Below are 119,004 nucleotides of genomic sequence, written 5' to 3' on the forward strand. Positions count from 1 at the left end.
GTGGCAAAACATTAACAAATGCTGAATCTAGACAAAGAGCAAACGGGATTTCTTTGTACTGTTCTGGCAACGCTTTCTCCAAAAAGCTTCAAGGGGTTTCCGAACAAAAAGTTTTATTTTAAATAAAAGAAATATAGGGGCACCTGGGTGGCTCAGTGGGTTAAGGGCCTGTCTTCGGCTCAGGTCATGACCCTGGGGTCCTGGGATCAAGCCAGAGTCAGGCTCTGCTCAGCGGGAAGCCTGCTTCTCCCTCTCCCTCTGCTGCTCCCCCTGCCTGTGATCTCTCGCGCTCTGTCAAATAAATATATAAAATCTTTTTAAAAAATAGTAAATTTCCCGTAGTCCTAGGACCTGGTATTAGGAAAGCTGCTTCCTCCCTTTTCCTGGAGATCCCCGTGTTTTTAAGACGCACAATTTCATGTATTTCACTTATGCTTTAGACTTCTATGTAGGCTTTAGCCACAAGTACGTGCCACCAAAATCCGTTTTAATAACATGGAGAGTGAGAGATCCCCATGTTTTAAAACTCGGCCACGGTGGCAGGCTCTGGGGGAGGTGCAGCTGACTTGGGAAGTACGGAGCGGAATACTCGTTCAATTGTAACGCTCGTTATTTACATTTTAACTTGCTCTATTTCATTCTTTTATTTATTGGCACTCACGCTAGACTCCTGAGGAACCATTTTCCCAAATGAATTTATCAAACGTTATTAACCGAAAAAAAGTTTTAGGATATCCTCACCTCAACAGTTTCTCACAAAATCAAGCCTCAAGTAAAATTACCTTGCTTTACGAAGGCAGAAAGGGACCTCCTTGATGGAAACTTCACCAAGGCCTCTTACCCGCCAAAATCAACGACACTCCCAGTTCACAAAAAAACGGAGGACCCAGAGAAGCGACCAACCGCCATTGATCTCCCAGTCCACGAGACCGAGACCCCGCCCCCACGAGGCCCCGCCCCCACGAGGCCCCGCCCCCATAAGGCCCCGCCCCCTCGCTTTTGTCAAGACCCCCACCCCCCCTTCTCCCAGCTCCCGGCGGGATCTCACACCTGCAGCCACTCTTCTGTGCTGGAAACAAATAACGAGAAAAACCGTGGTACCGTTAGAGGAAAGATGGAGGCCGCTCGGGGGACGCGCACCCCATTCCGGTCTCGGGGCTTGGAAAGCAAAAGGCTCCCGCGGGGCCTAGAAGCGCTGAGGCAGCGGGAGGGGCGGTTGTCGCGTCCTCTGGCCTCCCGGAGAAGTCCTAGTGACCGGCCAAAGGCACTGCAGCTGGGCCCATGCCCCTCCGGCTCCACTCCGGGGACCCTGGGCCAGAGCCAGGAGGGAGGATGGGGCGGTGGGCGGAACTAGAACGGTCCAGAGTCTGTTGGGCGGAGCCTTGCGCCCGCCCCTGACCCGCCTGGCAGCTCCCGCTCAAAAAAATGCTCATCTCTGAGTTCTTGCAGCGGGCTTCAAGGATGTACAAAGCTTGGAGGTGATTCGTTATGCAGCAGTGATAACGGGTACATACCTCCTCACTATTCTTAAAAAAACTTTCTTGCCCTTTCTCAGTTGTTTGGTATTATCTTTGAACTTGTCTTACATTTGTGTATTAATCTTGGGACTGTTGACTTCAATTTTTTAAACCTTTCTGTTTTTATATGACAAATAGTAAAGGATGTGTAGATTCTCCTTAGGTATGAACATGCTTAGATCTTTTTATATTTCGTTTGCTGGTTTTAGTTTTATGTGGTTACCATCATTTCCCTTACTAATGCTTTTCCTTTCATTTATTAACTTGAGTCACCTTCACAGAACTTTTATTTCTACTGGGGAGGAGGACAGTTGTCAATGCCACATTGGAATATTTCTAGTATATTTACAAACCTGTGGAGATTCATTCAATCATTTCTTCTTAAACCATTTCAAAAAAATAAGCACAATAAAGTGTCGACCTTAAAAATAAAAGTTATTTTACCAGCAAAAATAGGTTTATTGAGGAATAGCCAAGAATTACAATCTGGGACAAGCAAACTATGGCAAAACCATTCGCTAGTCCAGCAAAGGAGAGGAATGTTATTCATGGAAAAGAAGGAATAAGTTGGGAGGAGTTGTTTTGAATGAAAGTCAATTGGACAAAATAAGAGTTGAGAGTAATGAGTTTCTCATTGGCTAAGTTGCTTGGGAAGTCAATTTCTTGTAGGAGATGCAATGTACATCTCTTCCTGTTGGGGGACTGTAGTTGACAGTTCTTCCTGTGGTTAACATGAAGTGGCACAGCACGAGACCTATCCCTTCTGGCCTCCCGACTCCATTTTAGTGAGGTTTCCCTTTATTAACTTTCACAACAGGAAGCAAATATATAGTTTAAATTTTATTTTTAAAAATTTTTATTTATTGTTAAAATTTTATTTTTATTTGTGTTTTTAGAGAAGGAGAGACAGAATCTTAAGCAGGCTCCATGCCCAGTATGGAGCCCAACCCAGGCTCGATCTTACAACCCCGAGATCATGATCTGAGCCGAAACCAAGAGTTGAACACTTAACCAACTGAGCCACCCAGGCACCCCTAAAGATTCTGTTTTTAAGTAATCTCTGCACCCAACCTGGAGCTTGAATTTACAACCCCAAGGTCAAGAGTCACACACTCCACTGACTGAGCCAGCCAGGTGCCCCAAGATTTTAAATTCTCTATCCCTCCAAGCTGGGAGCCCAATACAGGGCTTGATCCTAGGACCCTGGAATCATGACCTGAGCCGAAGGCAGACACTTAACCAACTGAGCCATCCAGGAGCCCCATTTTTGTTTTATTTTTTTTGTGTGTTTTTGTTTTGTTTTGTTTTTTAAGTAGGGCTTGGATGCCAACACAGGGCTTGAACTCATGACCCTGAGATCAAGACCTGAGCTGATATCAAGTGTTGGGCGCTTAACTGACTGAGCCACCCAGGGGCCCCCAGTGGGGGCCACTCTTTAGGGGAGCCCTGGGTTAAATCACATAGGAGGTCAGCACACACAGCTAAATATAGCCCTTCCTAATACCCCAAGGTGAAAGCCATTCCAGATTTATCCATAGAGCACCAACTATTGTACCTGGCACCATGCTGAGAACTCCTTTCTTATGCATCAGTAGCTAGAACCAGGCTTCCCTCATTGGCCCCCTTCAGGGTTCAACATGATGCCAGCAAATAGACAAGGGTGACAGCAAAGGAAAGATCAGATGTTGCGTGGGATCCCCGTGAGATCTCTGGATCTGGCAGTGACTGTTGTGTGTGTGGTGTGCTGTGTGTATGATGTGTGTGGGGGGGGGTGGGTGGGCGGTGTATATGTGGTGTGTGTGTCTGGTGTGCAGGGATGATGACATGGTGTGGTGGTATATGTGTGCAAATATGTGTATCTTTGGTGTGTGTGCCAAAGCATGGTGGTATATATGTGTGTGTGTGTGTGTGTTGGTGTGTAGGTAGAGTACAGTGTGTATGTGGTGTGTATGTGTACGGATATGTGTGTGCCGCTGTACATACACACTCATTCTTGGAGCTGCTACCTGCTTACCCCACCTGGACGAGAGTCCTATTTCTTCACTCCATGGCCTGGCTGCCTCCCTGTCCTACCTCTGCCCTGACTCTCTCTTCTCCTCCCCCCCCCATAGTTTAAATTTTAAACAACTTTTAAAATGAAACCACACACACACATACAACCCCTGTACCCTTTCTCAATCACAAACTCCTGGCTCCCCACTTAAAAGGGAGCAATATCCTGGGTTTTATGGTTATCACTTCTTTGCCTTTCCTTATACTTACACCACTTAAGTATTCATTCCTGATTACTACCGTTTAATTTTACATTTTTTTACTTAAATGAAATCATACAGGATTTTAAAAATGTTTTGTGAGATTCGTGCATATTATTGTGTATACTTCTGTTCACTCATGATAATCCGTAGTATTACGTTATTACATTGTATGAATACAGCACAGTCTACTTCCCATTTTAGTGATGATGCACTTTAAATCGTTTCTAGTTTGGGGCTATTTCAAATAATGCTTATCTGAATATTCTTGTACTAGTACATATTTCTTGGTGCCCGTGTGCAAGCATTCCTGATGTATACATTCCAAAGGGCGGAATTACAGGGTCCTTGGGTGTACATATCTTCCACCATAATAGGTCTGTTTTCCAAATGAATTATATCCATGCTGTTTAACAAATTACCATAAACTTTGTGGCTTACAACACACATTATCTGTTTCTATGATTTAGCTGGGTTCTCTGTTTTAGGGTTTCACAAGGCTGAGGTCAGGTTATCCAGGGCTGAGTCTTCATCAGAGACTCAACTGTGGGATAAGGATCTACTTCTAAACTCCATCAGGTTTAGCTACTTAATTGGCAAACTTAATTTCCTTTAGCTGTACTATTTGATGAGAACAAAGGCAAGAGAAATGTAGCTAAAATTAAGTCTCCTTACAACTTGCAGTCCATTGATAAATCCCCAAGATATGTGGAATGTGACATTCCTCGAGGATCTCGTGGCTACTTTACTGTTGATGTTTCATTAAAGACTAAAAGCAACCTTATCTCAATAGCTAGCCCTCCAAAGTCCTGGAGACCTTGCTTTTGACATGCACAAATTCCTTAGAGATTTACATTATCCCTAACCCCCACTAACTAAAAAGTATATAATCAGTTACTCCTCATGATCCCAGTGTGGCTCTTTCTGACCATAGGTCCCCATGCTATAATAAAAGCACCTTTCTGTACCAAAAACATCTCAAGAATTCTTTCTTTTTTAAAATTTTATTTATTTATTTGAGAGAGAGCACAGAGGGAGAGTGAGAGGAAGTAGCAGACTCCCCACTAAGCAGACAGCCCTGTGCGGGCTCAATACCAGGACCCCGAGATCATGAGATGAGCTGAAGGCAGCTGCTTACCTGGGATCGTGGATTCATCAGTGGACTGCAAGTTGTAAGAAGACTTAATTTTAGCTAACTGAATGAGCCACCCAGGCACCCCATGGTGTCTTTTCGATAGAGCTCTTTAGTGTATTCCAATGGTTCTGTCTTTAATGTGGTTACTGTTCTTTCCTTATCTTTAAATTGCCTATTTCCATGCCAATTCTCTATTGAATTGCTTGCCTTTTTGTCATTGATACATAGGAGTAAGTTGTATATCACATATGCCTTCTCCTGCTTTGCTTCCTATCTTTCAATTCTGTATTAAATTTTGATGTAGTCAGATATTTTTTGTATTTACATCTTTTTTTGAGGGAGATGGATAGAGAGAGAGTGCATGCAAGGGAAGGAGGGGTGGAGGGAGAGGGAGAGAGAGAATCTTAAGCAGGCTCCATGCCCAGCGCAGAGCCAACAGTGGGCTCAATCTCACAACCCTGAGATCATGATCTGAGCCAAACCAGGAGTCAACAGCTTAACTGACTGGGCCACCTGGGCACCCCTCCTTTTGTATTTATATCTCTTTGTTTTGTTTTGTTTTTAAGATATTATTTATTTATTTGAGAGTGAGAGAATGTGAAAGAGAGAGTCAGAGAATGGGGAGGGTCAGAGGGAGAAGCAGACTCCCTGCTGAACGGGGAGCCCGATGTGGGACTCAATCCTGGGACTCCAGGATCATGACCTGAACTGAAGGCAGTCGCTTGACCAACAGAGCCACCCAGGTGCCCTACATCTTTATTTTTAAAGATTATTTATTTATTTGACAGAGAGCGAGAGAGCACAAGCAGGGGGAGCAGCAAAGGGAGAGGGAGAAGCAGGCTCCCTGCTGAGCAGGGAGCCCAATGCGGGGCTCAATCCCAGGACCCTGGGATCATGACCAGAGCTGAAGGCAGATGCTTTACTGACTGAGCCACCCAGGCACCCCTGTATTTGCATCTTAAACAAGATTTCCATAAACAGCATATCCTCCAAATGTATGAGATTTCCCCCTAACATTTCAATATCCACATTTTCAAAAATATAGCATATTTGTAAGAATTTTATAGTTACCCTTATAAGCACCATCTAGATTCTACCATTAGCATTTTTCTATATTGCATTATCACATATTTATCTATCCTTCCATCTACCCGTCTTTTTTACATGTTTTTTGAAGTAACTTGTGACATCAGTACACATCTTCCCATATTTTTCTATATATATATATATATATATAATCCACTACAGTTTAATATTTGCATACAATGCTTTCTTTTGAGGAAAAATTTATGCAAGATGAAATTAACTTTAAAGTGTGCATTAGTTGAGTTTTGATAAATGCATCTGTGTAATCCAAATCTCTATCAAGCTATAATTATCCTCACTTGAAGAAGTTCATGTCTCGGGGCACCTGGGTGGCTCAGTCATTAAGCTTCTTCCTTTGGCTCAGGTCAGGATCCCAGGGTCCTGGGATAGAGCCCCACATCCGGCTTTCTGCTCCACGGGAAGCCGGCTTCCCCATTTCCCACTCCCCCTGCTTGTGTTTCCTCTCTCTGCTGTGTCTCTCTCTGTCAAATAAATTTTAAAAAATCTTCAAAAAAAAAAAAAAAAGGAAGTTCATGTCCCTTTCCTAGTCAGTTTCCACCCAAAACTTCTGCACAACCACAGTTCTTAAGTTTTGCTCTACAGATGACTGTTTTTCTCAGAACTCCACCTAAACGGAATCATATAATATGTATACTTTCACCCAGCATGTTTAAGATCATCCGTGCTCATGTCCTTTGAAAAGTTCTTATTTTTTTTTTTAATATTTTATTTATTTATTCGACAGAGATAGAGACAGCCAGCGAGAGAGGGAACACAAGCAGGGGGAGTGGGAGAGGAAGAAGCAGGCTCACAGCGGAGGAGCCTGATGTGGGGTGGATCCTGGAACGCCGGGATCACGCCCTGAGCCGAAGGCAGACGCCCAACTGCTGTGCCACCCAGGCGCCCCTGAAAAGTTCTCATTTAAAACATAAGAGCACGTTCCTGCCCCTCTACACTTTCGGGTTACAACATCAGCCTAGTGCTCGGGAGAAGGGGGCGAAGGAGGAACAGATGAGAACACTGAGGTCCAGAATCATCTGGACACAGTACTCCCAATACAACCGAGCAACGCTCAGCCCCGTAGGTCGGGAAAAGCCGTGGACCCGCAAGGCTCTTGCAAATCGCGCCGCACGGACCAGACCGGACCCGCCCTTTGGCCTGAGATCCTTCCCGCCAGACCTACCCAGGTGACACCACAGCAGGGCGCGCCGGGAAGCGATACAGCCGCCTCCAGGCACCCAGCTGACCGACACTTCCGCCTCCGGTTTTGCGAGCGGGGGAAGGGGCGGGGCTCCAGGGCTCGGGCGGGGTGGAAAGGGAAGAGGGAGGAGCCCGAAGAAGCCCAGGGACGAGTACCAGGGTGAGCGGGCGGAGCTAGAGGCAGGAACAGCCTCTGGAGGCGTGGCCTAGCTGGAGACAATTCCTGGGGGCGTGGCGCGGGGGGGGGGGGGGGCGAAGACCAATCCTAGAAGGCGGGGCTAAGAGTAAGTGAAGGGCATCGTAGGCAGGGCTAAGGTGGCGCCCAGGCTCAGGGGGCGGAGCCCGGGCGGCGACCAGGTGTGAGGCAGTGCTCCGGTGGAGCTTCACTTCCAATTGGCCGGTCCTCAAGATTCCCAGTAAAGCTTTTTTTGCTCCTTCTCTCTGCCCTTCCGAGACCCTACGTGACAGAACACCAGGTTTACAAAGGTACCCGTCAGTCCACAAAGTGGATCACACTTCCGTTCATCCTGTTCCTTCCTTAGGCCCTTAAACTTTATAATTTTCTTCTTCAATGGGTCGTATCTTTCAGTTAGGTTTACTCCTAGACACTATATATACGTACGTTTAACTTTTTGTTTCATTTGCCATTTGATTGTTATTGGAGAATTCTGAAAGATGAGGGACATGCTCTGATTTAACTAACAGATATACATTGGAGTATCCAGCCAATACAGTAGATGCCCAACAAATATACTTTCCTTCCATTTTCCTATTTATGAAGGGCGAAGAGGTATACAAATATTAGCAACTTCTCATAATTCCTGTACTGTGAGAGTAAAATAATCTGCATGACAAATTTTGTGACGTGCTGCCATCTGCTGGGGATTAAGGGTATTACATACACTCTGTCTCCAGCAGGGGCTCTTGAAACCAACCGGAAAACTGTACTTCCCCGTTGGAAAGTTCTGTGAAAATGAATAAAAGGAAACCTCATTTAGAACGGAGTCGGGAGACCGGCAGGGAGAGCTTTCACGCGCAGCACTAGTTGTCAAGTGCAGACCCACCTGGAAGAGAGAGACCAAGTGGACACTAAGTTACTATCCTCACAGGAGGCAGGAAGATTTCTTCTTCCCCCAGCAACAGCTCAGCCAATGAGAAGCCACTACACTTCAAACTCCCAGTCTATTCCAATGGACTTTCAGTTTATAATAGGCCCTCCGAACGCCCCCTTTCTCCTTTTTAAAAAAAAAGGCTACCCTCCTTTGTTGGTGGAAATTATCTATGGTTTTGCCATAGTTTGCTTGGGCCCGGGCTTGCAATTTTTTCTATTCCTAAATGACCCCATCTTTTACTGGAAAAATCACCACCCGTTTTGTTTTTAAGGTCAACCGTTCTCACTTTAGAAAGCGTTTTCCCTTCCCACTGTCCCTTTGGATATAACATCTGCCTCGTGTTTGAGGTAAGGAGGAACAACAGTTTGACAGTTGAGAAAACTAAGGCCCAGAATCATGTACACACAGGATTTCCACTTCAGCCCCAGCAATCTGGTTGAAGGAATTTAGGGAATGACTATGAATTTCTGGGGGAACAATGCAAAGGCCCCGAAGTAGGAGAAGTTTGACTTCTAAACAACAGCTGAAGTCCAGTGTCTAAAATGTCTGAAGTGAGTTCGGCAGGATGGAGACTAGCTGGGAGTGAAGTCAGATAAGTAATGGAATCATATCATACGAGGCCACCTGGGCAACTGTAAGAATTGCAGGGTTTGGAACACCTGGGTGGCTCAGTTGGCGAAGCATCTGCCTTTGGTGCAGGTCATGAGCCCAGGGTGCTGGGATCGAGCCCTACATTGGGCTCCCTGCTAAGCGGGGACTCTGCTTCTCCCTCTCCCTCTGCCCTTCCCACCTGCTTCCGCTCATTCTCATGCGCGCTCTCTTTCTCTCTGTCAAATAAGTAAAATCTTTTTTTAAAATTGTGGGTTTTACCTTGAGTGCAATGGGGGAGCCCCTGAAGGGTTTTGAGCTATAGGAGCAACATTATCTGATGTATATTTTTATTTTATTTTATGTTAAAGTTCTCTTTGTCTGCTGTGTGACTCTAGGGAGGCAAAGACAGAATCAGGCAGGACAATGAGAAAGTTAAGGCTATGATCCCAATGACAAATGGAGATAGCTGGACGAAGGTGGCCGGGAGGAATGGAAGGAGTAGGACCAGCTCTGATGCTAAAATTAAGGCAGAGCTGATGGCTATCTGCTGATGGATTTGTGTAGTTTTAAGGTAAGGTGTCAAAAATGACCCAAAGGATTTTTGTTTATCATTGTCAAAAATAATTCTGGACGTTAGTAGAGAAAGACTTCATTCAAAAGGATTATTTCAAAAGAGGAAAAGCCTTTTGAAATAAGAACACTGCAACCATAAGATCTATAAGTATCTTAAAAGTTAGTTAGAAAAAGTCTCTTCTTTTATAGGGAGGAGTAAGTGAAGCCCAGGGAACATCTGTTTAAGGAGGTACAGTGTAAGTGCCTGATATTAAGCTTTTGATAGAAGAGGCATCCATTTTATGAACCTTAATAAAAGACATCTCATTTAAAATGAAGTCAGGGGTGGGGCACCTAGGTGGCTCACTGGGTTAAACATCCAACTCTTGATTTCAGATCAGGTCTTGATCTCAGGGTCCTAAGTTCAAGCCCGGTGTTGGGCTCCATGCTGGGTGTGGAGCCTACTTAATAAAATGGAATAATATAAAATGGAGTCAGAAGGCCAGAAGGGGTACCATACCACTTCTTGCAGCCCTTTTCATTAGGAACAGATAGAGACATACATTGTATCCTCAACATGAAGAAGCTTGAGCATTTACTACGCCAGTGATTGGAGGAAAGATTTACTCCTAGCTCAGCAACAGCTCAGCCAATGGGAGACAGTCACAGCTCAGCCAATGAGAAGCCACTATACTTCAAACTCCCAATTTACTCCAACGGACTTTTTTGCTTATAATAACCCTACACAAATCCCCTCTTTCCCCTATAAAAGAGCATTCTTCTCCTTTTTTCTCCAGACTTGCCTATGGTTTTGCCACAACCTGCATGTCCTGAATTGTAATTCTCTGCTATTCCTGAATAAACCCATTTTTTTTTTTTTGCTGGTAAAATAACTTTCATTTTTAAGGTTAACAAAATTCGCCAATAAAGTGTGAATCCACAAAACCCTAGGCTCTCCACCCCATCCTGAACCACCAATAAAGACAGAACCCCAGGACTGTGCGATCTCTCTCGCGTGCGCTCTCTTTCTTTCCTGGCAATCTTGGGTATGCCATGTACCTCCAGCACTTGTGAGTAATAAATCTTAGTTTTCAGAGTTACCTGATAGTTGCTGCTGAGGTGTGGCTTGCAATCATAATAAGAACCACAAGGGGGGTCCAGCCACAACATTGGCTCCAGTACCGGCAATGTCTGTGGGGGCTCACTGCCAATAGTAGGGGCCCAGATGAGTGCCCCAGGCATTCCTAGCCAATAGCAACTCTATTACAGGCCGAGACTGACACAAAACGGGTATGCATCTATTTTAATCCATTAGGGAGAAAACATCATTCCTCTGACTTTCCATGTCCAAGGAGGGCAAACGTCAGCTGAAGTGACCTCTGCACATACACACCCGTACCCTTTATCTCACTAGCAGGTTTGGAAGAAAGAACCGAGCATCTTCAAGTCTCACCCTTTCTCTCTCCCTTTGGGAGTCTGTGGGACTCCAGGAAGGGCTAGTTTGATCAGGCTGGGGCCATCCAGTAAACATCCAGAGGAGCTTTGTGGCTGACCGGCTGGACCACACCCAAGTACATTTGGCAAATGCAGCAGTAAAACATCATAAGGCCAACAGGGAATGCGGAGTGAAACCATCATGCTTCAATCCAGGCTTTATTACTCATGAAGCTGATGTTTCCATCTCTAACTCCCGTGATTGGTCTCAAATTCAGAAGGGAGATTAAGAGATGTCATTGATTAGGGCGTGTGGCTGGCTCAGTTGGAAGAGTACGCAGCTCTTGATCTTTGGCTCATGAATTTCAGTCCCATGTTGGGTCCAGAGATTACTTTAAAAAGTAAATAAACTTTTAAAAATTTTTAAAAAGTAATGTCTTTGATTTTTCTCCAAAGTCCCAATAGCATACAAAATTATAGAAGATTATACGTCTAACTTCTCACAATGATTTCCTGTGGGACCTGGGATTAGAAAGAGGTTCACTTCCTATAATTTTTTAAATAAGATTTTATTTATTTAATAAATAAAAGAGACAGACAGAGCACAAGCGGGGGGAGGGGCAGAGGGAGAGGGAGAAGCAGACTCCCCGCTGAGCAAGGAGCCCTATGCAGGACTTCCTTGATCCCAGGACCCTGAGATCGTGACCTGAGCCGAAGGCAGCAGCAGCGGCTTAACCGACTGAGCCACCCAGGCGTCCCTCACTTTCTATAATGTTAAAATTCTTTACGAACATGTTATTTTTTAATATCAGAAAAAATTATTTTAAGAAAAAACATGTTTAAACACAAATCTCCATCAAAAGATGAATGGGTAACTAATTGTGCTATATTAGCCGTACGACAGAATACTACTTGGGAACAAAGTTTTGGCTCCTACAACAGCCTGGATGAATCCCAAAATCATTATGGTGTGTGAAAGAAAGACACCCCCAACACACACACACACACACACACACACACACATAGATACACGAAGTATAAAATATATGATTCTACTTACATAAAATTCTAGGAAAATAAAAATAATCTATAGTGGCAGAAAGCAGATCAGCGTCTGCCTGGGAACAGGGATGGAGGGAGGTTAAAAGGAGCCACAAGGAAACTCTAGGGAGTTATGGAAATATTTGTTATCTTGATGGTTTCACAAGTGTACACATGTGTCAGAACTCATCAAATTATGCACCTAAATATGCACTGTTTATTTATGTGAATTGTACCTTAATAGAGCTCATTGGGCTGCTGGAAGAAGTCCATGCATGAGGACTGAGCATAGTACCTGACACAAAAAAGATACTTAAAGTTCGCTATTGTGATTATCCTTTACTTTCAATGGAGGGTGTACTAGTCATGTTTTTTATTTTCTATATTTCGTGATGCTTTGACACCTTAGAGCCTTGTGAACCTGGGTAAGGACCACCCCTCTAAGGGGTGCCTTTGAGCACACTTTCATATGCAAACCAACCAATCCAACTACCTCCTTGATCTCAGTCTTACACAGCAAACCAATATTCCCTCTGCCTAAATCACCCCAGGGCCAAGTAACAGGCAACTAGGGACTTCTAGAGCCTAGAGCCTAGAGCTCACCAAAATTACTCAAATTAGCCAATTCTAAATTTGCTCAGCTTGCCTCCCCTGCCTTGCCCATTTCTTCCTGCAAAAACCATAATAAAGGCTCATGCCCGTGCTTTCCCCCTACTTCTGCCTCCTGCAGACCCTGGTTTTCCCCCATAGTGGCTCTGCGTGGCATGGTGAGCCCCCTGTTCTTGGGAACTGTAAGTAATAGTTTTCTTTCAAAGACAGTTGTCGCCATGTCTATCACCACACGTGATTAATACAAATCTCAGGTGCGTTTAATAACAAAGGGCGTCCTCCCGCTCCCAGGCAGCGGTCAGGGATGGAAGAGCTCTGTCTTATGTCCCATAACCCTACTGCCCCTCAGAGCTAAGCTCAGGGAAGGGGTCACTAAAGTAGGTTGAGCCTGGAAGAAAGACACCAACAACCAGGCGCATGCTGACGCCAGCTCATGCCAGCTCAGGAGGGCCAATTGTTAAACTTGCAGGGATTTTGTAAGCCAGTTGTTAGACTGTCGGTAGCTTGAAACCAGCCATGATGGGATACTTACACCACAGACATGGGCAAACACCACAAATTAGGGCTCCCACGCCCCATCACTACTTGCTAGCGCTGGCCGTTAAACACTTCCATGTTAACCACTGCCTCCAATTTCATGCCTGCTGCTCCATTTCTGCAAGAAAAGCAAGAAGAAAGGAAGGAAACTTTTTTCCTCCTCGAGCTGCTCCAGGTGGGGCATCAGCCGCCTACTCCAGGACCACCAGCAGAGCCCAGCATAAGACTCCATCATGCTCCCCACAACAGACCTCAGGTCTCCAGACACACTTTAAACAGATCTCTTTCCCCGACCTGAGACTTCTCCAGTCCCAACACCCCAGCCTGATCAGTCTAGTCCCCCAGGTGCCCTGGGCTGGAGCTGCCGGGTTGGATCACGGCATGGGACAAGCACACCCTAACCATGGCCACACTGGGAGAGTACTCGAATCGTAGTGCTCATGTGGCCTGCTGGGGAATTTCTGCTCCACCTGCTAGTGGGAAAGTATGGGAGAGACACCCAGGTCCTCTGGTAAGTGAGCTTGGAGCAAGGAACCAAGGGTCCCAGCTCGGCCGTTTTCTCTTCTGGCTCTGCCCACCCCAGAGCAGGCGGGCTGGGCCGGTGGGCAGGTGGGGAACCTGTGGAGTCACACACACCATCCTCCCCAGCTCAGATCAAAGTAACACTCCTCGCAAAGGCGGGCACTCCTGATCGCTATCTGCCGGCCACCTGCTTCTTTCAAGTGGCTCAGACTCAGCAGGCAGAGAAAGTCGAGAGGTACTGAACTCCTAAAACTCGTGCCACCCGTGAGGACCCTCCAACCTCACCCCAGCAACTGTCTGACTTCACTTTCTATTGCTCACCTCTTGTTCCCTCGGCCACAGGGTTCTTCCCGATCCTCAAAAATGTCAAGGTCATCCCCATCTCAGTGTCTTGGTCTTTTCTCTTTCTCCAGCACATCCTAGAGTGGGTTCCTCGTCACCTCCCAGGTCTCCAAACTTGAGCGGCTCATCCCGCCCACTCCACCAGACATGGGCACCTCCATCACAAGAGCCTGGACTATTGTCTCTAAAACTATTCCATCAATGCGTTCACCTGTTGATGGCCCTGCCTTCTACTCAGGGCTTGCTTTGTTCACTGCTGCGGCCCCAGGACTTTAGAACACAGCCTGTGATAGAGCGGGCACTCAAGAAATGCTTGTTGAATAAGAAACCAAATGCTTTTTTGAAAAAAAAAAAATTATTTTTCTTTAATAGCAAAATAATATATATTGTGGAAAATTTGGAAAATACAGAATACCAAGTACAGAAAATACAACTTAGAACCTTCATTAACACTTTTGATCATCAAAGCCTAAGTCTTACTTGGCTTTCTCATCATGTCCCTCGTGTGCAAGTAGGTCTATCACTGGTGTGTCGCTGTGTGGGTGCACATGCATAGACAGTCTTTCCAGGCCTCCTAAGGGGCCTTGGCCTCTCAGGTCCCCCTAACTCCTAACCCCACCCTTCTGCATCCATCCTGTTCCTGAGAACAACCCTTCATCAAGGACCTTTTCGGCCCAGGGCTGGTAAAGAGTTAAGGCTTTGCAATATAACCATGAGGTAGCTATGATCTTCCCCATTTCCAGATGTGGGGACAGGCCCTCCAGGAGGCTGGCTGATGTCACGGAGGCCAAAGAACTGGCAAACAGGGATTCCAATTGTCTGGAGGCCCCAAGGCCTCAGTTCTCTCTACCCGTGACTTTCAGGTCCTGTCAGCCTGACTACAGGCCCTCTGCAAGTGCCGTTCAGAGGGTGTGGTGCTCCCCAAGGAAAGCTAAGATGGATGGGTGGTGGTCACATCCACCAGTCCATGGACTCTTTAGGGCAGGCCCTGACGATGACCATACAGTGGGGCAGCCCCCTACACAGAATCCTCTCAGCCTCCTGACCCTCCCACCCTAGCCCCTGCAGCTCAAGGACCCTGAGCTTGGGCATGGCAAGGCAGGAGGAGAGGATTTCAGCCGGGGAAGGCATTTCTGGGGTGATGAGAGGACCTAGCAAGCACAGACTCTCCAGGGCGGGCATGCCCTCCAAGACCGACAGGCCAGGGGCAGAGAGGCCCCTCACGGTCAGCCGGATCTTCCGCACATCTCGGAGGTGGCGGCTGATGGCCAGGAGGGTGCTGTCGGCCGAGAGGGTGCAACCTAGCACCTCCAGCCTCTGCAGGTAGCTCAGCTCCTGGAGGCCCGCATCCAGCCCTGTCTCTGTCACGCGGTAGGTGCCACCGAGCACCAATGACCGCAGGGCGCGAAAGCGTGTCAGGCCCTGCAGGTGCTCGTCTCGGAAGGCAGGGACACGGTCCAGCACAATGCACTCCAGCAAGGGCAGCACGGTGGGGTCCTGCTCCTTGAGGAGCCAGGCCATGGAGATCTCACAGCTGTGCAGCTCCAGGGTCCTCAGGGTGCAGGGCAGGCTGGTGATGGGCACCATGCTCAGGTCGGCCACGTGCAGGCAGAGGCGCTTCAGGTTGGGGCACTTCTGGCCCAGGGCCCTCATCAAGGCGGGGGACAACTGGGGGGCCTGGGAGCCTGAGAACAGGTAGCCACCCATCCGCAGGGAATGGAGCCGGGATGCCATGTACCGGCGAAGGAGGTGCCACATGACTTTAGGCCGCATCTGTAAGAGCCAGAGATGGGGGTGACAGGGTGAGAGATATGGAGAACATTCCAAGGCCCCTGCCTGCCTGGAGACAAAAAAGCCCCAGTGGGGCTCCAGAGCTCCCCTGGGCTTCTGCCCCTCCCCTGCCAGGTTCATCTGACCCTGCACCTCCCCAGGAGCAACAACACAATATAACCCATTCATTTTGATTTCTGGTTTGAGCAAAAGCCATGAGGGGAAAAGAGAAGATCAGAATAGATCTGTCTTCAGCACAAGAGCGGATTCTCATAATCTGGAGTAAGTAAGAAAGCAAAGCGACTCACCAGCATTTTATCCCTTTCTTAAAGACCACTGCCAGTCGAAATAAGCAACACAAAACAAGCTGAAAAAGGCTAGAACTGCCTAGAGTAAGTTACACCTATGTTAAAAAACCATCATCACCATCATCACAACCTGGTAATGGTGAAAGCTGCAAAAATAAACCCTGGGAAGTTAATTACTAGAAAACAAACAAAATGTAACTTAATATAGGCACATTTTACCTTTAAAAAGAAAAAAAGAAACTGCAGAGTGTAAAATTTGTGCATAGCATAAAACCTGGGAGGTTGCTAGAAATTCAGAATCTGGGGCCCCGTCCAGTTAAATGAATCAGAATCAGCATTTTAACAAGATCCTTGGGTGATTCATATACACAGGCAAGTTTGAGACACTCCTTTATAATACTGTTTATAATAGTAAAAAGCTAGAAATAACTAAATGTCTGTCAACAGAAAAATAGATAAACTGTGGTATATATATTTAACAAGTTAAAAGAAACAAACTAGATTTACATGTTTCAATTAAAATAAATCTCCAAAGCAATGTGGCATGAATAAAGCTAGTTGTGGGTAGATATACAATAAATAGCATTTAATTACCTAAATAGAATACCATTATTTAAATTTGAGAAACACATTAACAAAACTTTATATTGCTTCTTGGCACTCATACAGGAAATAAAAAAGTCATCGGAAGACTACAAATCCATTTTCTAATAGTGGTTACCTCTGAGGACGGTTTCAAAAAATGCAACGAATATATCCATAAATATTGTGTGCATACATGTATACATAAATCTTTGCATGTCTGTTCACATAATCTGCAGCAAAAATGACCAAAGGTCAAAATGGGTTAAATCAAGGTGATGAGTACATAGTTGTTTCAGATATTACCCTCTACACATTTCTATAGATATTTGCAATAGTTCATACTAAAACAACAAAAATAAATACGATGCAAATGGGAAAAAGTGGGAAAGGTTCCGTTGCACTACTCAGGAAATAAATTCTGGAAATTAAGTTGAATCTGGAAAATGATTTCTCCAGGAAAACTCATTAATAGATAATATAAGCAACTCAGGTAAGTGACGGTGCGGGAATGCGCCCGGGACTGCCAAACTCGAAATCCAGGGAGCGAGGGGGTGGGGCTAGCGGCCCAGACACCCGACCGCGGCCCAGGCCCGCCCCGTCGGCCCCGCGTACCGTGTACAGCGTCAGGTCGACATGTCGCCAGAGCCACCGGTCGTCCACCAGCCTCTTCCATCGGTGACAAACCCTGGGGGAGGGGGCCCGCCGTTAGAACAACCCCGGCCCCGCGGGGACCGGATCCGCAGCTCAGGGTGAGTCCCACCCCGACCCGACCTTCCCACCCACCCCTGCGGGGCGGGGCCGCACCTGGAGATGCGGATCCGGTCCCGGACCGGGAGGTAGGAGAAGATCTCCAACAGGACTGAGTCCGGCAGGTCTGCCAAAGTCGCCATGATCCGACCGACACGCACTTCCGCTTGCGGCTGAGGGGATTCGGGATCTAGCTACGGGGGCGCCAGCGGGTGGCGGGGGGGGGGGGGGTCCCGGCAGGGCTGTGGCCGCCACCTCCGACGGCGGGAGGACAGTTTCAGCTTTCCTCTTGCGGTGACATGGTTGGGTCCCAGCGACAGGCCCGCCGGCGATGAGGATGGAGCGCGGAGGATGGGACTGGGGACCAAGCCCGAGCACGGAAGGCGTGGCTGAGACTCTGACGCGACCCGGAGGCGGGGTTAGGGGCGCAGACGAGGCTGGGGGCGGGGCTGGGGCTCGGACCAAGCCCGGAAGGCGCGGCTGGGGCGGTGACGGGAGACCCGGGGACGTGTTTGGATGGAGGACGAGGCCCGGGAGCGGGATTAAGGGTTGGGACGAGGCTGAGGGCGGGGCTAAGGGCCGGGACAGGGCTCGTAGGGCGGGGTTAAAGGCTGGGACTGTGCTGGGGGCGGGGCCAAGGGCGGGGAGGAGGCTCGTGGGGCGGGGCCAAGGGCGGCGACGATCAGCCCGGGGGCGGAGCTAGGGGCGGTGACAAGCCCGGAGAGCGCCAAGCGTTGGGAGGGCGGGGCTGCAGACTCCCGACCCAGCCCGGAAGGCGCCCTAAGAGCAGCGCTGTCTGGGGTCAACCAGGGGTTGTCCTAAGAGAGCGAGGCCCTAACTTTCTTACTTACTAACGCTTTTTGGTGCCTATGAACAAGAATAAATTTGTAGAACCGAAATAGCTTGTTAACAAAGGGCGTGTTCAATTTTTCGTTTTGGTAGAGCCAAATTGTTCTCCTTAGAGGCTGAGTTGACACTCCCACCAGATATATATCGCCCATTTGCTTTTAAAAGCTTTTATTTTTAAGTAATCTCTACACCCAAACTGGGTCTTGAACTTACAACTTGGAGATCAAGAGTCGCATACACTACCCACTGAGCCAGTCAGGCGTCCCATATCATTTTTTTTTTTAAGATTTTATTTTCAAATAATCTCTATGCCCAACACAGGTCTGGAACCCACAACCCCAAGATCAAGGGTCGCATGCTGCATAGACTGAGCCAGCAAGGCACCCCATCACTCATTTTTAAATTAGCAATTCATTAAAAAATTATCAATAAAAACAGTGAAATTTATTCAACATTCCTGTATTGATGAGTATTCAAGTCGTTCCCAGATTTGTTACCCAAACAATATTTGAGCTAAGCATTTATATATATACATATATATAAACATTTATATATACTTTATAGGTATCCCTCTCACATGTTTTTTCTATTGGATAAATAGAAATATATATATAGATATATCTATAGATATATCTTGCATTTTTTTCGTTTTTAAAACATTTTATTTATTTATTTGTCAGAGGAGAGAGAGAGCACAAGCAGGGGAGGTGGCAGGCAGAGGGAGAAGCAGGCTCCCCGCTGAGCAAGGAGTTCCATGCATGACTTGATCCCAGGATCCTGGGATCATGACCTGAGTCGAAGGCAGACGCTTAACCAAGTAAGCCACTCAGGTGTCCCTCTTACATGTTTTTTCTATGGGATAAATAAACCAGGAACCGGTATGATGGGTCAAAGGACATGTGAAGTTTAATTTAGAGGTTTTGCTAGATCACACCCCCAAGAGCGTATATCGGCAATAAATGTTTTCAGTACACACACACACACACACAGAGGCAGGAACTGGAGATGCTGAAAACTGTCTTAAAAAGAAATGCAAAACTCATTAAGATGTATACATTAAATGTGCGCGATTTTTGTGTATCAACTATACCTCAATAAAGCTAAAAAAATACATCTGTATGCTTGTTCTTATCCATAAACAAATAAAAAGTAAAACACCAGGGCTTTCATCTATCAGATTAAAAAAGATGAAGAAGGGGTGCCTGGTGGCTCAGTTGGTTAAGCCGCTGCCACTGCCTTCGGCTCAGATTATGATCTCAGGGTCCTGGAATCAATCAGGCCCTGCATAGGGCTCCCCACTCAGTGGGGAGTCTGCTTCTCCCTCTCCTTCTGGCCCTCCCCCCTGCTCATGCTCTCTCTCTAATAAATAATAAATAAAATCTTTAAAAACAAAACAAAACCAAAAAAAAAGATGAAGAAGCTGGAAAATATCTGTAGTGGCCTTGGTGGGAGGAAACAGACCCTTTCAACCTTGCAGTAGGGGCAGAATTGATTCAAACTCTTTGAAGGCAGTTTAGCAATATAAGATTGCAGCTTCTCTTGGACCCAACAATCCCAGGTGTAGGATCTCAAATTATTAAAAAATAAAATAAAATAAAATGAGGTAGGTCTTTCTATGCTGTTTCGAACAATCTTCAGGATACTGTTTGCTTTAAAAAGCAAAAGGTGTAGAGATCAGTGAATATAATTTGATCTCCTTGGAGATACATATATCTCCAAAAAATGCACAATTTATTATGTGCTTCACCCTTTATACATGAAGGCCTGTATAAAAACTAAAACATTCATAGGGTGCCTGGATGGCTCCGTTGGTGGAGCATGGGACTCTTGATCTCAGGGTTGTGAATTCAAGCCCCACACTGGGTGTAGAGATTCCTTAAAAAAATAAAAAGCCTTAAAAAAAAAAACCACCAAAAAACCCTAAGTCATTCGTTTCTGCCCTTTGACATAACTTAAAATACTGTATGTTACTTGAAAATACTAAGTCTCTATATCTATTGAAATGTGTTAATGTCTAAAAAGTTTTATCATTTTCTTGGGAGGCTCCATATCACACGTTTGAAGATGCAGGAACTATCTCCAGAAAGTGGAAACTTTAATGGTAGTTGAAGGCAAGGGCACTTTATGCTGCCATAACATACTGCTTGAATTTTTACCATGTGCACTTATTACCTTAAAAAAATGTAAGTTCCAAATGTTTATTAATCAATCAAACCCCTTTGATATTTTTCCTCAAACAAAAACACAGAAAAAATGCTTCATGCTTTGTCAGCCATCCTGCAACTGTGGAAAGGCCAAAAGAATCCCACAGAGGTCAAGTCACTTGTCAGGGCCACAGGCCCAGATCTGATGCCACAGTGTAGCCCTCTACCAGACTACCCCGTGGTCTTGATTCCTTCTGGAAAGCCTATGCCATCACACACCGGGAATGCCTTCTTTGCTCCCAGTGCCTTGGGCTTCCCCCTCACAGCACTGTACTGAAGACCTCTTCACTTGTCTTATTCTTCTATCAGACTGAATTCTAGGGTGGTGGGTCAGCCTTGGTCACTGCTGTATCTCCAAGGCCTGCTGACAGGCTGAGATGTTGGGAGAAGGAAACTCTTGAACAATTCCTTCCACCCCTAAGACTATTTCCCTCCTGGTGATTCCTAGGTGGGGCAATTGCTTTTCTTTTCTTTCCTTTTTTAAGATTTAATTTATTTATTTGAGAGAGAGCGAGCAGGAGGAGGGACAGAGGGAAAGGGAGAGAGAGAATCCCAAGGGGACTCGGCACTGAGCACAGAGAGCTCAAAACGGAGCTTGATCTTTACGAACCTGAGATCATGACCTGAGCCGAAACCAAGAGGCAGATGCTTAACTGACTGAGCCAAATTTGGGGGGCACCTGAGTAGCTCAGTCGTTAAGTGTCTGCCTTCATCTCAGGTCATGATCCTGGGGTCCGGAATCCAGACCCACATCAGGCTCCCTGCTCAGCAGGAAGCCTGCTTCTCCCTATCCCACTCCCCCTGTTTGTGTTCCCTCTCTGCCTGTCTCTTTCTGTCAAATTAATTAATTAATTAATTTAAAAAATTAAATTGCCAAATCTGGGAGCACCTGGGTGGCTCAGTTGGTTGGTCATGGTCTCAGGGTCCTGGGATGGAGCCCCACATCCAGCTCCCTACTCAGCAGGGACTCTGCTTTTCCCTCTCCCTCTGCCCCCAACTCCCTGTTCCTGCTTACTCACGCTCACTCTCTCCCTCTTAAGTAAGTAAAAATAAAATCTTTAAAAGAAATAAAAATAAATACAATTGCCAAATTTGATTTAAATTGCACCCCTGGGGCAACTGCTTTTAAGTTCAGCAAAACCCAGGTGCTCCTGCTCCTGGGGCTCAGTTACAGGGGGGTTCCTAAGAACCATTTCCTGTTCCACCAGCATACAGGGGTGGAGGGAAAGGAAACCTCACATATAAACTCCTTCCTCTGGGTCAGAAACTCAGGAAACAAGGTGGAAGAGAGGGCCTGCCCAGCTTGCTCCTTAGGTTGTGACCTAGAACTCTTCCTCTTGGGAAGCATCTATCTCCTCCCCACCCCAGCACCTCTGACAGCAAACTTTCTGCTGCTCAGACAGGGGGATGGGGCTGCCCTTGTTCCTCAAGGGGCATTCACTGAGTCCTTTCATGGGAAGCTCCAAATTCTAATTACCAGGGTGTGGGGAGGGGTCTCTAAAGTGAGGTGTCATATCTCCTGAGGCCTCTCCCTCTCTCACCTAAATCTAGGGTAGAGGGAGTCCATGCAGCAGTGGCAGCCTACTCCTGGGACTTCCCACTGCCCACTACCCACCTCAGGATGGTTTAGCCCACCTGGGGTTGGCAGCCCCCTAGTGGATCCCCACCACCTCTCATTGGACCCCAAACCCCCAACAATCCCAGACTTATTCTCATCCTCTTTCAGCCCCACCCCCTACTCCTTTCCAATCCCCACTCCCCAGCCTGTAACTCTAAATCATTGAGAAATTAGAACTTGTTTTAAAAAAGTAACATTTACTCCCCCCCCATTACAAGAGTAATATATGTTCATTGTAGATAATCTGGGAAAACACCAAAAAGTGCCAGAGGAACAGGAGATTCAGCAATTCCACCATCTAGTGGTAACCACCACCAACATCCTGTGTGACACCATAATTCTGTGAATGCAATGATGTGCTCCTTCCAAACTTCCTTGGGCACATCAGTCCCCTCAGCTCACCTTTGACCTTCCAACCTCCCCTCTTGCCCCATCTGTTCTTGTGCAAATTCTTAAGGAACCATCAGAAGCTGGTCCGAGACCAATCCTTACTATAATCATAGGGTGGGAATCCCATTTCCATAGATGAGGAAAATAAGAATCAGAGAGGGTAACTGTCTTGCTTGAGATCATACAGTTTAATAAGGGGTGAGGGTGGGTTTTTCACTCATCTGTGCAAATTCAAAGACTGTGTCTCCAACCTAAGTAAGTTTTCCATTCAGATTCCCTGCCCTCTCAAGCACACTCAGAACTCTCAGAGGAATGACAGGTCAAAGTTCTGAGCAGGAAGGTCCCTGAGCCCAGTGTTTGTGGTAGGCCCTCTTGGGCCAGCTCCCTTAAGTCAGATCAGCCCCCAAAGGGTCACAGAGCATCTGCCCTTTCCACAGGATGGCCCCTCATGTCTTCCACCAAATCTCACATCCCAGTTTGAGAAGGTGGATTGGGCAAATCGGAAGGGTGGCTCATTTTCAGAGTGAATCCCTTTAGGCTCACCAAACTGGGAAAATCCTGTCTGCTGAGAAAGAACAGCTGACTGGTTCCACTGGCAGCTGTTTGGTTGAACTTAGAGAGGGGTGCCCCCTGTCCCACCAGCTCTGGAGAACTAGACTAGTCAAGGGGCTGCTTTGGGACTGAAAGGCAAGGTTGAGATCTGGTACAAGGTGCTCCCTGCCGGGCAGCAGCGATCTTCCTTGAAGACGCAAACCTGGGTGATTTTGCACTGGTGCTGTTTCCAGTTTACTTGCCTGTGATGCTGGCTGGCGTGCAACTATTCTAATAAGTACGAGGATCCAGGACGAGATCAGCCGGCTCCCCTGCTTACTGACTGTCGTCTGCGCCCTGGTGTCCCGGGGGGTCAGGAGCGATAGGCAAAGCGGAAGGGTGAGCAAAACGCTTCCAAGGCCCGGCCCTGAATGAAGCTAGGGGGCCAGACGAGATGACTGCACGACTCGACCCAGGCTCCCTACAGCCCTGTGGCTAAGAGGCTCAACTAAGAGGCTTAGTCGAGCTCAGAAACAGGAAGTCACTACCCACCACGGGACGTCCCCAGGCTCCCCTGATGTTTCTACCAAACCCCACACAAGACGACATCTCCCCACATCTAAGGGGCCTCAACCAACAGCTTCCAACGGAATGGGCGCCGGCCCCTCACCTCTGACTTTCCTTTCACGCCCCTTCCCCGGCCACGCACAGACCGGGATCCTAACTTGGCCCCACGCACCGATGGGCGGGAATCCCCTGCCCAAACTCGGGACCCCGAAGCCGCGCCTGGAATCCGCAAGCCCATCCCGGCCTGGGACCGGAAAGAAGTCAGAGGGGCGTGGAGCGGGGAGCCGGGAGCCGGGACAGGGACTTCCGGTTGTTCACTTCCGCTTCCGGCTCTTCGAGTCCACTCTGACCCCGGCTCCGCCTCGAGCGAGGAGGTTGTGGCGTCGGCTGGTTCCAGGCGTTTCGAGGTGAGGGGCCGGGTAGAGAGGTCTGGAGTCGGGGAAAAGTGATGGGACACGGCCATCAAAGGTGTGCGCTCCTGCGAGAGTTGAGGCGGGGCCTTCAGGCGACGTGAGGGGGGAGGCGCGGCTGCCTTGGGTCCGCGGTCCTGGGAGTTGCGGCCCGGAACGATGCGGATCTGGGAGGTTGAGGGGTAAACATAAGACTCAAACGCGGGGTCTTGGATCCTGGGAGACCCCTGAAGTCCTGACTCTGCTGCCTTCCACCCCACGCCGTGTGTAGCTCCAGACAGGATGATCGAGGTTGTTTGCAATGACCGTCTAGGTAAGAAGGTCCGCGTTAAGTGCAAGTATCCACCAGCGGCCGAGAGGCAGTGGTTCCTGGGGTGCTTGGCATGAGCCAGGCAACTCAGTCTCTGTTGTAGGGTGACTTTCGTTAAACCCGGGAGAGGGGGCAGATGGGGTCCTGGCAGAGTGCATTCAGCCCCGGAATGTCCTCTTCCACGTTCTACCTCTCCCTTCCATTTTCCTTAACTCGTCTGCGCCCAGCACTGATGACACCATCGGGGACCTTAAGAAGCTGATCGCAGCCCAAACTGGCACCCGTTGGAACAAGATCGTCCTGAAGAAGTGGTGAGTGCAGTGTAGAGCTGGGGGCTGGACAGGACTATGTCAGGTTTGGGTTCAGGAGCCCTGCAGGCTTAGGCAGAGCTTCCTCAGCTTGCCTCCAGGATGAAAAGACGCCTTAGACTTCTTTCTAAAAGGTTTCTATCCCACAGGTACACGATTTTTAAGGACCATGTGACTCTGGGGGACTGTATCCTTTGTGTGACTTCTTGAGGAAGGGTTTACATACCAGACTTGGTTCTCTTTGTTCAGTGCTGGGAGTCTGTATGAGATTTTGCACGTAAGTGTTTAACTTAGTATGCAGCACATGGGAAGCATTTAGAAAATGGGAGCCATATAATTGTTTTGTTGGGGGAGGAGGGTGGTTGGTGAAATACTTTGACTTGGCTTAGAAGACACTTTAAGGTCAAAATATATATTACTGAACTTTACCTGAGTGTGGACAGGAGGTCAGGGTGGAGTGAGACCCAGGCAAGTTTGTTGTGCAAAGGGAGCATGAACTTTTTTTTTGGATTCTTTCCAAATCAAAATGACCCAGTTCCAAATGGCTTCCTTGGCCCTGGGTGGAGCCCTCAGGCCACCCTGACCTACCTGTGGAAGATGAGAGGGGGGGAGATGGAGGCCACAGTGAGAATTTCTTAACATCTTTACTTCAGATGAAATCCATGATGGGATGAACCTGGAGCTTTATTACCAATAGAGCAGAATTCCTTCCCCCTGTCGTGCCCTGCCTTGCCCTCACCTCCTCTCCTCTCTTTCTCTCTCCTCCCCTCCTCTCCCACCCTCACCCCCACACTGGTATGGATGCTTGTTTTTAAAAACTCATGTTAATAAAATCTTAGAAGTTGCTTCATTGTCATCTTTGAGTGAGGCCTTATCTAATTGGGGAGGGTTGACATCTGGTTGTCACTATACTCTCAGTACCTAGCTGTTCGGTAAGAGCTCAGGATCCACTGGATTGATGAGGAAAGAGTAAGCCAGCAGCCTGGGAGCCTGAATGGAAGCCTGCCCACAGCTCTGGGATTTGCCATGGGTCTGTGAAGGTCAAGAGATCATGGAATTATTGTCATCCTAGTAGACCAAGGGGTGCCTGGGTAAGGACAGTAGATATAGTAGTTAGGAATACAGGTTCTGGATTCAGACAGACTGTGGTTGGAGTCCCAGTTCTGCCGCTGATAGTGATTCTCAGCAGGGTAATTAACTTCTCTACGCCTTCGTTTCCTTATCCAAACTGGAACTGATAGTGTTTACTTCCTTGCCATGTTGTGAAATGTAGATGAGCCAAAGCATGGTTAAGCATCCACGGTTCCTGGACTTTTGAAGTCCTAGAGGACACAGCGAGACAGTGTGGCGTAGGCTGAACTTTGGTCGTTAGTGGTGGGTTTTGGGGAAGCCAGCCTCTTTGATCCTCGGTTTCCTACTCTAAAAGGAGCACTGTGATGGCACCACATCTCAATGAGATAATGCAGTTAAAACAGCAGGATGTCCGGAACAAAGTGTTTAAAGCTTTCACCAGCCTTCACCCAGGTAGGAGTAGACAGGACACCCCATCTGTGTTCCCGTGGCCACAGATCCCAGGGTTGATGTTGGCCTTTCCCCAGAGCTGCATTCTGGAGCCTTTCTCAGGAGCTTCACCCAGAAACTTGCCCCATCCCTTTTCCCTTCTATTGTATTGACCTGGCTGATTTCCTGCAGTACATTAACATGTTCAAGTCTAGCCTACTGCTCCTTCCTTCGCCCCTAAGCTCCACCCAGTCTTCTGCCTTCATTTCACTACCAAGCTTCTTGGGAAGTGGACTTGCCAGTTGCCTAGGGTGCTGCTGGCCTGTAGTTCATGGAGGATGATCTCTCCTTGGTCTCCATTAGACACCTCCCTACCTGTCCTCTTGGCTTCCCTTCTGTCCTTAGGACTCAGCTCCCTCCTAATGTCAGAAATGTCTGTTTCCTGGGGCGCCTGGGTGGCGCAGTCGTTAAGCGTCTGCCTTCGGCTCAGGGCATGATCCCGGCATTCTGGGATTGAGCCCCACATCAGGCTTCTCCGCTAGGAGCCTGCTTCTTCCTCTCCCACTCGCCCTGCTTGTGTTCCCTCTCTCGCGAGCTGTCTCTCTCTGTCAAATAAATAAATAAAATCTTAAAAAAAACAAAAAGAAATGTCTGTTTCCTGATACCTTGCTCTTCCTCCTCTTAGAGCTGTCTCCTCCCATATTTGTCTATTTAAAAATAAACCCAACAAGATTTTTTTTTAATACACCACAACCTTGACAAGGTGGTTACTTGTTAATTTCAAATCAGCATAGAAAAGTACAGGCTGAAAGTAAAACTCTTGTCCCATTCTCTCTTGTGAAGTCAGGTCTTTTCTAATACATTTATAGAAACTTCATTTTTATTTTTAAAAAATGACCATGCTACTATCTGCTTGTAAAAACAATCCAAATGTTTTGTTAAAAAATAAGTTTCTTATTGACAGCACCCCTTCCACCAGTGGCAATTTTTAACATATTTGAGTAAATCCAGAAATTTCCTAAAATACAACCTATAATTTTTATACAATTGGGATAATTATGCATTCTGTAATATATACTATTCGGTGCTTTTTTGTTTTAAGTAGGGTCTATGCCCAGTGTGGGACTCGAACTCATGACCTCAAGATCAAACCACATTCTCCACCAACCAGGCCAGCCAGGCACCCCAGTAGCTTGCTTTTTTATGCTTTATTTTTCACCTTTCCATATAAATTATCTCATTCCTTTTCATTTATTGATACTTGCTTGTTTTGCTTTTTTTTACGTAAAAAGGAAGCATGGAGGGATTTTTGTGATGATGGAACTCCCCTGTGTAGAACTGTGGTGGTAGATGAAGGACTTTGCATATGTCAACCAGGACGTAGGAAGAAAGATGGAAGGCGGGCTGTCAAATGAATCTGCCTGTATTACAAGTGAATCACATGACCACACCAAAAAGGGGTTGGGAAGAAAGGAGCTAACCTAAGTAACTTTGGAAAAACTATTTTAGATACTGTAAGGCTCAAGACAAAAAAGAATTATACACAAACCCTGTGCTCTAGTTAAATGTATTCCTCACAGCATTATGATTGAGCAATTCTGGAACTACTTTTGTACATATATAATCATACACACACACACACACAGTTGAATGAATGGGTAGATGTTGTAGATAGCAAGAGCCAGATTTCTCACTGCTAGAGGAAGAAGTTACAAATAAAACAATGTGGGATGAAATGAGGTAGCTAGAATAAACCCTGTGAGACTGGATTAGAACTGGAGGCATCACTATGGACTCATGTTTTTAGTTTACTATGTAAAAATGCAGATATGTATGCTTATATTTCCTTCTTTATCCACTTGGACCAGAAGCAGTGACACCTCAGTAGCAATGGGCATACCCTGCACCTAGATCTTGGTTTCTAAATACCATTCCCCAGTGAAAGGAACCAAGCCTTATAGAAATGATTAGTTCCAGGGGCGCCTGGGTGGCGCAGTCGTTAAGCGTCTGCCTTCGGCTCAGGGCGTGATCCCGGCGTTATGGGATCGAGCCCCACAGCAGGCTCCTCTGCTGGGAGCCTGCTTCTTCCTCTCCCACTCCCCTGCTGTGTTCCCTCTCTCACTGGCAGTCTCTCTGTGTCAAATAAATAAATAAAATATTTTTAAAAAAATGATTAGTTCCAGAACTAGGACAGAGGATATACAAGCTGAGCCTGGAATATCTTGTGGTGCCACGAAGTAGGAAGTGCTCAAAGAGAAAGGATGAGAGCATGTAGAAAGGGCACAGAAGGGGTGCCTGGGTGGCTCAGTCGTTAAGCGTCTGCCTTCGGCTCAGGTCATGATCCCAGGGTCCTGGGATTGAGCCCCGCATCAGGCTTCCTGCTTCTCCCTCTCCCACTTCCCCTGCTGGTGTTCCCTCTCTCACTGTGTCTCTCTCTGTCCAATTAATTAATTAATTAATTTTTTTAAAAAAGGGCACAGAAGCCAACCTGTGAAAGGGCTCCCAGTGGCCAAATTTGGAACAACCCAAACCACCAAATAATAATAGTATTGGACTATGATCAAAAAGTAAAATAAATATCTTTGAGCCCATGCTCGTATCAATAAATAATTGGATATATAAATAAATGGGGGAGAAGGGACAATTCTTTATTACAAAAGGATTGCAGTTAAATGTAGAAGGAAAGAGGGAAATAAGATATCATTGCATCACCATAGTAATAATTGCTGTAGACAAAGAAATACTGATGGATGCCAAAATTGGTGGGCAAAGTTTAAGCAGAAGTAAGATATTTGCAGTCTCAAAGTATCTCCCAAAAAGAGGAAAATATTAAGTTTATAAAGAGGAAGAGGAAAATCGTAAGTTTGTTACAAAGAGAAAAATAGTAAGTTTAGATACTGACTTAACCAAGTGATCAGAGTTAATAACATCACAAGTGTGGGAGACAGACTCTAAGCTGGTCTCTAATGATCCTCTTGTCCTGGAATTCATATCCTTGTGTAATCCCTTCCTCTTCAGCATAGACCAGACCTAGCTTCTAACAAATAGAACATGACAAAAGTGATGGGATATCACTTCTGAGATTAAGTTGCAAAGAGACTGTGCCTTCTGTCTTGCTGTCTTGCTTTCTCACTTGCTCATTGATGAAAGCCAGCTGCCTCATGGAGAGGCCGCTAGCCAAAGCTAGTGAGGAACTCTGTTCCTCAGTCCCTGATCCCCTTAGCGACTAAATCCTGCAAGCAACCACATGAAGGAGCTTGGCAGTAGATCCTGCTTCAGTTAAGCCTTCAGGTGAGATCATAGCCATTCCCGCTGACACCAGCTAAACAAACTGTTTCTGGATTCCTGACCTGTAGAAACTGAAATAGTAAATGTTAACCCACTAAATTTGTGGGGTAATTTGCTATGCAGTAAAAGATGCCTTAATACAAGTAAAACATTGCCACATCATTGATCACCTGGTATGATGCACTGAGAAGGGCACATTGTCTCTGTGATATCCTTCCCAATAACATGTAACCTCAATCAAATCATGAGAATATCAGACAAACCCTATCATGACAAACACATCAGAATGAGGGACATTCTGCTTTCTGTAAGTATCAAAGGTCATGAAAGACAAGAAAAGACCTAAAAGATGTCATGTACTGGAGGAAACTAAGAATGACAATGTGTGTCCTGGAACATGAAAAGAATGTTAGTGGGAAAATGGGAAATTCTTTTTGAAAGTCTAAAGTCTAATTAATAATATTGTACTAATGTTGACTTCCAATAGTATTTAGAAGTGTTTGATAATTATTCTATGGCAGGGTTTCTCAGCTTTAGCGCTGTTGACATTGGGGCTGGATAATTTTTTTTTTTTTTTTTTTTAAGATTTATTTATTTATTTATTTATTTATTTATTTATTTATTTATTTAACAGAGAGAGACGGCCAGCGAGAGAGGGAACACAAGCAGGGGGAGTGGGAGAGGAAGAAGCAGGCTCCCAGCGGAGGAGCCTGATGCGGGGCTCGATCCCATAACGCCGGGATCACGCCCTGAGCCAAAGGCAGACGCTTAACGACTGTGCCACCCAGGCGCCCCGGGGCTGGATAATTCTTTGTTGTGATTGCTGCGCATTGTAGGATGTTCAACAACATCCCTGGCCTCTACCCACTAAACGCCAGTAGCATCTCCCTCCCCACCATTTGTGACACCCAAAAGTGTCTTAAGGCATTGCCAAATGTCTCCAGGGGAACAAAAATGACCCCTGTTGATCTCTGTGCTATTACTTTTTTTTTTTTTTTGAGGTTTTATTTATTTATTTGACAGAGACAGTGAGAGGGAACACAAGCAAGGGGAGTGTAGGAGGGAAAAGCAGGCTTCCTGCCAAGCGGGGAGCCTGATGCGGGGCTCGATCCCAGGACGCTGGGATCATGACCCGAGCCGAAGGCAGATGCTTAACAGCTGAGCCACCCAGGTACCCCTCTGTTCTATTATTTAAGACTTTATTTTTAAGCATTCTCTACACAGGATGTGGGGTACGAACTCAAAACCCCAAGATTAAGAGTCACATGCTCCACCAACTGAGCCAGCCAGGAGCCCCACCTCCATTCTGTTATGTAAGATGTTAATATAAGGGATGGCTAGGTAAAGGGTATGTGAAGAATCTACACTATTTTTGCAACTCTGTGCTAAGTTGAAAATCATCTTTAAAAAAAAAATTGTGGGGCACCTGGCTGGCTCAGTCAGTTAAACGTCCCTTCAGCTCAGGTCATTATCCCAGAGTCCTGGGATGGAGTCCCACATCTGGCTCCCTGCTCCGCAGGGAGTCTGCTTCTCACTCTCACTCTCCCTCTGCCCCTTCCCCCTGCTCGTGCGCACTCTCTCTTTCTCTCTCTCAAATAAATAAAATCTTCTTTAAAAAAGATTATGGTTATGATTATTATTATTATTGTATGTGCCAAAAAAAATCAAAATGTTATATTGAAACTTATGTTCCTCAACTTCTCCTTCACCTGAATTACCAGTGGTAGTTATTAATGTATTTGAATGAATCCAGAAATTTTGTTATATAGTTTTTACACAGTTGAGATAACCACACATATTTTACTACTCATACTGTTCAGCGGTTTCCTTTTTATGCTTTTTTAATGCTTTGGTATCTTTCTATAAGTGATCTAATTCTTTTCCATTGATTTTTGTTGATTTTTTGTTTTGTTTTGCTTTGCTTCCATATATACTATAGTTGCTATGTTGTACTGACACTAGCTTTTCTTTTCATCCATCAAACACATATTCTTGCTATGGGCCAGACACTTTTGAGAGCATTCTACAGATTAACTAATTTAATCTTTGGATCAAAGGTATGTATGAGATATATACCATTTCTTACCCTCATTTGCAGAGGGAGAAGCTGAAGCACAGAGATTAAGTAATTTGTTCAAGTTCATAGCAAGTGGAGGGCCAGGCTTTGAACCCAGTGATCTGGCTCCAGAATGCTCTTAGCCTGCTACATCCTGTCTCAGATTTCTTGTAGGCATATTGCCCTGTGTTTCATATGACTGTGCCTCATTCTTTTTAATGGTCACATAAGGGTCTAGTTATAGATGAACTATCATTGAACTCTATCCTGTTGGTGTCTTTGCCTCTCATATCTATCTCCAGCCTGTCCCCAGGCACCTCCTCAGTGTCCCACAGGTGCCGCACACTCAATTTTAAATCGATTCAAACTGAGCTCATCATCCTCCTACCGGCGCGTCCTCCTGTGTCCCCAGCTAAGTGGCACGCCAACACCCACCAGTCACCCAGGACAGAGGCAGGAGCCAGACTGAGAGGGAATAAGTTAAGTAAAGTAGGTTCCAAAGAAGTAGAAGATGTTTGGGTCAGTGGCATAGGGAAGGGTTTGTCTTGCAAAAGAAAATAAAAGGGGGGGAATAGCTTTGGACATCTGGAGGAAACAGGTGGGAAGAGGGAAGATGGAAGAGCCAAATTTAGGCTTCTGGGTTCTTCGCTGCTCATCACCAAGGCAACTACGTTGCTACGGCAACGGCTAAGGCAGCACCGCCTCTTTCACTTACCTCGTGGGCTGCCATCACCTCCAAACCACCCAGACACTTCCGCATGGGGGGAGGTGCGGGCCTCTGGGAACGGTTTAGAAGGCGGGAATTATTGCCACAGTAGCCAATCGAATGGGGCCTGCGACGAAGGACGCAAAGGAGGGGTCCGGACTTCTTTGGAGCTCGCCAAAGGGTGTCGAGAAGGACGGGCTCCAGTACCTTCCGCACCAGTTAGGGGCCGAGTGAGGAAGGGGGCGGGATCCGGGTGAGGCCGTACGGGGGCGGGACCCGGCGAAAATGCTGAGAGGATCCGCCCAGTTTCGCTGTTACCCAATAGAAAGCCTGAAAGCCTCTCAGGGCTGTTAGGGTGCCCAATGAGCATCGTCGCCAGGCCCCGGGGCCAGGCGTACCGAGCCAATCAGCGGCGGCGGTGGGCGGGCGCGGGCCGCATAGGCGGTGCGGTGGAGGCGGAGCGGGCGCTGCGGCAGGAGGGAAGATGGCGGACGAAGAGAAGCTGCCGCCCGGCTGGGAGAAGCGCATGAGCCGCAGCTCAGGTGCCGCGGGGGTCGGGGCTGGGGCGGGGCCGCGCGGGCCCGCGGAAGCGGGGCTCGAGCTCGCCCCTCGGACGCGGCGCCGCCGCCCGATTCCCGTGGGGTCTTGGCTCCTCCGCGTCTTCCCAGGGTAACGGCCCGGGCCCACCCCGTGGGGGCTGCGAACCTCAGGAGCGGGGATGCCGGAGGAAACTGAGGCAAGGGGCGGGACCGGAGAGACCCAGCGCGCTGCCCGGGGGGTGAAGGGCCGGTGATCCCGCTGCACTCCCTCGGGTGATGGCCTTGGCCCTGCCGATCCGGCTGATACATGTTGGCCTGATGCACCTGACGTCCCCGGGGAACGTCTCTGCACTCCGCTGGGCCCAGGGGGCACCCCCGGGAAGGACACCCCAACCCCATGCTCAGGGCGTGGCCCCAGGGTGTTGCCCGGCCTCGGGTGCACAACCTACTCCTGCTAACCCGCCCGCCATCCCCACCCCATCTAATGCTGAGTCCGCCCGGTGGTGTTCTGCCTGAGGATGGACCCTGTGCTGGGAGTCCGATTTAAGGCTTATCCACAGTTATAATATCAGTAATAGGGCACGTTCTTCTCACCGCTCAGCATTGTGCCAAGTGTGTTTTGTGTTCTCTCTCTGAATGACCACAACTCTGGGAGGTAGGTAGTTACTACCCCTATTTTGCAGGTGAGGAAAGTGAGGTCAGAAAAGTTAAGGAACTCACCCAAGGTCATTCATTCCAGGGGGTGGGGTCTGGATTAGAAGTCTGACTGCAGAGCCCCCTGCCCTTGTCAGTAAAGACTAGTGAGTGAGGAGGGCCCAGCACCTCACCGCACTGCCTCCATAACCCATAAAAATCAGAGTCACAATGATTTCTGTTAATTGAATGCCAGGCCTCTGATGAGCATTTCCCATATATCATCACTGTTCTCCACATTAACCCTGTGAAGTTATGTCCTTAATTCTCTCACTTCACCCCCACTTTTCAGATGAGAAAGCCAAGGTTCAGGGAGACAGAGGCCATTGCTAAGGTTTTAGAGTCAGTCACTGGCTCAGCTCTCACCCAGCCTGCTCCAGCCCTGCAGCATGAATCTGATGCTCTGCCCAGTTCTGGGCCCCTTCTCTTGCCATTTCTGCTTGATTCCACCCTGATGGTTTTCCTCAGGGGTGACATCAGCTCTTCGTGGTGCTGGGTGCAAGTCGTCCATGCAACCCAGGCAAAATCTCAGCCCCTGGAATCATGCCTGGGCTCTCCTGGGTCCTACTTCAGTCTTCTCGCTTGCTGCCTTCACTCCTTCTCCTCAGGCCCTGGGTGACGTCTGGCCCCCCAGGAGTGCTGGTCCCTAGTTGTGCAGCAATGTGCACTGGGTGCGGGTTAAGAACAGAGCTTTTGTGTTTGACAACCTGGGTATGATTCCTGCCTCCATCCATTTGTGCCTGGAGCAGAGTGTACACTCAGGAAACATTACCAAAGATCTGGAAGGTGAGGCCTCATTTCTGTCGTCTCCATAAAATGGAGATGATCACTGTCACACTCCTAGTGTGCCCTAGGCACTACCCTAAGTGTGGTTAAGAGCTATGAGCTCACTCATTGCTTAGAACAACCCTAGAGGAAGGGACTATCGTTAATCTGCATTTTACAGGTGACAAAATCGAGGCCCAGAGAGGGTAGCTCACACAGTGAATGACAGAGGTGACAGAGCCAGATTTAAACAGGCAGCCTGGCCACTGAGTACATGCTCCGAGCCACTCCCTCCCCCCCCCCACCCCGGCTTCCTCTCTCCTGTCACTCTGGGTTATTTTCCTCTTTGAAGTCACCCATAACTAAAGTTATTTCATTGTCTTGTTTGCTTGTCTTGTGCCTGTCTGTTCCAACACCTAGAATGTTAGCTCCCTAAGGGCCTGTAGCGCGGGGTGGACACAGTGGATTTGTTGAGCGAAGGCATCCCATTGGCCAGTGCCTAATTTTGGCCTCAGGGTGGTATCCTTTGAGCAGGTCCCAGCTGAATCCCTGCCTACCCCTCCTCCAGGCCGGGTATACTACTTCAATCACATCACTAACGCCAGCCAGTGGGAGCGGCCGAGTGGCAACAGCAGCAGTGGCAGCAAAAATGGACAGGGGGAGCCCACCAGGGTCCGCTGCTCACACCTGCTCGTCAAGCACAGCCAGTCACGGCGGCCCTCGTCCTGGCGGCAGGAGAAGATCACCAGGACCAAGGAGGAGGCCCTGGAGCTGATTAATGGTGAGCAGGGCTGGAAACAGCTTAGGGGGGAATGTATGTGTGTGGAGGGGTGTCCTCTCCTTGGGAGCCAGAGCCAGCCTTGTAGAAATCACACCAAACCCTTCACCCCAGCCAACTCAGCTGTCAGTGTTGGCTGACACAGAAGTGCCTGAACATGACACGAGCCTGGACCACACAGCTGCCTCTTCTTTTTCTTTCCGTCTGGCATTCGAGGGTGAGCCAGGTTAGGAGGGGAGGACCCAGCCTTGGGGGCTGGCAGACCTGGGTTCCGATGGTAGCTATGCCCCGTAAGCTCCAGGACCTTGGGGGACTTGGATAACCTCCTTGAGACTCAGTTTTCACCTCTGTGAAATGGGTGTTGTCCCACACCTGCCCCTGAAGCCCATTAGGCCAGTTCAGTGAGGTGAGAGTGTTTGGTGACCGGTGGGCCCTCAGTCAGTGGGAGCCGTTGGTGGTGGTAATGACATCAGACAGCGTTCTGGGGCACATAGGTGGGTGGGTCAGGAGGGAGGTTGGAAAGGTCACAACAGAGAACTTGCTAGCAGAGTCAGTGACTTACTTCTGCCCTGAGAAAGGAGGCTCTTCCTGTCCGTTCTGTGTTTCCTCCACACTCTAGAGCAGTGGTGAGTACACGAACTTTTTCTTTCAAGGCCAGATGGTAAATATTTTAGGTTTTGCAGGCTGCACAACTCTGCTTTGTAACTGACGGCAGCCTGAGATAATACATACACAAGTGGGTTGCGTGTGTCAATATCACTTGATGAAAACAGCAGCATTTCGCCCATTACGGCCGTCAGTTGCAGAACCCTGGTGTAGAGCTGCCTAGCCTGGCAGCCACTACCCACACATGGCTGTTTCCATTTACATTAATTAAAACTAAGTCATATTAAAAATTGGTTCCTCACACTGGCCGCACTTCAAGTGCTCAGTAGCCACATGTGGCCAGCGGCTGCCCTCTTAGCTCAGACCTAAAACACTTCCATCCTTACAGGAAGCTCTGTTAGACAGTGATGGTCTGGATCTCACGTGTGGTGTCCTCACTCAGGCTCTGCCACCACAGACCCCAGACCCGTCCTGGGCTGCTCTTACCCCCATATGACCCAGTGCCTCCCCCAGACCCAGCCGGCCCGAGTGCCCATCTGGCTCTGCCCTGCCCTTTCTAAACATCCCTGAACCCGTCTTTTCACTTGTAAAGTTAGTATTTCTATAATAGAACTTACGCCTCGTGGGATAGTTGTGAAGACTGTGAGCCGATACGGTACAGCACGAATAACAGTTCTGGGGTCTAGTAAATGTTCTCTAATTGCTAGCGGGCGTGATGAGTGTTGTTATGAGCACAGGCCTGGCAAAGTGCACTCGGTCAGTGTTGGCTGTTTTACTGTCACCTCACCTGGTCCAGTATTTGGCCTCCGGGGCATTACTTACACACACACACACACACACACACACACGGTGCGATGTCGGGCTTCTGCGAGCCTCACACCTCAGCGTTACAGAGAGAAGCAGAATTCATGCACAGAATCTGGAAGGCAGATTAAAGAGCTCGCCTCCTGAGCTTCGTGAGGACGGGGACTGGCTCTCTTCCCACCATAGTCCCACCACTCAGCACACAGCCTGGCCTACAGTCAGTGCTCATGGCCTTGTTTCAGGAACCAGCGGGAAGCGAGAAGGATTCCTAGCAGAGGAAGTGGCAGAGGTAAAGGCCTGGGGCAAGACCGTAGCCAGGACGCTGGGGAACGCCGTGCAGGCAACCGAGGGGGATGAGACCCTCCAAGGGCACGTCCCAGCAAGGTTGAGGGGGGCCCTGAGTGAGGTGAAGGGTTTGGGTCCTTTCTGGAGACAGCCGGAAACATGGCCACGTATGATGGGGGGACGGCCCTGCTTTGCTTTACTTTCAGGAAAGAGCTGTGTGGCTGGAGTGTGAAGGGCCAGGGAAGCGGGAGGGCTCAGAGCCCAGGCTGTTTGGGTCGAGCAGTGAGCAGTGAGAGGGGTCTGGCTGCCCCAGGGGAAGAGGAGGAAGTAGGTGGGGAAAGCCCAGAGAATCACGAGGTGACTTGGGTCTTCCCAGCTCAAGTGGTCCCTGTTCTGAGGCTTCTGGACCCACCAGAGTGGGCAAGAGAACAGGCATTTGGAGATTGAGTGTCAGGAGGTGCCACGACTGGTGGAGGGGACTTGGGAAGAGGGGCAGTCTGGGGAGGGACTCATTAAGTCTGAGGGGCCCACGGGAGAGCCATTGGGGGGCCAACTGGGAGAGGGTCTAGATTCAGCAGAGAAGCCAGACCAGAGACAGAGATCTTTGGGACAACCTTGGCAAGAGATGGCAGGAGGCTGAGGCAGGAGGGCGTGGGGAGATCTGAGCATGGCTGGGAAGGTAGGCTGTCAGGCCATGGGGACTGCCTGGGAGGGGTGAGGGTGCTTCCCGGTGTCCAGGATGGACAAGCATGCGCCTGATGGGCCGATGCTGTGGTGGGAGCCTGGGGGTGCTGAGGTCAGCTTAGGTCTTGGAGAATGGGGATCGAGGAAGTGCTCCCAGGAAGCAGCCGGGCCCTGGGGCCTAACCCTAAGTCGGTGCAGACTCAGGCGTGTTAGCAGGGGCTGGACGCACAAACCTGCACAGATGGCCTGGGGGAAGCCAGGGGAGGACCTGTCGTTACAGGCAGTGCGACCTGATGGGTCAGGGAGGGGAGAAGGAGCAGATTCTGGAGAGGTCTGGAGGCAGAATCAGGACTGGGTAACGGGTTAGCTGGGCGGGGTGGGGTGAGGTCAGAACCAGTGTGGCTCACCCTGGAGTCACACACAGATGGAGTCTGGTGCCAGCCGTGTGGCCTTGGCTGCATCAGCTGGAACGGGGGCAGGACGGCCATGAGATCCAGGGGCCAGCCAGGGGCGGGCTGCTCCGTAGAGCAGTGGGCTCAGTGCCAGGCGCTTGCTGTCTACAAGGGACCCCGGTCATGCAGACGTGTGTGGTTGGGGTCCAAAGTCTGGACAGAGCATCTGCTGCTTCCCTGAAAGAGCTCTGGGCAGCCTGGTGGGACTCAGATGGGATTCGGGAGCCTGGTGGGTCCCACATGTAGACCCTGCAGTGACCTTGGCCTATTTACTCAGTGTCTTGAGATGGGGCTGGGACGGCCCCCCTCGGGGGTCATCAGGAGAGCACAGTGAGACAGCCTGGGCCGTGGTGTGCTTCGTAACCAGACACTCGTGTGCCCTGTCAGCAAGCTTGGGGCGTCCAGGCCTGGTTTTCTCTTCTGTGAAAGAGGATGTTCCCTCTGTCCTGGGCTTGTTCCAGGTGATCAGATCAGGATCGGGGCTCGGATCTCATCGGTACCCGCTGAGGTCTAGTGCTCCCCACTGCCCCGAGGGGACGGGCTGCCTGCAGCAAGAACCAGTGTGTCCGCGTTTTGGGGGAGGCTCCTTTTCCTCTGCAGCTGCTGGGCTGTGGCCAGGCCCTGTCAGGGATCTGAGGACCAGCTGCCTGTCATTGCCCGTGTCCTTGTCTAAGGAGGCCAGGCTCTGGAGAAGCCCTCTCCGCCTGCTCCCCATCCCTCCAGCCCCACATGCCCAGGGCCTGAGGGTCCCAGGGAGGCCCTGGTGTGAGCAGCAGTCCCCTCAAACATACTCGTACCCAGGGTCTGAGGGTCAGTGAGCACCTTTGGCCTAGTGTCCCCAACCAAGCTCGGTGAGTCCCTTCCAGCCTGCTGGCTTCAGGCTGGCTCTCTGGTCTCTCTGGGCCCCTCCCGCTGGATCTTGGGTCTTCTGGGATGGCAGATCTAATCCTGTCACCTTTTTCTCTGTCCAGGCCCCTTCCCTAGTTTGTCTCTAAACCTTTTTAGGGGCGCCTGGGTGGCTCAGTCGGCTAAGCATCCAACTCTTGATTTTGGCCCAGGTCACGATCTCAGGGGCGTGAGATCGAGACCCACGTTGGGCTCTGTGCTGGGCATGGAGCCTGCTTAGGATTCTCTCTCCCTCTCTCTCTGCCCCTCCCCTCCTCTAAAAAAAAACCAAAGAGTCAGAGACCACCCCATTTGTTCACTCACTTTCCCCTAAATGCGGTGTATTAACTCAGGGTGCTCTAACGGAATACCACAGGCTGGGTATTTATTTCCCACAGTTCTGGGGCTGGAAGTCTGAGATGAAGGTTCTGACCAATTCAGTTTCTGGTGAAGACTGTCTTCCTGGCTTGTAGACTGCTCTCTTCTCGCACTGTGCTCCCGCAGCCTTTCCTGGGCGTGTGCACATGGGGGATGAGACATGGAGCTCTCTAGCGTCTCTTCTTGTAAGGACACTAATCCTATGGGATTGGGGGCCTCCCTTATGACCTCATTTAACCCTGACCACTTGCATGAAGACCCATCTCTAAATATAGTCACATTGGGGATTGAGGCTTCAACTAATGAATTTGAGGGGATACAATTCAGTCCCCAACATACGGACAGACAGCTAGTAACCATCAGAAGCTTGCTCTGTACCAGGCACTGGGCCAGCAGGAACTACCCCTCCTGTTAGCCCTCCAAGGTGGGAGCTGCTATCATTAGCCCATTTTACAGGCCAGGCAAGTAAGGCTCCAAGAGGCGGTCAGCCACCAGGGTCACCAAGCTCAGGAGGGATAGAGCTGAGGTCTGAATGCGACAGCAGGGGGTCCAGAATTTGGCCTCCTCGGCCTCAGAGATGCACTGAGCAGGCCAGCCTGTGATCTACCCACAGCAACAGGTGCCCTTCTGTCAAGCAGCTAGTTTCAGGGGCTCCTGAACTCCCCGAAGCAGGTGGGAGTTCCCTGCTTCAGACTCGGAGCTCCTTGAGAGGCCGCCCCTGGGTCGAGCCCCGTTGGATGGGTGCCGTCTTGGTGAGGGGTGTTGAGGCAGGCAGGCCAGGCCAGGGCATTGCCGGGAGGGCGGCAGGGGGCGTCTGGTAGGTGCTTCCTTTTCTCCCCCTCTTGAACCTTTTGATCTGAGGTGCACAGAGAAAAGACATGAGGTTCCACCTTTCCGACCTAAAGAGCGGAGGGTGGATCCCTGTCCCTCCTTCCCCGTGGCCTGTTTCTGTCTCATTTATTCATGAATTCCTTCAGCATTAGCGAGCACCTGTTCTGTGCACAGAGCTGGGTTCGGGGAAACAGCAGTGAGCAAGGCCAGCCGGTCCTGCCCTCCCAGTCCGAGGCGGGTGGCAGACACACAGACAGGACACTGGCAAATGCAGGGAGGCACTCACACAGTGGGGGGGTCTTAGGAAGGGCTCCTGGGGGAGGCCAAAGGACAACAAGCGAGCTTCCTGTGGGAAGAGACCATTAAGCAGAGGCCTCAAGGTGGTGGGGGCAGAGCAGGACTGGGAGAGACCTCCTAGGGAAGGAATAATACTGAGCCGGGGGGATGCACAGGGGTCTGAGGGTCCCCTTGCATCTTGGCTTGTGGCCCGATTGCTGCAAATCAGCTTCTAGAAAGGAGAGATCAGAAAGGAGTGGTTTTACTTTTTTAATCACTTGAGGCTCCTATCCAAGCAGAGTATTTTCTGAGAGTTGGCTGGTCAGAGGAAGATTTGGGTGCTGTGAACAATGGCGGGCAAAAGCTTGGCTTTTATTTGAGTTTTAGGCTGATCTCTGTCTGTGTGCCTTGGCCAGGCCATCTAGTCTCGGGGATCTCTGCAGACTCGTGGCCCCAGCTCCTGGAGGCTGCGGCCAGGTGGTGCTTGTACGGGGCTCGGGGCAGGGCCTAGCGCCGCAGGTGCTGGGCATGCGCGGACAGGTACCGCGGGGAGCCCTGTGTGTTCAGGATCCCGCGGCCCCTGGATCGAGGTCCAGACAGAAGGGAGACGAGGAAGAATCTCGAGGCTGCCCAGGTGAGGCGGAGAGATGACCAGAAGTCCAGGGAGCGGAAAAGGAGTGGGGCCTTCATGATGTCTGCTTCAGGGTGGATCACGGGTGGATGCAGCTGGCATAGGGGGGCCACCCGGCAGCCCCAGGGGCATGTGCAGCCACACCAGGGCGTTACAGGGGGACACCATCGCTGCCCGCGGAGGGCGGGGCTTGTGTGGCGTCGGCGAGCCTTTCTCACCAGGCAGCGTATCACACTGACGACCAGACCAGACGGACACATACAGGCGAGGGAGCCCGGGGATGGGCAGATCACACAGAAACGGGGAACCTTATCACTGAGATGCACAGCCCTCATGGACGGGGATCTGTGACAGCAAGTGACATCTGTCAAGGTCTGCGTGCCAGGCACTGTGCTGTGTGTCTCTGTGGCCTGCGGGCAGGTGACTAATGGTTCAGAGGCAAAGGGATGGGGAGGACATGATGAGTGACGGGGACGTGGGGAAGGCAGAGGTGACGGGGCCAGGCGCAGAAGCAGCCAAGCAGATCAGCTACCAGGACACTGGAAGCCGCTGCGCTGCGCAGTAAGATGGGCCGATAGGTGTGTTGTCACACTTGTGCTGTTTCGATTGTGGTCATGGTGAGGTTTGCACTAGCTCAGCATCCGGCAGATGGCCTGGCTGGGTGTCTGGGCCTCAGAGCACCAGGGAGATTAGCCAGCAGTGTCCCTGTGGTGCTCAGACAGGAGCAGTGGACGGAAGTGTCACGGGATGTTGAGAAGCCCACCGGCAGGTATGACAGGTGACCCTCACGTCCAGTGTGGGCTGGGTGGGTGTGCAAAATGTCCCCAGAAGAGTAGATGCCTGGAAAGCCACGTGGGACCAGCTGGAGGTGAGGGGCCATTCTGGTGGTTGGGGGCTCAGTGTCCTGGGAGCCCACCCGGTGGCTGCGCCGGTTTGGCGGGAATGCTCATTCATGTGCTCGGGCAGCTGGTTGGAGCAGGTGGGGGCATTTAGGGGAGGAAAGGATGGGTTCTGGCCCCAAGGGCTCCTGCCTGGACTCAAGAGTGAGTGGGGGCTCTTCCCCGCCAGGCACACACAGCCCTCCTGCGTGCTCTGCTCCCCACATGCTGCCCCTGGCCTCCCTCTCCCCCCCACCCCCGGGAGAATCAGTACCCAACCGGGAACAATTTGTGCCACACAGAGGGTGAATCCAGTGTGATGCCAACACACCCTTTTAGGGCAGCTGAGAGAACTGTGTCGGCTGCCTCTGGGGCCATAGCCCCTGGGAATGACACGTGTCCCACCTAGGCTGCCTTGTGATCTCTTCACGACACCCCAGGAAGCAGCCTGGGCCTTCCTCCCAAGTTGATACATTGGACAACTGAGGCCCAGGGCCTGAGGATTCAGCCGACTCCTATGGCAGAGCTGGCCTGGTGCCCCAGCCTCCTGCCTTTCTCTTGGAAGCATCTAGAAAATTTTCCCATCACCGCCCTGGGGGATCTTGGCAGGGACTCTGGGTCCCGGTGTCTCTTCAGTGTCTGCCCTGCCTTCTGCTCTCCTCCCCAACAGGGCCCAGAGGTAGATTTTTTTTCCCCCAAAGTATGTGTTGGGGGGTGGGAAGAGGTCACGCTGTGTTCACGTTATGTTGGGGGGGAGCAGTAGGAGTGACAAAGGGAGCGGGGCTGGAGGAATGGGGTGTGAGACCAGCACTGAGGCCACCGTGGGGTCAGGGTGTGCACGCATGTTGGGGGGCCGGCATTTGCGGACGTGTGTGAGGCACATGTTCCCACGTGCGGGTGTGCAAAGTAGGGCAGGGGTTGCATGCCTCCCGAGGGAAGAGCCACCCTCCACCTGGAGCCCTCCACCCCGTCCTGCCCTGATTTTGATTCAAGGTCTCACCGCATGTCCCCATGTGGCGTCTGTCCGCAGGCTACATCCAGAAGATCAAGTCAGGAGAGGAAGACTTTGAATCTCTGGCCTCACAGTTCAGCGACTGCAGCTCGGCCAAGGCCAGGGGAGACCTGGGTGCCTTCAGCAGAGGTGCGCGAGGAGCGGGCACCGCCTAGCCCTAGAGGAACCTCGGTCCCAGCAGTGGGGGTCCCCCAGCCAGGAGGAGGTTGGGAGGGACAGCCCCGGCTGCACAGGCCTTCAGGGTCCACCAGGTGGCAGCATAGTCCCGCAAGCTTCAGAGGGACTCGCCCTGCTTGCGGGGTGGCAGGGCTGCGGAGCCTTCTGCCTGGTGTCCTTCCCTCCTGCGGTGGGGAGTCGGTCTGGGGGTCTCTCTGGGCAGTTGTCCCCATCATGGATCCAGCAAAGTGGGTACTTGCTGCCGTTTGCCTCTCCTCTGGTTGAGGGGTATAAGGCTGAGTCCTCTGAGAGCCCCAGGGCCCATCCCCGAGAATGCCCCTCCCAACACCACCCTCAGGAGTGGGAAAGCAGCGGTGAGGGGAGGAGTTTAGGCCTGTCTGGCTCAGGCAGTGGGAAGGGAGGAGCAGAGCGGATCAGACCACCTCCTCCTCCTTTCCCCCCCCTTCCCCCTCCATCCTGGGGTCAGCAGAGCACCAGGGAGGGGCCGGGATGGATGGGCTGAGGAGTGTGGGGAGAGCCAGCAAGGGGCTGTCAGCTGCCCACCCGCACCAGGAAGCAGGCGGGACAGATGATGCGGCAGGGGCTGGCAGCGGGGGGCCCTGGGAGACGAGTTCATCACTGAAATGTGCCTCCCAAGTGCGCGGCGGCGGCAGCTGCTCTGCCTGCCATCCCTCATGCTGTCCTCGGGCTTCCTGGGGCCTTCTTAATGGCCCCGCTGCCCTGCTGACAGGGCCATAAACCGCGTGATGGATGAGCACGGGGCCCAGCGCAGGTGGGAGCCCCATCTGCCCGCCCCACCTGGGCCTGGCCTGCGGCCGGGCGTTGATCCCCACACGCCACCCCTCACATTTCCCCAGGTCAGATGCAGAAGCCATTTGAAGATGCCTCCTTTGCACTGCGGACGGGGGAGATGAGCGGGCCCGTGTTCACAGATTCCGGCATCCACATCATCCTGCGCACGGAGTGAGGGTGGGGGTGGCTCAGTCCCGGCCTGCGGGGTCGGGTGGGGCGGGACGGGTGGCTGGGCCCACAGACTCTGCTCCCTGCTGTCAGCTGGCCAGTGGGTGCCCCTCCCTGCTGACGTCACAGTATTTATTGTTCCCAAAATGGCGGAGGGGAGCACTTCACCAGTGGGGCTCCCTCTGCCCCCAGCTGGGGCTGTCCCTGCCAGACTCCTCTCCCCTTTAGGAATTGACTTCAGAAGGGCAGGTGGGTGGGAGGCTCGCAGACTGAAAGGGTGGGGGTGACCTGTCCCCAAGAGAAGGCCTAGTCAGCTGAGCTGCCCCCTGTGTCCCTCCCCGCCACCCAAGTCCAGGGTGGGGGCAGGATGGCCTTGTTTCTGGTTATGCTATGTTCCTCTATTCAACTGCAAAAAGCAAATGCTCCACATGGGGCCCATGCTGCCCACCACCTTGGGGCCCTCACTGAGGGGCAGTGCAGCCCCCTTCGCACCCTTGATTAAACTTGGAACCACTACTGTGCTGTCCTGTGTCTCGTTCCCTCCCTGCTGAGGTGAGGGGGGAGCTGTCCGGAGCAGTCATCTTCCGCCATCCCTAGGGTCCAAGTATCCAGGCTGCATTTCCTCCCCAAGAAGCCTCCCTTCATCCTGGGCCTGGGGTGGGGGTAGGGGGTCCGAGAAGGGAAGTGGGGCACCAGTGAGTGTCCGTGGTGTTTCGACTTGGGTGTTTAAGAATGTTCTAGAATGCAGAGGCAGTGCCCTGACCTCACATCTCTGGATTCAGCAGGTCAGGGTGGAGCTGGGGATCTGCCGGGGGTCCTTGGAAAGCCAGACTGAAGCCCCCCTGCCCTGGGTCCCCTCTGTGTGTGCATGTGCACGGGCACACGCACACACACACACACACACACACACACACACACACACCCATCCGTATCCTCTAGATACAAGCCACTCCCAACTAGAACAGGTTACATCCAGCATCCTGAGGCCTGCTTTCCTGTTACCACAAATGCTTCTGGCAGGTTGTTCCTGGGTCCTGCCTCCTTCTCAGATGCTGTTACCTTAGCAACAAGGGACCAGCCAGGAAGGGAGGGGGGCTACTGCCAGGTGCCTCTGAAAGGGGGGATCCTGCCCAGCCCTCTGGGGGAGGGAGGCCCTATACTGGACCATGGGGAAAGGGCTGTCTTGGAGCAGAGGGGATGCCTATGGCCAAGCATGTGGAGGCCCCTCCCAGGTGGCCTGTGGGTGTGGCCCACCTGCTTTCTGTCACCTCCTCACAGCTACCCCTGTGCTGGGGCCTGGGCTGGGGGCCAGTTCAATCAAGGGGTTTATGGGCTTAGCCCACTCGGCCCCCCCTCATTTAATGGGAACCTGCCCAGATGGGGGCATGGCAGTCTAGCAGGGCTTGGGGACCTGAGCAAAAGAAGCCCTGCCCAGCCCCACCCCAAGGGAGGCCCCTAGGGCTGTGTCTCAAACAGTCACCTGGGCCAGCTCCCATCTGGCTGGTTTCTAGAGCAATCGCTCTCTGCTTGCTGCCTGCCAGAGTGTGTGTCATTAGGAAGGTTTAATGGGCTTCCTCTCCACTGTGGCGGGCTGGGAGGGGAGCGGCGGGCTGGCTGCACCTCCAGGCAGAATCCCCCATCCCCTGTGGGGGCCAGCGGGCAGGCAGCAGCACCCCCGTTTGCACCGACAATTCTGTAGGGTCGAGGGAGCGATGACACGCCTCCTGACCCCTGGAGCCTCTGGGAAGGAGCAGAAACGAAGGGGGTGGATGGGGGGGGGGCTGAGACGCTCCTGGGGGTGTTGTATATTTTCCCGTGTGGGGTTGACAGGAAAATGGTCTTTGTGGCATTCTCTGTCACTTCGGGCATCCATGCGTGTGCGCATGTGCGCACGTGCCCCCAAGCATGCGTGTGGCCATGTGACTCTAGTTATCCCCAGGTGTGTGTCCTGGGTGACACTAGGAAGTCCCCCTAACTGGGTGTGACCACCTTCCTCCGTGGACCTCCTCCTTCCTTTGTCTAGCTGTGCAGTGGCCTAAACGCAAACACAAAAGAATGTCGCTGTTAAATAAACGTGCCCCCGAGTCCACTCAGCGTCAGCGTGATGCATGGTTAAGTAGCTGTGGCTTCCCTCACCTGCTCCACATCCCCAGCCATGGCCTCCTGCCTGGAGGTCGGGTCGTAAATCCCAGGCCTTCTGGGTGGTGACAGCGGTGCAGTCTTCCCTCCTGTCCCCTCGTCTGGCATTTCCCAGCCCAAAATGCCTTGGGGCAGGGGTGGGGGGTGGGGTTCCAACCTTCTGCCACGTGCACCCGGTCAGGCTTCTGTGGCCACGCGGCAGGCCTGGGATGGGTCACCTCAACTTGGGGTAACGCAGGCACTGCCCCGTGGGCTACAAAGCTTCCCACTGTACCCAGGCCACACGTCTATGAGGCAGCAGAAGGCAGCATAAAGCACAAGGATCCTGGCCGGGGACAGGGGATGGGGGGGGGGGGGGGCGGAGGCTGTTTCTCCTGCCCATCCTTGGTCGGAACAAAAGCAACAAACGCAAAAGCGTCAGGAGCACTGGGCCTGCCTGTGTGTGTGGGAGAGGGAGAGGCCGGTTATGATGCCAGGCGCTTTGGGCATCTGCTGGAGGGCCCGCGTGCAGGGGTGACACGCACACCCACACCCACACCCAGGCCTGCGTTCCGTGCGCGTCTCCAGGGCCAGGCCTGTTTTGGACAAAGACGGAACTCGACAGCCCTCGGTTCCCGACCTTACTTTGGGAGTCGGAGAGACTAGTGAACCACTCTCCACCCGCACCGTCCTCATCTGGGGGATTTGCCTGCAAATAAATCCCTACAGGAGGGCTGGGCTGCAGAGGTCCTAAGTGTCCCCCAACTCTGTGCCTTTTTTTTAAAGCAGGTACAAAGTGCCTCAGTGGGCTTATGCAGGAATCCGTTCTTTTTCAATGTCAAACTTGTTCATTTAAATGGAAATTAATTGCTTTTCTTGAAGATTTCTTTAAAAATTGGTTTTAAATGAGTGCATTAGGCAGTCCTATTTATTATTCATTGGTTTCATTTGCAGTATGGCCCCTGTGTCCGGAGTTCCCGGAGATGCCAGCAAGGAGCGGAGATGATTTAATCAGAGAGGCCATTAATTAGAGATGGGCGGGGGGAGGGTAGCTCCCAGAAGAGCTGCTCTAGCTTCCTCCATGGTCTCAGGGGGGTGGGATCTAGGCCCCTGGGGCTCTTTACATAATATTCCTCTCCAGATTGAGTGGGGGCCATGTGGTGGGGCTAGCGTGGGGGTGGCAGTCAGCACTACCTCTCTTCCCATCCACCAGCCCCAGAGGCAACTCTCCCCACTCTTGCAGTCCGCCTCACCTTGGCCACCAGGGATCTGACTAAAATAAGGCCCCCATCTGTTCTTCCCCTTCTGTGCCGCCCCACTCCCCACCTTAGTCATATTACCAAGGCTCCTGAGGAATTGGCCTCTTCTCCAACCTCTTCTCGGCTCCCTCACTCTCCGTCCTGCCGCCCGTACTTCCTAGCTCTTCCTAGCTTTGCCGGTCCTTCCCAGGCACGAGCTCTGGTCTTCATGTTGGGGCCCATCTCTGCCCAAGCCCCTTCCCGAGAATGGGCTCCAGGCGGGGGGTTCAGCTGAAGGCACCCCAGTGCCCCTTCAGGCTGTTTCTACCTTTTTAGTAGTGAACTTAGAACAGGCGTGACTCATTTAAAATGATTTTGAAATTACAAAGCAAAAAGAGAAAAGGAAAAATCTTGTGCCCTACTCTCTCATACCTAAATTCTTAAAAGCTGCCAAATCGTTTAAAAAAAATTTTTTTTTAAGTTGCCAGATGGCTCAGTGATACACCAGCATGATCAATGAATGAAAAACCCATGATGGAGAGGATTCATTTGAGGCCTGTTTTCATCGTTGTGATAGAATTCTCGGTTGTTTGGATCAAATTGCCTTCAAACAAATTGTTTTCAAACAAAACTTTGGATTGGGTCTCCTCACCTGTCTTCCCAAAGAGCTCGCCCTGCCATGCTGCCCACCTGGCCCCCAGGCTGGGCTCCCCTGCCCTGGTGCACACAGCTTGTGGCCTGGGGCAAAGACACCCCCCCACATACACACTGGGATGGGTCTCCAGACTCACACTTAGCCTCCACCTTGCCTCTCTGCCCTCTGGGACACAAAGAGCAACCAAAGCCTCAAATGTCAAAGGTCCCGTTTATTCCAGCAACCTGGAAAGAAAGAGTGTAAATAAAAAAAGAAACCGATCCATGCACTCAAATCCTTGAAGGGGAGGATGGGGCTTGGAGGGAGGGCTGGGGGAATGGGTGGGAAGCAAGGAGGGAAGAGGGAGAGAGAGCGGCAGACAGGGAAAGAACTGGGGAGTCAGATCCATGAAAAGAAAGGGACATCAATAAAAAGGCGGAAAGAGTGAAGTATCAAAATCAGAGACCAACAAAAGAGAAAAGACACAGAGAGAATGCACTAGTAGAAATACAGGGGCAGAGAAGGAGAGCCCGGAGAAAGGGAGGGAGAGAAAAAAAGTGGACAGGAGAGGGGAGAGAGGGGCCGACAGAGACAGAAAGCTAAAGGGACCCCCGGCTGGCGGAGTCGAAGGGCCCCGGCCCCCCAGCACCCCCGGCGGCTGCCTGGGCTCCCGCAGCCGCTAGGGGTCCCCCGCGGTGCTGATGACGTGGAAGAGGGTGACATTGTAGAGCACCTGGTGGCCGTTGTTCCAGGTGTAGAGGGCGCGCTCCCGGGGGTTGTAATCCAGCATGGAGATGTGGGAGTACTGGTTGTGGAAGGGCACGTCCGTGTACTCGTAGCTGGACGTGTTGGTGAAGTAGGCGAAGTAGACCTTGGCCCCGGCCAGGTGCGAGTTGGTCACGTAGAGCACGCCGCAGATCATGAAGGCCTCGCCGGCGCTGCGCTTGGGGTAGCCGGTGTCCCAGGACCGCACGACCTCGAGGGTGTGCGGGTCCAGCCGGCTGACCACGATGTTGCCCGCGTTCTGGTTGGTGGTGTACACGGCCCAGAGCCCGCTCTCGTCCACCATGAAGTCCATGTCCGAGAAGCCGCCCCAGGAGTAGGGGAAGGTGTTGTTGTAGCCGGCCCCCGGCAGGCTCCTCTGCACCAGCACGGAGCGCGAGCGGAAGTGGTACTTGACCACCACGTTGCTCTGGTACTTGTTGTAGAACAGGGAGCCGTTGTACACCACGTGGCCCGTGCCTGCCCACGGCTGCGGCAGCAGGTGCTGGATAAAGTTCTGGCCTTTGATGAAGTCGCCCAGGGTGCGGAACTCCAGGACGCGCCGGCCCTTGTAATAGCCATCCATGTACCAGACCTACGGGAGAGCCGCGCGTCGCTGCGGAGCCCGCCGCCGCCGCCCAAACGCCCCCGCGGCCACACAGCAATCACGCGTGATCACGGGGGTCCACAGTCACTAAGGGGTCATGAATCAGTCTTGGGATGTCCAGTGACCACTCGTGACCGGTCATGGTCCCAGTAATGGGATCACTTGATCTGGAAACACCATTGGTCTTAAAACAGACACTTGCTACCTAAAGATCTGGGGAAATCGCGGTCCCTGGTGGCTCACGGGGCCCAGGAATTCACCGCTCATTGGAGATGGGATGGTTAGTGGTCACTGGACAGGCCTGGGGTGATGAGGTCACTTGAATTCACCCCTGTAGCCACAAGATGACCCGGCCTGCCGGCAGCATCTCCTCTGCCATCGTCACCTACTGTCGCCATGTCAGTCAGCAGGGGGGGCGCCCTCACTGGTGATTATTGGGCTAAGCGTCTTGAAAACTTTCATGCCAACACTCTCACAATCATTTTGAAGATAAGGAAATTGAGGCTCAGAGACATTAAGGAACCTGCCCAAGGTTCTCTAGCTAAGAATTTGGTGGCAGCAGGATGCAAATCCAAGTCTGATTCTGATTCCCAAACCCAAGGTCTTTACCACTTAATTGAACCACCATAGTCCCTGGGAGGCCAGTGATCAAGTGAGACAGTGGCTATTTACTACCTCTAGTCTGTGACACTCAGTGGTCACCTAGTGACCGACATTAGTCACTAGGATAGTCACTGGGCAGTTAGTGGATGGTTCCTGTGGGTCAGAGGTGATGGGCAATCGTGACCGTGGAGACCACTGGGAGTCCCAAGGTCAACAGACTTGGCTATTCTCACGGCTGGAAGGTCCTCGGTCACCTGGTGGGTACTAGACAGTTGGGAGGGCCAAGGGTCCTGGAGATCCTAGGACACTTCGGGCTAAAGAGAGGCATTGGTGTGGAATTGCTGGGCACCTGTGGACAACCACAGGCTGTCTCCCCCAGGCTCTGACCCCTGGAGTGGGCACAATCACTCACCCGGCTATCCGCACTGGGGGCCATTGTGTCGGTCATCCAGGAGCCGAAGCGGGACCCCATGGCCCGAATGGTGATGGGGTTACTGACCCCAGTCAGCTTCCCACAGCCTGGGAAGCAGGAACAGGGTAGATAAGAGTGGAGGATGGGAAGAGCCCAAGTGAGACAGGGCAAGGATGATGTGGTATGATCAAACTGGGAAGAGCTGGGACCAAGGGTGAGGGAGGATCCAGAAATCTGGTCCCAAGATGGAGTTAAGTTGAGGGTAAGGGGACTGGGAGTCAAGGATCACGGCCATTTCCAGTTTTGGGGTCTATTTTAGGCCTTGGGTAGAGAAGTCAAAGGTCAAAGTTTGGAAGTTAGAGGTCAAAACCATGTCCAGCTTCTGGGCACTTGGTGGTATTAGAGTTGGGCGTGGAGGTCAGGGATCAAAGTCAAGGGTCAAGGCATACCCAGCTTCTGGGCGCAGGCATGGAGCCGGGCCTCCAGGGCCATCACCCGCTGCTGCAGGTCCTCGTACCCGTAGGCGCCCATCTCCTCCTGGATGGCTGCAAGGCTGCTGGAGAGATTCCTCACCTCCTCCCGCAGGCGCACGATGGTGCGCGTGTCCGCCTTGTACTGCTCCAGGACTGAGCTCAAGGGCAGCAGCTCCGACATCCTGTCCTTCAGCTCCTGCCCACCAAGATGGAATCCTCACTGATCCTAACCCCTGACCTTTGACCCAGGCCTGACCCCAGCCTTAGACCCATAACTTCACCCCTTATCTCTGATGCACACCTGGCCCTTGACATCTAGTCCAAACTAGACCCTGGAGCCCAGCCTACCCTTGGTCCTTCCCAGACAGGACCCCACTCTTAGAACTAACGGACGCCAATACCAATTCTTCCCTTGACCTCTGACCTGACCCAGAAGGACCCACCTGGAAGCTCTTGGCTGAGAGGGACCCATCGGCAGCCCGGAGTCGTGCATCCAGGCTTCGCATGAGGGTCTCCATGCTGCGCACGTACTGGAGGTCACGGTACGTCCGCAACTCAAGGACCTCCATGGACTGGGAGACGTTCTGGACCTAGGAGCTTGGGAGGGTTAGGGAGAGCCAGACTCCTGCCCTCCCCAAGCCCTGAGATGCCACAGATGAGGCCTGGTGGAGCCGGAGGCACAGCACCCAACCAACGTGCTCCCCTGATCTTACGGCAACCTCCCGCCCGGTCTGGCCACGACCACCTCTCACCTCGCTCCCCGGTCCCCCGGCTTGCACTCTTGTCCCCCCACCCCCACAGTCAGTTCTTCACACAGCAGCCAGAGGGAGCTCTTCAAAAGGAAGACCGGATCACCTTCCCCAGCAGACCCTGCACCTGCCTCCTCTCCGTGTTCATCCCCTGCGACCACCAGCCCCCTTTCTTCTCTCAGACTCTAAGCTCCTTCGGTCCTCAGAGCCTTTCCAGTTGCCGATCCCTCTGCCGGGAGCGCTGTTCCCCTCGTCTTGCCATGCTGGCACCCTCAGCCTTCAGGCCTCATCTGTAGTGTCACCGTCTCGGAGTGGCCTTCCCTGACGCCCCTGCCTCCAGTAGCTCTCCATCCTCTCTCCCTTACGTGGTTATTTTCTTCCCAGCTACAGCTACGACTTGGAACATTCTTCTTCATCTGCCTCCTTCAGGTGAGATCCTCACGGGCAGACCCGTGTCTAGCTCGTCCACAGCAAAATCACCGGGGCCCAGCACCAGCCTAAACTAGATGCTCAGTACTTTTCAGCTACATGAATGAACTGAATCCCCTTGCCCTAGCCCCTCCTAACCCGGAACGAGGACCCCCTAGCTCCCACTTCCACCTGCCTAAGGTGAACATCACTTGGCTAAGGTGAGCTCTACCTGGTTAAAGTGAGCTCCCTGGTGAAGGTGCACTCAGAGACAGCACCAGGTGCTTGTGGAAACACACAGATTTTCCTGAACCCCTGTTCACACGACACTTGGAAGTTCTCAGAAACCCAACAGTCCAACACCCACCTTGGATGCCACAACATTTTTATAGCCATTGTCAACAATCAGGGGACCCCACGTGGATGTCCCAAACTGGCAAAGCAGGGCTGGTGTTGTGGGCAGGGCAGGATCCGGCAGAGTTCGTGGGTCAGAGACCCTAGAGCTGACCAGGATCTCCTGTTCTCTACCAATCCCTCACTTCCTCCTCTGTAGGTTGATGATGGGAGGTAGCTGGTCCCTGTAGCTGCCTAATGAGCAGTTCAGCTGGATAGTGTCAAGGGACAGCAATCAATCTATAAAGAACATCCCTGAGGATGTTTTGAATGGGGACTGTTTTATATCGACCATCGTCAGGAGGGGATGGAATCTTGTATGTGTCTTGGGTTGGAGGGTGAGACCCCTCCCCAAGGCACACAAGACACTTTTCTCAGAGGTGAGTCTGGTGAGTTAAAGAGCTGAGTAAGGCATGCATGGTGGGGCCAGGGACCACACACGGGAGACTCAGATGCTGTCTCCCTGTCCCCACACAACACTCAGCTTCTCGAAAGAAGCACTGAACAGATATTGACTAAAATATCCACTTGGAGGGGAGCCGGGTTATCCCCCAGTTCTGAACAACCTGCATGGCTAGATCTGGCCCCCAACTGGCCTGGATGGGGGCCGAAGGCAGGGTGGGAATTGGGAGATTTTCACAGTCTTCCTGGGGCACCTGGAAGGTTCTTACCTTCTCCATCAGCTGCCGCAGCTCCCGGCTCCGGCCATCTCGGGAGCAGGTGCTCTGTGCGGGGATCACAGCCGTGCAGATGCATTTCCCGTCAGGAGCCTGGGCCGAGGTATACAGCTGCCAGCCTTCCTCTGGGCTTTGGAAGAGGGTCTGCAGGGAAGTCAGGGGTCAGAGAGCGGGAACTCAGTGGGGGATTCACCCTGCCCATGCTGGGGGAGAAAGAGGACCCAGGGAAATGACAGATGCCTTGGAATGTGCTGGACCAAGTGCTGAATGCCTGATGCATGGGATCTCAATTCCTCTTCAAGGAAACCCATTTTGCAGATGATAAGACTGAGGTATGGGAGGTTAAAGAATATGGCAAGGAATTGAGGGATTCAAGCCCTTCCACAACACAGGAATTCATTCTCTCACTCATGTTCACATGCACACAACATTGCCTCCATAACTGTCAACAGAGCACAGACCCACTTGTACTGCCCCAAACCTGGGCCACCTTCTCTGCCTTCCCAGCACACTGTGAAACATGGACTCTGGATATAGCCCAAGGACCACTAGGAGCAACCCTACTGTGTCATCTCCCACCCCACCACTCCTCCTGAGAGGCCCAGATAAGGTAATGGCCAAAAGGTGACAGAATCCTCATAGGGACTTCCAGGCCCTCGAAAAGAAAGCACCACTGCAGACTCCTAAATTCAACTTCAAATCAGTTTATGATGCTTAGATAATTCAGTGATCAATCGTGGCTATTTCCCAAGCCATGCTCTTTGGAACATTGGCAATTTTTCCAGGCATGCTCGGTGATCAAATAAATTTTTGCATTGTTGGGTGAAGCAATTCCTTTGATGCAGGACTTATCAGAGCCCTTGAAATGCTAATGTGCATCAGGGAACTCCAAAAATTTCTACACTTACTAGAAAATATATAGTGAATGCCTATTTTATGCATGGTATAGGGTCTGGGATAGGGCTAGGTAGAGAGGAGTGAAGAAAACATCTGGTCGCTGTCCATGGATGGAGGAGACAGACATCACACATGTAACCCCACTGATACTTCTAGAACCATTCACTGCAGTAAATGCTCCAAAGAAAGTGCAAGGAGTTACAGGGGGTCTTCCTCAGGCTGGGGATTTCAGAGAAGGTACCCCAGAGAAGGGACATTTAAGTTGAACTTGAGGGATGAGTCAGCCAGGAGAAGGCAATAGGAGAGGGGACACTTCTGACAGCACAGATTCAAATAAATATCTAGAGGTGTTTGAGAAACATTGTTCAAAAAGCATTGAGTAATCACTGGATGGAACATGGTGGGCCCCGAGATCAGGCCCCCTTGAGCTTCCCCAGAACATACTGGACTTAGTCACAAGTCCCAATCTTTTTGTTTTATCAGGGCATGATGGTCTCTTTTGTTCAGGAAATATTTGGTAAGCTCCTACTGTGTGTCGGGCTCTTTTCTGGATATTGAAAACACAGCAGTAAACAAAATGTGCAAACATAAAAGCTCTTCTGGGAGGTTACGTTAGACAAAGACAAACATAGACAAGTAAATGTCAAATATTTAAAGGGTGATGAGTGCCACAGAGAGAAGTAATATAGGGAAGGAATGATGGGAGGGATGCTGTGGTTGGGGGTTGCAGTTTTAAGGAGGCCTGGGAGGGCCTCCAAGAAAGTGTCGTTTGAGTCCAGACCTGAGGGAGGGATGAGCCATGCAGATATCTGGGGATGTTCCAGGCAGAGATAAAAGCAGGTGCAAAGGCCCTGAGGCAGTACCGTGCCTGGTATGTTCAGGAAGCATGGAGAAGGCTACCATGGCTGGAGCAGAGTGAGAAAGGTGGTGGGGTGGGGGATGAGGGCAGGGAGGGGACAGGTCATCATGTTCAGGACCTGTCAGCTGTAGGAAGGACTTTGGTTATTCCTGAGGGAGGTGGGAGCCACAGAGGGTTCTGAGCAAGGAGGGAGGTCACCAGACTCAGGTGCTCACAGGCGCCCTCTGGTGGCTATGGAGGGAACAGACTGGGAAGCAAAGACAGGACCAGGGCCAATGAGACTGAATAGGTCCAGGTGAACAGGATGGGTGCTGGCCATAGAGGTGGGCAATGGAAGATTCTGGTCCTAACCAGGATGCGTTCCTATATACCTGCAAGAAATTCTGATAAAACCCAAGTGTTTTACAGAGAAACAAAGCCCCACAATAATTGTTCATTTGGACAGCTGTTAACTGATCGCCCCACAGACGCTGTTCCCATGAGCCGTAGCAGAGATAAGCCAGACTGTGAGTTACAAGCAATCCTGGAGATGCCAGCTATTAGCCCACCTTTTTTCTCTCCCACTCAATAAAATCTTTTTTTTTAAGCTTATTGTAATGTAAGCAAGTGATATAATCGTACAGATGAGCTTGACTCCTCCACTAATTTATAAGAAAAACAAACCATTCATAAGCGCCATCTGAAATGATTGTAATTAGTCATTCTTTGTGCCTTATGTTCACCCTTTTGAAATTGGGGGACCCCCCTTTTTACCAGTCCACGTCTCCTCCATGGAGCAATGAAGTCACCCACCTGCCCAGCCTTTCTTGCATGCAGGTATGATTCAGGTAGAGCCAACACTCATGGCTCCCAGGCCTTCAGTGCAGAAACATCCGAATCCCCCCGCCAAAGACTTCCTCTGGCCATCAAAGCCCACTCCACCTTTGCACTGGGCAGCAGAAGCCCCTCTCCCCCGGCAGTCCCCAACAGTGCCACATAGGAGTTAGTGCCGGATACCAGTAGCCCTCACCTCTCCGGTCGGAGGGCTCTGAGAGGCATGCTGCAGACGGTTTTCCAGGGGAGCCCACTGGGACCTGTGCTCCAGGTGCCCACAGCAGCGCCCAGCTCCTTAGCTGATCTTGCATGGGAGTCCGTCACTTCCCCTACCAGTTCCCAGCGGTATCACCTCCCAGGTGAACACTTGCACTCAACTCCTCCCCACTAACTCTGCTTCTGAGACAGTCCCACCTACGACAAGAAGGGGGGACCCAAGAACACCTTCCGCCTTGATTCCAGGAGAATGTGAGGTTAGCTTTGTCTCCTTTCATGACAAATCCGGTTCTTTAAAACAAAACAAAACAAAGAACTTGAGTCTAAGCACCCCCATCCGTGTTCCCCTGGCTCTGATCCCCCAGCAATTTGGACAGAACCCCCCCCCCCAAGATTCTCATTTGTGCAGAGACAATGCAGCCCGGTTCAACATAATTAACATCTCCTTTCTACAATTCCTAGTGTGTCCTTTGAAGCAAACAAGCCATTTTCTCTCAACATACGAAATATTGAATTGTAAAAGAGAAGCAAGATTTAAGTGGCAAGGAGAGAAGGCCTCCACGGCTTTCCTAAAATAATTGTCTGCGTTGGACGCACCTCGCTGAAGTGTTCTCTGCAGCAGTGTAATTAAATGCCTGGGGCTAGGCTGCCAAGTCTCAGCACAGCAGAGATCCAGAGTTTCACCTGGCAGGTTCAAGTTCAAATACACAGTCAAGTTCACGTCCCCGGGAGCCACTGGAAATGTCCTGGAAGGCTCACTGTTGGAGAGTGCAAATGCCAGTTCTCTGACTGGGTTTAGCTTGGAACCTCGGTCATGAACTCTTGGAGGTCACAGTCCTAGGGATAGAGAATGGCCTATCCTGAGAAAAATGCTGATAACAGCAGGTGTGAGAGCCCAGGAACTGTCCAGGTACAGAAACCTGCGATCAGGTGGCCTGTCCCACCTCAGATGTGGCAAATGAACTGGAGAAGCCAGCTGCTCTCTTGGCTGAGCTGCTGGTTCTGAGTTTAATATTCCTGCTAATGGGCTCTAAGCGGGTACGCTACATGCTCACGGAGCTGTTTCTCAAATTGTCTTTCCCGGCTGGGATTTTTTTCAAATACTTTCACCGAGGATGCTGTCCCAATTAAGCAGCAGTCCCCGTAACAGGTCCGGGATTGACACGCAGGAAAAACGTTTCTCGCTGTCACACACACGATCATCATCTCCGCCTAGAGCTCTGCCACCTACATCCTGGTTCCAACACAATTCCGGGTCCCTCCAGGGGTGGAGGGACATCTACAGATCTCGGGGCAGCCATCCGTGGAGAACTGGCTATGGGGGGGGGGTTAGCCATCAGGAAGCGAGTGAGCGGCTGTCTCTTAATAAGACAAAGATATTATTGCATTTGAGGCCGGGTAATTTAATCAGGAGGCAGAAGTGGCTTGGGGCTTATATATTTATTTGTACCCTGCCTTGTTCCAGAGGACTCCAAGCAGTTTACAAGGATATGTAAACTACCACACAATAGCTCCACTTAGATAGGAGAGTAGGAATCCGATGTTTCTGGAGGGCAGTCTGCCAATCCGGACCCAACGCCTCAAGGTTTCTGCATTTGCATTTAACCCAGCCAATCCCAGCGGAGGAATTGAGCCCAGGGGAATCGTGCGGACGAGCATGTGATCGCTACAAGGACGCTCATTAGAGCTTGGTTTCAAATTGGACCACTGGAACTCCCCACCTCCAGCTGTTGGACAGTAGGGGGCTTGATGTCAAAGCTTAAGGCCCAGGCACAGGAGGGAATACTATGCAGCCATGAAAACTGGAAATTAGCAGGGATTTTTATTGCCCTCTTCAGATTGGTCTTCTCTTCTAAATTTCTCAATCCTTTAATTTTTTTTTTTTTTTTGCAAGGGAGACAAGGAAGAAAGGGAAAAGTGGGGACATAGACAGAGCCAGAAATTAGGCTAAGAAAAACTCATCCCTTTAAAACCCGAACAACCAGCATATGGTCAGGCCATAAATTTGGTTCCAAGTTTCTTAGCAGCCAACTCGAAAAGGAAAAGCTGGTCATTTATGCGGTTCCCCGTGTCCTGAAACGAAAGCACAGCAGATGCTCAGGAGCGAGTTTCACTATTTTCGGTGCCGAGAACAGGCAAGGCTCTCTCCCACGATCCTCCCAAAAAGGAGTCCCTGTGATGTCACCAGCATCTTTCCCGGCCACATTCTCACACTGGGCAGGGGTTTGGGGTGAGCAAAATAGGTGAAGGGGATTAAGAGGCACAAACTTCCAGTTATAAAATAAATAAGTCCCGGGGATGAACAGCACAGCATGGGGAACGTGGTCAATCTATTGTAACAACATCGTACAGGGACGGATGGTGACTACACTTCTCGTCGTGGGCATTGCCTAAGGTATAGAATTATCAAATCAGTATGTTGTACACCTGAAACTAATATAACATTGTATATTTTTTCAATTAAAAAAACTTAGGACATGGGACGCCTGGGTGGCTCAGTCGGTGAAACGTCTGCCTTCGGCTCAGGTCATGATCCCGGGGTCCTGGGATCGAGCCCCACGTCTGGCTCCGGGCTTGGCAGGGAGTCTGCTTCTCCCTCTGCCTGTGCCCCTCCTCCTGCTTGGGCTCGTGCACGTGTGTGTGCTCTCTCTCTCTCAAATAAATAAATAAAATCTTTTTTAAAAACGCTTCTGACAGAAACAACTCATTTCCTTTGGCTGTTTCTTACGCCTACTCAGAGGGTAGAATAGAGGCAGGTGGTTAAGAACAGAGTCTGGGGGTCAGGCTGCCTGGGTTTATGTGCTGGCTGGGCCACTCGCTTGCTATCTTTCTGAAGCAAGTCACTTCTTCTCTCCTTGCCTCGGGTTCCTCATCTGGAAAATGGACACAATGACAGCTGTACCTACCTCACAGGGCTGCTGGGAAGCTTGAATGAGTGAATGCTCTCTAAGCACGAGCGATTATGAAAGTCATCAGCATGTAGTGAGCGCTATGTGTTTGCTGCTATTATTATTATTATTATTATTATTATTATTATTAATACCCTCATGATGCTAAAACCAATTCACTAACTTCCTGAAGTCAAAGTGGTCTGAGCTTGATGCAGGCACGGAGGTGAGACGATCTGGAGGAACTGGTGAGAGTCCCACGGGGCTGGGGCTGAGACCACAGGATGATGACCTTGGGGAGGAGTGAGCAGAGGAGTGAGCGAAGAGACGGGTGGAGAGGCTTGCTCCGTCCTCACCGCTATGTGGCGCAGTCGGCTGCTGTCCCGGAGTATCTCCGAGATACTACGTGACGAAGGCGAGTCCTGTCTCATCTTGGCTGGCCAGCAATCGGCATGTCTACACCGTGGCCCTTGTCTCTGGTCCACCCTCCAGTCTTCCTGGAACACCCGCTTTTCCCACCTCCAGGCCTTTGCCTTGGCTGGACCCTCTGCCATCAACATTCTTGCCCCATCTCATGGCCGGGCTAACCCTTCCCACTCCTGGGGGCTCTCGCGTAAATGTCTCCTCCAAAAGCAGCCTTGCTGTCCCTGCCCCATGTTACCCACCTCCCAAGGCATCCTGCACTGGCCTTCCCTAATACTTCCACTTCTTCCTCAATGTCAAGCATTGTTCTAAGCACTTTGTAGGTAGGCGATTGGCAGGCACTGTCATTTGGGCCTTTGATAGGGGAAGAAACTGGGGCAGAGCGTTCAGATCTCTTCCCCAGCCTTCACAGCCTGTAGTATGGCCCTGGCCATAAACGCAGACCATCTGGCTCCCCAGTCCACACCTCCAGACCATCTGGCTCCCCAGTCCACACCTTCCCAGTGTTCCTTCAAGGGCTCATCACAGTGGCCATTAGGACCTCATGGTTGTGGCCAATGGCTCAAAGCCTGCCTCTGCCCCTGTCTGCCTGGCTCATCGACTGCACCCCTCAGGCCCGGCACGCTGAATGTTTGTTGAATGAATGACTGGACAGTGGGTGGTCAGTGGGACAGAGAGCAAACCTCTTGACAGATCCACCGTGCGCTTCCCCTTCTGCCACCGAACGAGCTTTTGTCTGTCCTGAGGAGAGATCAGGCTGGAGACAGGCACCCGGCAGGCTTAGAAGCGCTCACGGCTTCTCCCTGACCGCCGGGATGGCAGAAGGGCCGTGGTGAATACTCAGGGACATGCCTGTCTGCCCCGTCTGAGCTGTGACAGGGGCTGCGTCCCTTTGGAGGGCTTGAGATAATAGCAGGCTGCTCCTGTCAGACTAGGAGACATTGGGCAAGTGCCCCCCGAGTGATAAGCTTGATAGGTCTTAAAGACAGTATCAGCCCACCCAGGCCTCCACAGCCTAAGCAGCTGGGGCTTTGCCTGTTCAGCCTATGGCTGGGGGCAACTGTGAGCCCATTCATTCATTCACTCGTCATTCATTCATTCCCTTCCTCCCATCTTGTCCCGAGCAGCTATCAGGCTGGCCCCACAGCACAACCTCTTACCCTCTGAAGCCACCCACGCCTTGGCAGAAGACCCCCAGCACTGCCTGAGCCCCAGTCAAAGCCAGTACTTACGTTCAAGGATGTCTTAGGCTCTGTCATCACAGCACCAACATGGACCAGTAATCAATGACACAGACTTTCTTGGGAAATGCGGGAGGAGACACAGTCTTTCAGTTCGACTGACCTCCCCCACTGAAGTCCAAGGAAGGTGTGGAGAAGGCTTGCCTTGCGCAAGTATTTACACACCCAGTCCATTCTGTCGGAGTGTGGCTCACACTGTGTTGGAACCACCATGAATCCCAGCCCTAAAAGTAGGGTTTATGGGCAAGGGTTTACATTAAGGCTAGGGATTCTCATACAAGGGTCACACCCGTCATCAGACAAGCTTGCTTTGAGAAAGTGCAAGTCCCCACCACGCCCGCCCCTAACACTCAGGAACACCCTATTTGAGGAGACCTTTCTGAGAGGGAACAAACCTTCTCCGAAGCCTGCTGAGTCTCCCAGGCCTCCTTTCAGATCTCCAATGACTCCTGAGCTCTTTATCACCCCAGGGCCTTTGCATTTGCTGCTTGCCACACAGTTGTCCAGGTGAGCCATAAAAAGGGCCTCCCCAGGGTAGATGCAATTGGCACAGACAAGTCAGAGCTCACAGGATTTGCTGAGAGGCCAGACATGGGTGGAAGGAAAGAGGAGGGAGATGAGCAATAGGGTGGGTGGGTGGACGGGGGTGTCGTTTACTGAGATGGAGCATGCTGGAGGAGGAGCCTGTGGCAGAGGGAGGGGGATGGACATCAAGAGTCTGGCCTGAGATGTGCGTTTGGGTGCTGCCTGCAGAGGGATGGGGTTTAAAGTCACAGAATAGATGAAGGGGAGGAACAGACACCAAGCACCCCCACTGAGCCTTCATATTTTATTTAACACTTGAGGGGTTGCCCTTTGCTATGGACTGAATGTTTCTGTGTCCCCAAAATTCGTATTTAAAACCCAACCCCCATGTGACGGTATTTGAAGGTGAGGCCTTTGGGACTGAGACTGGTGCGCTGATAAGAGGCCCCGGAGAGCTCCCTCCTCCCGCCTCCCTCCTGACCCGTGAGGACACAGTGAGAAGACACTGTCTATGAGCCAGGAATCTGGTTCTCTTCAGACACTGAATCCGCCAGCACCTCAATAGACTCCGCAGCCTCCAGAATTGCGGGAAATAACTCTCGGTTGCTTAAGCCCCTCCGTCTATACTTTGTGTGTTCTACAGCCCAAACACACTAAGACACTAAGCTGCTTTACAAACGTGGAGTCCTCATAGCCTCCTCTCACACAGTGACACAGGTACTAACAAGTGCTCCATTTTACAGGTGGAAAAACTGAGGCACAGAGAGGAAAGTCAGTTGTCTAAACTCATGTTGCAGATAAGTATCCAAGCCAGGATTTGGACCCTGGCTGGTCAGACTCTCAAATCCTTGCTCTTAGCCATGATGCTCCGGGGAGAAGAGTCTCTCCCACCGCAGAAGCTTGGCCGCAAGACCGACAGCTCTGATCCGTTCTCCCCTGAGAAGCCAGTCACTTCCACACTGAGCCCTTCGTGGCTCCAGGTGCCCTCCACATAAAGCCAGCCACTAGTCCTGCCCCGCGGAGCCCGGCTGAATTCTCAGCCTCCCCACTTGCTGGTGTCCACCCCACACGGTTACTTTAGCTCCCTTCTCCTGCTGCTGGACTTTCGTCTGTGCTCTGTCCTTTGCTTAGGACACTCCCCCCTCCCCTTCACATGGGGAAACCTGCTCAGGCCTCCGCAGGGTGGGGTGCTCTGGTTTCGATGCTTTAAATGGCATTTTTAGTATTGCCCCCCAAGACAGACACACACAGACTCCTGCGACCATGGGATATGCCTGTTCTATGCAAAGAGGGGTTCCTTCAGCACCACGAAAGTGGTAGTGCTAATAATAATAATTAATAATAGCAGCAGCAGCAGCAGTAACAGCTAACATTGGTGGCACATATCCTGTGAGCCAGGCCCTATTCCGGGTGCCTTGCAGCTAATTTCTCACCAATCCTCATAAGAACACTACGCAGTCGAACCAGAATAAATGCTCAATTTCTGGATATGCAGCTATCCTATTGTGAGTTCCTAAGCAGATCACCTGGCCTTTGTCATTTGGAAAAAGGAGATCAAAACTGTCCTCTGCTCCCTGAACGTGCACACACACACACACACACACACACACTCTTAAGTGTAAGCCGCTTGACAGCTTCCCCTGCTCTTTATGGTTGGGAACTACATTTCCCACACTGCCTTGCTCTCTGGCTTCCAGGAAGATGCAGCCAATGGAAGCATTCAGGGAAGATCTGAGGGCGGGACAAAGGGAGAAGCAGGGGTATTTCGCCCCTTGTTCTCTCCTGTGTTCTGGCCATAGCTACATCTCCTCTGTGGCTTCAGCTTTCACGAATAGTTCCACTCCTGGACTCTGTTTGTACCACCTTTTCTATCTGACCCCAAGTCCTAGGGGACAGAGGCTCTCTGCTGTTGCTAGAATAGTTCCATGTCCCTTGCTGACTTTTTCTAAATAATTTTTTTTATTCTGGAATAATTTTAGATTTGCAGAAAAGTTGTGAAGATAGGATGGAGAGTTCCCATACTCCCTCCACCCGATTTCCCCTATTGACAACATCTTATGTACCTACGGTACACTTGTCACAAGAAACCAACATTGGTGCACCACTATGACTAAATTTCAGACTTTATTGGATTTCCCCAGTTTTGCCACTAATGTCCTTTTCCTGGTCCGGAGTCCCATCCAGAATCCCACATTGCATTTAGTCCTCACGTCTCCTTCTTCTCCTCCTTCATCTCTTTGATCCCCCGTCCGTGATCGTTTCTCAGCCTTTCCTTGTTTCTCAGGACCTTGACAGTTTTGAGGACTAGTGGTCAAGGACTTTGCACATGCCCCACTGGCTTTGAAGGGCAGGAACCAGGTCTTAATTTCTCCCCGCAGTTCCCTGGCGCACCGCCCGATGCCTGGCACACAGTAGCTGCTTTATAGACACTTCCTAAGTGAATGAATACATGAATGGCAATCATTTATTTCTTTATTCTCCCACACCCCGTGTTCTGTAGGCATCCCTGCCAGAGGCTAGATCTAGAAAAGTTCACAGTGAAATAAAAGCTCTTCTCTTTTCAGAAGGGTTCCTTTTTGATCCTTTCTTTGTAGACATCAAGGATTCATTTCTTTAATATTTAGGGGTTTTTGTACCAAAGAGAAGCAGCTACATTTGCATCAGACATCTCATTTTTCAAGGCAAGTAAGAGAGATCTTTCCAGTAAGACGGGTTTCTTCCTTCCCAGAGCTGTCACTTGATTTCTGTGCTTCTCCCTCCCAGGCCTTTGGGCCGCTGGCAGGGGCAGGGTGGGGGTTTGGGACTCTGAAATCATCCACGCTTTGAAGTCCTCTCTGTCACAGCCCAAGGAAGCTTAATTAGAACCCCACAAAGTTGCTGAGACTGAGCCAGCCTCAGGAACTGGTGCAGGAGCCTGGCTGGTGATGGAGATGAATTAACAGCTTTATTTCCCATCCCTCTGAATGGCTCAATATTTGCCATGGGGACCTGGAGGCCTGCCTTTGGGTTCACAGAGTGTGCCCCTTTTCTAACAGTAGCAGGTCAAAAATGGGAACTCCCTTTAACTATGCAGGCCTGTGGGTCTGGCTGCTTTTTATTTCTCAGCCCTGGCAGGCGAGGCTGAACGCAAGGACATGAGGAAAATGCCCCCATCGAGGTCATTTGCCCCGCCACCACGGTCCCCGCTGCTGGAAGACACTGGCCCGGGTTTAATCTCTTGCCTGAAGTTTGTCTGAAGTAAAAATGAGCCTGGGTGAGGTTTCCGACACTTCCCTCGACTTACAGGAATTCAATTTCTAGACTGGGCATAAATTTGCAGCCATCACGCCCGCGGTGGGGGCTGGGGCTGGGCATATTGGCTGGGGATGGATTTCTGAAATCAATCCATCGGCGCGTGGAAAAGGTCGTCATGGGGGAAATTTATCTTCCGTGGCTGGCTGAGGCATTTCATGCCGATAGCCAGGGACGTCCCTGCACAAAATGGAGGTGTTTGCTGCGAGGCTCCCTGGTGGAGGCTGGAAGGAGGAAACCTTGAAGGCTGGATCATGTGGTCAGGAGGTGACAGGGGACCAACCTGCCAGCTAATAACGCACAGGGATAGCCAGGTGCTAGCACTGCCTGAAAACCCACTTCCACCGGCTCCGCATACGCCCTGGGGGCTGCAAGCTAATATGGGGTCCAAGCCTTTTGCCACTTGGCTGCATCTTTGACAAACATCCCGGGGTTTCAAGGAAGTGAATCGCAAAGGCATTCAGTTCCTCCAGCCAAGGTGAGGCCACAGAGCACGGTCATGGAGGGCTCTGACTCTGGAGCCAGGCACCCGAGTTCAAATTCCAGCTCTGCTGTGTGACCTTGGGCAAGTGACAGCCACCCCAAGCCTCCGTTTCCCCGACTGTAATATGGAGCTGAGAATAGGAGTGATGTTATTGAGATTGTTGTTAATATATTCAAATGGCTTAACACGGGCAATGTATACACAAGGGAGTGCCATAAAATTGATGATCGAATAAAAATAAGCAGATAGGTGCTGACAGGGAAACATACAAAAGCAGCCCAGGATCTGGGGGAACAGACAGTCTGCATTTAAATCCTGGCTCTGTGTTACCTTAGGCAAGTTACTTACCCTCTCTGAGCCTCCGTGTGCCCATCTCTCAAAGGGGAGGCGGGGTGATAACAATGCTGGTGTTTTGAGGGTTAAGGGAGCTAATATATTTGAAAGACAAGTGAAGGGGTGAATATAAAACAGTATGACAAGTGCCGAGCTGGGGGCAGTACAGGATACTGTAAGCAGAGGCTGACTACAGATCCTGGGTTTGAGGGTTCAGGGACAGCCTTCCGGAAGAAGCCATAGCCAGACAGCCTGGATGAATGGGCAGGAGTCAGCAGGGTGAGTGAGAGGGTTCTAGGCAGAGGGAGCAATGTGGGCAAAGACCTGGAAGGGAGAGAACTGGGCATCCCACAAGTATTTTTTGAGCACCTACTATGTGCTGGGCACGCTTTACGCACTGGAGACAGAGCAGCAAAGGAGACAAAGATCCCAGGCCTCACGCCAGTTCCACTCTGGTAGGCAGAGGCACAACACACTCGGAAGTTGTGCAATGGAGTGCCGAAGCTCAAATCAGGAGGTGGGAGGTGAGCCGGGAATTCTGCTAGTCTGTCCAGATCCTCTCTCCCCACTCCTCTATCCTCTCTGTGCTCTGGGAGGCTGACCCCTGCAGCCCTTGCCTTCCGGAACCCCATGCCGTCCAGCGTTTGGTGGAACCCAGTCAATGACAGCAGCCATAGGAGACAGGGGTGCAGAGGAGAGAGAGTTTGGCGGGGGCAGCACAGTTCAGCCCGTAACCATGTGTGAGTAGGGAAGGAGCTGGTCAGGAACATCATGGAGGATGGACTGGCCCGAGCAAGACAGAGGCAGAGAAATCCACCAGATGAGCACATTGGAGGGCTGACTTGGCCCATCCTTGTGAGTTTTCCAGAGCTTTCAAAGAAATGAATCTCAAAGACAGAAAACAGCTCCAGCCGTGAGACACATCCTCCTCTCAGAGGGGAGGGGGCAGTGACAGCCACCAGGGTCACCGGAGCCCTTTGTTAGCGAGAATGGGCCACTTGAAGGGAAATCGATCCCAGCTAAGCTTCGAGCAGCTGCTCCCAGCCAGCGCTGCCAGAGAGAGGCCCTTTGCCCCTTCTCCTCCAGGTCTGGGACGGGAGCCAGCAGGAGCCTGAAAATTGTTCTGCCAGGTGGCAGGTCCCAGAAGAGCCTTCAATCAGCATGCATTGTGGTGTCCATCCCAGGTGGCATTTCAGCATTACCTCCAGCCTCGGTACTAAGCACAGACCAGCTTCACATGTAATGATTATTATTGTCCTCAGCCTTGCCAAGCACTGCCTGTGTGCCAGGCACTATGCATGCACAGTGCATGTGCGAGGGACCTCTCAGTGTCACTTTCTAGCCACGTGACCTTGGGCAAGTGACTTGAACCTCATCGTGCCTCAGTTTCCCCATCTGTGAAACAGGGTTGTTGTGGAGGTAAATGAGTGTCTGTGAACCATACAGACTAAGAACTGTGTAAGGTGAGGGAGGAAAAGTCGAGAGGTGGCGCCTGATATGGAACAGAGAGGAACAGAGGCCATGCTAGATGTTTCCACGGAGGGAATTTAATATGGTGAGTGTGATACTGAGGAGCCAGAAAGGCTGAAAGAGGTAAGTGGGGGGAGTGAATGAACAAAAGAATAGTAAATTCAAGAAGCTTCAGAGCTGGCGGGGCAAAGGGAGGAGGGGTGTTACCAGAGCCCAGGAGCCGGGACCACTAGGCAGGAATCGTGGCCACCTGAGTGGAGGATAGGTGGGAGCTGGACCCAGGGAGGAGACAAGGCCACAGCCTACAGCAAAGAAAGGAGGGGAGAAATCCTCTGGCTTCTCTCTTGGTCCCACCTCCAACTGCCAGCGCAGGCTCTCATTGGCTGAACCAAACAGGAAGCCAGTGAGCAAGGGAACTTGGGAGATGTAGTTTTCAGGAGTCAACTGCCCTGTGATACAGAGAACAAAGGAAGGGCAAAGAATAGATCTCAGGAATACCAGGTAATTGACCAGCCCACAGGACTGTGGCCCCATGCCGCCTCTCCCTAAAGTTGTCTCAACCACCAAGCTACAAACTTACAGAGCATTTGCTCAGGTCAACAACTGTCCCATTTCATGCCCCACATTAAGTCTGATGGGATAGTGATGATGCTGGATCCTTCTTGTCCATAGTTAAGAACTAAGTTTAAAAGTCACCTCCTCGGAGAAGTATTTCCTGATTACCTCCTTAAAGAAGCCCTTTTCTGTCCCCATCTCCCTGCCTGCCACTTGTCGTGGTAGACATCTTACTGTACACATTTGTTGGCTGGTGTGGTTCTTTCCCACAGGGAAGTAAATGTGCAAGTACAAACTCCTCACACCTTGGCCACTACTATGTTCCCAATGCCTAGAACAGCACTTGGCACATAGTAGGTGCTCAATAAATGTTTGCACAGTGTTTTTTACAAAGCTGCTTCTTTATATATTAAGTGGTGGGGCTGGAATTACAAACACAGGTCTGTGGGGCTATATGGATTCTGGTGTTTCTACTCTGCTGCCCTCCAGCCAAATCCCAAGACTCTCCACTCTGTGCCTCCTTCAGGGCTGAGAGTAAACATCACCGCCTCCAGGAAGCTGCTCCATCCCTGCAGACAGATCAGAGACCCCTCCCCTGGTGTGTCTCCATAGTTCTCTACCCCTTACCTCTCACAAGGTTCTTATCTTTTATACCTTCCCTTGCCTGGGTGGGCGTCTGTGTGCCCTACTAAGCCGTGAGCTCCACAAGGGCAGGACTGGATCTACTTTCCCACTGGGGCCCCAAGACCAGCACATGCTGGACAGAGTAGGCAGGCCTCATCAGGATGTGAATGAATGAATGAATGAATGAATGCCTCCTGCACACTCCAAGTCCTCCATGGGACTTCTTTCTCCCACACTCTGTGCCCACCCTCTCTCAGGCTCACCTCCCTTCTTCCCCCTTCCTTCTCAGGGTGGGTATGAGGGCTCTGGGTTTTGAAGGAGTCATGCGGTCTAAGGCAGTTGGGGGTAGCTTGGAAGCACATAGACCCCCAGAGCCTAAAAACTTGAGTTCAAATCCTGGCTGCTCCACTTTCTAGCTGTGTGACCTTGGGCAAGTGATTTAACTTCTCTGTGCATCTGTTTCCACATCTGCAAAATGGGTAGCAGTGTCTTTCGATAGGACCACGGGAGAATTAAATGAGCTGTTCTGACCAGTTCCAGGGCAGTATCTCTTCCTCTCAGTTCCCATCTGCAATTCCCAGACAAGTCTGGGAAGCAGAGGGCTGAGTCTCTGGCAGTTAATGAATCCAGAAAGGATCTCAGCTGTGTCAGGGGAGCCCTGGTGCCAAGCTGGCCTGGTTTTCATCCCGAGAGAGCTGACGACAGGTTCTGGTGTCAGACATCCGCGCTATGATTGGCATAAATGCCTGGTGCTCCTGTGACCCTGTTCAATAGAGCCTGGGGTATAGGAGATGCTCTTGGGTCTCTGCCCAGATCTCCTCACTGGGCACACCCACCCCACAGATGCTGGGAGTGGGAGCTCACAGCTAGCACCTGTGACCTTTTCTGGAGACCTGCCCTTGGCTTTGGGGAATCACCACACCCTGGAGAGGCCTGAGAGGTATCCCCCACCCCCAGGAGCAGCCAAAACTGGATTGACACAGTGGTCCAAAAGCCCACCTCTCCACAGTGCAAGTTACATTCTAGAGGCACTGCCACCCCCGTCGAGCAGGCCAAGCCTGGAATTTACCTGAAACTGCATCCATCCCCTCCCCACTGCTGCTTCCCTTACCCTCCACTCACAATTAATCATGTGCTCCAAATCCCTGACTCAGGTTCTTGAGAACCCAACCTAAGACGGAGGGGAACAATGAACATTCAACCTAAGGGTGTCTATGTGGGTGTCCCTTCCAACCTCACATTCACACCCAGGCACCAAGTTCTGTCATTTCCACCTACATGTGCAATCTGCCTGCCAATACTGGGAGCAGCTCTGGCTTCAAAATGCATCCCGAGTCCTGCCCAGTCCAACCAGTCTCCGTGTGCAGCCCCCATCACTCTTCGGGGCTCGCTCTGTTGCATTTTCCACATAAAAATTCACTACCCCCTGGGGCACCTGGGTGGCACAGCGGTTAAGCGTCTGCCTTCAGCTCAGGGCGTGATCCCGGCGTTATGGGATCGAGCCCCACATCAGGCTCCTCCGCTATGAGCCTGCTTCTTCCTCTCCCACTCCCCCTGCTTGTGTTCCCTCTCTCGCTGGCTGTCTCTATCTCTGTCAAATAAATAAATAAAATCTTAAAAAAAAAAATTCACTACCCCCGATCCTGCATTAAAATTTATCTTGTTTCTTGTCTCTCTCCTCCATGATACTGTCGGCTCTCCAAGAGCAGGGATGTTTATCGCTTTGCTCATCACTGTGTCCTCAAACTAGAACAGTGTCCAGCACATAGTACGTGCTCAATAAGCATTTCTGGAATTAAAGACGGAATCTTTGAATGCATTCACTTACAGACAGCTTTAATCACGTCTTTCTCGTACAGCTTTACAATTTCCAATTCTTTTACTCACTTCTCCCCATCTCAACAGTCATCTCCCCAGGGAAGGTGCCTCTGCCCTGGTGCCGCTGCTGCCACCCTGGGTCCGAAGCAGCCAGAGGGCGCCTGTGAGAACCTCAGGCCATATTCTTCCTCTGTCTAGAACCCTCCATGGCTCCCACCTCCTCTGGGCAAAATCCTCGCCACAGCCCACAGGGCCCCGCACGATCTGCCCCTTCCCTCCCTTCCCTGTCCCTGCCCCCCTGTCCCTCTCTCCCTCTCCCTCACTCTGCTCCAGCCATGCGGGTCTGTTTCCTGTTCCTGCAATGCCTCAAGCCTGCTTCTTCCGTAACAAGTCTTCGCACTGTCTGTTCCCTCTGCCTGGAACGTCCCTCCACCTCCTTCAAATCTTTACTTAAATGTCACTGTTTCCAGAGCCCTTCCCTGGCGGCTCCCACCCCGGTCAAAACTACAAGTGTCTCAGCACTACCCACCCCCTCTCTACCTTACCAACTTCTGATGCCTTTGTGCACTGACTGTGTGTATTATCATTCTTCCCTCCAGAACGCCAGGCAGGGATTTTTACCTGTTTTTGTTCACTGCTATGTCGCCAGCACCTACAATAGTACCTTGCACACAACAGGTACTTGGTACTGGTTTGTTAAAATTCTGCACAAACACGCCATGAGGTAGGGACTCGAAGTGTCCCCCTTACACAGATGAGGAAACCAAGGCCCAGAGGGGAAGTCATGGGTCAGGGAGTGGGCCCACGCGCTGGGGCCACGGCCGTTTCCGTGGTGTGCAAGATTGTGTGTGACTGTGTGTCACGTGTGCTGGTCTGAGCCTGAGGGGTTGTATCTGCCTGAACATGGACACAGGAGGCTGTTCGGACATGTTCAAACAGATTTTGCATGTGAGTTTCTGCGTGTGGAAGGGAGGCAGCAGGCCAGACCACAGGCAGGTGCAAACGTGTGTCTGTGTACTCGCTGTGGGTGTGCACGGGAGGATGGGAGTCTGTGCAACCATAGCCAAGCTGTGTGCGTGTGCGTGTGAGTCTGTGTGTGTGTGAGTCTGTGTGTGTGTGAGTCTGTGTGTGCGCACGCGCACGTGTGGGGTAGCTCTGAGAGGCTTGGATGGGGTTGGAACTGAACTTGAAGAAATGTGGTGGGTGAGGGAAGAACCCCATCAGCCACAGGCCTGTTATTTATAGACGGATCTTGGTTCATAAATTCCAAATGTTTTTTTTTTTTTATCTCTCTCACTGCCAGGCCCCTATAAATATTCATGAGCTTCCTGCCTTGGAATATTTAAGTAGTTGAAAGGAGGAGTGGGTGGACCATGAGGGGAAGGAGAGGGTCTCCTGTGGTGCTGGGAGGACATGCGGGTGGGGAGAACGGGGGTCTCTCTGGATTTGCCTTCTCCCCTCCGGGCTCCCCTTCCAAGCTGCAGCTGGCAAGATGGGGAAGGTTCTCAGCCAATACAGAGATCTCCCAATGCCTATTATTATTCTTCCCCAGTGTCTGTGGAAAAATACCACCCACTCCGGGGGCAGAGAAGGTGTCTGTGCTGTTTTCTCAGCTCCGGCTTGGAAACTCATTACCCTGGGACCCCCGGCTCAGGAGGGAGGGGGGAGACCCCTCACATGTGCCAGGAGGCAAAGGAGCTCTGCAAGCAAACCACGGGGAGGGCATACGCAGCCCCCTCCCTGGCCCCAAGGAGAGGGACGGGTCACAAAGATGGGTCCATACAGGAGGAGATCAAGCGTGCGTGTGTGACTCTGCAGGTGTGAGCGTGCAACTCTCTGAATGTGTAAGAAACTGTGGCAGTCAATACAACTGTTCACAACTTTCCCACTGCTTCTCTTTCAGGCACATGATAGCGTCGTGCTTCCCCGGTGTGGCCCTGTGACTCCCTCTAGCCAACGTTGTGTGAGTGTTAGTGACTTCCCGGTGACAGCTTCAAGAGCCAGTGCATGATTTGCCACGTTCCTGTCTCAGCAATTGTGGAAGTGTGTGTTGATGAGAAGCCTCTGTCAGCTGGCGTCCCCAAGTGACCACACAAGGCAGAGACCCCTGTCAACTGCATGAGCTCATTTGAAGAGTGACATAGATGTGTGGCACGTCTGTGTCTGTGTGGCCGAGAACATGCAAGTGTGTGAGCACCAGCGAGTGTATGAAATTACACATATGCACGTGTAAACCAGGGATGAGTAAGAGTGTGCAAGACTGTGGGGGAAAGACTGTGAATGTGAAAGGCAAGGCACTGCACTGCACACCTCCAGGGGGCGCTGTTCTCAGAGCACACCACTCCCCCTAGAATCATGCCAACGTCACCAATATGAAAGTGGGACGCTGTGTCTGAGTGTGCTGCTTTGGCCGGCTGACTGTGTCTGTGAGACTGTGATGCGGTCTGTGCACGTATGCACAAGGATTTGTGTGTGCCTGCTGTGTCACTGTGTACATCTGTGCAAAGCATGTTGCTGTGTGTTTGAGGCACAGGTGTGGGTTTGGTGCTGTGTGTGTGTATGTGTGTGTGTCTGCTGCAGTGTGAATGTGTGAGCCCCTGGCGTTATGTGCCTGTGTGGGACGTAGGGATTGCTCTAGTCTGCATCACAGTGGTCACAGTCAACATGGAGGGAGGGACAGCCACCCTGGGCATTCCCAAGCTGTCAGCTCTGCTGAGCATGTTTCTAGGCTCATGGGCCTGTGCTGGCTCAAACTCGGGTCCTAGGATGATCTTACATTGGAAAATAAAATTCATGTCCCCTCATTCATCCTGGGACATGCCATGTCATTTGCAATGGCCATTAATCACAGAGGTACTCCACTTTGAGGGAAGAGTTTCAAGTAGGGAGATCCCCACAAGGCAAACCTGCTCTCCCTCAGCTCCCCCAAGATAAGCCAATTTTCTGTCATCCTGAGCTCTGCTCTGGTCTATCCCAGGACCTGGGTTTGGCCTTGTCTATCTCAGGTTTCCACCATACCCACATGCACTCAGGACCTAGATTTGTTCCTGGTCTCCTGGGACCAGGCTTATCTTTGGTCTATCCCCGGACGCAAGTTCAGCCTTTGTCTACCCAGGGTTTGGGCTGGACCCTCATCTGTCTCAAAGTCAACCACAGAGTATCTTAAGACCTCTGGGTAGTATCCCTGTTCTGTCCCAGGACTTGAACTATTCCCGTCTTGGAACCTGAGTTGAGCCTGGTCTTTCTCAGTATCGGGCTCTACCTTGCCTGAGCTTGACCTTCATAATCAGCTGAATAACCCATTAGCTGAAGCTTCCTCTTCCTGAGCATCTCCCCAGTCTTGGAGCTCAGGCCTCTGAATGTCCACTGCAACTGATTGTTGTGTCCCAGGATTAACGAGGGTAGGGGGACTTTATTTTCCAATGCTATTACCTAAAAGTCATCAAAGTGGATTTTATGGGTCTTTTTCAAGGATTATTACAAGACTTTCTTGATGCGCTATTACAAACGGCATTAATCTCCAAGAATGGGGGACTTTATGAGAACCCATCACAAATCTTACCTCGTAAATACTGGAGTTGGACATCTGAGCTCTCTCTAGGCTCAGAGGCCAAACCTCAGGCTAGGAGTTCAAGAGGGGACTTTGAAGAAGGCTTTCTTCATGGTTATGTAGCACGGAGAAGGCATACTGTTGTGGGGCCCCTTGAACTAAGCAGAAATATTCTAGACATTCTCCATTCTCCTCCAACCTTCCCTGATTTCCCAGGGAAAATTACAGCCATAAAATGGAATCCCTCTTCTCCTGTCATCTTGGTCCTAAATTCCTGTTACAATGGAGGAGCTGCCCTTCATCCTAAGGTTCATGCAGCTGTTCTTGTTTGGTCCTTTTCTCCCTTCTTGGGAGTCTTACACAATCAATATCCTGTCTTTGTCTTGCATATTCAACTTCTCCCTTTCAGGCAGAACTTTCTCATTAATTTTTAAATGAACTCAAGTCTCCCCTATTAAAAAACCAAAATGCCTTACTTGATTCCTCCTCTCATCTGTCTCCCACTTTTCTCTTCTTCCTAGTTGCCTACACTAACCCCTCCTCCACCACTCTGACCTAGTTTTTGACCCCATCATATCACCAACACAGCTCTTGCAAAGTCCACCAATGGCCTCCACGTTTCTAAATCCAATGGACACTTTTCGGCCCACCATCTTTCTTGACCTCTCAGCAGGATTTGACTCTGTTGAGTGCTCTCTTTCTTGATACATTTCCTTCCCTTGGACACCATGACACATGCTTGCATGCTTCCCTCCTACCTCAATGCATCTCCTTTTTCTCTTCCTCCACCTAGCCATTAAATGTTACTCTAAACCAGGGAATCTCAACCTCAACACTAGTTATATTTTGGCTGGATAACAATTCTGTGCCCTATAGGATGTGTAGCAGCTTCCACCCACTAGACACCAGAACTACCCCCTCCCAGTTGTGACAATAAATGTCTCCAGATATTGCCAAATGTCTCCTGGGTGTGAAATCGCATCCAAGTTGAGAACCACTTACCCTTGCCAAAGCTTCCATCACCACCTGCATGCGTGAATGTCCTCAGAACTCCAAACCCATATATACAGCTGACTCTTTGACCTGCCCCACTTTGGATGTCTCAAAAGCATCTCAATCCCAACATGCTCCAAATGAAATGCAAGAGCTCCTCTTGAACCTAGTTCTCATCATCTTCATAGCACCTTCTCCTCCCACTGCCGCCAAGTCAGAGGTTCAGATGTCCGGGCATTATCCTCACCCCCATTTCCATTCCCTCATCAAGTCTCATTGATTTTAACTTCTTGATATTTTGTGTTCATCCATGGCTCTCCAAAAATTTTTTTTAAGATTGATTGATTGATTTGAGAGGGGGGCAGAGGGAGAGGGAAAGAGAATCTCAAGCAGACTCCCTGCTGCATGAAGCCTGATATGGGGCTTGATCTCACAACCCCAAGATCATGACCTGAGCTGAAATCAAGAGTCAGACTCTCAACAGAATGAGCCACCCATGCACCCCGGTTTTCACCATCTTTATCGCCACAATTGAGTCCAAATGGTCTACTCTCACAATTCAGAAAGTCTATTTGGTCTACTTTTTTTTTTTTTTTTTGACAGAGAGAGAGACAGCGAGAGAGGGAATACAAGCGGGGGAGTGGGAGAGGGAGAAGCAGGCTTCCCGCTGAGTGGGGAGCCCGATGCGGGGCTCGATCCCAGAACGCTGGGACCATGACCTGAACCAAAGGCAGACGTTTAACGACTGAGCCACCCAGGCACCCCAGAAAGTCTATTTGGTCTACTTTGATCCACCTTTTCTCTTGCCAGTCCACTCTACACATGAGAACCTCAGGGAACTTTCACAATGCATAGCTGATCAGAACATCCTCCCAATTGAAACCTCATTGGTAGATTCCCTTTATTCTTAGGATACAGATAAAACTCCTTAACACAACCACAAAGCCCTGCAGGTCTACCTTTTACTTACCTCTGCTTTCATCCCACACAGTCTTTCCCCGCCAAGGTCTTCTTTAATCTGTCATACTGTCTACACTTTCTCTCACCTCAGGGCCTTTGCAAAAGAAGTTCCCTCTGCCCAGAGCACCCTTTGCTCTTAGCTTCAGATCCCAGCTCTTGCTTCCTCCAACCTTCCAAATTAGATCAAATCCCCTTATTAGAAGCTCCTATAATACCAAGGATCTTTTCCTGAAAGCTGTTATCACAGCTGCCACTTATATTTATTTGTGAATATTTGATTATTATCTGTCTCCCCATTTTGAAGGATGACCCATGTACTCTGTCTACCTAGCCCACCATCTTCTCTCCTGTGATGTACATAGTAGGTCCTCAGAAGTACTTGTTGAATAAATACATGGATGGAAAAATAGCCCTACTGTTTTCAGGATGAAGTTTGAGTGTCTTCCCTGGCATTTGAGGCTCTCCATCACCTCGAGGACTGAGCTCTCAGTCTATGTAAAAGGTCAGGGCAGACACCAAAGGGCACAAGATGCCAAACGGAGAATAATAATTCAGCAGAAGCAGGGAGATGAAGACAAGGGATGACCAAGAGAATAGAAGTCCCCCTGGGAGGGGGGAAATCTTGGGGAGACACTGGCTTTCCATAGAGCACAGAAGGGGGTGCAGACCATTCTCTCTTCCTGGCTATTAAAAGGCAAGATGACCCTGCTGTCATCTGGTCTGCTCTGGTCCCCCCTTCTTTTAGAAATTCTCCTTAGGGGGAGCCTGGGTGACTCAGTTGGTTAAGCATCTGCTTTCAGCTCAGGTCATGATCCCGGGGTCCTGGGATCAAGTCCCATGTCGGGATCCCTGCTCAGCAGGGAGCCTGTTTCTCCCTCTCCCTCTGCCTGTCCCTCTGCTCATGTTCACTCTCTCTCTCTCTCTCTCAAATAAGTAAAATCTTGAATGAAAGAAAGAAAGAAAGAAAGAAAGAAAGAGGAAAGGAAAAGAAGAAAGAGAAGGAAAGAAAAGGAAAGAAAGAAAAGAAAAAAAGAAAAGAAAAGAAAAGAAGAGAAAGAAAAGAAAAGAAAAGAAAAGAAAAGAAAAGGAAAGGAAAGAAAAAAAGAAAAGAAAAGAAAAGAAAAGAAAAGAAAAGAAAAAATTCTCCTTAGGCCTCATGTTTCTTTCCAGCTACCATCCCATTCCTGTGTTCCTTTTTCTCACCCCTCACATGCGATCCATCAGCAAGTCCTGGTGGCTCTACTTAGACATGTGCCAAATCTGCCCACTGCTCACCATTCTGGATGCTTCTCTCCTGGCGCGGCCACCACTGGCTTCTGCTTGGACTATTGCAGTTACCTCCTCCCTCATCTCCCTGCTTCCACCCTCACTCCCTGAAACCCATTCCCTAACAAGGACATCAGAGGGATCTTTAAACAACGTGAGTCAGATCATGGCACTCTTCCCCACTGCAACTGGTCCAGCAACTTCTCGTGGCACTTAGAATAAAAACCAACAACTCAAACGCCTGGGTGGCTCAGTCAGTTGGGTGTCTGCCTTCGTCTCAGGTCATGATCCCAGGACAGGATCGAGCCCTGCATCGGGCTCCCTGATCAGCAGGGAGTCTGCTTCTCCCTCTGCCTCTGACCCTCCTTCCCACTTGTGCTCTCTCTCTCTCTCTCTATATATATATATAAATAAAATAAAATCTTTGAAAAATAAAACACCAACAACTCTCTTTGGCCCTGCACCCAGTGTCCCCTGCTGCCCTGTACAACCTCATCCCCTCCTTCTCTCAAGCCACCCAGGCCCTGTCTTGCCCGAAGGCACCAAGCTCGTTCCCATGTCAGGGCATTTGCACTCGTGGTTCCATCTCCTAGAATGCTCTACTCCCACTTTTTCGAGGGCCAACTCTCTCTCATCTGTCAGGTCTCTGCTCAAAGGTCACCTCCTCAAAATTCCAATTAAAGATGAACAACTTCTGGGAATCTAATATACAGTGTGGAGACTATAGTTAACAATAATGTATCATATACTTAAAAGTTGCTGGGGTTCCTGGGTGGTTCAGTAGGTTAAGCATCTGCCTTCAGCTCAGGTCATGATCCCAGTCCTGGGATCGAGCCCCACATCAGGCTCCCGGCTCGTGGGGAGTCTGCTCTTCCCTCTCCCTTGGCCTCCCACTCCCCCTGCTTGTGCTCTCTCTCTCTCTCTCTCTGTCAAATAAATAAATAAAACCTTTAAAAAAAAGTTCCTAAGAGAGTAGGTCTTCAGTTCTCACCACACACACATATACACACATATAATTATGTGATGGAGGTGTTAACTAACCCTATTGTGGTAAACATTTCACAGTATATACGTGTAGCAAATCACGTCATTGTATACCTTAAACGTACACAGTTATGTGCCAATTACATCTCAATAAGGATGGAAAAAAAAATGTCACCTCCCCAGAGAGCCTACCCAGATGTTCTGACAATACAAGGCTCCCGGTTACTTCATTTCCCATCTCCTTGTTGTCTTTACAGTGCTTATCTATCTAAAATGAACTTGTTGGGGCGCCTGAGTGGCACAGCGGTTAAGCGTCTGCCTTCGGCTCAGGGCGTGATCCCAGCGTTATGGGATCAAGCCCCACATCAGGCTCTTCTGCTATGAGCCTGCTTCTTCCTCTCCCACTCTCCCTGCTTGTGTTCCCTCTCTCGCTGGCTGTCTCTATCTCTGTTGAATAAAAAATAAATAAATAAATAAAATAAAATGAACTTGTTTATTTATTTGCTTACATGTTTATTGTGTGTTCAGTATAAAGTGCACATCGCAAGACTGAAACAGATCCATCATATTCACACTGTGTCTCAGCACCTACAACAGCATCTGGGACTCTAGGTACTCAATCAGTTTGCCCAGTGAATGAACGAATGCATGAGTAAATGATAGGTCTCTATCATTGCCTTCCCTCCCAGGCCCCGTTCCAAGAGTAGGCTCCTACCTGTAAATCCCCACTGAGCGAGAGACCTCCATAACAACGTGCTCCCAGGTGCCCAAGGTGTCCAGTCTCAGCAAACTGGACAGATGGGATTCCTCATACATTGAAAGAGGCAAATTCTCCAGTCCAGGGAGATGGAATTGGAAAGTCAAGGTTAAGGCAATTAAAAAGTGTAGGGCTGTGGAGCTGAAGGTGCCCGGGGGACCAGGGGCTGCTGGACTGAGGGGCACCCAGAGTGGAGGGGGACAGGAGACTGGGGATTCGCTCCTGAATCCAAAGTAGACCCACCTCCGCCACATCCCTTGCCCTGGTTTAACTCTTGGCACAGCGCTCTTACAGGATTAGAATTTCTCCCTGTTACCACTAAAAGGCCAGCTCCGTGGAAGCAAGCACCTCGGCTGTCTTTCTACCTGGTACATAGTAGGTGTGCAGTATTTGCTACTGAATTGAAGTGAGTATGTGAGCGATAGCTTTCCAAGGTCCTGGAGCCCCAAGTATTGGTTTCTGTGAGATTCCCTGCATTCCTTATCTAAAGCTCCTCTTAAACCAGGCCATTTTAGGGGGCTTTCTATTCCAAACACATTCTCTGACACCCACCCATCCCCAGGCAGACAGACCAGACTGTGATGCTCAGAGGCAAATGAGAACAAAGAGAGATGTCAGGGAAGAGCCAAACAATGAGAAAGAAAACCATGGCTTTCAAGGACTGACTCTCTCAAGCGAGAGCAGGAGAGAAACAGATGAAGCTGGAAGGCAGGAGGGACGCCACGGTGGGGGCCAGGACAGGACGGGGGTGGGGGGATGAGAGAAAAGGCTGGAAAACTAGACACAAAGGACAAGGATCTCTTTGCATTTCAAGGAGAATATTCATAATGGTAATAACAATTCTACTCAATGATAATTATGGTCCCTAACATTCACTGGGCTCTTCCTTGTGCCAGGCACTCTAAGCCATTTGCCAGCACTGGCCACCATAATTAGCTCTGATGGGAGGAGGGAGTCAACAGGGGAGAAACTCAGTTGAGGCAGTCTGGTGAGTGAGGCTGAGCTCAGGACACTACATTCCTGGATGGTGTCGCTGGGTCACCCAGGTGCCCATGTGACTCTGGATTTCCCCTCCCTGCCTATTCTTCCAAAAAGGACCTGAGGGTTCCAAGGCCACTCCTATTGACTTTGAGATCTCACTTTCCCAGGAGTCCAAGGAACTGAGGGGAGAGGGGGGTTGGTCATTCACTTCCCAAAATAGTAGCATGCGGAGGGACGCCTGGTGGCTCAGTCAGTTAAGCGTCTGCCTTCGGCTCAGATCATGATCCCAGGGTCCTGGGATCGAGCCCTGTGTCAGGATCTCTGCTCAGCAGGGAGTCTGCTTCTCCCTCTGTCTGCCAGTCCCCCTGCTTGTGCTCCCTCCCTCTCTCTCAAATAAATAAAATACTTTTTATAAATAGTGGCTTGTGGATACTGGGGTACACGGGAGTTCTGTGATTGTGTGGACACCTGTGTTTATAGGCACCTGTGAGCATCTATGCTCTGGACACATAGGGAACATCTGGGCGCATCTGTGACTAGCCATGTCTATAGGTGCACATTCATTCAACTCCAGGCAGAGGCTGGCGTGCATCAGCAGACAAGTACAAGTATATGTGTGTCTCACATTGTCACCCATGGCCACAAACATTCCCTCCACTCTGACATGGTCATCAACATTCTATTCCCATATGCTCTGTGCACAATCACAAGCCCCCAAGTCCATCCGCGTAACCAGTCTTTATATGTGCACACTGGATATGTTTGTGTCTCTTTGCCTTCTCCTCAAGTGTTTGCGTCCATGTGCAGAGCCACAGCCACATACGTAAATGCGTGTTGCTTATACCCTCAACCAGCTCCGCCACCACGTGTGATCACACAGGTGAACACCCCCCATAAATACCCATGGCTCTCTGTGTGACCCCAAGTGCACGTCTCCCCAGAAGCCACAAACATGTCACACATCTGTGTCCATCCAAGAACACCAGGGGAAATTGGTGAATACACTGGATTTAAAATTTTTAAAAAGAATTCTCATGTTCTTCCATGTATAATCCTCTATGTTCGTTTGTGTCTACCTGCATCCACGAACATTCCCACACTTCTCTCAGTAGGAACTGACATCTGTGTACATTCTGTCAGTGGCACTCTTAGGTCTCCCTGACGAACTCATTAGCATTGCAGTCAGTCCTGAAATATTCCTGCAGAATTTATGCTTTACTAATAAGCCTGGTGTCCTGCTGAGGTCACATGGCACTTGCAAGGGCTAATGGAGCCAGCCTCAGCCAGCAGGGCTGGGGAATCCTGGCCTCCTGGAATAGCCAGAGAATGCACTCACCGTAATGAGCAAACTCCTCTTCCTTCTCACTGCACCAAGCGTCCGAGCCACTGCCTGTTGAGATATGTTTATGGCCCCAACACTACCCTGGCATCGCACAAAGGCTGCATCTCCAGATTTGTCATCGTACAGAAGGCTGTATCACTCATCAGGGCACTCTACACTGAGGGCTGCCTCAACAGACACAGTCATTATACTGTGGGCTGCATTACCTTGTCGGGCATTACACTGATGGTTGCATCATCAAACCTGTCTTTATATGTGAAGACGGAATCATCCTTCTGGTTGTAACACTGAGGGCCCAACCCCCAGGCTGACCATTATCCTGAGGAGTTTTGTAGCCAGAAAATTAAACTTGAGAAGCAACATTCCCCCCTTTGCATTGATAACTCCCCTGAGTGACGTTGAGAAGTAATCCTAAGGGAAGTGGTAGGACCACAGCAATGGGGGAACTGGGGATCCTGAAGTGAGACACTGGGGAAGGGAAGCTACAGAGGACAGAGGAGCAAATAGGACATCAAGAGCTGGAATTCAACCCTCCTGTTGGGGCTGAAGGGGCCGGGTAAATTCAGAGTGTGTAGCTGCAGGGCTACCTGACTAGCTCCTCCTGGAAGCTATACATATTGTCATGCCTCCGCTATTCCTGCCAGGGAGGGCTGCAAGACATACCTCGCCATGCCCTTGAGGACAGATGCCTCACCTGCCAGTGTAGACCTCCACAGCACAGCATGTGAGCCATGCTGTGACAGGCCCCGTCATGTGCCACATCCTCTGTTGGGCTCCACGTGTCCTGTGGCACCCCGACACACTCAGGCGTGCTATGGCCAGACGTTCCCATATGAGACGCGCTCTGACCTGCTCCAACACATCCCATGGGCTCAGACATGCCCGGCCGCCATCAGATTCTCCTTATACAAAGGGGCATGCCTGCCATGAAGACATGCCCTGACACGTTCAAACATAATATGACACATCCCGATATGTGAGGCAGTCTCCCAACAGACACGCACCTGCCCCAGAAGGCTCTGAGGGGCTGGCAGGTCTCCAGCCTCTGCCCCTGAGTCTACATGCCTGTGGCCACCTTGCCCTTCCAGGTGGATTGATGGGGAGAAGGCTGTTATAAATTAAACATCGAGACACCGCCTGAGCACTGGACTCTGCCATGTACTCATTGGATGGTTCTCTCCCAGGAGGCTGTGGGACCACAGGGTGGGGGAGAGGGCAGAGGAAGTGGCTCACTTAATTAATTAGTCTTAATTGAGATATCTTTGTAAATATCCCTTTATTGAAGGACACAATCCCATCGTTTCCTGGGAGTTTGCTGTTTCTATTTGTCTCCAGCCCCTGAGTATCGCAGAAATGACAAGAAAAGAAAGAGCAATCCAAAGGGCTGCTTGAACCCTAGCCGTGCTTCCGATAATGACAGCAGCACCGAGGGACAGGCAGGGGGGCTCAGAGAGACACAGAGATCCAGGTGGAGTGGCAGGCAGAGAGAGAGAGATACGGGCAGAGAGAGATGGGGAAGCTGCAGCACAGGGCAGGAGACAGGACAACAGGCAACAGGGGGGTCACGCGACACCAGCAGAGTCAGGATGCAGGCCCTGAAATGCAGGTAAGAGGGAGAGGCTGCCAGAGACAGGAAGAGAAACTTCAGGACAGGGAGACCAGAAGTGGGGACAGATGGACCACGGCTGGGCAGACAGACCTCCCTCTGCCTTTTCCTGCCTCACCTGGTCTCCCCATCTCCTGGGCAAACTAGCCACTGCAGCAGCAGCAACAATCAAGCCTGATTCCTCTTTGGCCCTTGCTACTCTCCCCTTCTCTCTCCCTCCCCCAATCACCCCTGCAATCATCTCCCTTGTTCAAAATGAGCTTCTGCAGCTGCAGCCCAGACAGCTGTTCCGTCTTGGAGCCAGCACTGGGGCCTGATGGCTGGGTCCTAGAGGGAGGCCTTCCTAGGAGGCAGTGGGGGAGGAGGAATGGGGGGTGGAGGAAAGGGGCTCACCTGGAGCTCGGGCACCCACCCACACCGCACCCTGGGCTCCCATCAAAGCTTGTCTCCAATTCCCAGCACCCCTGGGGGTCCAGACACCCCTTGCCCCCTCTAGGGCCTTCAAGGGCTCACACTGATGTGGCTCATCCTGTCCCATTCACGGAATCCTGCCAACATCCAACATGGGTTCTGGCTCTGTCCTGTCTCAAGAGCCCTCTCAGGTCTGAGAATTCTGGTCTCTCCCTCAACCCCCGTAAGAGTCCTGGACTGTGATACAGCAACTATGGTAACATAGAAACAGGATCTCAGAGAGAGAGAGAAAGAGAAACAGAGAGGCAGACAGACAGGCATAGACCAAGAGATAGGGATGGAACAGATATAGAGACGACACCAAGAGACAGAGATTACGGAATCAGAGACAAAAGAGACACACAGAGACAAGGACAGAGACACACAGAGAGGACATAGGGACAGACAGAAGCATAGAGAGAAGACAGAGAGTATGACAAAGAGAGGCAGACACTGAGACACAGGCAGACAAACATAATCATCAACATTCACTCAACAAACATTTACTGAATGTCAACCATGTGTTGTCAATACATAGTTAAGACAGAGAGAGGGGAATATAGTTAATGAGACAAAAATATGAGAAAGAGATGGACAGAAACAGAGACTCAAAAGACAGAGTTTAAAAACAGTGAAGCATCAAGGGTGAGACAGAGAGAGCCAAGACTGGGAACCAGACTGCCCCCCTAGGTATCCCAGAGGCAGCCTCTTCCCTCCCACACACAGACAGACCCAAGCCCACATCAAACTCTCTCAAAGCGCCTGGGCCTCCCCCAGATGGCTGCTTTTCTTCCTTGCCCAGCTTTGTGGCTGCTCCCCACTGATGCTTCACAAAGAGACGTCAGCCATCCAGAGTCAGAGGGGAGAAGGATGCTGGGAGAATGAAAGACACCAAGAGGCAGAAACCAGAGCTTCCCTCTGGAAGAGGAAGAAGACAGTTTTAGCCACACTCAAGTGGCCCTATGGCCTAGACCCTTAATGGCTGTCCATGGTGCTGACAGTAGAGACAAAGGCTGCACCTCAAGCCATTCCTTAAGTTGGCATCAAACTTGGGGTGGATGAGATCTAGGGCGGTGGTCAGAACACACATGGGCTCAGGCTGCTGCCTACCTCACCAGCTCCTCAGACACACCACCTGCCAACCCACCCCAACACCTTTACACACTCTGTTCTCTTGGCCTCTCTCCCTCCACCTTACCAGCTCTGTCTCTGCCCAACTCTTACTCAAACTTCATGTTTCAGGGCAAATGTCACCTCTTCAGGGAAGCCTTCCCTGACCACCCCTTCCCAATTACATGCCATCATGGCTCTGTATCTTCTCCTTCCTGATCCCTACCAAACTGTGATTATATAGCCATTTGCACAATTCCACATTCACTGTGTCTCCCTATGAAGTTTTAAGAGGGAAGAGACAGTCTCCCTTGTTCACTGCTCTATTCCCAGTCTCTAGCACAGGACTTGGCATATGGAGGCACTCAATGATTCCTAGTTGGGAATGACTCTGCTCTCTGGTGGCAAGACTACTCCATGCCTTAATGTGGGAAGTTGGCAAAGTGCACATTCGTCAGACAGCCGTTCAAACAGAGAAGCATTGAAAAACAAGGGCACATGAAAAAAAAGCTTTAAGAAACAGATGCTTCTGGGATGCCTAGGTGGCTCAGTTGGCTAAGCATTCAACTCTTGATTTCGGCTCTGGTTATGATCTCAGGGTCATGAGATCCAGCCCCACATTGAGCCCCACATCAGGCTCCATGCTCAATGGGGAATCTGCTCGAGATTCTCTCTCCCTCTCCCTCTCCCTCTGACCCTCCTCCTGCTTTCTCTCTCTCTCTCTCTCAAAATAAATAAATAAATCTGAAAAAAAAAAGAAAAAGAAAAAAAAGAAAAGAAACAGACAATTCTGATCCATAGGAAAAGATTCAGGAATCAAAGAAATACTCATTAAGGTCAGAGGTGCCATCAGGAGGAGGAAGGGGCAGTAGTCTCATGGGGGCAGAAAGAACTGAGACTATTCAGGACATACCTACTGCCCTAAAGGAGAAGATCCCAATAATAAACAAAAGGGACAAAGTGCTTGCATGGCACTTCTATTCTGTTGGTGGCAAATAATTACCAAGATGATTTCAGATAATTATAAGCACTGGGCAGAAAATAGAACAGGTCCAAATAACAGTGTGGGGACATTCTAGCTGGGGTGGTCAAAGGAGGTCTCTCTGAGGAGGTGACATGTGAGTTGGGACCTGAGTGGTAAGAAGCAGCAGGCTAGAGGAGGTTCCCGGAGGATGGCACAGCAAATGCAAAGTTCCAGGAGCAGGAACAAGAAGAGGGATGGAAGAGTGGTCCAAGACCTGAGACTCAGGCAGGTAGGGTCTTGTAATAATAATAACAATAATAATTGCAATAGCTAACCTTTATAGGCACCTTCCACATGTCAGGTACACTGCTAAGCACAGTGTGATATGGAATATTCCACCATTATTCCCATTTCATGGATAAAGAAACTGAGGCTTAATGAGTTGGACCAGAGTCAGGAGTTTAGATTTTGTTCAAGTGAGGCAGGCAAAAGTTCAAAGGAGGAAATTTCACACTCACAATCTAGAAGGATTTCCTAACAACTAGAGGTCTCTTTAAAAATGCAACAGGCAGGGGCACCTGGGGGGCACAGTCAGTTGAGGGCCAACTCTTGGTTTCAGCTCAGGTTGTGATCTCAGGGTCATGAGATCGAGCCCCGTGTCAGGCTCCACACTCAGTGCAGAGACTGCTTTGGATTCTCTCTCCCTCTCCCTCTCCCTCTCCCTCTGCCCCTCCCACTCATGCTCTCTCTATTTCTCTAAAATAAAGAAATAAATCTTTTTTAAAAATGCAACAGGCAACTTCATATTCCTTTTCTGCTCCAAAGCCCTCCAAATCTCCCATCCTTTGACACTCAGAATGATGTGCAGACACCTTGGGCCAAATCCCTTCGTGACATGGACCCTTCTGGCTGCTCAGGCCATTTCCACGCTCCTCCCAGAATGGCACACAAATCTCTAGGAACTCTGAATTGCTTGGTCTCTCCGTGCTCACCAGGATGCCCCCTGCCTCTGAGCCTTTGTTCACACTGTTCCGTCTTGCTCTGTGTTCGCCTGCCAATTCCTTCTCAACCGTAAGACCCAGTGTGATACCGCCACCTCCAGGACACCTCTGCTGTACCCTGGCTGGTTTTGGTGTCCTTCCCTGCACCCCTGTAACACTCCAGAAATATCCTTATTACTGCACATACCATGTCGTGTCACAAGTACTGCTGACGAGACTGCAACCTGATTGAAGTCAGGCATGTTACTCATCTCTAAGTCCCATAGCCCAGGACCCTTCCCCGGACAAAGTAGGTGCTCAGTAAATGTCTCCTCACACTCTGAAGTGTTTGAACAGCAGCTGGAAGTCCACAACTTAGGAGCAAGTAAATATGGTAGGTGGGGGTCAAATCCACAATATGCCTACTTTTCTCCACCCCCTTGGCCCCTACCTTGGTCCAGCCCCCATCATCACTCACCTAGACCAGTGCAGTGGCCTCCTCCCTGGCCTTCTGGCTCCTGCCCTCATCCCCCATAGTCTGCCCTCCTCACAGGGGCCACAGGGAAACTGAACACCTGAGCCAAGTCCTGTCCCTCTTCTGCTCAGAACCCTTCCTGGAATTCCATTTATTCACTTAACAAGTATTTATTGAACTCTTACTATTGCTAGGCCCTACAGTAGGCACTAGGGCTTCAACAGGCAATAAAAATTTTTAAAAATCCCTGTCCTCGTGGAGCTGACATTATACGGGGCACGAGGGCGGGCGGTGAATCAGACAACAAGATAAATAAGCAGACTATGCAGAGTATATTAGAAGGTTAAAAACGCAAGGAGGAATGGACAGCATGAGGAGTTACAAGTTAAATCTAAAATCCCTACAAAGGGGCACCTTGTGGCTCAGTTGGTTAAGTGCCTGTCTTCACCTCAGGTCATGATCTCAGGATCCTGAGATCGAGCCCTGCATCGAGTCCCGCATTGCCCTGCATCGGGCTCCCTGCTCAGCAGGGAGCCTGCTTCTCCCTCTCCCTCTGACCGTCACTCCTCCTGACTGGGTTCTCTCTCTCTCTCTCTCTCTCTCTCTCAGTGTCAAATAAATAAATAAAATCTTTCAAAAAATATAAAATAAAATCCCTACAAGCTTCCCCCATCCCTGAGCATGATGCAGCTCCCCTGCCACCTCCCTGCCCTCATCTCCAACTGCTTCCCCCCTTAGCTCACTCTGCTTCGGCCACTGGTTTCCTCACTGTTTCTCCAACATTACAGGCACATTCCCACCTCAGGGCCTTTGCACTTGCTCTTCCTTCTATTTGTAACTCTCTTCCTTTAGATACGAGCCCTCTCTTGCTTCCCTCAGATCTCTGCTCAAATGTCACCTGCTCGGAGGGGCCACTCAATCTAAAATAATCCCCCCATCACTCTCCACTCCCCTTACACTGCTCTTATGCTTCTTCGTAGTGCATGCATCACCATCTAAACTATTATAGATTTATCTATACAGTTATTTATTTCTCCCGATCCCTGACCTAGAATGTCAGTTCCCAGAGGACAAGGACATCTGTCTGTTTTGTTCACTATTATGTCCCTGGCACCCAGAATACTGCCCAGCACAAAGTAAATGTTCAATAAGTACTTGTTAAATAAGTGAATGAATGAACAAGTGGAGATACCCTCCAAGAGAATTCTCGTTACTTAGGATAAGAGGGGGAGGGATCAGCAGAGTGGGGTGCTATTGAGGGCTGTTCACCAATATTTGGCCACTCCTCTTCGTTCAGGTCATGGTAGGACCACACTTCTCACCCTCTTTAAGGTTAGGCATGCCATGTGATTTGTGTTGACCAATGAAATGTGACCTAAGTAACATTCCAGGGTTGAGCTTTAGGAACTGATGGAGGATTTGCTGTGCCTTTCCTTTTTCTGTTTCAGTGATCATGTCACCACACAGCCTCCATCCTCCTGAATCCCTGAATGACTACGATGGACAAAGTTCTCCAGCCAACAATGGATATATAGCGCAAGGGAGAAATGAAATGAACCTGTGTTGTGTTAAACCACAAGGTACCTTGTGTACCTTGACCTCTCTTGACTGATACAGAGTCTCTCATGCCTTTCTCCCCAGGAAACTGTCAAGAAAAGACAAGAAATCTGAGCTTTGGTTCTTTGCAGGAAATCCTCAAAGGGCCCTTTTGTGGATAGCTGCTTAGACCCACCCCCCCAATCCTCCCATGAGGAAAAGGGTCCTCTCCAAACAGAATACCTCTTGTTCATCTCCCCTTCCTCTTCCCAGCCCTTAAGGAAGCGTGAGTGGATGGGCAAGGACATAACATATAAGGTGCAGGTAATTCTCCTCAATCGCTGTAATGACAGCAGCCACTGGCAAGGGGCTGACAGCTCTTAGTCTGGTTGTGGATTTATGACACCCAGGTGAGGAGCCATTCCCCTGAAGGCTCCCATCCCACAGGGATGGTTTATGGCTGAGAGTTGGCCAAAGGTAGTAGTGGTGGAAGCTTCCTCCCTGTTCCTTTCCAGAGATGGCCTGTAACACCACTCTTAGAATGCTAAGCTGCTTCTATAGATCGTATTCAGGAGGGCAAGCCTGAGACAAGAATGGCCAGAGGGTCTGGGCTCACCCCCACCCCAGCAGTGAGTCCCTTTATTAAGTCAAACCAATCTTCTGCCTCATGGCTGGGAATTCTTGCTACGTGGGTCCCCAAACCTCTGTTAACCCATATTGATGCTCTACACTTTTCTACAGCTCCCTCTTACGAGCACCTCAGATGTGCCTAGTAACTTCCATTTGTTCAACCCAACCATCAGGAAGGTAGATTCTTTTTTTCTTTTTCTTTTTTTTTTTTTTTTTAGGATTTTATTTTTAAGTAATCTCTACACCCAACATTTGGTTTGAACTCACAACTCCAAGATCAAGAGTTGCATGTCCACTGACTGAGCCAGCCAGGCACCCAGGAAGGTGGATTCTCAATTTTTGACACTTGACAAATATTTATTCTGTGCCTACCATGTGCTCGGCTACTATGGCAAATAAAGCAATTCCTCCTTACTGAACACCTACTATGCTCCCAGCCATTTGTTTCCATTTGAAGGTGGAATCCATGAATCCTTATGAAGATATGATTGTTGGTTCAGTCACTTGACAAATATTTATTGTAAGCTTACTATACGTCAGGCCTTATGGTTTAATAATGAGCAAAACACAGATGTCCTCTGTGGTTCCTCATGGATCCCACAGTCTAATGGGGACTCTAAACTCTCCTTGACTAATGAAGATATTGAAGCTTAGAGAGATTAAATAATTTCCCCAAGGGCACACTGCTAGTAAAGTGCAGGGCCAGAATTCAAACCCAGATATATATGACTTAGAGTCCTATCACTAACCGAGCATCTACTATGTCAGGCACCGAGCTGGAGCTTTTAAGCATAAACATGTTTGACATAGAGAGGCAATCAATAGTTTTGCCAAATAAACAAAATGGATGGAAGGATGGATATATAGAGGATAGATGAAGAGATGGCTGGATGATGGATGGATGGATGGATAGAGGGATGAGTGGATACACGGATAGACAGATGGAGGGATAGATGCATGGAAGGAAGGAGAGATGGAGAGACAGATGATGGATAATGGCTGGCTGAAGAGACAGGTGGATGGAGAGATGTATGGGAGGATAAAGAGATGGATGGATGGATGGATGGATGGATGGGGAGCTGGACTATAGATCTCTGCTACCCACAAGAGTTCTGTGAGGTAGGATTATCATCCCATTTTATATATGAGGAAACCACAGCTCAGAGTGGTGAACTCACCGGCACCCAGAGTCAAGAGCAAGTCATAGAGCAAGATGGGGGAGAGTGGATTACAACCTTGGTCTACCAGATTCCCAAAACCCTTTCTAGAGCACTGTCTTTTGATGGCTCCCCTTCAGGTCCTATCCTAAGTCTCCTGGCATCTCACTCCACAGAGTTCTTGTACAAGGCTTAGTGAGACTGAGGGATGGGATGGGGAGCAGGGATGGGAGAAATACTAGCTTTCAACAGGTAATTTCATGGAAGCACTAGATTGTGGTCCTATTAGCTATAGATGGGTCAGAATGGAGACCAGTTCTGTTTGGGTACACGTACATGTACACACACTTACAGAAAACAAATGGTTCATATGGGAATCCACCCACATGCATACAAGGTAGGCACACACACCATTCATAGATACACACATATGCACACACTTCTAAAGACATACACGTCTACACTTACATGCACACAAACACACACATACATATTGGCACAGACAAAATCATAACTCAGAGCCATACTCTTCCACACTTATGTACACCTTCCCCACACACCATATGCTATACATATTACATGCACACATCTACACAGACTCACACTCTGTGAGGGTGGGGGAGGGGAATGTAGCTTCTGATTTCAATGAGACACCATCTCTCTTCCCCCTCAGAAGGCAAGAGCAAGAAGGCTGTCACCGACTCATGTGTACAAACTCATACGTGCACATGCAATCATGTAACACACACAAGCCCACCGTCAGGGACACAAAACTGCAGATATATACTTAGACACATCCACACCCAGACACTCACTCAGGGACACACTCACACTCATTCTGGGACACACCTTTACACACAGGAAGATACACTTGGACCCTCATGTTGGCAAAGCTCATAAACTTTCTCCCTCAATTCACACCCAACCCCATATTCACATACCAAAACTCATGCCTAGATAAACACACCAGGATATACTCAAATATCACTCGATGTGACAGACACACAGAAAGACATTGTTTCACACATTAGCTTCAAGTCTGAGAATTTGGACTGAAAGCCCTCACCAGTGCCAAGCCCAATACCACTGTGCCCCCCCTACCGCGGGTGGGACAAAGCCTGGGCACAGTGCTTGGCAACCCCTCCCCCCAACTTGCCTTCAACCTTTGGGAGCAAAGACTTCTTTTCTTTCACCAGGGAAAAAGAAAGAAGTGGTGGCCACTGGGGGCTGAACAGGGGAGCTGGTGAAGTTGGGGAAACACTGAGCAGGAGAGGGAGCTCCATGCATCATCCCCAGTTCCACCTATTGGGAGGAGTCCCACAAACAGATTGAAAAGTGGAAAAGATGGGAGGGGAGGGCCACATTCGGAGGAGACGGAGGGAAGTTTGCAGTGGAGGCTGCTTTCTCCCCTCTCCCCAGGACACCAGGAACGCCGTTACTGATCACGATTGAGTCTCCCTGCCCCCTCCCCAAAAAAGCTCTGTGGCAAGGGAAGCTGGAGGATGAAGGGGATAGAGGTGGATAGGATGGGATGAGGGAAGGGGCAATCCCGTGCTTCTGGGGGCAGTGCCAGCCCTCGCCCCTGCCCCAGTCTTGACAGCCATCTGCCTCCTAGAGAGAGCGAGTTCTGGGAATAAATATTCGGCACATGGTGAAGCAGGTAACCGGGCAGGAGATGCTGGGGCGCGGGTGGGGGGTGCAGGGAAGAGGAAAAGACAAAAAGAGATACAAAGTCAGAGACAGTGCAACAGAGATAGAGACAAAGACGGGGAGAAACAGAGAGAAGCAAACCAGAGGAGAAAGAATAGAGACGGAGAGAAAAAGACAGAGAAGGAGACGGGACCACTCAGAGATACACAGACAGATAGCGATCCTGAAGGTGGAGACCCCGTGGCTCCCCCATTCAGAGGCAAGGTCCCTCCCAGCCCCCCGAATCTACCCTCCCGCTCCGCCCCACTCGGCCGGACCCGGCTCAGTTGCGCAGCCCTTGCCGCCTGCGCCGGGAGCCGAGCGAGCCTCGTACATTGTTGCCACTCGCACACTGCTCACTAATAATGAGAAGCAGTAATAATAATAACAAGAATAAACGGCGCGGCCGCGGGGGAGGGGGGGTCGGGGTCCCGGGGCTCCTCCGCGTCCAGCCCCCAGCCCCGGGAGGGCGCTCCCCGGCCCGGCGCGCAGGGAAGCTGGGGGGCGGGGGCCCCCGGGGGCTGCGGCGGCGGCGGCGCGGGCACCACGCCCCCCGGGAGTGCCCCCCGCGCGGCGGCCACTCACGATTTTCTCGGAGGAGCCCGCGCGGGACACGGTGCCGTTGAGCCCCACGAGCGAGGGCAGCGTCTGCGACATCCAGTTGGTGACCATGGCCATGGTGCTCAGCACGGCCCCGATCTTGAGCAGCGGCACCGACATCGCGCCCCCGCCTCATGCCCCGCGGCCACCCGCCGCGCGTCCCTTCTCCGGCCCGCCGCCTGGCGCTCGGTCCCTCGCCACCCAGCCGCCCCGGGGGCGCGGGCGCGAGCGCGAGCTGGGGGCCGGGGCCGGGGCCGGCCGGGGGGCTCGCGGACGCGGGCTGCGGCTCGGCGCGCCTGGCGGGCTCCGCTTATAAAGCGCCAGCTCGGCCCCCCCACCCCCTCCCGCGCCTCCGCGCCGGGCACTTCCAGCCGCCGTGACGTCACGGCTCCGGCCCGGAGCCCGGCGGGGGCGGGGGGCACCCAGACTGCCCCCCCTCCCCAGGCCCCACCGCCGCCCCGCCAGGACCGCCCCCCCGGGTAAGGGCCCCCCTACGGCGGCGTTCCCCACCTGCCCCACCCCCCACCGCCGCGGCATTCCCAGCCCCGCCCCCAGCGGTGTTCCCGCCCCCCCAGGCCCCCCCCCCCGCACTCCCGGACCACCCTCGGCGCACAGCCCCTTTCGGAGCCCTAGGCTCTCGACATCCCCCCCACCAGGCTCAGTGGGCGGCCGCTGCACGCGGACCACCCGAAGGTGGCAGGGGGCCGGAGTCGCAAGCCCCCACCCTCCTACGTTTAGGACACCGACCCCGGCTCTCTGGACCCGGGAGCGCAGGCGTCGGGGGCCGTGGGGGCGAGACCTGTGCGCGCCCCTGAACCGGGCAGCACAGGGTCTCCTTTCCCTAGGGGAAGGGGCTTCCCTGATACCACTCTGGGGACCCCTCGGTGGTTTCGGGACCAGGGAAGCCCAGAGTAGCGGATCTAAAGCCAGTAGACGCGACTGTTTGGATGACGGTGCGGCAGTGGGGGGGGGGGGTCACCCGGACAGCCGGGAGGATTTCCCACTACACCGAGGGGCGCATCGTAATCCGGGGCGGCCGAGACAGAGAGGCCAGCCTTTTGCAGACTAGTCTCAGGCGGGTCTCCACTCACAACTCGAACTTGGGGTGGGGGCGGGGAACTGACACTTCGGACCTTTCCCGGGGCCCCAGGGCTCGGGGGTCCGACCCTTCCGCGGAGGGGTAGTACAGAGAGGCCCCCACCCACCCACGCACCAGCCGGCGGCGGGGGCGGCGAGGCGTCCGGGAGGAGCGCCCGGCGGGTTTTAATTTCCTCTGTTTTCCCTGCACTCACGCCCCCTCCCGGCGTCCCCGCATCACCTCGCGCCGCCGCCCCGGCCGCCGCCGCCGCCGCCCGCAGCCCGCGGCCGCCGCCGTCTGGAGGCGGCAATGACTCAGGCCTTTCCCGACCGTGGCCGCTAGCCGAGGGCTCGCCGAGGGAGAAGCACTGAACACGGCGGTAGGGGTCTTGAACTGCCCTTTTTTCTGAGCTTAACAACGAGAGGCAGGTGCTGACCCCTGGTGACCCCCAGCAAAGACCTCTCTGCCTCAGTTTCCTCATCTGCAATGTGGGCTGTTGTGAGGACCCATGTACCTAATATGTGAAAAGGGCTCACGTGTCCTGAGAATCAAGTTAAAGAATTATTGAACATCTACTATGTGCAACGCACTGTGAACAACAGATAAAAATGCCTTTGAGGAGCTGAACATCATATGGAGCAAGAAGACAAGAGGTAGGAGGGGGAGGAGGGGGAAAAGTAAAATACATGGGCTATGGAGAGGAAGGGGCATCCAGACTGTAGTCAGGATGAGTGATATTTGGGCAGAGACCTGAAGAAGGTGAGGGAGGGAGCCATTTGGATATCTGAGGGAAGAGTTACAAAGAGAACAGCAAGTGCAAAGGCCCTGAGGCAGGAACATAAGTATTCAAGGAACAGGCCAATGTGGTTGGAGCAGAGTGAGCTGGGAGAGCGTGTGTGTCTGGGGGAGTGGGTGATGTGCTTATAAAGTACTTTGCAGGGTGTCTGGGACACGCTAAGCATTTCATAAATAGTGGCTGCCTTTGTTATTATTTGTGACTGATGATAAGCTTTGAAAAATGAGATGTGTCCTTGCCTCCTTGTACTACAGCTTGCATTTACAAGTGCTGAACACTTTGCAAATGTGCTGGCTGAGCACCAGCTGCAACCTGCCATGAAAAGGACAGCAACATCCCTATTTGCAGGTGAGGAAACTGGGCTCAGGGGGGAGAGGGGACCAACTCAAGGTGACCCAGTAGGTAAATAGGGGCTCAGGATTTTCAGCCAGGTCTGTCTGATTTCGGACTCCAATATCACTGGGCTCCAAGGTCTCCCAGCCTAGAGAATTTGGAATCCACTGATACTCTCTCTCTTTCACCATTGGTGCTATGGGAAACGGCCCTAACTTCTTCCAGTCAAGTTCCTCCAAGGGCTGGTCTACACTCACAACTCCATTTGCTGTCTCTACTGCCTCACCTCCTACCTCCTGAATGCTTCCAAACTCCTCTCACCAAAGGCAGCAGTGACCTTCCAATTTGCCCATCCCACAGCCTCACATGAGCCCTCATTTAGTTATCCCACAGGTTAGTCTTCATGGATTATTCCCTCTTTCTTGAAAGTAATTTCTCTTTTGATTTCACAGACACCGTATCATTTCCTAGTTCCGCTCCCACCTCTCTGGCTGCATCATCACTGTCTCCTACCTTCTCCCGAAATGTCTCTGTCTCACAGGGTTTTGTTCTGGGTCCCCACTTGTCTCATTCTCTGTACTGTGCCTGGACCATCATACCCACTCCCAAAGTTTTGCTTCTGTCTGGCACACTCCCACCCCAGGACCTTAGTACGTGCCATGTATTGCTGTCCACTCTACCCAAAACACAGTTTGTTTGTTTGTATGTTTGTTTGTTTGTTTGTTTGTTTTTGGTGGGCAGCAAAGCAAAGTTTATTGAGCGATAGTAAAATGATAGTACAAAGCTCCCGAAGAGGGAGGGGGCCCGAGAGGGTTGCCCCAGAACACTATTTTTTTTATGATTATTAATTTGAGAGAGAGAGAGAGGGTGCATGTGAGTGGGGAGAGGGGCAGAGAGAGAGTGAGAGAATCCTCTAGGGGACTCCCCACTGAATGCTGAGCCCAATGCAGGGTTCCATCCCAGGACCCTGTGATCATGACCTGAGCCGAAATCAAGAGCTAGATGCTTAACAGACTGAACCACCCAGGCGCCCCCCAGAACTATTACCACAGATACACATATAGCTGTTCCTTTACTTCATTTATATCTCTGCTTTATCATTGTGTAGGTCAGAGGCATGCCCTACCTTTCTCCAGAAAACTACATTTCCCAGGTTCCCTTACACAATGGGAGGCTGATCCAATGGGAGGCACTGGAAGGAGACTGGAGAGTGGGAAGGAAGGGAGAAGCTAGGGTATTCCTCCCCGCTCTTTCTGCTTGGGACTGTGGTGTGTTCTGATGGTGGCTACATCCCTCTATGGTCCCAGCTCCCACACAAGAGCCCCCTCCTCATCACAACACCCATTTGTCAGGTCCCTCAAGTGGCTTTGTGTTGTGATTCATTGCTGGATTCCCTCATCATCCTATCAGTTTGGCTTCTCAACTCTTCCATCTTACACTTAACCAGCTCCCTGTATTAAATTCCCTCTCTTTGAAACACCTAGAGTGGTTTGTTTCCCTAACTGAACTCTGAATGATATCGCCATGACGTCTGAAGGACCTTCCCTGGCCACTTCACTGACGATACCAGCCCCCACCACTCTCTGTCCCTTACTCTGCTCTATTTTCTTGAACAGCATTTATCCCCATGTGACATTACTTTTATTTGTTTATGGTCTGTCTCCTCCACTAGACTTTCAAGTTCACAAGGGTACCTACATGGCTGTATTTTTCACAACTGAAACCTCAGGGCTTAGAACAGTGCTTGGCACATAGTAGGTGCTCAAAAAACGTTGATTAAGTGACTAAATGAATCTACAGCTGAGGCTCCCAAAGGTATATCTACAGCTCAGATCTCCAGCTGCAGTTCAGACCCCTATGCCCATCTGCTCCTTGGACATTCCCACTTGGGTTCCACAGGACTCACAGCACATGATGCCCACCAGAACAACCCCAATCAGAAAGACAGACAGTGTGATGATGATTTAGAGAAATGGGAACCTATTGCTAGTGGAAATATAAAATGTTGCAACCACTTCGAGAAACAATTTAGCCCTTTCTTAAAAAGTTAAACAGGGGCACCTGGGTGGCTCACATGGTTGAGCATTTGACTCTTGGTTTTGGCTCAAGTCATGATCTTAGGGTCATGAACTTAGCGTGAAGTCTGCTTGAGATTCTTTCCCTCTTCCCTCTCCCTCACCGCTCCCCCCACTCTCTCTCTAAAATAAATAAGTAAATAAATAAATAAATCATTAAAAAAAAGTTAAACAGAAACTTACCCTAAGACCCAACAATTCCATGTACCCGAGAGAACTATGTCCATTCTAAGACTTGTATGTGACTACTCCTGCCAACATTTTTTCATCATGAATGAAACCATCTAGAAGCCCATCAACTAGTGAATGGATAAACAAATTGTGATACATCCATACAAGGGACGAATGTTACTCAGCAATAAAAAGGAACAAACTGCAGATATACACTATAACATGATGAACCTTGAGAATATTTGGCTAAGTGAAAGAAACCAGATACAAAAGGCCACATTTTGGGGCACCTGGGTGGTTCAGTCAGTTAAGCATCTGCCTTCCGCTCAGGTCATGATCCCAGGGTCCTGGGTTCGAGCCCCACATTGGGCACCCTGCTCAGCGGGGTGTCTGCTTCTCCTTCTACCTTGCCCTTTGCCCCTCCCCCACCTCCTGCCTTCTCTCTCTCTCTCAGATAAATAAAATTTTTTTTAAAAGCCACCTTTTGTATGATTCCATCTACACAAAATGTCCAGAAAAGGCAAACCAATAGAGACTAGATTGGTGATTAGAAATTAGATTAGTGATTGCCTGGAACTGAGGGTGGGTGTGGGGATGGACTGCAAAATGGGTATAAGGGATCTTCTGGGGGTGATGGAAATGTCCTAAAGCTGGATTGGGGTGATGTTTGCACAATTCTGCAAATTTACTTTTTACGTGACTTTTTAAGTCACTGAATTGCACACTTAAAACAGGTAGATTTTATGGCATGTAAATTATACCTCAACAAAACTGTTAAGGGGGGCATTCTTAAATTTTCCCTTCCAGCCCCCTCCCCTGAGGTGCCCTGCAATTGCTCCGATGTGAGAATGAGTCCTTAAATTTTGTGCCCTGGTTTCCTTGCTTGCCTTCCCCTGGTCCTGGTCCAAATGTACCCTCGGGTAGAAACTACAGACTATGCCCCCTTCACCCTCCTTCTCCTTCCCTACTCCATCCAAACCAGCACCAGAGCACGCTGATCTTGATGCAGAAATGTCTCCAGAAAGTATTCCTTCTTTTTTTATATATTTATTTTTTAAAGATTTATTTATTTATTTTTGAGAGGTGGGGAGGGGAAGAGGGAGAGAGAGTCTTAAGCAGACTCCGCGCTGAGCTAGGAGCCTGATGCGGAGCTTGATCTCACAACCCTGAGATCATGACCTGAGCCGAAACCAAGTCGGATGCTTAACCAACTGCGCCACCCAGGGGCCCCTAATATTTATTTACTTAAATAATATGTACACCCCCTGCGGGGCTCAAACTCCTGACCCTGAGATCAAGGGTCACACGCTCCTCCAGCCGAGCCAGCCAGGTGCCCCAAGACCAAGAAAGTATCCCTTCTTCTCCATCACCATTATCACTCTAAGCATTGTGTTGGGGAGTGCCTTAGGTTGAATGTTTGTGTCCCCCCCCCCCCCAAATTCCTATGTTGAAACCAAATCTCCATGTAAGGGTATTTGGAGATGAGGCCTTTGGAAGATGATCAGGTCATGAGGATGACCCCACCCTCATGAATGGATTAGTGTCCTGATAAAAGAGAGCTGGGAGAGCTGTCTCCCTTCCAGAATGTAAGAGAACAGTGAGAAAACACCCTATCTGCCAGCACTTTGATCTTGGACATCCCAGCCTCCAGAACTGTGAGAAATACACGTCTATTGTTTACGAGCCACTCAGTCCATGGTATTCTGTTAGCGCAACCTGAATGCCCCAGGACCAGGAGCCATGGAAAGAAATGCTTTTTTCCCTGACCTGAAAATTCTCCAGAGGGAAAAAGTTGACAACTGTCAGAAATAATAACCATGGTTGTTAAGGTTTACTGAGTACCTATCCCATACTAGGTATCATTTACAGCAATGGACATGTAATAACTCACTTAACCCGCAGACTATCACTGAGTAGAAGTAGACAGGATTACAATTCCCATCTTTAAAATGAGGAAACAGAGGCACAGAGCTGCTAAGAAATTTCCTGAAGGCCCCCAGGATACTATCCCAGACGGTCAGGCTCCAGAGCATACATGGTGCTGGGTCAACTGCAACTATTCACAGGGGAAAGAATAAATGTTGATCCCTACCTCATATCCTATGCAAAAATCAATTCCAGATGGACCATACATCTAAATGTGAAAGGTAAACAATAAATCTTTTAGAAGAAAATACAGAAGAACATCTTCATTACTCTGAGGGTAGGCAAAGATTTCTAAAACAGGACACTAACAAGCACTACCCTTAAAAGGGGAAAAATATTATTTGAACTACATTAAAATTAAGAAGTTCTATTGATCAAAGTCTCCATTAAGAGAATAAAAAGGCAAGCCACAGAGTGGGAGCAGATATTTGCAATCCTTATGTCCAACAGAGAACTCATATCTTATTTAATCTATGTAAGATCTGTATAGATAGATACAGATGCAGATATAAAATCTGGATACACTGGCATACATATATTCCTACAAATCAGTAAGAAAAAGGCAGGCAGCAGAATAGAGCATTTCACAAAAGGGAACACTGAGTGGGCAGTAAACATGGGCAAAGGTATTTAATATTAATCATCAGGAAATGTATATTAAATCCAAAACACGCTACCACGACACACCACCAGAATATCTAAAGGAAAAAGGAGAGACACCACCAAAGGGCTGGTGACGACGTGGAGCAGCTGGAATGCTCAAATATGACCGGTGGGTGCGTAGATGGAGAAACTGAAGAGTCTTCGAGACTTTGGGAGACTGGCTATCTCCTAAATCTCAATATATTTCTCCCCTACGACTCAGCAATTCTGCTCCTCAGTGTACACGCGGAGTCTCATTATTTGCCGGTTCCGTATTGGCAAACTCGCCCACTCACTACGATTTATTTGTAACCCCAAAATCAATACTCATGGGGCTTTCGTGGTCATGCGTGGATATGCATGCAGTGGCAAAAAAAATTGGAGTCACCAACTCGCAGGTTCCCAGCTGAGGCCCCACACATCCATACTCTGCCTTCTAGTTTCAGCTCTTATAACCGTAATTAAGCGTCTTTTTCACTGGTTATCTGGTGCCAAGGTTTTCACATTTTTTGCATGTGCTTTTTATTAGTGATTTCACTATTTTAAGTGGCCCCCAAGCACAGTGCTAACTGCTGTGTAGTGTTTGGAAGTACAAGCAGGCTGTGGCGTGTCTTTGGAGAAAAACCATCTTGCCAATAAGCGTCATTCAGGCCTGAGTTGCAGTGCCTTCGGCCATGAGTTTGCTGTTAATCAACCAACAATATACAATAAATAAGGTGTTTTTTAGCAGAAACATACAGAAAACTAAGTGACATATTGTTTGGTCAACAAAAATGTGACCAGAGGCTTGCAGAAATCTAACCCAGCTATGACCCAATGCCATGAGTCAGTATTCGCTAACACCCAACAGAAATGCGAACGAGACAGAGTGTCAGAATATTCCTATCAGCACTGTTTGTGTCAGCTGCAAACTTCACCAACCCACATGCCCAGCAACAGAACGAATAGATCATGGTATCGTCACACCATGGAATGCCATAAAGGGATGAAAACAGGCAAGGACCACCATACAGTCATACAGTGGCATCTTACAAGCATAATGTTCAGCGAGACAAGCGGGGCCCAAAACTACATACCTCATGGCTTCATTAAATGACAAAGCTGGCCAAACCCGTGCATGGTGAGAGATGTTAGCTTAGCGGGGATCTCTTGGGGAGCAGGTGGTAACTAGAAGGAGCATGAGGGGGGACTTCTGGATATGTGAAAAGCTCTGTTTCTTTACCTGGTGCTGGTATCACCATGTCACTTCAAGACAATTTATCAAGCTGCACCTTTACGATCTGCATGCCTCTCCGTAGATATGTTTTACGTCAAGAAGAAAATGTACTCAAATATATGAATTCAAATATATGAGTTCCTATATGATCTGCAGCAGGTAAAAATGATGGAACTTTCCAGCAGAAAGGCTAAGAAACACAATCCCAAAAGAAAACAGAAACAAAACACAAACCAAGTGAAACTTAAGTGTCCTTTCGCAAGGGGCCCTGTGGCCTCTTTCATTCACACATAAGAAAGGCATGAATTCACGTCCACACACACACAGCTTTGCACACCTCAGAACACAACTGGCGTAATCTTCTAGCCTGCTCCTGCTTTCAGCCTTTTGCTTGGTGACAGCAAGTGTTTGGAAATGGTGTTGAAACATGTCTCGCTTGTGTCTCCCCAAAAGTCTCAGAGCCCCACACCCCTTCTGTCATCTCTGCTTTCCTGCCTGGTTCAGAATTCCAGGAGGAGGCGGGGAAGGAGACAGCTGTCCTTGTTAAGGACCTCAGACCCCAGACAATGAGAGGTTCACACCTTCCATTCCCCAAATGTTAGTCCTGCTAGGCCTCTGGCTGCCACCACTTTGCCTCAGGCCTTGCCAACTCCCGAGGTGATCCTGTCTTTATGCCTTCACTCTCCCAACTCGAGGGTCTTCCATGTTATAGCCAGAGGCTCTGGCCCTTGCCCAAATCCAACCAGGTCTCATTCCTGGCTTTAAAATCTTTTACTCAGGGGCACGTGGGTGGTTCATTAGGTTAAGCGTCCAGCTCTTAATTTCAGCTCAGGTCATGATCTCAGGGTGGTGAGATCAAGCCCCAAGACCACGCTCAGGATGGAGCCTGCTTAAGATTCTCTCTCTCTCTCCCTCGGCCCCTCCCCCCCGTCACTCTCTCACCTTTTACTTAAATAACACAAAAACAAACAACCTGATTTAAAAATGGACAAAATATTTGACGTTTCTCCAAAGAAGATACACAAACAACAATAAACACATAAAAAGAAGCCCAACATCAGGAACTCTTCATGAAGCGCAAATCAAAACCACAATGAGAGATCACGTCACTCCCGTGGGCTTAAGTCAAAAAGTCCAGTAGTAATAACGCCGCGAGGATGTAGGGAAACCGGAGCCCACGTGCACCGTGGGTGGGAATGTAACACGGTGCAGCCACTGTGGAAAACAGTACGGCAGCAATCCCACTTCTGGGCACACGCCCCAAAGAGTTAGAAGCAAGGTCTCAAAGAGATATTCGCGCCCCATGTTCACAGCGGCATTATTCACGATAGCCAAAAGGTGGAAGCAACCCAAATGTCACTGAAGGATGAACGATAAACTAAATGTGGTGTTCACACAATGGGATTGTGTTCAGCCTTAAAAAGGTGGGAAGTGATGGGGGTGCGTGGGTGGCTCATTCGGTTAAGCGACTCGCTTTGGGTCAGGTCATGATCCCAAGGTCCTGGGATCGAGTCCCAAGTCAGGTTCCAGGCTCAGTGGGGAGCCTGCTTCTCCCTCTGCCTCTCCTCCTTGCTCATGCTCTCTCTCTCTCTTTCTCAAATAAATTAATTAAAATTTTAAAAAAGGAGGGAAGTACTGATGCCTGCCAGGACATGGGATGAGCATTGAGGACATGATGCTGGGTGAAATAAGCAAAAGATAAATACTTCATGATTCCATTTATACGAAGTACCTAGAGTAGTCAAATGCATAGAGAGAGAAAGTAGAAGGGGGTTTGAGGGGGCTAGGAGAGAGGGCAATGCGAGGTTGTTTAATAGGCAGAAGTTCAGTTTTGCAAGATGAACAGAGTTCTGGGGATGGATGGTGGTGATGGTTGCACAACCATGTGAATGTACTTAACACTACACAATTGTACATTTTATTTTTTTTATTTTTCTTAAGATTTTATTTATTTATTTGTTTATTTATTTATTTATTTGACACAGGGTGGGGGAGAGCAAGCACAAGCAGGGGGAGCAGCAGGCAGAGGGAGAAGCAGGCTCCCGCTGAGCAGGGAGCCTGATGGGGGGCTCAATCCCAGGACCCCGGGATCATGACCTGAGCCAAAGGCAGATGCTTAACTGACTGAGCCACCCAGGTGCCCCTGAGAATTGTACATTTTAAAATGCCTAGGATGGTAAATTTTATGTTATGTGTATTTTGCCATAATTTTTAAAAATCTTCTATTTAAACACACACACGCACACACCCTTACTTAGTCCTGAGAACTACTCCGCAGTGGGCTGTGTCACATGCTTGTATGTGCTCACTCGATGTCTTTCGAGCCATTAGGAAGAGAAACAATCTGGTTTATCACGTGTTCACCATGTATTTTTCTTGGGAACAACTGGGACTTTCTCAGGGCCGAAAAGGTGAGGAGCTATTTGCCATTTCATTCAGTGGCTTCAACTGACTTTGCCTTTTGGTTTCTTTCTTCTCCTGCTGTGACTCCCTGTGTTCTCTGTGCTAAGCAGGGCTGCGAGGTGAGCTGTCCAGGACAGCCAGAACTATGTGCAAAGTGAGAGAACCGGGCCCGGAGAGAGCCTGCTGGGACTCCGAGAAGCAACGAGAATAAGCTTCCGCACACAGACTTCATGGTCTATTCTGACTCCTCTCTGTTCTTCCTGGTTTCTTCTTGGCTTGTGGCTGAGCTCTGGATGGACAGAGCTGTGAGATGCACCAGCCTTCCACTCAGCATGAAGACATGTCGGGGTTCTCAGAGCAGAGTTCCTGAAAAGTGGGAACTCCTCCCACTTCTGTCACAACCCCCTTCCCAGCACAGCCAGACTTGGCTGCAGAGAAGTTAAATTTCCCACCCTGCCCCTTAAGAGCTCACGCTGTCACCCAGACCTTGGTGTCTTGTGTGAGGTTCAAAAGGCAGAAGACTCCCAATGAGCACTTTCGAAATGAACACATGAGTGCAAAAGTAAGTGGAAACAGCAAGTTACTGCCTCCCGGGCACTGACGCTGAGTTCTGGGGACAAAAGTCATTGCCCACGCCAGTTGCCAGGCTCATGGGAAACCCATCCCCATGCACGTGGCCAACCCATATGAAAAGTCACTGTGTACACATACCCACAGACATGACTATGGCACACACACGTCCCTGTGCCCAGCTTGGTCAATGCCAAGTGCATGGTTCTGAAACATACACAGACACCCATGGACACTACAGATGAAATCCTGTAGGGCCAGGGGTCACGAGGCAAGTGGTGTGAGTCATTCAAGTACAGAATGGGTTCCAGTGTTTATTTAAAATTTTGATATTTTTATCACAGGGTTTTTTTGCATTAATTTTGATTTTCTTAAAATATTCTTTATCTTGGAGGCACCTGGGTGGCTCAGTCGATTAAGCGTCTGCCTTCGGCTCAGGTCATGATCCCGGAGTCCCGGTTAGGGTCCCATGCGGGCTCCCTGCTCAGCGGGGAGCCTGCTTCTCCCTCTCCCTCTGCCCCTCCCCCAGCTCGTGCTCACTCTCTCCCCCACGCTCACTCTCTGTCTCTCAAATAAATAAATAAATCTGTAAAAAATAGATTATCTTGGTTTCCGACTTTTTTCTTTTCTTTTTTTTTTTTTTTCTGGCATCCCCTTCAATTTTGCCCCTGAGGCTAATGCCTCCATTGCCCCGCCCTGGCCCAGGGCATTGACACACCTTCCGCCTGCACACCTTCGGCAGAGCCGCGCACACACACTCGCTGCACAAACCTCATTTTACCACCAGGTGTCACCGCAGCTCTTTCATCTTGAGCCCGGGTTTGACACCACCCCCCCCCCCTTTCCCTAGGAAGAAAATGTCCAATTCACTTATATCTGAGTGTCCTCAGATTTCCTTTTACTTCCTTCCACCTGGGACATTTACATTTTCTAAAGGAGCCCAGGAGAACAGGGTGTGAACCCCAAACAGTGGTGCCCTGTAACGGTGGAATTAGATGAAGATGAGCTTTCCTGATGCCTCCCATCCAAGAGCGGTGGTTGATGTGAAATGGGTAGGGGATGGCCCAAGGGGACAGTTGTTCCCTCACCCCTCCTTTGGTACAAGAGCCCCACTGTTTGAGAAAGAAAGAGACTCTGTGCGCGGAGGAGGGAGATTCATCCATTCATTCAAGTTTTTATTTTAACATGTTTGCTGAGCACCTCCTGGGTGCCTGGCTCTGTTGTAGGCACCGGCAGCGATACAACAAAGTCCACTGGACCCTGACGAGCTGCCACTCTAGGGGGAGACAGACAATGAATGAAGGAACAAATTGTGGAGAAGAGTGACAGGCTATGAAGAAAAACAACAGAGTAAGAGCTCAGAGAGTGGCTGTGGGGAGGTCATTATAGGTGGCTGGTCAAGGTGGGTCTCTTGGAGGAGGTGTCATTGAAGTAGAAGGAGAGGGAGGGAACAGTGTCCCAGGCAGAGGGAATGGCAAGTGCAAAGGCCCTGAGGTATGCTGTACAAATTGAACCACTCCTCCCCTCCCATCCTGTGGGGACCCCAGGAAAGAAACGACTTCAAATCCAGAGAGTGGCCAATCCAGATTTATAGCTAGATCTTAGGGAGGACTTCCCAGTAGTCGGGAAGTGGGCATCTTTCCCACAGGGAAAGCTATCTGGGAGTCTCCAAGGCATTCACAGGCCAGACCCAGAACATCTGACACAGACCCTGGATGGATGGATGGATGGATGGATGGATGACTCCTCTGACAGGTCCTACTCCTGTTCTCAGGGTCAAATCCAAACTCCGGTCTATAGCCCACAAGTTCCTACTTGGTCTGGCCTCTCCTGGCTTCCCTGGCCTGGTCACCCCGCAAACTCCCCTCCCCTCACTCCTCTCCAGACACACCAGCCTCCTTGCCACTGCTCAAACATACCGAAATGTGCTCACCTCAGGGCCTTTGCACTTATTATACCCTCTGACTTGAATGCTCTTCTGGATCCTCAGAAGGCACCCCTCTGACCTCCTTCAGGGTTCACCTCAAATACCTCCTCCTTAGAGACACCATCTCTGACCACACCTGTTAAATAGCCACCCACACCACCACTATCCCTCTTTAATCCCCTTTACCCTGTTTTTTATTCTTCACGCCACTTGCATTCTATTATATATTCATTTTGTTGTTGACACTGTATTACATATTTATTCAGTTCTTGCCTGTCTCTCCCGCCAGAAGGTCAGTTCCAGGAGGGCAGGGATTTGATAACTTGATTCATGGCGACCTCCCCAGGGCTTAATCACATCTGTTGATCGAATGGACAAATGAAGGATTTCTAGCAAGGACCCTTGGTGGAGCGCAGGACCCATCAGGGACTGAGAAGGGAGCTCTGGGAAGGGATGGGGGGTGGACAGGGGGTAGAGCATTCACTCTTCAGAGCTCTTCCTTCTCTGGGGCACCAGGCTGGGCGGGCAGCTAGGGGCTGAGGCCAATTTATGACGCTGTAGTGCCCATGGTGGCCGCCTGGAGGCACTGCAGTTAGTTGCAGGACCCCACAAGCCCCAGCTGATTACCCCAGGTTAGCCCCGCCCCATTCACCATTTAGCCCCGCCTCCCTAACCCAGTTTAGTCCCTCCCCAAAGCAGTCCCGCTTGGCCCCGCCCCCAAGCAACTCCCTCCGCGTTCAAGGGTCCTTAAACTCACCCTCCAACAGCACATTTCACCGCACTCTCCTGCCCCACTAGCCAATCTGGGTGACAGGTCAAGAAATCTAGAGTTCGGGGCACCTGGGTGGCACAGCGGTTAAGCGTCTGCCTTCGGCTCAGGGCGTGATCCCGGTGTTGTGGGATCAAGCCACACATCAGGCTCCTCTGCTATGAGCCTGCTTCTTTCTCTCCCACTCCCCCTGCTTGTGTTCCCTCTCTCGCTGGCTGTCTCTATCTCTGTCGAATAAATAAATAAAATCTTTAAAAAAAAAAAAAGAAAAGAAAAAAGAAATCTAGAGTTCCCCAGGGGCTAGCCAGGGTGGAGGAGAATCCCGAGGTGGTGATTCCCAAGGGTCCTTCTTGGAAATCAAATTCACCGTCAGTCCCGCCCGGTTCATTTTTTGCCAGCGTTCTCTCAACCTTCTGCCTCTTTTGGTCTCTCTTTACTTCTCCCTGGCTGACATCTCAGTTGAGCATCTACTGTGTGCAGCCCGATGCCACGCACTGATCACACTTCCCATCCCAGCCAGGATGTGGGTCCTGAGATGGGAAACCAAGAAGTGAGGGATGGGACCCCACAACCTCTCCCTGTGGCCTGGAATCCTACTGAGAGTCTGACCCCCACCCCTCCCATCGCCCCCTGGGATGGGTACAAGGGTCTGATTCCTTTCTTCTCTTGACCGGCAAAGAGAAGGTGCCAGGACTGTTTTTCCTCTGAGCTTCTACCTAAAAAACTCTTCTGGTTTCTACACTGGCACTGTCCACACCCATGGAGTGGATTATTTAACGAGAAGGTAAATGTGTGGGCTCAGGCACCTGACCGCCTTTGTTCAATCCTAGCTCTGCCACTCCTGAGCTGTGTGAGCTTGACAAGTGACTTAACTTTTCTGTGCCTCCGTTTCTTCGTCTGTAAAATGAAGGTAACACTAACACCCACTAGTAGGTACCAGGAGGATTAAATGCCTTCTTTCCTGTTGTGTGCTCGAAACAGCGCCCAACACATAATAAGCACTTCATAAATGTTAGCTGTATTATAATTATTATTTTAGATTCCAGCTTCCCTCTGAGCTCCTACAGATCTGAGAACTTGAGGGGGCTCCCACCTCCAAGATGGAGGAGGAAAGAGGTTTCCCAACAGCTGAAGAAAACTGGGACACCCCACCCATTTTGCAAGGCCCCCCAAGCCTGCCCAAGAGATGGGGATACTATGAGGAGGAAGACTTGTTTCTGTGAAAGCATGAATGGGGCGGACGAGGCACCAACACACACACACACACACACACACACACACACACACACAGGCATGGAGGTACACGTTTGCACACACAGCTCCTAATCTTCACCCACTCTTTTAGAGCGATTTACTCAAAGGCACAGAATAGCACACGGTCACCCCAAACTCTCACACAGCCACACACTGGTCACACATATTTTGTACAACACCCAGGCAGACGGACAGAATCATGCGGACGCACACGGATCTTTATACACAGACCTTTACACACAGCTTCAGTTGCCCAAATACCGCCAGGATTATTAACACAATCCTCACTCGCTGTCACACCACCAGTCACACAGACACACAACTCCGGGTGGCAGAATCACAAGCCTCGCACTGTCACATCAACCCTCCAGCCACAGCCTCCCACTGTCACACACAGACTCGCCCTCACGTACAAACACCCTCTCCCATCACACCCCAACTCATGCACAGCCAAACACACAAACTCTCAGTCACACCCAGCTGTGATACAGACACACACATTTACCCAGCACCCCTCCAGCACCTCACTCACGTCCCCATCAGTCACTCACACGTGAGTCCCGCCCCCTTCCCCACACTGGGGGTGCAGGTGAGGAGCGGGGGGCTGCAAAATTCGGGCACCTCCTGCCATAATGGGGGGAGTGAAGGGTAAGCAACACCCCAAGGCCCCCTGAAGTTGCCCCCGCAACCCCACTCAGCTTCAGTGAGATGGCGGGTGTGGGCTCCGGGTCACCGAGAGGTTGAGAACCCCGAAGGTGGGGTCAGACTGTCCCCCAAACATCTCAGCTCGGGGCTGGATGTGAACCCCCCTTTCCCTTCCCCAAAGCCAGGGTGGATATCCCAGCCCCTCCCCCGCTGCGACCCCCGCCCCTTTCAGCCCCAGGGCTTATGGAGCCGCAAACCGCGTTTCTGTCCCGACCCTCTAAGACCCTCTCCCCTCCTGGAGCCCCTTGCGCCTGCACCTGCCCGCCGGGCCCCTACCTGTCCGGCGAGGCCTGAACACAGCAGCAGCAGCAGCAGCAGCGGCGGGACCGTGAGCGGCCACATGACGCGCCCCCGGCCCGGAGTCCCGTCCCCCCGCCCGCCCTAGCGGCGCCTGGGCGCGGGGACCGCCACCTTGCGCGACCCCGCCCGCCCGGCCGGGGCGACCCTCGCCGCCGCCTCCCCCGCCTCGCCGGCGGCTGGGATTCCGCCCCACCCCCGCCCCCCTCGCGCGCTCCCAGTCTTTGTTGCGGGCTCCGCCCCCCGCCCCGCCCCCAGCTCGTCTGCGGGCGAGGACCCAGCTTGGGTCTGGGGGCGGAGAAGGGGGAGGAGCTGGCACTGGGGAGGAGAGCTGGGGACAAGGCCCGGCAGTCCCCTAGGCCCTATGGGGGCGAGTCATGGAGATGGGGGAGGGGGTTCCGTCACGTGTTTGTAAATTTCACCCTCCCAGGACCTTTCTCACGTTGAAAATGGAGGTGGGATGGGAGTCAAGGGGCAGGGGGAAGTAGGAGGAAGACCTGGTAACGAAGAAGAGAAATTGAGAGGCCCACTCCTAAAAGAACTCAAGAATCAACGGAGAACCTGAGGCAGAGCTTGTGAAATGGGACGTTGAGGGAAGGGGGTCACTGCCGGGACAAGGGGGTGGGACATGGATGGAACGAGGAGCGAGAGACCAGTGACTGGGTGGGCCTGGCTCCCAAAGGGGATACCTTGTTTTCTCTCTCCCTCTCCCACCTCATTCTCCAGGCCCCTCTTCCTCAAAGTCTGCCCTCCCCCGGCCACACCTGAGACAGTTTCTCACTCCCGTTTCAAGGACCCAAGACGGGAGACCAAATCCGGAGAGGATCAAAATATTAACACGGCCTCATCTGCATATGAAGGGCGTCCTTGTTCTGCCTCCAGCCTTTCTCTGCTTCTCCCTCCTCTCCGCAGTTGTCTTCCCCTCAGTGGCTTTTTGGTGAGAAGAGCAAGCAAGTCAGGTTACAGAGGAATCAACCAAAACATACCCGGAGGGGTGTGGGGGGAGGACTGGCATTTTTCTGACCCGACTGTATGCCAGGCAGATAACTGCCATGGATGGTTTTGTCCAAGCAATAAAAGAGCTTGTTGTCGGATAGAACTGGGTTTGACCCTGGTTCTGTCACTTCTTGGTGGTGCAACCTTAGGCAAAGAGCTTTCCTTCTCTCAGGAGACCTGTTTCCTCATGGAGGTGTCAGGAGGCATCTGGGACTCTCGAGCAAATAGAACACAAAACCGGCACTCAATCCCCAGAGAGCACAACACAGTGAGGCATGGAGTTGAGGAGACTTGACATGGACATGGGGCACAGAACAGAATCTGAGCCGGGGGAAGACATCTCATCCATGCCTCTACCTCCTCTCCCCAAATGGGAGATGGTCCTTTGCTGACTCCTCAGACCCAGCCTGCGGTAGGAGTAGAGTAGGAAGGGATGTTGGTTAGTATGAACCAGAAGCTTTCGACCACGTGTGGGCTGTGGTCAATACTGAGGGCAGGGGGTCTCTGCCAACTCTCACCATGTCCGTTTATCAGAGTGGCGCCCTTGTGAGAGCTGTGTTTCAGGATGGTGAACTATATCCTCTGCGCTCTGAGATGGTCATTGTCATGGTCAAGCATAGCCTGTGTTATGTGGTTGACATTGGTCTATGTGCCCTTAGGTCCCTTCTCCATCCTTCCCCAGCTCTGCTCTTTTTCAGGGCGGGGCCCCTGCAAACTACATTTCCCAGGCTCGCTTGTATCTGGCTAGACTCAGCCAATGGGAGACCTGAGGAAAGGTTGGGGTGGGGAGTAGGGAGAAACCAGAGTATTGCTCCTTCTCTCTCCACTTTGGTATCTCTGGCAGTGTCCATTGTGTCTCCTCTGTGGTCTCAGCCCCCCTGGGATGGGAGTCCCCAGTGTGGTTCAGCTCCTGCCAGGTGGTGGCAGGCTCTGGACTCTGGTAACTACTTCCTCCCTTCAGCTACATCAGCTCTTGGGAAGATGGTGGCTGGCTACTCACTCTAGAGTCAATTCGCCTTCTCCTGTTTATTCTTAAAGCTTAACTAACATCTCTGTGGCTAAATCCCCATATGAAACTTTGCTATGGAATTACCCGGCGTGAGCTTTGTTTTTCTGACTGGACCCTGGCCAATACATTCTACACTGTGGTCATGACCGCAGCCATGGTCAGTAGTAATCTGTGTCCTGATCATGCTGTGGTCAGTGTCCTATGGACCTGGGATCTGTGCTGCCATCAGCATCCTGGTTCTACTGGGGTCAGCAGAGTGGTCAGTATTATGGTCTCCATGGGTCATTCCTGGATGTATTGTGGTCAGCGTGATGGTCAGTTTCCTGGCTGTAATGTGCTCAGAGCCGCAATCACTGTCCTGTCATGCTGTGGTCATTGTTCTGACCTCGCTTTGGACGGTGACCTGGCCATGCTATGGTCAAAATTATGGTCAGTCACACCATGATCAGGATCATACTCAGTGTCCTGGTTGTGCTGTTGTCAGCTTCAAGGTCAGCACCATCATCAGTGCTGAGATGAGCACAGGTGTCCCTTCCTCTATGGTTAGTGTAGTGGTCAGAATTGTGGACCATCACTGGAGAGAGATCAGCTTCTCAAGGACCTTGTGCAGTGAAACTGATGGGCCAGGTGACTCAGGGTCTGGCACTGGGCAAAGGCTTCTCTCTACAATGTATGGGGGCAGGGCAGAGGAGCACTGGGTCCCTGCCAACTCTCACCAACTCACCATTGGCTTTTCCTAATTGGTGCTTGGGCAGCCATTGGCTTTACTCTCCTGTGACTCCTTCCTGTGTGTAGCCAGAGGAAGACACATCCAGGCCTTTGTTTTCCCACACTTTGCACAGGGCCCAACACAGAGCTGACCAAAAGGAATTTAATGAGTGAATGAATCTATGCCACGCGTGTCTACTCATGCCTTTGCTCCTGCGGATCCCTCTCTGTATTATTCAGAGGTCCTTTGGTAGCAAGTGGCAGAAAGGCAACTAGAACTGTTTTAACAAAAAAAAAGAATACCTGCTCACATAACTGAAAAAAAAAATCAGAGGTAACTGACTTCAGGCATGGCTGGATCCGGGGGTCCTGTTATACCGTCAGGATTCTGTCTTTCTCCATTTCTCATCTCCAAAGTGTTATCCTGGGTTATTTGTTGTGCATCTTCCCTTTCTTGTCAAATCCACGTAGGCAACTGAGGGTCAGTCCTGCCGGGGACCCTTGGGAGAGAGCATAGATCCTGCTCCTCGCTGTTGTCCCACCTGAGGGGGGGGAGGTGGGTGTTCGTTCTCGAGGTCCTGCATGTCATTGGCGGAGGGCTGTTCCCAGGGGCGCCCCCTCTTCTGCATTTCTGGCCAGGCCAGTGTGTGAACTGAGACAGCCCTGAGGTGGGAAGAAGTGTGCACGGGAACGTGTCAAGGCCAAGGGGATAGGGCAAGGCACTGACCTCGTCTGCCTTTGGCTCATTTCTCAGATGGAGAAATTGAGGTTCAGAGAGCTGAAGACACTGGCTGAAGGCCACAGAGTGGATGTACAGCTGAGCTAAGGCCATAATTTGGTTCATGTCTGACTCCAGACATGAGGCTCTTTATGCTGTGGTTGCAGGGGAATACCTGGGCCAGACCCCGCGGTGTTCATGGGGCATCGAGAAGGCCCGGCCCCACCCACGCGAGCTGAGCGTCAGCTCTATGCCTCCCAAACCCATGCATCTCCACAGGATCATTCCAGTGCGCTCCAGGTCCAGGGCTCCCAACCCTGCACCTCCAAGAGCTACACAGAACGGAGCTCAGCCCTCCTTCCACGTCCCAGGAGAGGTTCCTGAGCTCAGCTCTCAACCCTGGGGGCTCCCTGCAGACTGTCTCCATTGTTCAGCCCCATTCTTTCCTTCTCTGGGCCATTTCTTACTGTGGAACTGCTGCCACCCCTGGGACTCCCCCCCTTCCAGGTTGCGTGCACACACACACACACACACACAACACATGGACACACAGTCACCCAGGGGCACCATACCCGCATTCATGCTCCAGGCACAACATCACACCCAGACAGAATGGTGTTATTCAGAACCAGCACACAAAAGCACATGCAACCCACAGCCCAACACACACATCCCAGGCCGAGGGTCCACAGAAACACACACCCACAGTCAGATGGTGGAAGAACATCAGAGACCAACAGGCCATAATTACCCAAGACCTGGCACTCATGAATACAGTGGACCCAACACACATGGACCCCTTACACAAAAAAATGCACAAACCCCGCAGTCCGGGCACATGGCTCACACACACAGATCCCCAGGGTGGACATCTGTAAAACAGCACGCCGTTCATACACGAACACATACACTGGCCTCCAAGACAGTCACACGCGAGAGGCAGGCAGTTCCTACCCAAGCACACGAAAAAGAGACACGGTTTGTACAAGAAACACCCAAAGACCAGAGATTCAGACCTGGTCACACACGCAAACGCACGGTACAAGGCACACAGTTCTCACACACAAAGAGACCCAAAGGGACCCACAGACACCCTCTGACACGCAAAGCCCAGGCCAGGGCAGCGTGGGAATGAGGTTGTGGGAAGGGGGAGGTGGACAGAATGACTAAGGAGGCCTCTCTGGGGGCAGGGGGCGGGGGAGGATGGAGGGTGGGCCTGCAGCCAGCACATGTGGTTCCCATTAACCGGCCTGGGAATTGAGGGATGAGTTGGCGGGACAAGGAGACCCAGCATCGCTTCCCAGCCCTGCCAAGCCAGGAAGGAGCGAGGCCCTAATCGAGGTTACAGGCCCGGAACTTGGCTCAGAATCACAGTAGCTCCTACCAAGAAGGGTCGACCCTGAGCCAGACCTGGCTGGAGCTCACTTCAACCCCTACAGCAGCCCGGGGAAGGGTTTCATAGGAGAGGAAAGTGAGGGGCTCAAAGAGGTTAAGCTAGTTGCCCGAGGTCACACAGCTAGGAGGTGGTGGAGCTGGGATTGGAGTTCAGGTCTCTGGGCAGCTCTGGCTCAAGCCCCAAAGTAGATGCAAGACTCCTCCATTCATCCACAAGTAGAGACAAGGCACTCGCTCCAGACCCAGCCTGCCCTGGATTTGTGGCTATGAACCAGAAAGCCTCTGCCCTCAAGTAATTGAGAGTGGGTGCATGCACAGATGGGCAGAGTTCTCTGAGCTCTGCACATGTTTGGAGAGCCCTGATCTAGCCTGGGGGTAGGGCAAGTCGGAGCCAAAAGCTGAGTAAGAGCTGGCAGGGCTCAGTGGGCAGAGAGAAGAGCAGATGCAAAGGCCCTGAGGCTGCAGAGTGCAGGAGGTTAGCTCTCCTGTTGAGGGATGGTGACCAGTAAGGCCAGAGCTGCCAGACCGAAAGACTTGGGGCCCGACAGGGAGTCCTGGAAGCTTGGAAGAGTAGTGAGCAGGAAGGGGTATGGTGTAGTCTGGCCAACTAGCATGAACGTTGTACCCAGGACAGCTGAAGGTGTGTCTTCCCCATAATCCTGAATTTCCATTCGTCTATATTCATACACCCCAGAGACATTTATCCATGTGCACAAAGACACATGCCAGGATGTGTGAATGGAACGCAGCGGAAAGCACCTAAAAGTTCATGAGTACAACGGATAGCTATGCTGAGGTAAGCATTTAGAAAGACGGGACTAGAAACACTTGTGCCTGCAGGAGAAGGTGCCGACGCCTCTGGCCGAGCTAGCAAAGCAAGTTGCAAAAGAACGTGTTCGATATGGTACCAGTTAGAGAGAGTTTAAAAACTTGCCAAAGTATGTGCATCATCCCTGGATACAGCCCCCCTGGATGCAGTAAACACGGAGAAATACTCTGAGGACAGAATTTCCCACATTCAAGGCAAGAGAGAAATCGGGTATCATGTTTAATGGGTATGGAGTTTCAGTTCGGGAAAATGACACAGTCCTGGCGACGGACGGTGGTCACAGTTGCGCAACAACACGAACGTACCCGATGCCACCAAACCAGACGCTTCCAAACGGCCAAATGGTACATTTTATGTGAGGTATATTTTATCGCAATTAAAAAAATTTAGTTCACACTCATTTGCCCATAGTGGGGGAGGGAAAGGCAAACTATGGCAGAAATGTATACAGGGGCATCAAATGTGTGTATGATGCTTTATTTTTTAGGCTGGGTGGTGGGCACGTGTTTATTATAAAGTTCTTGCTATTTGTATTTTTTTCTTTTTTCTTTCTTCTTTTTTTGAGAGAGGGTGCGCGCGCGAGTAGGGGGAGGCAGAGGGAGAGGGATAGAGAAAATCTTAAGCAGGCTCCACGCCCAGTGCAGAGCCCAAGGTGGGGCTCCATCTCAGGACCCTGAGATCATGACCTGAGCTGAAACCGAGAGTCAGATGCTTAACCGACTGAGCCACCCAGGTACCTCTGCACTGTATGTATTTTTTATAAAAATGACACTTTTATAACATTTACCGTATGGCAGACATTGTTCTAAGTGACCTATTTTAGGTAATTTACGTCTCACACGACCTGATGCTTCGGTGCTATTATTCACCCCACCACCCCAGCTGTGGAGACTGGCTCACAACTTGCCCCAGTGGTGGAGCTGAAACTGGACCAGATGGCTTGGCTCTAGCCAGGATACCATACCGCCTCCATACACCTTCCATATTTCATTCATGAGCTTTGCAGCACCAGAAATGTGTCCAAGAAGAGGTGGTATCTTGGAAGGGGCGTGGGAAGGGACATGAGGAACTTTCTGGGGTGCTGGAAACAAGTCTACATCTTGTTTAGGGGATGTAGACATTTGTCAAAACTCATCAAACAGAACATTTAAGATCTGTGCAAACAAATGCTTAAAAAGAAATGTATCCGATGCAGCAATCCCACTTCTGAGTCTAGGTCCAAAAGAATTGAAAGCAGGGTCTAGAAGAGATATTTGCACACCCGTGTTCATAGCAGCATTTTTCACAGTAGCCAAGAGTTGGAAGCAACCCAAGTGTCTATTGATGGGTGAATGGATAAATAAGATGTGGTGCATCCATACAAAGGGAATAGCATTCAGCCTTAAAAGGAAGGGGAACTCTGACACATACGACAAAGTGGATGACCCTTGAGGACATTATGCTCAGTGAAATAAACCAACCACAAAGGACAAATACTGTATAATTCTACTTATGTGAGGTCCCTAGAATAGTCGAATTCACAGAGACAGTAAGTAAACGGTGGGTGCCAGGGGCTGGGGGAGGGGGAATGGGGAATTGTTTACTGAGGACAGAGATACAGGTTTGCAAGATAAAAAAAAGTTCTAGAGAGGGGCGCCTGGGTGGCTCAGTCAGGTAAGCGTGGGACTCTTGATTTTGGCTCAGATCATGATCTCAGGGCCTTGAGGTCGAGCCCCGTGTGAGGCTCCTCGCTCAGTGAGGAGTCTGCTTGGGATTTTCTCTCTCTCTCTCTCTCTCTCAAATGAATAAGTAAATCTTTAAAAAAAAAAAAGTTCTAGAGGGGCACCTGGGTGGCTCAGTCAGTTAAGCATCTGCCTTCAGCTCAGGTCATGATGTTAGAGTCTTGGGATAGAGCCCCACATCAGGCTCCCTGCCCACTTCTCCCTCTGCCCCTCCCCTGCTCGTGCTCACTCTCTCTCTCTCTCTCAAAAATAAAATAAATAAAATAAAATAAAATAAAATCTTAAAAAAAGTTCTAGAGATCTGTTGTACAGCAATGTGAATATACTTAACACTAATGAAATGTACACTTAAAAATTATTAAGGTTATGTTTTGTTTTATGTTTTTACCACAAAAATAATAAGATAATAAAATATAAAATAAAATAAAATAAATAAAATAAAATAGATCTACCAAGAGGGGGAAAGCCTTTATCAAGACAAGACCAGCATCAAGGAAGGGGCAGGACGACCTCTCAAGATCAATCCGGTCCTCTGTCTGCTCAGCTTCCCCTGTCTCCCCAGTATCCACACTGTCCCCTTAGGGTACAGGCTCACCCTGTCAAAAGGAAACTCTGGTGCCTGTGGCCACTCTAGACACAGGGCACACATGTGCTCTCATGGGGACAGGCCCTTGTAAGCTTGTGTGGCCTGTGCCTGTTTGTGAACCTACACCTTGTTGTCTTGTGTCTCTAGGCCTGGCTGTGTGAGAAGTCACATGGCACCCTCCCTCTCTCTGAATGAGCCTCTGCTTCAAGGATGCCTCCTCCAGACAGCCTTCCCTGACCACTCCGTCTCAAAGAACACTTCTTCTTGTCCTCGTCTCTGCCTTATTTCTCATCATAGCACCATTTGACTCGTCATATGTGTATTTGCTTACTGCCTGTCGGCCCCACTTGAGTGTTAACTCCACGAGGGCAGAGATCCTTGTGTGTTTCACTGCAGGATCCCCAGGCCCTATAATAGTGCCTGGCACGAGTAGGTGCTTAATAAATATTTGTTGATTGAATGAATGGACGGATGTGCGCAGTGGGGGAGGGATCTCGGAAACGTCTGTGACGTCAGTTTAGCAGAACCTGTGCATGTAGTTTATGTGTTGGTGGCATGTCTGTCTGTGTGGGGCTGTGTGTCCCTCTGCCTGCCCAGCATGTCCCAGACCCCGGGATGCAGCAGTTCTGGGTGTGATAATGGGGGTCTCAGGTGTGGCTGCGCATCTGAGTGTGGGTTTACGGACATGGCTGTGTGTGTGTGTGAGGGCGGCTTTGGGTGTGTGTCCAGGCACAACTGGGTGTGTGCAGCTGTGTGTGTGGCCTGCTGGGCGCGTCAGCTTGTCTGGATCCGGCTGGAGGTGAATGGGTGTGTGTAACACAGGTCTGCCTCTCTGCGTCCGCCTGTGGATCTGGGATCTGACAAGATGAGGGTCTGATTCTCTGGGCCGTTGGTCGGTGTACGTCGTTGAGCCCGAATATCTCCAGTGGTGGTGTGTGTACGTGTAAAATTCGCTACTCCACGCACCTCCTACAGCCCTGTGTGAAGCCTTAGGTGGCTCCCACACCGGCTGCCCTGCCCGAGCCCCGAGCCCCGGTTCGGAACGCAGAGGGTGTAATTGCTCAGGAAGCGCACGTGGTGGGATTAATTATGGCCGCTGAATATGCAAATCAGCTGGGGGTTTTCCCAGCAGCAGCCTGGGTGCCGGCGATGATGCTGGGTAAATACAGAGCTGAGCGTGAGGCCCAGAATTCCCTCCTTACACCTCTGTCAATTACCTTAATTTAGTAGGGCCGAGATTCTAATACTTTAACCAGCTTTTAGCTAATTAAAGAGTACTCGTTACACTATTGTTTCTCCCCTCAAATATCTGCACCAGGGTAGGCCTGGATTTGCAAAAGCAGAGGCTAGGGGACCTGCATGCATAAATTCTGGGCTGTGTCTTAGATGCAATTATTTTTATTTATGTATTTGTTTATTTATTTATTTTTGAGAGAGAGGACTGCGCGCGCGCACACACACACTCCAGCAGGGTGGTGGGGGAGGGGCAGAGGGAGAAGGAGAGAGAGACTCCCAAGCAGGCTCTGCACCCGGTGTGGAGGCATATGTGGGGCTCAATCTCACCACACTGGGATCAGACCTGAGTCAAAATCAAGAGTCAGATGCTTCACCGGCTGAGCCACCTGGGCCCCCCTAGATGTACTTTTTTCAAACAATGGGAAAAATTCCCCTAAAGGAGAAGATGGTTTTTGCTTAGCAAAATCTCTAGCTCTAGACTCTGGGCAAGTTACCTCTCTGTTCCTCATTTCCCTTACCTTCAATATGGGGATAATAACGGAACCTCCCTCAATGGTTGTAATAAAAAATAAATTAATTCATCCAGGGAAAGCATTTGATGAAGGGCACCTGGCCTGTAGATGTCAATCAGTGGTCATTGTTATTAACAGTGTTAGTTGAACTAATCATGGATTGTGTGGGTATGAAGATTTGGTCTATAAGAAATGTTGTGAATGGTTCTTCATAAGAAAGTGAGATAAATTTGAGAGGAAAGGAGTGGAGAGGGTAGTCAAGAGGAGGCATCAGGGAGGGAAAGATGGCAGAGGACAGCAGAATCATGGGAAATCCAGATTGGGGGAGAACACACCACCACTGACAAATCTGTAATGCTAGGGACTTTTAAGGACAAGGATATTCAATATGAAATTCTTATCTGCTGATGTTGCTGCAACGGGACCTCCTGGTTTGCACACATGCTTACATGCTGACCTTCAGTAAAAATTGGATTCATTCATTGTATTAGTCAGGATAATCAATAATAGCTGCTGTAACAAGCAACTCTTAAACATCTCAAGGGCTTAACGCAATCAAGTTATTTGTTTGATGGAAGTCTCCTTGTAACATTCCTCCAAGCAGTAGCTCAGAGAAGTTGGCCCCTTTCTAGTTCCATATGAGACACTCCCATCTTACTTACAGATGAGATCTCCAAGGTCATCACAGACTGTAAGAGCTCAGAGGATCAAGCAGGAGGTTTTATGGTTACCCACATCCCGCTGGCCAAGACCCAGGCGCGTGCCCCAACCTAACTTCAAGGGAAGCTGGGAAATGTGTTCTCAATTAGGAAGAGGAAAACAACACATAGCATTGGTGTTACCATATGTGTTAAGAATGTTTGGAAGAGGAACTAAATGGGAAGCAGGCCTGGGTGTACATTTGGGTTGATAGAACAGTGTGGAAAAATCAGCAAAAGCAACAAATCAGGAGAAGAGATAACCAAGGGAAACACCATCCCCTCAGGAGTCATCATCGGTATTTTAGGGTTTCTGGATTCTTCACTGTGTGGGGGATAGTTCCTTAAATTTCATATGGCTTTTCCTCTCATCCTTTAGGTCTCTCTGCTCAAATATTACCTCTTCAGTGAGATCTCTCCCAACCACCTTCTTTCAAATATCCACCACTCCATCACTCTGTATCTTGTTTGATTTTCCTAAAATACACTACATAGCTATGTTTGTCTATTCTCTATCTCCCTCAGGAGTAGTTTGCAACAGCGCATGGCACTGAGTAAACCGTCAAGAGAATGAAACAAGTGAATGAGTAAGTGAATGAAAGAGTAAATGCATCAATCAACCCCTGAGCCCCGACGTTCTTCATAGAGTTAGGACCCAGTAATGTTTGGACAAGCATTCAGATGGCCTTATGCGACCTGGTGGCAGAGGTAGTAGGGTAAGCCCTGGCTCTTGGGGAGACAATTCACCCCAACCTGAAACCTATAACTACCCAATCCCACCTGACCCAACTCAACTCTCACCAGCCCTCCCTCACTCCTAACACAACTCAATTTGGCAATGTCCATCAACTGATAAATGGATAAACAAAATGTGATATATTCAGACAATGGAATATGCTTCAACAATAAACAGGAATGAAGTACTGATACATGCTGCAACATGAACCTTGAACCGTTATGCTAAGTGAGAGCAGCTAGATCCAAAGGGCCATATATTATATGATTCCATTTATATGAAATATCCAGGATGGGCAAATACAAAGAGACAGAAAGATTAGTGGTTGTCTACCACTCAGAGGTTTGGGGGAAATGGAAAGTGACTGCTAATGGATATGGGATTTTTTTGAGGTGGTGAAAATGTTCCTAAATTGATTGTGGTGAGGGTTGCACAAGTCTGTGAAT

The 119,004-nt window shown here is 50.6% G+C and overlaps 4 protein-coding genes across 7 annotated transcripts; 2 read left to right on the plus strand and 2 right to left on the minus strand.

The window, feature by feature from the left end:
- Window positions 1-14,266: 14,266 nt before the first annotated feature.
- Window positions 14,267-17,739, minus strand: FBXL12 (F-box and leucine rich repeat protein 12). Of its 2 annotated transcripts, XM_026481341.4 has the most exons (3): window positions 17,398-17,739; window positions 17,206-17,278; window positions 14,267-15,703 (listed from the first exon to the last, which is right to left on the minus strand). In XM_026481341.4, the coding sequence occupies exons 1-3, from the start codon at window positions 17,481-17,483 to the stop codon at window positions 14,882-14,884; spliced, it is 981 nt and encodes a 326-aa protein (XP_026337126.1). In that variant the 5' UTR covers window positions 17,484-17,739; the 3' UTR covers window positions 14,267-14,881. The 2 variants fall into 2 exon arrangements, with proteins under 2 accessions (XP_026337126.1, XP_026337127.1); XM_026481342.4 differs by lacking the exon at window positions 17,206-17,278 and having other exon boundaries at window positions 17,398-17,733.
- A 6,083-nt stretch (window positions 17,740-23,822) lies between these two features.
- Window positions 23,823-26,675, plus strand: UBL5 (ubiquitin like 5). Of its 2 annotated transcripts, none has more exons than XM_026481344.4 (5): window positions 23,823-23,906; window positions 24,181-24,247; window positions 24,447-24,530; window positions 24,677-24,714; window positions 25,181-26,675. In XM_026481344.4, exons 2-5 carry the CDS (start codon window positions 24,192-24,194, stop codon window positions 25,222-25,224), a joined length of 222 nt encoding a protein of 73 aa, XP_026337129.1. In that variant the 5' UTR covers window positions 23,823-23,906; window positions 24,181-24,191; the 3' UTR covers window positions 25,225-26,675. The 2 variants fall into 2 exon arrangements, with proteins under 2 accessions (XP_026337129.1, XP_026337130.1); XM_026481345.4 differs by having other exon boundaries at window positions 23,842-23,967.
- A 5,854-nt stretch (window positions 26,676-32,529) lies between these two features.
- On the plus strand, window positions 32,530-45,805 carry PIN1 (peptidylprolyl cis/trans isomerase, NIMA-interacting 1). Its single transcript, XM_026481346.4, has 4 exons — window positions 32,530-32,619; window positions 34,643-34,855; window positions 42,593-42,703; window positions 43,609-45,805. The coding sequence occupies exons 1-4, from the start codon at window positions 32,562-32,564 to the stop codon at window positions 43,716-43,718; spliced, it is 492 nt and encodes a 163-aa protein (XP_026337131.1). The 5' UTR covers window positions 32,530-32,561; the 3' UTR covers window positions 43,719-45,805.
- Window positions 45,806-47,918: 2,113 nt separating this feature from the next.
- On the minus strand, window positions 47,919-107,504 carry OLFM2 (olfactomedin 2). 2 transcript variants are annotated; one of them, XM_026481350.4, is made up of 6 exons: window positions 107,394-107,504; window positions 52,780-52,929; window positions 51,002-51,148; window positions 50,535-50,754; window positions 50,086-50,192; window positions 47,919-49,058 (listed from the first exon to the last, which is right to left on the minus strand). In XM_026481350.4, exons 1-6 carry the CDS (start codon window positions 107,457-107,459, stop codon window positions 48,381-48,383), a joined length of 1,368 nt encoding a protein of 455 aa, XP_026337135.1. In that variant the 5' UTR covers window positions 107,460-107,504; the 3' UTR covers window positions 47,919-48,380. The 2 variants fall into 2 exon arrangements, with proteins under 2 accessions (XP_026337135.1, XP_057167494.1); XM_057311511.1 differs by lacking the exon at window positions 107,394-107,504 and adding an exon at window positions 91,238-91,398.
- Window positions 107,505-119,004: the final 11,500 nt, after the last annotated feature.

Source organism: Ursus arctos, unplaced genomic scaffold (genome assembly GCF_023065955.2).
Source record: "Ursus arctos isolate Adak ecotype North America unplaced genomic scaffold, UrsArc2.0 scaffold_14, whole genome shotgun sequence".
NCBI lineage: Eukaryota > Metazoa > Chordata > Mammalia > Carnivora > Ursidae > Ursus > Ursus arctos.

What these genes read in the sequence shown, in the direction of transcription:
- PIN1 (XM_026481346.4), top strand. Translation starts at nt 32,562, where the DNA reads ATGGCGGACGAAGAGAAGCTGCCGCCCGGCTGGGAGAAGCGCATGAGC. An exon ending in GCGCATGAGCCGCAGCTCAG is followed by an intron (nt 32,620 to 34,642) that starts GTGCCGCGGGGG and finishes CCCCTCCTCCAG; the next exon opens with GCCGGGTATACTACTTCAAT. An exon ending in GGCCCTGGAGCTGATTAATG is followed by an intron (nt 34,856 to 42,592) that starts GTGAGCAGGGCT and finishes GTCTGTCCGCAG; the next exon opens with GCTACATCCAGAAGATCAAG.
- UBL5 (XM_026481344.4), top strand. Translation starts at nt 24,192, where the DNA reads ATGATCGAGGTTGTTTGCAATGACCGTCTAGGTAAGAAGGTCCGCGTT. An exon ending in AAGGTCCGCGTTAAGTGCAA is followed by an intron (nt 24,248 to 24,446) that starts GTATCCACCAGC and finishes GTCTGCGCCCAG; the next exon opens with CACTGATGACACCATCGGGG. An exon ending in CCATGTGACTCTGGGGGACT is followed by an intron (nt 24,715 to 25,180) that starts GTATCCTTTGTG and finishes TCTTTACTTCAG; the next exon opens with ATGAAATCCATGATGGGATG.
- FBXL12 (XM_026481341.4), bottom strand. Translation starts at nt 17,483, where the DNA reads ATGGCGACTTTGGCAGACCTGCCGGACTCAGTCCTGTTGGAGATCTTC. An exon ending in GACCGGATCCGCATCTCCAG is followed by an intron (nt 17,279 to 17,397) that starts GTGCGGCCCCGC and finishes CCCCTCCCCCAG; the next exon opens with GGTTTGTCACCGATGGAAGA. An exon ending in TCGACCTGACGCTGTACACG is followed by an intron (nt 15,704 to 17,205) that starts GTACGCGGGGCC and finishes TGGCTCTTACAG; the next exon opens with ATGCGGCCTAAAGTCATGTG.
- OLFM2 (XM_057311511.1), bottom strand. Translation starts at nt 91,372, where the DNA reads ATGTCGGTGCCGCTGCTCAAGATCGGGGCCGTGCTGAGCACCATGGCC. An exon ending in TCTCAGCCAAGAGCTTCCAG is followed by an intron (nt 50,755 to 51,001) that starts GTGGGTCCTTCT and finishes CTTGGTGGGCAG; the next exon opens with GAGCTGAAGGACAGGATGTC. An exon ending in TGCCTGCGCCCAGAAGCTGG is followed by an intron (nt 50,193 to 50,534) that starts GTATGCCTTGAC and finishes CCTGCTTCCCAG; the next exon opens with GCTGTGGGAAGCTGACTGGG.